The 106,953-nt window shown below is 42.8% G+C and overlaps 1 protein-coding gene and 1 long non-coding RNA gene across 5 annotated transcripts; both read left to right on the forward strand.

The window, feature by feature from the left end:
- The first annotated feature begins 1,729 nt into the window (after nt 1-1,729).
- LOC127568650 (uncharacterized) lies at nt 1,730-13,438 on the forward strand. The gene is made up of 3 exons (XR_007956047.1): nt 1,730-1,833; nt 7,711-7,897; nt 13,329-13,438. It is a non-coding gene; the product is annotated as an uncharacterized LOC127568650 (long non-coding RNA).
- Nucleotides 13,439-25,545: 12,107 nt separating this feature from the next.
- On the forward strand, nt 25,546-99,008 carry LOC127567935 (volume-regulated anion channel subunit LRRC8D-like). 4 transcript variants are annotated; one of them, XM_052011152.1, is made up of 4 exons: nt 25,546-25,780; nt 45,541-45,669; nt 81,589-81,787; nt 95,832-99,008. In XM_052011152.1, exon 4 carries the CDS (start codon nt 95,834-95,836, stop codon nt 98,450-98,452), a length of 2,619 nt encoding a protein of 872 aa, XP_051867112.1. In that variant the 5' UTR covers nt 25,546-25,780; nt 45,541-45,669; nt 81,589-81,787; nt 95,832-95,833; the 3' UTR covers nt 98,453-99,008. The 4 variants fall into 4 exon arrangements, 3 of the variants coding, with proteins under 3 accessions (XP_051867112.1, XP_051867114.1, XP_051867113.1); XR_007955960.1 differs by lacking the exons at nt 81,589-81,787; nt 95,832-99,008 and adding an exon at nt 56,897-57,021; XM_052011154.1 differs by lacking the exon at nt 81,589-81,787.
- Nucleotides 99,009-106,953: the final 7,945 nt, after the last annotated feature.

The raw sequence follows: 106,953 nt of genomic DNA on the forward strand, positions 1-106,953 counted from the left end.
CAATCAATTCACTCTTACCTGCCAAGTCCATGCTGGGTCTGATGCACTAAATGCATTGTTCAAAGTCAAAGTTGAGCTTATTGTCACATGCACATGTATGCACAGGTGCAATGAAAAACTTGCATGCAGCAACATCACAGGCACATAGTATCAGTGACACTGTTCACAATAAACACAAGGGTGAAAGGGGGTAGGATCAGAACAGATGTCAGGGGCATGTTTTTTACTCGGTGGTGGATACCTGGAATGTGTTGCCTGATAGGGTGATGGAGGTAAGTTCATTGGGGGCTTTTGAGAGGGGCTTGGATGAGCACATGAATGAGAGGAAACTGGAGGGATATGGGATTTCTGCAGGTGGAAGGGATTAGCTATATCGGCACAACATTGTGGGCTGAAGGGCCTGTTCTGTCCTGCACTGTTCTATGTTCTAAACATAAATTATACAAAATTGTACAAGAAGGAGCATAATTTGAACAGAAATAAGGAGTAGAGATTGTTCTTGAAATGGAAGAAATTGCAAGGGGATCAGTTGCAGGAGGTTAAGATTGAGGGGTATTGACATAGTAAATGAGAAAAATAATTGTTCCTATTGACGGGAGGGTCAAGAAACAGGGCATGGAATGAAGGTGATTGGCAAAAGAACTAAAGGTGATATGAGTGTTGGATTCGACTGTTTTAATTAGTTTAACATGTACAGTGTTTAATATGCCTCAAGTGGCTTCACAAGGAATGGCCGCTTCCTAGCTTATTGGTTTGTCAATCAGGTTAATGTGTTTTTTCATTGGTTGGTTTTGCCACAGGTATCTAATAGGTTTCTTGATTGGACTATTGTTAGCTAAGGAGTACCTTTTATCTCAGGTATAAAAGGTGTCGTTTTTTTTGTTAAGCACTCTCTTGCCTCTATCTCTCTCTTGCTTATCTCTTGCTCTCGCTCTTGCTTATCTTGCCTCTATCTCTCTTGCTCGCTTTCGCACCCCCCCCCCCCTCCCCCCAGCCCTAGCTCATCTTTGGTTCCTTTTTCCTCTGCTCATCTCCCAGTAGGAAAGCTAGTGCTGTGTGCTCTGTGATTGTTTCTTTGTTTTAAACTTTTCCAATAAAACTTTGAAGCACCAAGTTGTTTTCAACTCATTCTTGGACTCCTGAAAGAACCTGCAGATTCGAAAATAACCAGATCCGACATGAGGAAAAACCTCTTTACACAAGGTGTCATTAGGTTCTGGAATGCAATACTGGGAAAACAGTGAATGCATTGTTGCATTGAAAAGGGATCTTGATAAGTATCTATGTGGAGAGGGCAGGGGGAGGGACCAGCTAGGTTGTTTCAAGATAGAATGGGTTTGGACATGATATCCTTCTTCCATACTGTAACCATTACATGATTCTGCTGTGTAGCAGTGTCATGTTTTGTTCTTCATATCAATGGAATGAATTTCAGTGACAAAGTACAATGAGCTGTCCCTGCTACATAACACATATAGTGTTACTAACCGGATATAAATATCTAGGCCTTCTCTCGAAATACTTAAGTCACCTTACACAACAGGCAGAAGGAATAGCATTAAACGGGTGCCAGAGCCCCAGATCTCAAACTGTTATTGAGTTACAAATAATTACATCAAATCTGCAGCGCAAACCCAGGCAATTTTCCTGTGTGTCATAAGCTCCTCACGAGCTTCCTCCTTCATTAGTTTGTCTTATTCTTCAAGTACATTTTCACTTGTGTATGTTACAAGCTTCTCCTCAATGAATTACATAGTAATTATCTTCATCTCCTTTACATTCCCTAAGTAATGGATATCCTCCTGCATTCCTTGAGAGACAGTGGTGAAACAGGTATGTTTTGGTGAAATATTGTCATTTAACAGACACCATGACTGGCATTAGCTTGTACGTTCCAGATTCATTCAATATTTGAAATTAAATTCCTCAACTTTGTGTCAGGATTTGAACTTGGGACTCCGGATCAAAAGTCCAGGCCTCCTGCTGTTAGTTGAGTAGCTGAACCATTCCACTACTCCTTCCAACAAGATACATCACATCACATTTAATTACTCTACCATTTACATGCATGAATAGGTAATGATCTAATTGTATAACTCTGCAATATTTACTTTGGCTACTGGCAAATATTAGAAATATGGAAACAATATTACACAATGTTAGAAAATGCAGATGCTGGAAATCTGAAGTCAAATGTTGGAAACACTCAGCAGATCAGACCTGAAATGTTAATTCTGTATCTCTTTCCACAAATGCTGCTTGGCCTACTAAGTATTTTCAATATTTTCTTTTGTAACATTAGTGTAGTCTATGACTTGCAAGATATGCTTTAGCAATGTGACAAGAGGATAACTGAGCACATATTGCTTATAATATCAAAATATATACATGTGTTTATTTAATGCATGATGTTTCATCTCTTCACAGAGTAAGGTGGACCAAATTATCCTTAAACTGGAGTAAATGAGCAGCATTTGCCAGGGCAGCATTCCATGCAACAATTTTGCTATTTATGTAGAGCAAGTAATGCAGGAAAAGAGAGCTGTATTAAGAAAGGGGAAGTGGAAGTAATAACTGAAGTTTCTGCACTTAGAGGGAGGAAGTCACAATCAACCCTCCCCACCATTGAGGACATCTTCAAGAGGCAGTGCCTCAAGAAGGCGGCGTCCATCACTATGGACCCTCGCCATCTGGGACATGCCCTCTTCTCATTACTACTATCAGGGAGGAGGTATAGGAGCCTGAAGACCCACACTCAATGATTCAGGAACAGCTTCTTCCCCTCCACCATCAGACTTCTGGACGATCCATAAACCCATGATCACTACCTTGTTATTCCTTTTTTTTTGCACTATATATTTATTTTTGTAATTTGTAGATTTTTATGTTTTTGCTGCAAAACAACAAATTTCATGTCATATGTTAGTGATAATAAATCTGATTCTGATTACTGGAATGTTTGCATACCTTATAGAAACTGCTTGCACATGGAGAGTGGAGTGGCAATGGGAATTAAGAACAAGAAGTGCAACAAGCTTAAATAGTATCCTTAACATTAAACAAAAAGGATGTGGAGACTGTGGAGAGGGTGCAGAAGAGGTTTACCAGGATGCTGCCTGGATTAGAGGGTATGAACTATAAGGAAAGGTTGAATAAACTTGGGCTGTTCTCCCTAGAGCAACAGAGGCTGAGAGGAGATCTGATAGAAATTTTTAATATTATGAGAGCCATAGATAGAGTAGACAGTCAGAAGCTTTTCCCCAGGGTAGAAATGTCAAACACCAGAGGACACGCTTTTAAGGTTAAAGGAGGGGAAGTTTAAAGGTGACATGAGGGGCAAGTTTTCTACGCAGAGTGGTAGGTGCCTGGAATCGGTTACCGGGGATAGTAGTGGAAGCAGGCAGTTTGGATATGGGCAGAAGTATTTCTAATGATACCAGGTTTATAGAAAAAGAAAATGAGGCCAGGTGTTTAGAGACTAGGTACAAATGGATGGAGATTTCAGCAGCTGATGGGCTAAGATAGAGAAGGAAACAAATTTACAGAGGTGGAATGGAATGGCCTTTGTGATTAAGAGGAAATGAGGTCAGCAGCTTAACTCTTGTTTCAGGAGTACACTAACATTAAGAAGTGTTTGGTTCAACCTAACATAATGGCTGGAGACAGAAATAGGGTCAATAGGAAGTGTATGGATCTTGTGTCTGCCCATCAAGACATTAGTCTGGATTTCTGGATGTTTAACAAGAAGAATTGTCATTAATTTGAGCTGAGATGGTGGTAAGCAGTCTGATGGGTTAGAAACTGAGGAGTTAGTATGATTATATCATGGAATCAGAGATCTGTGCAGAAAGAAGCCATTTAGCCAATTAAGTCTGTACTTGCTCCTAGGTTTTTGTTTTTATTCATTGTTTCAGGATCTGGGCATCGTGGTAAGGCCGGCATTTATTACCCAACCATAATTACCCTCAAACTAATGCAGTCCTGTTGGTATCTTTCTCCCATTCATTCCCCAAATCCCTCCAAGTATTTATCTAATTCCCCTTGAAATGCCTACAGACAGCAAATAGGGTGGAGATGTCGTGTGTGTGTGTGTGCCATATATATGGAGACAATAGCTGACCCTTAACTGTGATTGAGGCCACCAAGAGTTGGCAAGTAAATTGGAAATGAGATGGGGTCAAAGAAGGTGAGCCCTGAGATAAAGGTGACTGCAGGAAGAGATGCCCAGGCTACATTCAATTCCTAGAAGTGGAACCAAGGGAACATAGTGAGTAATGTCTGAGGAGGATTTTCTTCCAGTATTTGGATAGACAAAGTCTGATTAGGGGGAGTCAGCATAGCTTTGTGTGTGGGAAGTTGTGTTTGATGAATCTTTTAGAGTTTTTTTTTGAAGAGGTAACCAAAAAAGTAGGTGAGGATAGGGTAGTGGATGTTGCCTATTTGGACTTGAGCAATCCCTTATGGCAGGCTGGTCTGGAAAGTTAGGTCCCATGGAATCAGGGGAGAGCTAAGTAGGTGGATTGAAAATTGGCTCGGAGGTAGGAAGCAGAGTGTGGTGGTTGAAGGTTGTTTCTCGGAATGGTGGCCAGCGACTAGTGGTGTGACGCAGGGGTCAGTGTTGGGATCCTTGCTATTCATTATTTATATAAATGATTTGGATGTGAATGCACAAGGCTTGATCAGCAAGTTTGCCAATGATATGAAATTAGAAGGTGTTGTTGATAGTGAAGAAAATTTTCATAGATTACAGGGGGATCTTGATCAGTTAGGGAAGTGGGCTGAGCAGTGGCAAATGGATTCTGATACAGATAAATGTGAGGTGATGCATTTTTAGAAAGTCAAACCAGCATAGGACTTATACCATGAATGGTAGGGCACTAGGGAGTGTAATAGAACAGAGGGGCCTAGGAGTACAAGTGCATAGTTCGTTGAAAGTGGAGTCACAGGTAGACAGGGTGGTGAAAAAGGTGTTTAGCATGCCAGCCTTCATCAGTCAGGGCATAGAGTATAGGAATTGGGACATTATGTTCCGATGTATAAGTCATTGGTGAGGCTGCACTTGGAGTACTGTGTACAGTTTTGGTCACCCTGTTAGAAGAAAGACGTGGTTAAACTGGAAAGAGTGCAGAGAAGATTTACGAGGATGTTGCAGGACTAGAAGGCCTGAGTTATAGGGAGAGGTTGGCCAGGCGAGGTCTTTGTTCCTTGGAATGTAGGAGAATGAGGGGTGACCTTATAAAAGTGTTTAAAATTATGAGAGGCATAAATGAGATGGATGGTAACAGTCTTTTCCCCATGGTAGGGAAGTCCAAAAGTAGGGGGCATAAGTTGAGGGTGAGAAGGGAAAGATTTAAAAAGGGCCTGAGGGGCAACTTTTTCCACACAGTGAGTATATGGAACAAGCTGCCAGAGGAAGTGGTTGAGGCAGGTACAGTATCATTTAAGAAGCACTTGGATAGGTACATGGAGGAGCAGGGCTTAGAGGGATATGAGCCAAACACAGGAAATTGGGACTAGCTGGGTGGGCACCATAGTCAGCATGGACTGGTGGGGCTGAAGGGCCTGCATCTGTGCTGTTTTGCTCTATGACTCTGAGTCTCTGAGGATGGTGTGGTCTGCAGTATGAGAATGAAGCGGCTCATTACACCCAGCCCAAAGGTGAATATTGTAACATTATTCGGAGATATTTTTGGTGCTGCGAGAGGAGCAGGACCTGATTAGGGAGATTGCAGAGAGCAATCTACATACTGATCTACATTTGACACTAGGAAGTGGAATTAACCCGAGGTTCAATTTCTGCCCAGCACACACGTGATGGATTAATGACATCTTCCCATTCTGTAAGTTTCTACGATTCATCAGAAATCCAGTATTAAGAGAGGCTGGCAACAAAGCGTGAATTAAAAGAGTAAAGAGAGAGATGATGAGCAATGAAGAGAAAACAAAACTGGAGAGAGAAAAGAATGTTTATTGACGGCGCACAGTGCCAGCCAACAAGTCAGAAGCTGGGTTTAATTCTAGTCTCACAGCAAACAATCAGATTACTCAGAAAACAGATTCTATACAAACAAGGGAAGGGGAAAAAAAACTTTTGACAGAAGCTACACTAAATGCAGTATAACTTCTCCAGGTAATTGTAGTGAGCAGAGGAGAGTTATACAGAAATTATTTGCATAAAATCAATCTCAGTCACTTACTGTAGTACAGTCGGCAGGTTTAAATGAGAAGTGAATATAATATGGCCACTATTCATAGCTATTTAAAAAAACGATAGTGAGAAATATTATCAGCACTTCAACTGTATGAGAAGTGAGAGCCTTTGAACACATAGACCTGAAACAGGGCAAACACTGTGAATAGTCTGTAAACACTGTGAACAGCCTCTTGCTACATGTATTCACAAGCAAGTCACTGGCATCGTGCCTTCACAACAAAGGTAACCAGCCAATAGAAGGATTCAAAAACAGTAAATCCCCATGGACACTATTTATTGGAGAGATGAAAGAGACTGGAGAGAAAATATGACCTGCCTTGACAATTATTTTGGAGCATTCACAAGACACTGGGGAGTTTGAAGTGGGTGGTGTCCGTGTTCAAAAAGGTGACAAATTCAAATTATGTACTAAAGGCATTGATATAATAACTTCTACAACATTCATGATATTGTAATGAAGGAAGTACAGCAGTCCATTTTGGCAAGAGCAAGCTCCCACAGCTTTTCTTTTATATTTGACCCACCCAGTCTATGCCAACTCGCGGAGCAATACCTTTCCCCAATGTAATTCTTTACTCTCTCTCACGTGCCCAACAACTCCCTTCCAATTCTCCTGCCAGCCACTAATTCTATTAATTTACCAACCAGCTGGCATACCTTTGGGAGGTGGGAGGTAACTAGAGCATCCATTGGAAACGCCACACAAACAACAAGAGGTCAGGCTTGAACCCAGGATGCTGGAGCTGTGAGGTGACATTACTACCTGCTATGCCACAGTGTCACATCACACTTGAGATGAACATTAGAGCATCTGTTTCAGTGATGTTAATTGAGGATTGACTATTCGCAAGGTCACCAGAGACAATCCCCTGGTTCTCTTCAAAATTGGGCGATGGTATTTTTACCATCGCTTGAGAGACCAGACAGCTTAACAATTCATTTACCTCCATGTACCAACAACATCCATCTGCATCCATGTACCTGCCAGAGGAAGTTGTAGAGGTGGGTACAGTTACAATACTTAAGAGACATTTGGACAGGTACAGTATTTACGGGGATAGGAAAGTATTAGAGGGATATGGGCCAAATGCAGGCAAATGGGACTAGCTCAGCTAGACATCTTGGTCAGCATAGATAAGTTGGACCAAAAGGACTGTTTTCACATGGTATAACTCTATGGCTCTATTTGCAAGGTGACATCTCCAGCGGGGCAGTGTTCTTTCTGTATTGCACTGAATATCAGCCTATATCTAAGTGTTCAAATCTCTTGTAGTTGGGTAACCACAGACCCAAGGTTCTACTTCAATTCCATGTGAATAAATAGAATTAATTATCCAGTTCAAGTTTAAAGGCAAATACAGTACTGATAAGAGGAAATGTTTCTTTGCACAAAATGATTAGCACATGCAGTGGACTCCCAGATAAAAGAATTGAAGGTGAGAACACTTACAAGATTGTCTGCCTTCTCTTTTGCTCCCCTCATCCCCCACAAACAGAGCCCTCAGGAAGAGGAGAGGACCTGTTTCTCTTTATTATCTGGGAGAGCTCTTCTACAAGTTAACCACCAGTCTGACGGAGATATTCCCGTGGAACTGTGCCTTTTTGGATTATGTTCCAGACCCTCCATGACCTTCCCTGCATGTGTCCTGTTCCAGTGGCAGAAAGTAGTGACGCAGTAAATTGGTAAGTTGGTAGATTGCTTTATTATTGTCACATGGACTGAGCTACAGTGAAAAACTTTGTTTTGCACGCCATCCATACAGATCATTCATTACAACAGTGCATTGAGGTAGCACAGGGGAAAACAATAACAGAATGCAGAATGAAGTGTTACAGTTACAAAGAAAGTGCAGTGCAGGCAGACAATAAGGTGCAAGGGCATAATGAGGTAGATTGTGAGGTCAAGAGTCTTATTATACTAGGGGACCATTCAATAGTCTTATAACAGTGGGGTAGAAGCTGTCCTTGAGTCTGGTGGTATGTGCTTTCAGGCTTTTGTATCTTCTGCCCAATGGGAGAAGGGAGAAGAGAGAATGTCCGGGGTGGATTATGTTGGCTGCTTCACCGAGGCAGTGAGAAGTGTAGGCAGAGTCCATGGAGGGGAGGCTGGTTTCTGTGATGTGCTGAGCTGTGGAATATAAATAGGAGGAAGCTGGACTTAGAGTCCCCCATTTGACTCTGGAGCACATGAGGTCTCAAGACATCAGGTCAGGCTTGGCAAGAAAATTTCCTGTTAGTTACCACCTATCAGCTACTGGCAGGTTGCTCCTGCAAACTGAATTGCGTTGAAGACACATTGCATGAAGTAAGGATGCAGAATGTACTCCGGTGCTTGGTTCCATTATCAACTCAACTAGTTAGGTACTTTGTGCTTACAGATCTGTGCAATAGGACGTGGATAACAGACTAAGGCTGATTAGTGGCAGTAACACTCATGCTGCACAAATACTGGACAATAATCTCCAATAAGGGAAAGTCTAACCACCTTCCCTGAACTCTGCCCCAAACATCATAGGGAGGTCATCCTAGACCAGAAACTTAACTGGAACAACCACATAAATAGTATTTCTACAAGAGAAGACCAGAGGCTGAGTGTGCTGCGGTGAGTGACTCACCTCCTTATTCCCCAAAGTCTTTTCATTAATTGCAAGGCATAAGTCTGGAGTGTGAAGGAATGCTCTCCAATTGCCTGAATGAACAGAGCTACAACAACACCATCCAGGACAACTTGAGTTTAATGTCAATCTGAGCTCTGGTGAAAGGTCTTTGGTCTGTAGTGTAGTGGTTAGCATAATGCTATTACAGCGCCAGCGACCCGGGTTCAATTCCGGCCGCTGTCTGTAAGGAGTTTGTACGTTCTCCCCGTGTCTGCTTGGGTTTCCTCCGGGTGCTCCGGTTTCCTCCCACATTCCAAAGACGTACGGGTTAGGAGCCGAAAGCATGGTGACACTTAGGGGCTGCCCCCAGAAGACTCTACGCAAAAGATGCATTTCACTGTGTGTTTCGATGTACATGTGACTAATAAAGATATCTTACCTGCTGCAGCTGTTTGATGTGGGAACTCGTGGACCTTGCTGCGGTCCAAGATGGCCACATCTGCAGTAAGTGCTTGAGGCTGGAGGAACTTCGGCTCAGAGTTGATGAGCTGGAGTCGCAGCTACAAACACTACACAGCATAAAGGAAGAAGGGAGTTAAGTAGACACGGTCCATCAGGAGAAAGTCACCCCCTTTAGAGCAGGTACATCTGAGGTTCAGGATGCAGATATAATGGTGACTGTCAGGGGAGGGAAGAGGAAGAACAAGTCAGGCAGGCAGACAGAGCAGGGAACCCCGGAGGCTGTTCCCCTCAGAAACAAGTTTTCCGCCTTGGAGGCTGTTGAGGGGGATGACCTGCAGGGGCCTAGCTGCAGTAACCAGGTCTCTGGCACTGGGACTGGTACTGCTGCTCAGAATGGAAGGGTGGGAAAGAGACATGCGGTAGTGATAGGGGACTCGATAGTCAGGGAAACAGACAGGAGGTTCTGTGGCAGTGAGCATGAATCCCGGATGGTATGTTGCTTCCCAGGTGCCAGGGTCTGGGATGTCACTGATCGGGTCCGCAGGATTCTTGAGTGGGAGGGAGAGCAGCCGAAAGTTGTGGTCCATGTTGGCACCAACGATATAGGTAGGAAGGGGGATGAGGTCCTGAAGAGCGAGTTCAGGGAGCTAGGCAGAAGACTGAGGAACAGGACCTCAAGGGTAGCAATCTCGGGATTGCTGCCGGTGCCACGTGATAGTGAAGGCAGGAATAGCAGGAGGTGGCAGATAAATGCGTGGCTGAGAAGTTGGTGCAGGAGGGAGGGTTTTAGATTTCTGGATCATTGGGATCTCTTCTCGGGAAGGTGGGACCTGTACAGAGAGGACGGGTTACACCCGAACCAGAAGGGGGCCAATATCCTTGCGGCTAGGTTTGCTAGGGTGGTTCGGGAGGGTTTAAACTAGTTTGTGAGGGGGAAGGGAACCGGAGGAGTAGGTCAGAGGAAGAGGGGGATGGGGAAAAGTTAGATCAAACAGGTAGAGAGGCTTTGGGGAAGGAGAAGCAGAATACAGGCTATAAAAGTAGTAAGGTAGATGGACTGAAGTGTGTTTACTTAAATGCAAGAAGCATCAGGAATAAGGAAGATGAACTGATGGCTTGGATAAGTATGGGGGACTATGATATTGTGGCTATTACTGAGACGTGGCTGACATCAGGGCAGGAGTGGATATTGAATATTCCTGGTTTTCGGTGTTTTCAGAGGGATAGGGAAGGGGGGAGAAGAAGATGAGGGGTGGCGATACTGGTCAGGGACACTATTACATCTGCGGAAAGGATGGATGTTGTAGAAGGATCATCTCTAGGGTCCGTATGGGTGGAAGTAAGGAACAAGAAAGGAGCAGTTACTCTACTAGGAGTATTCTATAGGCCCCCTGGTAGCAGTAGAGATATTGGCAGGCAGTGTTTGGAGAGAAGCAAAAATAACAGGGTTGTTATAATGGGAGACTTCAACTTCCCAAATATAGACTGGAACCTGCTTAGTGCCAAAGGTTTAGATGGGACAGAATTTGTTAAATGTGTCCAGGAGGGATTCCTGATGCAGTATGTCGACAGGCCGACTAGAGGGAATGCCACGTTAGATCTAGTTTTAGGAAATGAACCGGGACAGGTGAAGGATCTATTGGTGGGTGAGCATTTGGGGGACAGTGACCATTGCTCCATAACCTTTAAAATTGTCATGGACAGGGACAGGTGCAGAGAGGAGAAGAAGATATTTAATTGGGGAAGGGCGAACCATGAGGCTATAAGGAGAGAACTTGGGAGTGTAAAGTGGAATGTCCCTTTTGAAGGGAAATGTACCATGGAGATGTGGTCAATGTTCAGGGATCTTATGCAGGATGTTAGGGATAAATATGTCCCGGTGAGGCAGAGAAGGAATGGCAGGGTGAAGGAACCGTGGGTGACGAGAGAGGTGGAACGACTAGTTAGGGAGAAGAAGGTAGCATACATAAGGTATAAGCAGCAAGGTTCAGACAGGGCCCATGAGGAATATAGGGTAGCGAGGAAGGAACTTCAGAAAGGGCTGAGGAGAGCTAGAAGGGGACATGAAAAGGCGTTGGCTAGTAGGGTTAAGAAAAATCCCAAGGCCTTTTTCATGTGCGTGAAGGGTAGGAGGATGGCTAGGGTAAAGGTAGGTCCGATTAAAGACAAAGGTGGGAGAATTTGCCTGGAGGCGGCGGAAGTGGGAGAAGTTCTCAATGAATACTTCTCTTCGGTATTCACCAGGGAGAGGGGTCTTGATGACGCAGAAGGGAGTGCTGGTAAGGGTAATGTTCTCGAGGTTGTAGATATCAAGAGAGAGGATGTGTTGAAGTTGTTAAATAATATCAAGACAGATAAATCTCCGGGGCCTGACGGGATATTCCCCAGGCTGCTTCGAGAGGTGAGGGAGGAGATTGTTGAACCGCTGGTAAGGATCTTTGTGTCCTCGTTGTCCACAGGGATGGTGCCGGAGGATTGGAGGGTGGCGAATGTTGTCCCCTTGTTCAAAAAAGGTAATAGGGATAGTCCAGGGAACTACAGACCGGTGAGTCTCACATCTGTGGTGGGTAAGCTGTTAGAAAGGATTCTAAGGGATAGGATCTATGAACACCTAGAGAATCATGGAGTGATTAGGGACAGCCAGCATGGCTTTGTGAAGGGAAGATCTTGCCTCACAAGCCTGATAGAGTTCTTTGAGGAGGTGATGAGGAAGATTGATGAGGGTAGTGCGGTTGATGTGGTCTATATGGATTTTAGTAAGGCGTTTGATAAGGTTCCTCATGGTAGGCTTCTTCAGAAGGTCAGAGGCCAAGGGATCCAGGGAAGCTTCGCTGTGTGGATTAGGGATTGGCTTGCCTGTAGAAAGCAGAGGGTTGTGGTGGAGGGAGTGCCCTTGGATTGGAGGGCAGTGACTAATGGTGTCCCACAGGGATCGGTTCTGGGACCTCTACTTTTTGTGATATTTATAGATGACTTAGATGAGGGGGTGGAAGGCTGGGTTAGTAAGTTTGCGGACGACAGTAAGATCAGTGGTGTTGTGGATAGTGTGGAGGGCTGTCGGAGCTTACAGAGGGTATTGATAGGATGCAGAGCTGGGCTGACAAGTGGCAGAATGAGTTCAATCCAGAGAAGTGTGAGGTGGTACACTTTGGAAGGACAAACTCCAGGGCAGAGTACAAGGTAAATGGCAAGGTACTTGGCAGTGTAGAGGAGCAGAGGGATCTGGGGGTTCATATTCACAGTTCACTGAAAGTTGCCTCACAGGTGGATAGAGCAGTTAAGAAGGCCTATGGGATGTTGGCTTTCATAAGTCGTGGGATTGAGTTTAAGAGTCGCGAAGTGATGATGCAGCTTTACAAAACTCTAGTTAGACCACACTTAGAGTACTGTGTTCAGTTCTGGTCACCGCATTATAGGAAGGATGTGGAGGTGTTGGAGGGTGCAGAGGAGATTTACCAGGATGCTGCCTGGATTAGAGCGTATGGAATATGAGGAGAGGCTTAAGGTGCTAGGGCTTTATTCACTGGAAAGGAGGAGGATGAGAGGAGACATGATAGAGGTATATAAAATATTGAGAGGAATAGATAGAGTAGACAGTCAGCGCCTCCTTCCCAGGGCACCGATGCTCAAGACGAGAGGTCATGGCTTTAAGGTTATGGGTGGGAGGTTCAGGGGAGATGTCAGAGGGAGGTTTTTCACCCAGAGAGTGGTTGGTGCATGGAATGCACTGCCTGGGGTGGTGGTGGAGGCAGATACATTGGACAGGTTCAGGAATTTGTTGGATAGGCATATGGAGGAATGTGAGATAGAGGGATATGCGGGAGGAAAGGGTTAGATAGTGTGAGGGTGGTTTGATGGACGGCACAACATGGTGGGCTGAAGGGCCTGTTTTGTGCTGTATGGTTCTATGGTAATTCTATGGTAATTCATCTTATGTTAACTTTCTTTCTCCCTCCGCTGCCTGCCCTGCACTTTGTTTTTCTTTGTTTTCTATTTTTTTTAAATTTCAGATTCCCAGCTTCTGCAGTTTTTAATTTTGCTTTTTGACCATCCAGGTGTTCAATTTATCACCCTAAATATACACTTCCTCCCCTGCTGGTGGCTCAGCTCCAGCCACATGATGTACGGCAATACTTGCTAAGGGATCTTCGACAGCACATCCTGAACTTGGGGCCTGTACTGCTTGGAAGCACAGGAGCATTGATTCACAGGAACTCATGAGAACACCACCACTACCAAACTCTGCTCTGAATTACACATCATCCTGAATTGGAAATACATCACCATTTTTTCATCTTAACTGGGTTAAGATTATGCAATTCCACATCCAATGACTGAATAAGTTCAATAAAATAAATTTGTAGCCCAGAAATAACTTTGTGGATGCACAATTGCATTACTTTTCATTCTTTTGTTCACTTTTTATTATTTTGGGCTATTTTATTCCTATGCTGATTCATTTAACTGTGTCGTAGTCATCGATGAGCATTAAACAATATGACTTGGTGAACGGTCACGGTTTTTTTTCCCCAGGATAGGGGAGGCTAACACTAAAGGGCACAGATTTAAGGTGAGAGGGGAAAACTTTAAAGGGGACCTGAGGGACAACTTTTTCACACAAAGGGTGGTGGGTATATGGAACGAACTGCTAGAGGAAGTGGGAGTGGAGGTTTAAAGGACATTTGAAAAAGTGCATGGATAGGAAGGGTTTAAAGGGATATGGGCCAAACACAGGCAAATGGGACTAGCTTAGGTGAGCACCTTGGTTGCCATGAATGAGTTGGGTCAAAGGACTGCTTCTGTGCTGTTTAACTCTATGACTTATGTCAATGAATAGGAAGAAATCCTCTGGAAAATCAATTTTCAGCAACTCCATTTGATAGTCCAAAATTCAGTCAGTAATATAAAATCTGCTATGAATGTCACATTTTGGTACATTTTTATGGTATAAAGTATAAGAACAATTTGTTCCCCAGAACTTCCAGTGTATTGGTACAGAACCCTGAAGCCCCATACCACCAGCTTCAGGAACAACTACTTTCCTACAACCATCAGGTTCTTGAACCGACCTGCACAGCCCTAACCCTACCTCAGCAACAGAACACCACAGACCACCTCTTGCACTACTATGGACTTGTCTCTGATTGTGTTTTTTTTCCCCACTGATGTCTTGTTTTGCGCAATCTTTTATGTTCTCTTCATTTTCTTATATAATTTATATATATCTTTTATGTATAATTTATGTTTCGTGTGTTGTCTGAACTTATGTGCCAATGATGCTGCTTCAAGCAAGATTTTTAATAATACCTGTATCTCACACGACAATAAACTCAAGTTGACTTCTTCAGCTACTGATAGTTTGCAATTCTGATTGCCCAGTTGATGTCCAGCTTTAACTACAAAGGAATGCTAATACCTGCCTCCTAGTCACACATCCTAACTTGGAAATAGTTCATTGTTACTTCATCATTACTGGGTCTAAACCCTGGAAGTAAGGATGCAAACAACATTATGGAAGTAACTTTACTTGGGCTGCAATGGTGTGTTCACCACCATCTTTTCATGGCAATTAGGGATGAGTGATAAACATTGGCCTTGCAGGACACCCACATCATATAAATGAGCAACTACCTAGAAGATCCAGTGTTTGACTCTTATTCTGTTACAAATCTCATTAGGTAGGACACTGTACAGATAATTGTAAAACCATTTTAGGATAAAGATAAGGACAAATTGTGAGACCTGGTTGTGAACAGATTTGTTAGGTTAGACATAGAGAGATGTGGGGTGCCCAAAACTAGGGATATAGGAACAGGAGTAAGCCACTGTTCACCTGAAACCTATTCTGATATTCAGCAAGGCGTAGGGTTGAAAGAGGCTGCAGAGGGTTGTAGACTCAGCCACTTCCATCAGGGGCACAACCCCCTCCCACCATCAAGGACATCTTCAAGAAGTGGTGCCTCAAGTAGGCGGCATATATCATTAAGGACCCTCACCATCCAGGATATTCCCTCTTCTCGTTACTACCATTGGGGAGGAGGTACAGGAGCCTGAAGACCCACACTCAACATTTTAGGAATTACCCAGAACCCATGATAAGATAATATATCTTTATTAGTCACATGTACATCGAAACACACAGTGTAATACATCTTTTGCATAGAGTGTTGTGGGGGCAGTCCGCAAGTGTTGCCACACTTCCGGTGCCAACATAGCACACCCACAACTTCCTAACCCCTACGTCTTTGGAATGTGGGAGGAAACCGGAGGAAACCCACGCAGTCACGGGGAGAACGTACAAACTCCTTAAAGACAGTGGCTGGAATTGAACCATGGTCACTGGCGCTGTAATAGTGTTACGCTAACCACTACACTACCGTGCCTGCCCTGACCTCGTTATTCCTCTTTTGCTCTATTTATTTACTTCTGTAACTTCCAGTAATTTTTATATGTTTATGTCTTGCGCTGTACTGTTGCTGCAAAACAACAAATTTCACAACATACATCAGTGAAAATAAACCTGATTCTGATTCTGAAAGGCTGATATGTATCTTAACTCTATCCACCTGTAGTTAACCTATGACGTGATAAAATCCGCCAGTCTCTGATTTTAAACCATTAATTAGAATCATAGAGTCATGGAGAGATGCAGCACGGAAACAGGCCCTTTGGTCCACCGAATCTGTGCCGATCATTAAGTGCCATTTGCCTTAATCCCACACTAATCCCATTTTATTCGTCCCACATTCCCATCAACTCTCCGCAAATTTTACCACTCACTTACACATTGGGGAAAATTTACAACAGCCAATTAACCTATCAACCTATGCACCTTTGGGATGTGGGGGGAAATTGGAGCACCTGGGGGAAACCCATGTGGTCACCTGGGGAATGTGCAAGCTCCACACAGAAAGCATCCTAGGTCTGGATCGAATCCGGGTCTCTGGAGCTGTGAGTCAGCAGCTCTACTAGCTGTGCCACAGTGTACTTGAGGTAGCATCTATTGCTTTCAATGAGAGAAGGTTCTAAACTCATATCATACATTGTTTCCAAGCTTCTCTTCTTCCCTGGTTCTAATTTCAAGATTATGCAGATGACACGAAGGTTGGGGGTGTTGTGGATAGTTTGGAGGGCTGTCAGAGGTTACAGAGGGACATAGATAGGATGCACAGTTGGGCTGAGAAGTGGCAGATGCAGTTCAACCCAGATAAGTGTGAAGTGGTTCATTTTGGTAGGTCAAATATGTTGGCGGAATATAGTATTAATGGTAGGATTCTTGGCAGTGTAGACGATCAGAGGGATCTTAGGGTCAGAGTCCATAGGACGATCAAAGCGGCTGCACAGGTTGACTCTGTGGCTAAGAATGCATATGGTGTATTGTCCTTCATCAATCGGGGAATTGAATTTAGGAGCCGTGAGGTATTGTTGCAGCTATATAGGTCCCTGGTCAGACCCCATTTGGAGTATTGTGCTCAGTTCTGGTGGCCTCACTACGGGAAAGATGTGGAAGCCATAGAGAGGGTACAGAGGAGATTTACAAGGATGCTGCCTAGAATGCGGAGCATGCCTTATGAAAGCAGGTTGAGGGAACTCGGCCTTTTCTCCTTGGAGAGACGGAGGATGAGGGGGGACCTGATAGAGGTGTATAAGATGATGAGAGGTATTGATAGGGTAGATAGTCAGAGGCTTTTCCCCAGGGCTGAATTAGTGGCCACAAGAGGACATAGGTTTAAGGTGCTGGGGAGTAGGTATAGAGGAGATGTCAGGGGCAAGTTTTTTACTCAGAGAGTGGTGAGTGCGTGGAATGGGCTGCTGGAAACAGTGGTGGAGGCTGATACGATAGGGTCTTTCAAGAGACTGTTAGATAGGTACATGGAGCTGAGATAGGTCTATTGAGGGCTATGGGTAAGCCTAGTAATTTCTAGGGTAGGGACATGTTCGGCACAGCTTTGTGGGCCGAAGGGCCTGAATTGTGCTGTAGTTTTTCTGTGTTTCTATGTTTCTATTATGCCCTCTTGTTTTAGACTCCTAAACCAGTGAAAAATATTCTCCATACCCTATCAATTTCTTACAAAATGCTAGAAGAATATCATATTTTACCTCTTGGCCTTCTGTATTCCAGCATATACAAACCCACTTAAGGTAATCACCCTTTGTAATCTAAGCCTTTAATCTTTGGTGACATTACTTAGCAGTCAGGCAGCATCCATTGAGAAAGATCCACTGAGAAAGCTCATGTTTCCACTTAATGACCTTTCAGCAGAAAACTTAGAAAGCATCTGTGTTTTGAGTTGCAGAGAAAGGGAAGGGGTGGAGAGAACAATGGAAATATCTGTGATTGGGTGAGAACCAAGAAGGACCAGATGGCACAAGTGATGGTGATGCTGCCTGAGAGAGGGTGCAAAGGCCTGTTAACCCCAGATGCAGAGGCTAAAATCAAAAAAAGGTGACTGGAAAGAGAGGATGAGAGAGGAAAGAAAGAGAAAAATTAACAAAGCTGGAACTTAGAGATACACACTGGAAAAATAAATGACTGCAGATACTGGAAATCTGAAATACAAACAGTGAATGCTGTAAATATTCAGTAAGTCAGGCAGCATCTGTGCAGACAGAAAGAGAGTAACTCTTCAGATTGATGACCAGACCAGACAACTTTCTAAACCTTCTTTCCTCCTGTGCTCATCCAGTTTCCCCTTGAATGTATCTTTAAAATCATCTCAATTGTTTGTGGTGATGAGTACCATATTCTAACAACTTTCTGGCTAAAGGAGTTTAACTTGAATTCTCTATTTGATTTATTGGTGACTATCTTATATTAACTATGCCTATTTTGGACTCTGTGTGGAAACTTTTTCTCCTCATCAATCCTATCAAGTGCTTTTAAGAATTTTGTTCAGTCTTCCCTGATAGTAATACCTGATAGCACCGGCAGCCTCAGTCCCTTTTTGACAAGATAAGATTTCTTTATTTGTCACATGTACATCAAAACACACAGTGAAATACATCTTTTGCGTTGAGTGTTCTGGGGGCAGCCTGCAGGCGTCACCACACTTCCGGCGCCAACATCGCATGCCCACAGCTTCTTTGGAATGTGGGAGGAAACCGGAGCACCCGGAGGAAACCCATGCAGTCACGGGGAGAATGTACAAACTCCTTACAGACAGCGGTAGGAATTCAACCCGGGTCACTGGCGCTGGAATAGCGTTACGCTAACAGCTACACTACTGTGCCTGCCTATACACTGGAGGAATTATCAGCCTCCTTTACTGCCGATCATTATCCAACAACGTATGCTGAAAATTTGCCACACAAGATCAGTCCTGAGCTTGATGGGCCCTTCACAAACAACCCACTGGTTTATCCTCTGTAGGAAGAATGAACAGTTTGACAAGAGACCAGGCAGGATCCATGCAATTAAAACTAAAAAACAGGAAGTGCTGGAAATATTTTAGTTGCTCCATTTCCTCCCACATCTCAGAGGCGTGTAGGTTGGTAGTTTAAAAAGGCACTGTAAATTGCCCCTGGATCAGTGATAGAATCTGGCGAGAGTTGATGGAAATATGGGGAGAATAAAATGGGATTAGTGTAGGATTAGTGTGACCAGGCTTGATAATCGGTATGGATCCTGTGGGCCATTTCAAGTCAAGTTTATTGTCTTCGGCATAAGTACACTGAGGTACAGGTACAATGAAAAACTTGCAGCAACATCACAGGCACATAGATTCAGACAACACCCAGAACATAAATTATATATAAATAATACTTAAATTGTACATAATTTTAAGGTGATTGGAGTAAGGTATAAGGGGGATGTCAGAGGTAAGTTTTTTGCACAGAGAATGGTGGGTGCGTGGAACGCACTGCCGGCAGAGGTGGTGGGGTCAGATACATTAGGGACATTTAAGAAAGTCTTAGACAGACATATGAATGATGGAGAAATGGGGAGCTATGTAGGAGGGAAGGGTTAGATAGATCTTAGAGCAGGATAAAATGTCGGCACAACATTGTGGGCCGAAGGGCCTGTACTGTGCTGTAGTCTTATGTGTTCTATGTTCTATGTTCTATGTTAAGGCAGTGAAGAAAAAGACTGTGCCAAACAAGACATCAGTGCAAAAAAGAACACAATCATAAACAAGTCCATGGCAGTGCAAGAGGTGGTCTGTAGTGTTCCATTGCTGAGGTGGGATAAGGGTTACTTCTGCGCTGTATGATTCTATAACTCTGTGACTTGGGAGGTCAAGCAGTACTTGTGAAGGGGTATGTTTGTTCAATGACATTGCATCAGAACTAGGAAAAATTAAAAATAAAATAAGTTTCAAACAGCAGAGAAAGGGGAATGGGACAGAGAGAACAAACGGGAAGGACTGTGATAGGGCAGAGACTGGGAGAAAATTGATGAGAGATCAGTGGTGCTGACGGGAGAGGGTAGTAAAAGCTGGTGAATAATAAAAGGTGTGACAGTGGAAGTGTTATTGATGATGAATGAAATCTGAAGTTACAAGAAGAGGTGAGAGAGAAAAAAAATGTAATGTTAGAGAGATGAGAATCAAGACTGGATTGGCCAATGATCTAAAACTGTTGAATCTCATGCCAAGTCCTGAGGGCTGTGTTGTACATGGTTGGAGGGTCAGATGCTGTTCCTCCAGCTTATGTTGGGCTTCCTGGCAACAGTGTAAGAAGTGAAAGACAGAGAGATCAGAGTAGGTGTGGGTGTGGGATGGAGAATGAAAGTGACAGGCAATTAAAAGCTCAGAGTCATCCTTGCAGACCTATCGCAGGTGTTTTGCTAAAGCAGTCACCCAATCTCCATTTGGCTTGTGCAATGTAGAAGAGACCACATCATGGGCCACAAATGGAAGAAATACAAGTAAATTAATGTTTCAACTGGAACTAGTGCGTTTAGATATTGGAAAGACTAAGATATTGTCTATGGTCCCATTCTCAAATTCAGTTCCTTCATCACTCATTTATCCCTCTCCATGGCAACCGTCTGAAATTGGATCAGTTTGTTCACATCATGGCATTGTATTTGACCTGGAGGTAACTTTTGGACCATCATTACACGTCTTCTCCAAAGCAGTCGACTGTAACTGCCTTATTAGTTTGGGAGCAATTAGGGACAGATAATAAATGTTCACATTGCCAGCCAATCCTTCACCTGCTAATGAATAAAAATAGACTGTATACTTCAACATCTCTTACATCGCCCAACTTTGCCCCTCCCATAGCTTATCTACTACAGGAGACCCCATCCATGCCTTTGTTTATTCCAGACCTGACTACATCAGTAAGGTCTGGCCAGCCTCCTTCAATAAAGTTGAGATAATCCAAAACTGCTGTCTGTTTCCTCATTCCTCATCCCTTCCATCCATGCTTGCTGACTGTCCCCCAGTTAATGCCTTGAATTTTGCAGAGCACCTGCGCTCAGTCTTCAGGGGTGATCCGCAGCTTCCTGTCGCATGCCTCCTTAATTCTCGATCCCAATCCCATTCCGACCTGTCTGTCTGTGGCTTCCTCCACTGCCATAGTGACTAGAAGAACAAAAACTCATCTTTCGGTTGGGTACTTTGAATTTCCCAACTTTGGGCCAACTGTTCTCTCATCATTTCCCGTTACCGTGTTCGTGACCCTTTCTGAAATTGGACTTCTATTTTCTCCATTGCCCAGACTTCTGCTCTCACTCCACCTCCCCCCAGACAGAACAGAGGTAGAGTTCCCTTGGTCCTCACCAGCCTCCACATCCAACACATCTTCCTCTGCCATTTCCACCAGCTGCTACACAATCCCGCCACCAGTCACATCTTCTCCTCTCCCCACTTTCTTCTTTCCGCAGGGACCAGTCTTTCCATGACTCCCTGGTTCGCCGATCCCTCCCCGTCCCGACCCCTGATGCTTTCCCCTGCAACTGTAGGAGCTGCAACACATGTTCCCACACTACCTCTCTCACCATTCTCCAGGGACCTAAACAGCCCTTCCAGATGAGGCAGAGATTCATGTGCACCTCCTCCAAACTCGTTTATTGCATTCGGTTCACTCGATGTGGCCTCCTCTACATCAGCGAGACCAGGCGTAGACTAAGCCACTGTTTTGCAGAGCACCTGTGCTCTGTCCACAAGAGCCACCTTGACCTTCCAGCTGCATGTCACTTCAGCTCCCCTTCCCATTCGCACACCAACCAGCCTCTCCTCAGCCTTCTCCACGGCCACAATGAGGCCAAACACAGAGGTGTATAAAATTATGAGAGGTGCAGATAGGGGGAATGCACTGTCAGTCTTTTTCCCAGGTTTGGGGAATCAAGAACTAGGGGGCATAGGTTTAAGGTGAGAGGGGAAAGATTTAATAGGAACTTGAGGGGGAACTTTTTTACACAAAGGGTGGTATGTATGTTGAATGAGCTGCCAGAGGAAGTGGTTGAGGCAGGTACAAATGCAACTTTTAAAAGACAGTTGGATGGGTACATGAATCAGAAAGGTTAAGAAGGCAAATGGAACTGGCTTGGACCAGTTGGGCTATGATTCTATGACTCTAATTGGTACATGTGTTTCTCTATACATTCTCTTACTATGTCTCAATGCCAATCACATTTCCTTCTTAATTCACATGAAGTGCTACATAGGGCCCAGCCCTCACCGTCTGGTGGTGGCAGGACCCTAGACTGTGGTCCTTCCCCATAGATCCTTTGGTATTGGTATTGGTTTATTATTGTCACTTGTACCGAGGTCCAGTGAAAAACTTGTCTTGCATACCATTCGTACAGATCAATTCATTACACAGTGCATTGAGGTAATACAAAGAGCATTGAGGTAGTACAGGGTAAAAACGATAACAGAATACAGAGTAGAGTGTCACAGCTACAGGTAAGTGCATTGCAGGTAGACAATAAGGTGCAAGGTCAAACAAATCCACTTCATCGTACAAGATATCTTTTAAGATATCTTTATTAGTCACATGTACATCGAAACACACAGTGAAATGACTCTTTTTGTGTAGAGTGTTCTGGGGGCAGCCCACAAGTGTCGCCATGCTTCTAGCGTCCACATAGCATGCCCACAACTTCTTAACCCATTTGGAATGTGGGAGGAAACTGGAGCACCCGGAGGAAACCCATGCAGACACGGGGAGAATGTACAAACTCCTTACAGACAGTGGCCGGAATTGAACCCGGGTCACTGGTGCTGTAATAGCGTTACGCTAACCGTACACTACCGTGCCACCCGTTAGGGAACCGTTCACTAGTCTTATCACCGTGGGATAGAAGCTGCCCTTGAGCCTAGTGGTACGTGCCCTCAGGCTCCTGGATCTTCTGCCTGATGGGAGAGGAGAGAAGAGAGAATGACCCAGGTGGGTGGGGTCTTTGATTATGCTGGCTGCTTCACCAAGGCAGCGAGAGGTATAGACAGAGCTGTGGCTGAATCAAGCCTCATTGTGTCCCTCAGCAGGTAGTCCTGCACCTTGGAATGTTCCAGCCATCAAATTTTGTTTGCGGACAGTTGCTTGCACTGGAAGACCAACAAGCTTCAGGCAGATCAAAGTATGAAGTTCACCGGATTGATGATCTTCCAACAGCAGTTGATGTTTCTCTCTGTATGCATTCTTGGGAAAAGCCTGTAGATCACAGAGTTGTCTATTCCTCAGCTGCCTGGAGTGAACCACGACAGGGACCACTACATCCTCCTCCAAACCTCTTGGCAAACACATAGTCCACAGGAAGGTGGATGGCCATCCCATGCACACCAGTGTGCAGTGAGGTTGAGACACCAGCTATACACAAGGGATCTGACAAGGAGGGATCCTTCACTCCTGCCCGAGCAAGGTCTTTGTGCTTGTTGGTGAGTTATGGAGATGAGGCATTCTGCCAGATGCCTTTGACAGTCTGATCCACAGGTTATCCCAAAGGATCCATGCGTCCTTCTCCACAAGTCACTGGTGAGACCACACTTGGAGTATTATGCTCAGTTCTGGTCGCCCAGCTATAGGAAGGATGTAATTTAGCTGGAAAGGGTGCAGGAAAGATTCATGAGAATGTTACCGGAACTGGAGGGCTTGAGTTGGGAAAGCTGAATAGGCTGGGACTGTTTCCCTGGAACGTAGGAGGCTGAAGGGTGATCTTATAGAGGAATATAAAATCATAAGGGGTGTAGATAAGGTGGATGGTCACAGCCTTTTTCCCAGAGTCAGGGAGTCTAAAACTAAAGGACATAGATTTAAGGTGGGAGGGGAGAGTTTTAAGAGGGACCTGAGGGGCAACCTTTTCACACAGAGGGTGGCGGGAGTATGGAACTAGCAGCAGAAGAAGCTGTAGAGGTGGGTACAGTTTCAATGTTTAAAAGACATTTGGACAGGTACATGGATGGGAAAGATTTAGATACATATGGGCCAAACGCAGGCAAATGGGACCAGGTCAGACAGACAGCTTGGTCAGCATGGACAAGTTGGGCCAAGGGGCCTGTTTCTATGCTGTATAACTCTGACCTGCAGGACGTTCCACACTGACCACTGCCTGGTGGACTTGTGGTTAATAGTGTTTAAGGCACTAGGTAAATGAAGGTGTGCACCTTAAACATTTGCATTAACCTGCAGCGATCCCTCCGCTTCTCATTTTTAACTGTAAAAGAACTGTCCAGTGTTATCCGAGAGAGCAGATCAGTAACTGGTCTGGATTTTTGATGCTATCCTGCAGGAGTCTGCAGGAATATGTTGGTACCCGTAATCCGCCTGGTCTCTTGGTCAGCCCCATCACCCAAGAAAAAGTGTACAGAAGTTGCTTGTCATGTTTATTGTCATGTGCACAAGTACAGTGAGATTCAGGTGCAATGAAAAACTTGTCTTGCAGCAGCATCACAAGCAGGTGGATTCAGGTAACAATACATAAGTTAGGCATACATTGTACAATACAGTGAAGGAAAAAAAAGACTGGGAAAAACTAGACGCAAGTGCAAAATGAAAGGAACGAGGCCATGGCAGTGCAAGAGGTGGCCCATAGTGTTCCGTTGCTGAGGTAGAATTAGGATGAAAGGTAGGATTTCGGGGAGGCGCTGCGTGAATGCTCCTCTTAAACAAAAGTCTTTGCAGCAAAAGGTTTGTCACAGCACAATCTCCCTCCAAGAGGTCGTCAGAGTACGAGGGGGCGAACAGAGATGTCAAGTGCATCCGCATAGAATCTGGAGTCAGGGGCCAGAGTGACAGCCGCGCCCGCCCTCGGCAATTTGAGCCTCGTTGTTCCGAAACCCGGACAACGTTGAATTATTATGATGGTGCGGGACCAACATCATGGTCGGAGCTGCAAGTTACAGTTGATCTGCAAAGCATTGGTTGGGGCGGAGTTGGTGGTTAGGGTTTATAATGTATTATGTATGTATTTAATAAGTAAATATGTAGGTAAATATTGTCTGTGGTGGCTAATGTGTGAGACATAAAGTTGCGTTTAATTGCATGTACATGGCTGCTATATTGCAAATATATGCATACAATATATAGGTTAATGCATTTATCCATCCAGCATCTGCAGTCTCTTGTGTCTCCTAGTTAGGCATAAAATGGTTATTGCATTTAATTGAACTTTGTGCGTCCAATACACACCTCGGTCAATTTACTTAAGAAGTTGCGGGTGTTTTGTTCTGCAAAGTTGTCTCCCTGTTGTGCATTAGTGGTTGGTGTGTGTGTGTGTGTATTGCATGTACATACAGGAAATACAGCATTTCAACATGGTGACTAACTTCCGAAGCCCCCAATCTCCCTCCCTCTGCCCAACTGGGCAGCAAACTTTTAATTCATTCCGGGGGTGTGGATGTGGCTGTCGCTCTGCTTGCACGGGCCAACGCTCGCTTGCGAGTCGCCGCTTCCCTCTGGGATGATTACACCCAACGTGGCAAGAGCCAGTCGGCTCCGACCCAAACAGGTTCTGACTAGTCCAGCCGCGCCTGCCTGCCAGCCTGAATGATTAACTTGATTAATTTTTTTTTGTCGCTTTTTTTTAAAAAAAGAGTAGAACTTGCAACGGGAGAAAAAAAAATGAGAATGAAATTGACCCCAGAAATTAATCAGAATGCACCATTTATTTTTGGTTTAGTTTATAGTACATGCGTGGAAGCCATGACTTTATATTAATGTGTGTCTCTCTGTGATATTGCAGTGAGTAGACTGTTATTGTATTTCAAACGGGTGCTGCAATAAGTCTTTGTGTTATGTTAAGAGTGTCTTTGATGTAATTCCCCCACCTCCCTATGAAACACACACACACAAAGCCCATTGGTGTTTGCAGGGTGCCTGAGTTTTGTGAATAGAAAGTAAATAAGGGCTCGGCTCGGCAGCGCGTCGTCATTTAAGAGCAGCGGCAGAGGGAGAGGGTTCCCGGCGCGGAGCGGGGGAGATTGTTCCCGGCCGCCTGCCGCCGCCACCTCCTCCCCCCTCTCCCCTCTCGCACCGGAGCCGAGTGCTCCGCTCAGTCTGGCGTTCAGACTGACAGAAGGAGAGGAGAACAGCGGCGGCCCCTGTCACTCTGCAGCCGGTGAGTACCAATACCGCAGCGAGCGATGGTGGAGCGTTACCCCCGTCGCTCTCTCTCTCTCCTCTCTCCATTGTTGGCCAAGATCAAGGCAGCAAAAGCGGAGAGCCGGCTCCATATAATTCCCCCCTTCTCTCCTCAGAAGCTGCAGCTGCCATTGAACTGGCACAGTGACTGGAGAAGGGGGAAAGAAAACAGCCCGCCCTCGCCAATGTGCTGGTGTTTCTTGAGATGTCCCTGCCGGCGCGCACCGTGCTATGGCGGTTCTGCTTCCAACCGTAGACAACTAGTGCAACGCTAGCTGGGGTTCAGCGTTGCTTGCAGCAGTCCTTTTAACGGAATCTAGTGTAGAAACACCCTGACCCAAGGAGTACATTGCTGAATGGGAAAGTGGGAGCCTGAATCATTTTTTAAAAATGTGTGATAAGTTTGCTGACATTCTGAATTCGTGGGGAGGAATAGCCCAGAAGCATCATTCTGAGGGCAGAACGACCCAGTCCCTGGAACATTGTGTATTTGAGCCTTATGTGTGTATATGTGTGTGTGTGTGTTATTCTGGTAAATCTACTGTGCAGTGTAACAACTTGCATCTTTTTAAAGAAAATTGCATTCTTCTGACTCAGCTGCAAAAACAAAACCACAAGTTAAAAGGGTCGCACAAAACTTGTTTTGACAAATTTGTGTTCTCAAAGGAATTATAGGTCGGGACACGTTCCCCACACGTTCCTCAGCTACTGTTCTCTCTCAGATTGAGACAATGTGCAGATTTTATTTGGAGGGAACTATTCCTTAAATACTGCACACGGATACAGTTGCAGTGTTACATGGTAGCTAATGTGATAGGGTAGACTTGTACATCAATTATGGTGCCCAGAATATCAGTCTTTTTCCAATCATCTTTTAACAGTAGGAAAAAGTTAAGGATTGGAAAGCTTGGCCCAAATGCTTTAACTCATTGAGCCGAGTATCCATTTACCAGATACTAACTCCTCGGAAGGGGTATCCCACTTTTAATGTTATTTCTTTCAAATATTTATCCATTTGTCATTTTATTTTTTTAAAATCGGTTTCCTTCGCTTTCTGTAACTGAGGCCTGACTAGAGGTTTAGCATAGCTTGATTGTTTTTATATATAATTCAGATTATAAAGCCAAATTTTTGTACTTTTTTGAAAAAAGAAGGGAAATATTAGCATTCCCTTCAGTTATTAGTTTAATTTAATGCTTACTCATTTACATTGGCATTTCTATCTATTTACCAAATCAATACCACCCCCACAATCCCATAATTTTTACTGCCTCTGTCTAAAGCTTTATTAGAGACATAGACCCATACAGCACGGAAACAGGCCCTTAGGCCCAACTGGCCCATGCCAACCAAGATACCCATCTAAGCCAGTCCCATTTGCCAGCATTTGGCCCATATCCCTCTAAACCGTTCCTATCCATGTATCTGTCCAACTGTCTTTTAGATGTTGTTATTAAACCTGCCTCAACCACGTCCTGTGGCAACTCGTTCTACATACATACCACCCTCCATGTTTTTTTTAAAATAAAGTTGCTTCTCAGGTTCCTATTAAATCTCTCCCCTCTCATTGTAAACCTATGCCCTCTGATTCTTGATTCCCTAACTCTGGGGAAAGACTGATTGCATTCACCCTATCTATGTCACTCATGGTTTCCTGCACCTCTATAAGATCACCTCTCAGTCTCCTGTGCTCCAAGAAAGAAAAGTTCTATCCTGTCCAACCTCTCCCTATAACTCAGTCTCTCAAGTCCTGGCAGCATCCTTCTAAATCTTTTCTGCACTTTTTCTAGTTTAATGGTATCTTTCTTGTAGCAGGGCGACCAAAACTGAACACAGTGCTCCAAGTGCGGCCTCACCAGTGTCCTGTACAACCGCACCATGACCTCCCAACTTCTATACTCAATACCCTGACTCATGAAGGCCAGCGTGCCAAAAGCTGCCTTCACCACCCTATCTACCTGTGACTCCACCTTTAGGGAACCATGTACTTGTACTCCAAGGTCCCTCTATTTCTACAACACTCCCCAGGGCCCTACTGTTCACTGTGAAAGTCCCACCTTGATTTGATTTGACCCACTTACTCAGCAGATAAAGATCCCCCTGTAATTTTTTGATAACCTTCTTCACCACCTATTTTAGTGTCAGCTGCGAATTAATTTTGTTTGTTCTAATGTATCTGTTTTTTCCCCCGAAGATACAGTAAGGTTTTTTTGATGATCTGTCATGTTTGGTAATAAATTGGGGTCAATTTTCATTGAATGATCCAACATAAATGGAGACTATTCAACACGTTTTCCCTATCTGACACTTTTGAAGAGTTGTCCAAATGGTGTTCCACTGCTCTTCTTTTCTAGCCCTTAAAGTGTTCCTTTTCCAAGTATTCATCCAAATGCATTTTGAAAGTTGCTATTGAATTCTGTGTCCATCTTCTCTCCAGACCCTTGAGATTACGGATGAGTTTCTTCCATTCTGATTTTGTGGGTTCCAAAATGGCTAAAGAGTTGAATGTGGGAACTGCAGACTCCTACAGATAGGGTAGGAGGTGCCAGATGGGACTGGTGGGTTGGTAGGTGGGTTGTGTGTGGGACTTCTGTGTGCTTCCAATGCTTAGACTTAAGGTTCTCAATACCATCTTGAATGCTCTTTCTCCACTATGTCTGGCCATTGGACCTGAGATTTGCAGACATCCACAGGGACTTGTTCAAATACCAAAACCTTTTTGTATGTCCAATTGGGAATCTTTTCCCATGACAGAGCTTGGAACAGAGTGTCTGTTGCAGGATTCAGATATTGGGCATGCAAGCAACATGGTCCACACATTCTAATCAATGCAGAGTAGCTAGGGCTTCAATGCTGGGGATGTTTGCCTGGGAGAGAACACTTGATGTCGGCTTGCTAATCTCTTTGGTGAATGTTTAGGATTTTTGTGGAGAAAATGATGGTGGTGTGTGCAGGGCCTTGAGGTACCTACTGCAGGTAGTCCAAGTCTCAGAAGTATGGAAGTGGGCGGGGACTAACCATGCACTTAGGTACGTGGAGTCTGTCTCCCATTCAGGCACCACATTCCAGATCAGAGCAACTTGATAGAGGTGTATAAGATTATGAGGGCATAGATAGAGTGGACAGCCAGCACCTTTTTCCCAGGGCAGCAATGGCCAATACCAGAGGGCATCAGTTTAAGGTCAGAGGAGGAAAGTTTAGGGGAGATGTCAGAGGTAGGATTTTTATGCAGAGAGTGGTGGGTGCCTGGAACGCACTGCCGGAGGTGGTGGTAGATACAATAGGGACACTTAAAAGACTCTTAGGCACATGAATGTTGTAAAAAAAAAGAGGGTTATGGGCTGTGTAGGAGGGAAGGGTTAGATTGAGCATAGAGTAGGTTTATATAGGTTGGCACAACGCCATACTGTGCCGTACTGTTATATGTGACTTCTAATCTTGTGTTTGTCTTGTTTTAATGCTAGATGTGTTAAACCTGGTTCCTCCCATAAATGAAACACCTGCATGCAAAGATTTCCCTTATTTAGTCTGTCAAAGCCCTCCTTGACTTCCAGCATCTTTGTTAAATCTCCTTGAAGCTCTGCTCCAAGGAAAGCATCTCTTTGTAACTGAGGTCCTGCCTCCCTGGTAGCATCTGCATCCTAAAGCCTGAATACTCTTCCTAGTAACTCAGAATTGGGCACTGAAGAACAAAGAGCACAAGACATGAGTTAGGTCTGACATGTGAATTATAAAGTCATTATTTCCATGCCTTTTATGTTTCTTGTTTATAGTACCAAGAATCTATTTAATTATTGTCTCAACTTGTCCTATCACCTTTTAAAGACATGTTAGGCAGAGAAGAGCACAGCTGAAGTTTGCAGTAATAGCAGATAACACCAAAATTGGTGTTGTGGTGGACAGTGGAAAAAGGATGCCTAAGGTTGTAACAGGATCTAGATCGAGTGGGCAAGGGAATGGCAGGAGGAATTTAACTTGGACAAGTGCAAAGTGATGTTTTTTGGGAAATTAAACCAGGGCTGGACTTACACAGTGGTTTGTCTTACCACAATGCAACACCTCTTCCTTGAACTGTTGATACTAAAATACATGATATCGTAGACAGTGAAGAAGGTTATCAAAAATTACAGGGGGATCTTGATCAGCTTAGTAAGTGGGCTAAAGATGGGCAAATGGTGTTCAATTTGGATAAGTGTGAAGCCTTGCATTTTGGAAAGTCAGACTAGGGTAGCACTTAGTGAATGATTGTGACCTAGGAGTATAGGTAGATAGTTTGCTGAAGGCAGCATCACAGGAAGACGGTGGTGAAGAATGGGTGGCGCGGTAGCGTAGCGGTTAGCGCAATACTATTACAGCGCCAGCAATTGGGGTTCGATTCCCATTGCTGTCTGTAAGGAGTTTGTGCGTTCTCCAGTGTCTGCGTGGGTTTCCTCCCACATTCTAAAGACGTACGGGTAGGTTAATTTGGGAGTTTAAAATGGGCGGCGCAGACTCGTTGGGCCAGAAGGGCCTGTTACCATGCTGTAAATAAAAAAAAATTTAAAAGAAAAGGCATTTGGCACACTGGCCTTCATCAATCAGAGCAATGAGTATAGGAGTTGGAACATTATGTCACGGTTGTACAAGATGTTGGTGAGACCATACTTGGAGTATTGTGCACAGTTTTCATCAACTTGTTATAGGAAAGACATCATTAAACTGGAGAGAGTGTGGAGAAGATTTACGAGGATGCTGCCAGGACTCAAGGGCCTGAATTATAGGGAGAGGTTGGGCAGGCTAGGACGTTGTTCCTTGGAACTTAGGAGATTGAGGGGTGACCTTGTAGAGGTGTATAAAATTATGAGAGGTACAGATAGGGTGAACGCACACAGTCTTTTTCTCAGGGAAGGGGAATTAAAAACTAATGGGCATAGGTTTAAGGTGAGAGGTGAAAGATTTAAAAGGTACTTGAAGAGGCAATCTCTTCACAGAGGGTGATGCAGATATGGAATGAGCTGCCAGAGGAAAGTGGTTAAGGCAGGTAGTGTAACAACATTTAAAAGATATTTAGATAAGAACATGAGTAGGAGGGTTTAGAGGGATACAGGCTAAATGCGGTAAATGGGACTAGCTTTGTGGACACCATGGTGGGCATGGATGAGTTGGGCTGAAGGGCCTGTTTCCATGCTGTACAGTTCTATGACTCTATGAAAGTATAATTGCCCAATGACTCTTTAACTGTGTCCAAGAGAACTGTATGTCTTGTAAATGAGACCAGTATTCCTGGTGTGAGGTTTGGCCCAATTATATGAAATGTTGTGGCAAGACTTCCCAACCATTTGCATGGCCCCTCTTGCAATGTAGGACAATGTTCTGTTTGCTACCCTAATTACTTACTGTACCAGCCTGTCAACTTTCTGTGTTTCTTGTACAAGGTCACCAGAATTCCTCTGAACATAAGCACTTTTAGGCTTGCATCATATAAGTAATCTGCTTTTCTATTCCGCCTACACCTCGTGTTTCCTCACATTATGCTCCAGTAGTTTGGACCAGACTTCAGTGCATGAAAGAAGGGATTGTCAGACCTACTAATAGAATATCGTTGAATAAGGGAAGATCAAACGTGCAGATAAACTACCTCAATTGATTTTTGTGAAATGATGGAACAGACCATCTATTGAGCAATAGGAAGAAGCAATAAAGTAGCAAAAGTCACATGAACAGCTTTCATTAGGCTTTTCCAAGAAAACTCAGGAACTTGGGAAAACATAAGCCTAAAGTTCAGGCCTGAAGCAAAAATTTTTGCTGATACACATTGTCTACCAGGTCCAAAAAAAACCCAACTGATCAGCAAACCTACCTCTCCAACACAAGCACAGTTGTATGATCTTGTCTGAGCTTTTCCTGCAACCCAATAAAAGAGGAATCAACATATCACTCTCCTTTCTGAATGCACCTCAAATTTCCATCAATCCTACTTGAACCTTCTTCAAGTCTGCAGATGCCAAACTCTAGTTTGAATGGAGGTCTACAGAATGCATAAGAGAGAGAATTTTTTTTAAATACTGATTTTCTACATTTCCATGACATTCAAGGTGTCGACTCTACTGACCACTTTCTGGGCAAATTGAATTTCCTTTATTCTAAACCAGTCTGCTTCCAATTATGCAGTTTTTTTTTTACTTAATTGGTATTAAATTTCATTTGTCAAGACCTTTATAATTAGTGAGAAGCAATATGACAGAAAAACAGTTTGAGAGATGGCCATCAGTGGGAATGTAATGGCATATGATACTCAGAGTCAAGTGTTTTCTTTTTGGAGATGACCTCTGTAAGTGTACAAGAATCAATACTTAATCCATTTGTAGTATTTTGTTATAACATCTATTGTTAAAAGAATACTGCAAATCTAAAACTGTTGAAAATAATATGACCTTGGCTGTTTCTAAAATAAAAAATTATTGCCCTCAGTACTTGGAAGGTGGATGTAGTTTTGTTTTCGTACTTGCTGTGTCATGTGTATAGAGAAACGATTCATTCATACTATGCAAAGTATATGGCAAGTTGTGTTACAATAAATAAGAGCGCACCAGAGGCAGAACTTCATTGCCGTTGTATTATTTGGATGAAGCCTTATTTCTGAATGTGGATTCTATAGTCTGTAATATTATAAAATAAAAGCTCAAAGCAATGGAGCTCCAAAGAGATCTGTAGTTTCATGTACACAGATCCATAAAATATTATGGGTAAGTACAAAAAATAACCTGAAAGGTTAACAAAATACTTGCTGTTGTATCTAAAAGGCCAAATTACCTGGGGATAGAATTATGCTGCAGTTTATACAAGGACCTGCTGACACCACACCTGGACTACTTCGAACACCAGGAGGATGTAATAGCCTTGGAGTATAGATGACCAAGTTTAATATTTGGACTCTGTAATCTCATCTCACAATTTAACACAGAACCTCTAATTTTATTCCCTGGAATTACAAAGGTGATTTGATTGGGGGAAAACAAGTAAGATAGAAGGACACTGTTTCTTTTGGTTAGAGAGTTTAGTACAAGGGCATATGGTCTAAAATTAGAGTCATGCCTTTCAGGAAGAAAAGCTGTCTATACACAGAGGGTAGTGGAAGCTTAGAACTCTGATCCACAAACTCCAATTGAAGCTAGTTTGTTTCATTGTTCATATCTGAGAATAATTGACCACTGTTGGCCAAAAGTATTGAGGGATATGGGGAAAGATGGTTGAGTACAAATCAGCCAGGATCTTATTGGTTAGTGGAAGAAATTTAGGGCTGAATAACCTACTCTAGGGATGTTTATGGTCTGCCTTGATTGACCAAGTGAAATTCTGTTTTACTGTATTACCATTGCATAACTTTTCTCCGTATTTTACAATTCCATCCATGCGTCATTTTAATGGATGCTTGCTTAATCAGCTGCTGAGATGAAGTTCAAACTTGTTTGCTATGCTGTGCAACAAGTGAATTCTTCTCCATTATTTGGTTTCTTGGAAGGGAGTCCCGTGGCAACAACTCTGCAGTTAAACTTCTTGTTCATACTCCAGAATTATTGGTCGCAAAGAAATAGTGAATCCACTTGAAGATTTATTTTCTGTTGGCTGGATTTGTAACCTTTTGTTTCCAACTTTCAAGCATTTACCATTTGAAACAAAATTGTTGTAGGAAGGATTTTTTTATCTTTCTGTAATCTTGGCAGGAGGTGTTTATAACACTATTTTGTTTCATCGCTTTTGCAGCCAGATTCTGTTATGTTGTGCGTTTGATTTCACAGCCCATTTCAGTCCCTTCTCAATGGTCACAGAAATGTGGATTTTGCAGTTGGTCTGCTGATTAGAACAACATAAGGAATAGGAGTGGGATATCACAAGGCCTCTTGCCCGTGTGGTCACTCAAAAACGACAGCTAAGCCTCCACTTCAACCATATCTTCCTGTACGTTCCCCATATTATTTAACTTTCATGGTGCCCAGCAATGGAAGTATCTGAACCTTGAATATACTCTGTTCTGAGAATCCATAGCGTGGTAGTGAATTTACTGTGGGAGCATCCAATGACTTCAGTCAGGGACACATTTTAATTGCACAATGGGAGCCGATGAATTTTAATTAACATGATAAAGTGGAATTAAAAATCTAGTGTTAGTGGTGGTGGCTGTGAAATTATGGATTATTCAAAACCCACCTGGTTCACTAATGTCCTTTGGGGAATGATGTTCTTCTCCCTGGTGCAGTTTGACCTATATGTGACTCCAGACCCACTGTTGGGATTGGCTCATGACTGCCTCCTTGGTTCGGGCAGTCAGGGATGTGCATGTTGCCAACAACATCACTGCTCATAAAGGAATTCAATAAACAAAAAAAAAACCTCAGGGTGGAGATTTGAAACATTTCTTCTCAACTTGAACCTAAATGGCCAACACCTTATCCTGAGAATGAGCTCCCAACCTAAACCCAGGGCACTCTCACTAAGGGGAGCAATCAATATACAGCTAGAGCTGAACCAATCAGCAGCAGAGGAGGTTCACCAAGGTGCTGCCTGGATTAGAGAGTATTAGCTATGAGAAGAGGTTGGACAAACTTAGATTGTTTTCAATGGAGCTTTGGAAACTGAGGGGAGACCTGATAGAAGAGTATAAAATTATGAGAGGCATAGAGAAGATTGGTAGTTGGAGTCTCTTTCCCAGGGAAGAAATGTCAAATACTAGAGGACGTAGGTTTAAGGTGAGAGGGGTGAAGTTGAAGGGCAATTTTTTTTTACACACAGAGAGCGGTAGGTGCCTGGAACGCACTGTCAGGGGTGGCGGTGGAAGCAAACACAATAGTGTTGTTTAAGAGGCATTTAGAGAGACACATGACTATGGGAATGGAGGGATGTGGATCATGTGCAGGCAGATGGGATTAGTTTCATTTGGCATTATTGTCGGCACAGACAATGTGGATTGAAGGGCCTGTTCCTGTGCTGTACTGGTCTACGTTCTATCTAATCTCCATAAGAACATAAGAAATAGGAGCAGGAATAGGCCATCTGGCCCATCGAGCCTGCTCCGCCGTTCAGTTATCTGCCGTTTCCCATAACCCTTAATTCTGCTACTATGCAAAAATCTATTTAATGAGATTTGACGTGTATTAAATATATTTAATTTGTCTATTTAATGTGACTTAAATATATTTAATGATCTAGCCTCTACTGCTTCCATGGGCAGAGAATTCCACAGATTCACTACTCTCTAGGGTAAAGCAGTTTCTCCTCCTCTCTGTCCTAAATCTATTCCCCCGAACCTTTGATAAGATCTTTATTAGTCACATATACATCGAAACACACAGTGAAATACATCTTTTACATAGTGATTTTTGGGGGGCAGCCCGCAAGTGTCGCCACGCTTCTGGCGCCAACATAGCATGCCCATAACTTCCTAACCTGTACGTCTTTGGAATGTGGGAGGAAACCCACACAGACACGGGGAGAACGTACAAACTCTTTATAGACAGTGGCCGGATTTGAACCCGGGTCGCTGGCGCTGTAAAGCATTATGCTAACCACAATGCTACCGTGCCTGCCATAAACTTGAGGCCATATCGCCTAGTTCTAGTCTCTCCTACCAGTGGAAACAACCTTCCTGCCTTTATCTTATCTATCCTTTACATAATTTTATATGTTTCTATAAGATCCCCTCTCATTCTTCTGAATTCCAGCGAGTATAGTCCCAGGCGACTCAATCTCTCCTCATAGGCTAGCCCCCTCATCTCCGGAATCAACCTGGTGAACCTCCTCTGCACCACCTCCAAAGCCAGTATATCTTTCCTCAAGTAAGGAGACCAGAACTGCATGCAGTACTCCAGGTGCGGCCTCACCAGTACTCTGTACAGTTGCAGCACAACCTCCCTGCTCTTAAATTCAATCCCTCCAGCAATGAAGGCCAACATTCCATTTGCCTTCTTGATAACCTGTTGCACCTGCAAACCAACCTTTTGTGATTCATGCACAAGCACTCCCAAGTCCCTCTGCACAACAGCGTGCTGCAGTCTTTCACCATTTAAATAATAATCTGATCTTGTATTTTTCCTTCCAAAGTGGATGATCTCGCATTTACGAACATTGTACTCCATCTGCCAGACCCTTGCCCACTCACTTAACCTATCTATATCTCTCTGCAGACTCTCCATATCCTCTGCACGATTTGCTTTTCCACTCAATTTAGTGTCATCTGCAAACTTAGATAAACTACACTACGTCCCCTCTTCCAAATCGTTAATATATATCATGAACAGTTGCAGGCCCAGCACCGACCCCTGCGTCACCCCGCTCACCACTGCTTGTCAACCAGAGAAACGCCCATTTATCCCAACTCTCTGCCTTCTATTGGTTAACTAATCCTCAATCCATGCTAATACATTCCCCCCAACTCCATACATCCTTATCTTGTGGATAAGTCTTTTAAGTGGCACCTTATTAAATGCCTTTTGGCAATCCAAGTGTACAACATCCGCATGTTCCCTTCTATCCCCTGCGCTCATTATATCCTCAAAGAACTCCAGTAACTTTGTCAAACAGGACCTGCCCTTCCTGAATCCATGCTGTATCTGCCTGATGGTACCACTTCTATCCAGGTCTCACCAGTTCTTTCTTAATGATAACTTCAAGCATTTTCCCGACTACAGATATTAAGCTAACCTGCCTTTTGCCTACATCCTTTTTTAAACAGTAGCGTGACACTCACTGTCTTCCAATCTGCTGGGACCTGCCCAGAGTCCAGACAATTTTGCTAAATTATCACAAACACCTCTGTTGTAACTTCCACCATTTCTTTTAGTATTGGTTTATTATTGTCACTTGTACTGAGGTACAGTGGAAAAACTTGTCTTGCATACAAATTGTACAGGTCAATTCATTACACAGTGCAGTTACATTGGGTTAGTACAGAGTGCATTGATGTAGTACAGGTAAAAACAATAACAGTACAGAGTAAAGTGCCACAGCTACAGAGAAAGTGCAGTGCAATAAGGTGCAAGGTCACAACAAGGTAGATCATGAGGTCATAGTCCATCTCATCGTATAAGGGAACCATTCAATAGTCTTATCACAGTGGGGTAGAAGCTGTCCTTAAGTCTGGTGGTACGTGCCCTCAGGCTCCTGTATTTTCTACCCGATGGAAGAGGAGAAAAGAGAGAATGACCTGGGTGGGTGGGGTCTTTGATTATGCTGGCTGCTTTACCAAGACAGCGAGAGGTAAAGACAGAATCCAAGGAGGGGAGGCTGGTGTCCGTGATGCGCTGGGCTGTGTCCACAACCCTCTGCAGTTTCTTGCAGTCCTAGGCAGATCAGTTGCTGTACCAAGCCGTGATACATTCAGATAGGATGCTTTCTATGGTGCATCGATAAAAGTTGGTGAGCGTCAAAGGGGACAAACCAAATTTCTTTAGCCTCCTGAGGAAGTAGCTGGTGAGCTTTCTTGGTCGTGGCATCTGTGTGATTTGACCAGGACAGGCTGTTGGTGATGTTCACTTCCAGGAGCTTGAAGCTCTCAACTCTCTTGACCTCAGCACCATTGATGTAGACAGGTGCATGTACACCGTCCCCTTTCCTGAAGTCAATGACAGGCTCTTTTGTTGACGTTGAGGGAAAGGTTGTTGTCATGACACCATTCCACTAAGCTCTCTATCTCCTTCCTGTACTCTGACTCATCGCTGTTTGAGATACGGCCTACAACGGTGGTATCATCCGCAAACTTGTAGATGAAGTTAGAGCAGAATCTGGCCACAGTACTCTGGGATGCATCCCATCATGACCAGGGGACTTGTCTACCTTTAGACCTAGTAGTTTGCTCATCACTGTCTCTTTAGTGACAGTGATTATATCAAGGTCCTCTCTTCCCATTGCATCCATAGCATCTCTCTTTGGCATGTTAGACGTGTCCCCCACCATGAAGACCGACACAAAATAGTCGTTAAAGGCATCTGACATTTCCACATTACCCAATATTAATCCCCCCTTCTCACCTTCTAAGGGATCTACGTTCACGTTAGCCACCCTTTTCTGCTTTATATAATTATAAAAATTTTTCTTTGTTTTTGTATTTTGTGCTAGCTTACTTTCATAATCTATCTTCCCTTTCCTTATTGCTTGCTTAGTGGTTCTTTGTTGCTTTTTAAAGTTTTCCCAGTCTTCCACTTTCCCACCACTCTTGTTGACTCCGTATGCATGAGCGTTCAGCTTGATGCCGCCTTTTATTTCCTTTGTTATCCAAGGCTGGCTCTCCCCACCCTTGCTGTCCTTGCTTTTAACTGGAATATACTTTAGTTGAGCACCGTGAAAAATCTCTTTGAAAGTCTTCCACTGTTCATCAACTGTCCCGCCATATAGCCTGTGTTTCCAGTCTACGCTAGCCAACTCCTCCCTCATCCCGTTGTAGTCTCCCTTGTTTAGACATAATACACTGGTTTTAGATCGAATTATTGCACCCTTCATTTGTATGAGTAATTCAGTAGTACTATGATCACTCTTTCCAAGAGGATCCCTGACTACAAGATTGTTAATTTTACCTGTCTCATTGCAGATCTAAGATAGCATTTTTCCCTTGTAGGTTCACTAACATGCTGTTCAAGAAAGCTATCATGGATGCATTCCATGAAGTCCTCCTCAAGACTGCCTCGACCAATTTGATTCGCCCAACCTATGTGGAAGTTAAAGTCCCCCATGACAACTGCCATTCCATTCTTACATGCATCAGATATTTCTTGGTTTATTGCCTGTGCCACTGTAATGTTATTGTTCGGTGGTGTATAGACAACTCCCACCAGTGAATTTTTTTTCCCTTTACTATTCCTAATCTCTACATAGATGGACTCAACATTCTGCTGCTTAGATCTTATATCGTCTCTCACTAGCACCCTGATCCCTTTCGTAATTAAGAGCGCCACCCCGCCTCCCTTACCTTCCTGCCTATTCTTCTGTATTACCTGATACCCTTGGATATTTAATTCCCATTCATCTCCACCCTGCAATCACGTTTCTGTAATGGCCACTAAATCATACCCCTTTGTATTGATTTGTGCCACAAGTTCACTGACCTTGTTTTGAATACTCTGGGCATTCAGATAGAGTGTCCTTACACTCATTGTCCTTTTAGAATCTAGTAACCTTTGTGTCCTTTGTGTCTGACTTTCCTGTACTCCACTCTTACTTTTCTCTTTTCTAACTTTTGCTCTGGTCTCTGCTTTGCTTCCTCTGTCTTTCTGCATGGATTCCCATTCCCCCTGCCATTTTAGTTTAAGCCCTCCCCACCAGCACTAGCAAACAATCCTCCTAACCTGTCACACCATTTAAGAATTCTATTTTTTCATAACAAATGGTGAGAATGTGGGCTATTCTGCCCAACCTCCCTTCCTAGAACTACCCTCCCATTCCAGGAATCAGTAAACGAATATCTGTGACCATTCTCTGGGCAAGCAGATCAAATCTATCCATTACTCCAAATATCCATCCATGATCCTTGCTACCTCTTCAAATATTCCATTAGTGAGAGACAATATTTTGTCAAATTTGTGCTCAGTGTCCTCGATTAACTTGTGCTTCACTAATTGCTGATTTATGTTGTCCTTAAACTATTTTCCAGTGATCTGCCCAACACTAATGTTGTGTAATTATTGCAACACCATGTGATGCAATTTGTTGGGTCCTTTTTACTTCCACAGATGCCTCAACTTTTTCCTTTGATTTATCGATAACAGACTGTATCCCTCAAAGGACAGTAGTGAGAACCATTGTCGTAGTAGGTTTATCCAGGCTACATAGGCACTGTTGCTTTGTGGTGATCATCCTTTCTCTTTGAACTAGTTATACTCCATCAATGGCTTCATGCACATCCTGGGATCCCTAAGATTTGGCTGCTGCTGGTGTGTACTCGGTACTTGGCAATCTGTGCTGTGGCTATCAGCTTGTACAGAGTTTGAGTGGAGGGATGGGTTCAAGGAGCTAACTGGTTGACTCCACACACTCCAGCTTGGATAAATAAACTAAATCCTTGTGTAGGTTCCTGGTGGGTTTGTTTGGGTGCTCTGGTGCTCAATGAGTGCCGCTGGTGATGTGAAAGAAGTGTCAGGCCTGGAGAAAATCTTTTGAAAGGGAATTTACTGATGAAATGAATGCCTTGCTGGTTCTGCGCATGGAAAGACTTTTATTCCAGAATTGTGAATCATTGTTGCATTCAAAGAAACTGCACAAAATAATAAAATAGCAATTGTGAAAATGGGGCAGAAGAGGTGGATATTGGGGTGCTTCATTTCTTCATGACCCTTCAACAGCAGAATGGAAGCAAAATCTTTGAGGGTTAAGCCTGGAGAACCAAAAAATGCACATCTTTGGTTCTTATGTGATTAAAGGTATCTCGTTGATCTCTGAAATTGGAGAGTCAAATGATCTGCTGTTAAGTCGCAAGGGAAACTCTTCTGGTAACCAAATTGCTTCATTGGTATAGTAGTCATTTGCTCCAGTGCATCATGGCTTGGTATGGTTACTGCTCTGCCCATGACCACAAGAAACTGCAGAGAGCTGTGGACGCAGCTCAGCACATTACAGAAACCAGCCTCCCCTCCATGGACTCTGTCTATACTTCTCGTTGCCTCAGTAAAGCAGCCAGCATAATCAAAGACCCCACCCGCCCCCAACATTCTCTCTTCTCCCCTCTCCCATCGGGCAGAAGATACAAAAGCCAAAAGCACACACCGCTAGGCTCAAGGACAGCTTCTATCCTGCTGTCATAAGACTATTGAGCGATTCTTCAGTCTGATAAGATGGACTCTTGACCTCCCAATCTACCTTGTTATGACCTTGCACCTTATTGTCTACCTGCACTGCACTTTCTCTGTAACTGTAACACTTTATTCTGCAGTCTGTTATTGTTTTAACCTGTACTACTTCAATGCACTGTTGTAATGAATTGATCTGTATGGACGGTATGCAAGACAATCTTTTCACTGTACCTCGGTACATGTGACAATAGTAAACCAATTTGCCAATGAAAGCTCCCATAACCATTTGGCTAATGGACTGGTGTTGTGAATAAATAAGAGCACAGTGCGAGAAGTAAAGCTTTCAATGCCCCATTATCTGTGCAGTATTGGAAAAGGGATTGACTGTGAATGAAATGCTGATGAATGCTGGACAAATGGAGCACTGGGTTGCGTAGCTTTTATTCTTTTTACCTGGAAAATTAGGGCATGTGTAAGGGGCTGGCTGTGATGCATTCAGTGGACAAATGAACTCTCTGGTGTGATTATGTGCTGAACAAATCAGGAAAAGTACAAGTTTGTTCTGTACATAGTCTCTGTCAGCTGATTTCAGCTGGTAGCCTGGTGGGATGGTTGGAGTGGGAAGGAGATCACAGCTGACTTCAGTGTTTACACATAGGGAGGGAGAAAGTTAGCCCAGGCCACCACAGCTGGGAAAATAAGGGCAGGATTTTGAAGGCAAAATATTGTTGGGTTCTAATGCTTTGGTCATTAGATTCACATGCTAATCCTTACTCCCCAAGCCAACAGTTGCTGTTTGCATGAGGTCACTAGAGCGCTAAACTTCCTTCAGAGTAGCAGGAACTAGACTAGAACGTGAGCCACTGTCACTGGGGAAGTGGAGAGATAGCACACATCCTTCTGTTCTCTTAGTCCAGTCTAAACTCGACCTTTTTATTTTAAATGGCATTGAAGGCAAACTGAAGTGTGGCATTGTTACTGGGACACACCATGTGCATGAACGTAGTTCATCACAGCCCTATTCACTACCTCAGTATAGCAACACTGTGACCACTTTGCACTACAGTGGACTTTTTTTTGTTCTAGTTGTGTTCTTTCATGTATAATTTATGTTGTTAATTTATGCTTTTTTGAATGTTGTGTACCTGATGCTATGTACTTGTGATGCTGCCGCAAATACTGTAAGTTTTTCATTGCACCTGTGCATACATGTACTTGTGCATATGACAATAAACTTGACTTTGGTGCACTCTGCCTTTAACCATGTAAAAATGGACAGGGCATCATCCTGCGGTCCCAAGTGAGAGCAGACAGCACCATTTGTGACCAGCAAATGTTCCCGGAAAATGACAAACTGATCTTTTTTGTTTGTTATCTGTGAGAATTGCATTTAAGGTGAGAGGGGGCAGGTTCAAAACAGATGTGAGGGGTATGTTTTTTTTTCTTACTGAGAGAGTGGTGGATGCCTGGAATGTGTTGCCTGATAGGGTGGTGGCGGCAAATTCATTGGGGCTTTTAAGAGGGGCTTGCATGGGTACATGAATAAAAGGAAAATAGAGGGATGTGGGTCTCCTGTAGGTAGGAGGGAATAGCTGTGTCGGCACAACATTGTGGGCCAAAGGGCCAGTTCCGTGCTGTACTGTACTGTTCTATGTTCTAAAAGCTGGGTCAAAACTACTACCTGCAAAATATAGTTGTAACTGTAGAATAGCTGGAATAATAAAACAAGAAATGCTGGGAATTTTATAACTGGTCCTCAAAGGCAATGAAGAAATAGTATTCTACACATGTAACCAGTTCTCCTGCACACAACCCCAACCTCTCTATCCCCTCTTCTCAAAGTCATCGGATAAAAGCTTACTCACTAAAGTATCAACGATCTTTGCTCTTCTCAGATATGGCTAACTTGTGTATTTTCATGAATCTTTTGGTTTAACATTATCAGTGTTGGCTTCAAATGAACATTAGTGACCTGAAAAGTAAAGGTTAAGCCACCACCCTAGCGTAATGTGCTGTAATTAGTGTCAGCCATGGCCAATAGCGAGCACTCCATGTTTTAGGGTTGAGGGTTCAAGGCCCACTTCAGAACACTAGGTATTAAGGCTGACTCTCCTGTGCATTATTGAGAGAGGACTGCATTGTTGGAGGTGACATCCTTGAGATGAGGCAGTTTTTATTTCAGATTTCTAACATCTGCATTTTTTTTCCTAATTAAGTCCAAAGTTCTGTCTGTGTTTTGAAAAAGAGCAGGGATGAGCTATCCCCAGTATCATTGGCAAAATTTATCCCCTAATCGAGATCATTATAAAAGCAGATTATTTGTCATTATCATGTCTTTTGAGTGTGGGATCTTGCTCTGCACAAATTGACTTACTGCATTTCCTACACTATAATGATGGCTGCACATCAAAGATGTTTGGGATGTGAAATGTTCCCGAGAAATGCAAGTTATCTTTCTATGTTACTTGTAATGTATTAAATCTAATTGCTTCCACCAGCACTGATAGGCCAAGAAATTCTTTGCAATGTTGGGTAACTCACTCTGTCTTGAGATGTGTGGGTGCCTGGAATGCGCTCCCAGGGGTGGTGGTGGTGGAGGCAGATATGATGGAGGAGTTTAAGAGGCTCTTAGAGGAATATGAAGAGAATGGAGGGATATGGACATTGTGTAGGCAAAAGGGATTAGTTTAGTTAGGCATTTAATTAGTTCAGCACAACCTGGTGGGCTGAAGGGCCTGTTCCTGTGCTATGTTCTATGATGCACACCAGTGTGGAGTGTGTGAGATTCAAAGTAAAATAGAAAATCCTGAAAGCACTCAGCAAGTCAGGGCGCATCTGTGGAAAGAGAAACAAACTTTCAGATGAAGTCTTTAACCTGAAAGATGAACTCTGTTTTTCTCTCTCCACTGATGCTGCCTGACCTGCTGAGTGTTTCCAGCATTTTGTTTTTATTGCCGTGTTCCAGCATCTGCAGTTGCTTTGGATTTTTAATCATTGTACAATGAGAAAGTTGGGCACTTTTCGTAATTTGTGTCACTGTGTGAATTTTTTTCTTCTTCTCTCTTTTACATTGTGCTTTCCTGTCTGTAAAAATGAGTTTTCATTATGTACTAATGATGCATTGGATGCTTGGTTTGTTCGTCATCCTAAAGGGTTCTTCTGTAGTCCATTACCTCATCAAGTGTGTTTATACCACAAGTCACTTTAGAAAGAAAAAAATTCCATTCCCATTAGTACGAGAGGACATGGCTTTAGGGTGAAAGGGGAAAGATTTAGGGGGAACATTAGGCAGAACTTCTTCACTCAGAGAGTGGTGAGAGTGTGGAACGAGCTGTCATCTGACGTGGTAAATGCGGGCTCACTCTTAAGTTTTAAGAATGAATTGGATAGATACATGGATGGGAGAGGTCTGGAGGGTTATGGACTGGGTGCAGGTCGATGGGACTAGCGGAATAAAGTTTTGGCACAGATTAGAAGGGCCGAATGGCCTGTTTTCTGTGCTGTAGTGTTCTATGGTTCTATACCATCTCTCAAATTATTTTATATCCCGTGAAGGACTTGTAGTGGAGATGGTTTTAAAATGTAAGAAACTGAGCAGTCAATATACAGTATGTACAAAGTGCTTCAACTGAAAGGCCTGGATAGAGTGGACGTGGAGAGGATGTTTCCATTCGTAGGGGAGTCTAGGATCTGAGGGTACAGCCTCAGAATAAAGGGATGTCCCTTTAAAACCGAGATGAGGAGGAATTTCCTCAGCCAGAGGGTAGTGAATCTGTAGAATTCCTTGCCACAGAGGGCTGTGGAGGACAAGTCACTGGGTGTATTTAAGGCAGAGACTGATAGGTTTGTGATTGGTAAAGGGTTTAAGAGTTATGGAGAGAAGGTGGGAGAATGGGGTTGGAAATAAAATCAGCCATGATTGAATGGCGGAGCAGACTTAACAGGCTGAATGGCCTAATTCTGCTCCTATATCTTGTGGTCTAACAAGTAATGATATAATGACCAGATGTAGTGAAGTTGCTTGAGGGGATAAGTATTGGCCACATCACATGGACTTCCTGCTGTCTCTTAAAATGGTGGCAAGGGATCTGCCTCATCAACCCGAAAGGGTAGAAAGGGATTTCTGTCTGGAGTCTTCCCTGAAAGATGATGCTGCTAACATTGCACTCCCTCCAGTACTGTACAATGGTGTTGGCTTCGATTGTGCGCTCAAGTTTCTGGAGGGGGCCTTGAAACCATAGCTTCCTGAATCAGACTGCCTGAAAATCTCGGTGGCCTCCCCTGGTTGCATAGGGTGTACAGAGCAGAAGTGGACCCTGCAGTCCAACCTGTTCATGCTGGCACTTATGCTTCACTTGAGCCGCCTCCTGTCTTTCCCCTTCCAAATCTATCATTGCAACAGTCTCTTCCCTTCTGCCTCCTGTACTTGTCCAGCCTCCCTTTAAGTCTTAAATACATCTCCTCACCACTTCAATCACTACCCACCCACATTCACACCACTCCCAGGGAACTCAGAAGAAGCTTCTTTACCTAATTGAATTTCTTGGTGTCTGTCTTTTAATGATGACCTCTAGTTATGCCTACCACTCAAGAGGAAACCTCTGTGCATCCACTCTATCAAAACGCATCGTAATTTTACCGACCCCTAGGCCACTGCTGAGCCACCTTTTCTCCAGAGAAGAAAGACCCATTGAGTGGAGTGGCAGGCGTTTCATCAGGCCAGAGCCTCCTTATTGCAGATCTTGCAATGTTTTGAATTGTGGGTGGCTCTCTGGTGGCTGACAGCTTTGTGTTAGCACTGGAATATTCAGAGCACTTAGCATTTGGCTTGGGAATAATCTTTTGAAAGTTGTAACGTTAATTGCTTTTGTAAAACCTGTAATGGTATTTGTCAGGAAATGCCAGTACATAAACAAGAGATTTTTAAAAAAAAACAGAACAAATTAAAGCAGTTTTTCTGTAACAGAACTTTCTGTTTGTTTAGGTATCCTGCACTCTGGAATTACTTCAAGCTGCACTCTCCAGATGTCCATCCATTTCAAAATGGCACAAATGCATTGACAGCCTCAACTGGTGACAGCGAGTTTGATCCTTTTGCATTGCAGTTAACCAAGTAAGTTAATGGTCTAAAAATCTTGCAGCAGTGCTACAGAGTTATGTTTCACCTTTTTCTATTGTACAGGAGCTATTTGTAAAGTTGTGTCACTGAAGTTCACTTTTGTCAGCCACCTAAATGTAAGGAGCAACAAGTCAACTGCTGGAAGAACTCAGCTGGTCAGGCAGCATCTGTGGAGGCAAAGAGATGGTCAATGTTTTGGGTCACGACCCTGCACCAGGATTGAAAGTGTACAGGGAAGGTGGCCAGTACAGGTCCCGCCCAGCTTACGAACTCCTGACTTGTGTACAGCCCATACCTGTGGTCCAGCGTTTGAGTGACCAACAGGATGGATTTGACGGTTGCCGTGGAGCTGCTGGCATCTTCTGCCGTGCGGGAACTCGGTTCGTGACTCGTGAACTGTTTGGGTTGCAGGAACAGCACCCTGCTATAACCTGGGCAGGTCCTGAATATAGAAGGGAGAGGGAGGGGTGAGACAGAGACTGGTAGGCGATGGGTGGAACCAGATGTAGGGGTAATGGGCAGATGAAGCCAGATGGGGGACAGTGGAGATGGAGGCTGATAGGTGAGAGTAAGTAAGAGAATGTGAGGTTAGCTCCCAGGTCGCATTGGTCCAGGAACCATCCTAATTTCCCTTTCATCATTTTGCAGGCAACTCCAATGATCTGGCACCTGGCCTGCTCAATAGTCTGGAATGAGAGCCAGGGGCACAGAGTGCAACTGGGGTGTGCAGACAGAACCAGGGTCCAGAGTGTAGCTGGGGCAGGGATCTGAATTGAGGGCCACGTGTGTGGCCAGACACTGGAGTGCCAGAGGTCAGAATTGTGGGCAGGGCGTGTGGCCAGAGCTGGGGTCAGGAGTGCTTGGATATTTCCTACTTCCTTTAAACTCTCTGGGTTGAAAACATACAGCACAGGAACAGGCCCTTCGGCCCACAATGTTGTGCCGAACTAATTAAGCACCTAGCTAAACTAATCCCTTCTGCTTGCATGATGTCCATAGCCCTTCATTCTCTGCACATTCATGTGCCTATCTAAGACCTCTTAAACCCCTCTATCATAGAAGTTGCACTCTCTCACCTTAAATGCATTCCCTCTAGTATTAGACATTTCGACCCTGGGAATAAAGCACCGGTTGTCTACTCTATCTATGCTTCTCGTAATCTTATAAACTCCTATCAGGTCTTCCCTCAGCCTCTGCAGCTCCAGAGGAAACAACGCATGTCCAACCTCTAATCCAGGCAGCACCCTGGTAAACCTCATCTGCACCCTCTCCAGAGCCTCCACATCCTTCCTATAATGGGGCGACCAGAATTAAATGCAATAATCCAGAGGCAGCCAAACTGGCTGTATGGCCATACCTTAGGGTTCACAGGAAATAACATCCAATAGTCCAGAAAATCTGCTGGGTGCCGGACTATCAGAGTCTTGCTCTAACTGGTTTGGTTTCCTCTCCTTCATCCTGCACTGTGTATGTACCTGTCACTTCTGCTTGTTGTGACATAAGGAAGCTCTGTTTTGTGCTGCAACATACACTTGAACCAGAGAAACATTTGTGCATTTTCTCACTTTACATTTGTATTTATTATGCTTAACACCTAAATGTCAAGGTAACAGAAGTATCACAATTGATTGACTTCATCTAAATAGTTGATTAGTTACTCTGAATCCATTTGGTTTTCTTCCTTACAACTCTTGTTTACCCATATTGTAATCTGCAGCTGTTCAATTTTAGTCTTTAATTTGGTGTATATTGTGAACAGCAGCAATATTGTGACTTTGACTTCAGGGAAAGCTGATGCTTGGGGTGTGAAAGTTGTGTTTGGCATTCACTCGAGGTCATTGGATTAATTATATGTTTAATTTATGAAAACTTGAATTGTTTTTGGGAGAGAATGTTTTGAACCCTCAAGGCAGTAGGGAAAAACACTGGTGGTTACGGATATAATAATCAGAGATGATTGAGACCCGAGTCTGAAGTATTTTGGCATTAAATTAAAGTAGCTTTTATATACGTTCTACAGGATGTGGACATTGCCGACAAGGCTAGCATTTATTGTCCAAACCTTAATTGCCTCCAGAACCAAGTGCCTGAACATAGAATACTGCACAGGAACAAGCCTTTCAGCCCATTGTTTCTAGGCTAGGTTATTTCTTAGGGTGGTTAAATAACAACCATTTATGTGGGTTTGGAGCTACACAGAAGTCAGACTCAATGGGTATTGGTATTGGTCCGGGTTTCCTTCCCCAAAGGACGTTAGTGAACCAGGGTTTTTTAAATAATATTTCAATAGTCTCATGGTCACCTGTATTAATCATAGATTTTCCAGATTTAAATTTCCTTGCCACTGAGGTGGAATTTGAAAGAAGGTCGTAAGTCCAGCTTTCCAGATCTGTAGTCCAGTAACTAAAGCACTGCACTTCTGCACTATGTCTGTTTTAATGTGTTTTGTATTCTCTCTATTACGTGGGACTAAAATGATAAATCGTGGGTTTGAGCACCCTCAGCTAATTCATTATTCACTTTCGTGTGTCTCCACTTTAAACCAGTGCCCTTCATGCCTTTTCATCTATGTTACTTATCAGTTTACCACTTAAGGTTTATTTTAAATATAATTGTACCTTTTGTTGCATTTCTTCCCTTCTCCATGAACATTTATTCCTTGGATGTGTAACAGGCAAGCAACCTAACATGCAACAATACTATCATAGTCAGCCCTCTGGGTACGTGAAGAACACCCAAGCTTCTAATATACCTCTCCCCTGCCATTCAGTGGAATATGGGAGCAAAAGCAGGCCATCCGATCCCTCGTGCCTACCTTGCATGTTCTAAGAACAGACTAAAAGACTGCACTTGGAATATTGTGCCCTGTTTTGGGTGACAAAGAATGTGGTATTGGTATTGGTTTATTATTGTCACTTCTACCGAGGTACAGTGAAAAACTTGTCTTACAAACTGATCGTACAGGTCAATTCATTACACAGTGCAGTGCAGTTACTTTGAGTAGTACAAAGTGGATTGATGTAGTACAGGTAAAACAATAACAGTACAGAGTAAAGTGTCACAGCTACAGAGAAAGTGCAGTGTAATAAGGTGCAAGGTCACAACAAGGTAGATCGTGAGGTCATAGTCCATCTCATTGTTTAAGGGAACTGTTCAATAGTCATATCACAGTGGGGTAGAAGCTGTCCTTGTCTGGTGGTACATGCCCTCAGGCTCCTGTATCTTCTACCCGACGGAAGAGGAGAGAAGAGAGAATGTCCCGGGTGGGTGGGGTCTTTGATTATGCTGGCTGCTACACCAAGACAACGTGAAGTAAAGACAGAGTCCAAGGAGGGGAGGCTGGTGTCCATGATGCGCTGGGCTGTGTCCACAACTCTCTGCAGCTTCTTGCGGTCCTGGGCAGAGCAGTTGTTGTACCAAGCCATGATACATCCAGTTAGGATGCTTTCTATGGTGCATCGGTAAAAGTTGGTGAGAGTCAAAGGGGACAAACCAAATTTCTTTCACCTTCTGAGGAAGTAGAGGCGCTGGTGAGCTTTCTTGGCCGTGGCATCTACGTGATTTGACCAGGACAGGCTGTTGGTGATGTTCACTCCCAGGAACTTGAAGCTCTCAACCCTCTCGACCTCAGCACCATTGATGTAGACAGGTCCATGCACACCACCCTCTTTCCTGAAGTCAATTACCAGCTCTTGTTTTGTTGACATTGAGGGAAAGGTTGTCATGATACCATTCCACTAAGCTCTCTATCTCCTTCCTGCACTCCGACTCATCGCTATTTGAGATGTGGCCTACAACAGTGGTATCATCTGCAAATTGTAGATGGAGTTAGAGCAGAATCTGGCCACACAGTCATGAGTGTATAGGGAGTAGAGTAGAGGGCTGAGGAGGCAGCCTTGTGGGGCACCAGTGTTGAGAATAATCGTGCCGGAGGTATTGCTGCCTATTCTCACTGATTGCGGTCTGTTTGTTAGAAAGTCAAGGATCCAGTTACAGAGGGAGATGTTGAGTCCTAGGTCTCTGAGTTTGGTGAAAAGCTTGCTTGGGATTATAGTATTGAAGGCAGAGCTGTAGTCAATAAACAATAGTCTGATGTAGAATGTCCCGATGGATCTCCAGAAAAGGATCATTAAATTGAGAACAAGAAAGAGACTTTTATGATAAGGACTCAGTAGCAAGAAAGAACCATTATTGTAGGAGGAGTATTAGTAAGTTTGCAGATGACACGAAAGTTGGTGATGTTGTGGATAGCAAGGAAGATTATCCAAGGCTACAGCAGGATGTAGATCGAATGGAAAGTTGGGTGGATTACTGGCAGATGGAATTCAGTCCCAACAAGTGTGAGTTGTTGCATTTTGGGAAATCATTATGGGTAGACCACATACATTAAATGGTAGGACGCTAAGGAATGTTGATGAACAGAGGGACCTTGGCGTTCGAGTCTATAGTTTCCTAAAGGTTGCAACACAAATGGATAGGGTGCTGAAGGAGGCATATGGCTTGCTTGCCTTCACAGATTTGGGGTGTAGAATATTAGAGTTGGGACGTTATGTTTCAACTTTAAAAAAACACTGGTTAGGCCACACTTGGGGTATTGTGTGCAGTTCTGGTCACCACACTATTGGAAGGATGTGGTTGCACTGGAGAGAGTGCAGAGGAGATTCACTAGAATGTTGCCTGGCTTAGAGGACTTTTTAGTTATGGGGAGAGATTGGATAGGCTGGGCTTGTTTTCCCTGGAGCAGAGGAGGCTGAGGGGGTGACCTGATAGAAGTACAAAGGATTATGAGAAGCTTAGAAAGGGTAGATGGTCAAAAATATTCCCCCTAATATACAGGCAGAAGGTAGTTGGGTGACCACTAGGAAAAGAAAAGGGAATAGGCAGATCGTGCAGGATTCCCCTTGAAAACAAGTATATAGTTTTGGATACTGTTGGGTGGGATGATTGTTCAGGAAAAGGCAGCAGTAGCCAGGTCTGTGGCACTAGGATTGGTTCTGAAGCTCATCGGGGAAGGGTGAAGGCAGACAGGACTATAATGATAAGGGATTCTATAGTTAGAGGGGGGGGGGGGGGTGGACAGGAGATTCTGTGGCCACAAAAGGGACTCTGGAATAGTGTGTTGCCTACCTGGTGCAATGGTCCAGGGTGTCACCGAGCAGCTACAGAACATTCTGGAGGGGGAGGGTGAGCAGCCAGAAGTCACTGTGCACGCTGGCACAAATGACATAGGTAGAGAAAGGGATGAGGTCCTGTGGAGTGAATATAGGGAGCTAGGGAAGAAGTTGAAAGCCAGGACCTTGGGGGTAGTAATCTCTGGATTACTTCCAGTGCCACGTGCTAGTGAGGGTAGAAATAGGAGGAGATGGCAAATGATTGAGTGGCTGAAAAATTGGTGTAGGTGGCAGGGATTTGGGTTTTTGGACCATTGGGATCTCTTCTGGGATAGAGGTGACCTGTACAAGAGGGACGGGTTACACCTGAACTGGAGGGGGACCGATATCCTGGCAGGCAGATTTGCTAGTGCAACTAGGGTGGAGTTAAACTAGATTGGTGGGGGGAGGTGGGGTGGGATCCCAAGCATCAGGGAAGCAAATGAGAGGCTGGAAAGTGATGCAGAAGTCAGTCGCAGCAAGTTGAAAGGGCATGACAGGCAGGAGAATGGCCAGGAGCGAGGAAAGCCTATTGGATTAAATTGCATTTATTTCAATGCAAGAGGTCTGACTGGTAAGGTGGATGAACTTGGGGCTTGGATAGCTACGTGGGACGGGGATATTATAGCCGTTATGGAAACATGGCTAAGGGAGGGACAGGACTGGCAACTAAATGTTCCAGGGTACAAGTGCTTTAGGTGCGATAGAGGCAGAGGAAAGAGAAGAGGGGGAGTTGCATTTTTGATTAAGAGGAATGTCACAGCAGTAGTCGGAGATAGTGAAGCTTTCTGGGTGGAGCTGAGAAGTAAGAAGAGGATGATCACATTGTTGGGATTATACTATAGGCCCTCAAATAGTCGATAGGAATTAGAAGAACAAATATTCAGGGAGATTGTGCAGAGTTGTAAGAATAATAAATGTGTCATAGTAGGGGATTTTAACTTTCCTAACATAGACTGGGACTGCCATAGAGTTAAGGCTTAGATGGGGTGGGAATTTGTTAAGTGCATTCAGGAAAGTTTCCTTGGGCAATATATAGAAGGTCCTACTAGGGAGAGGGCAAAGTTTGACCTGCTCTTAGGTAATAGGGCAGGGCAAGTGACTAAGGTGACAGTGGGGGAGCACTTTGGGACCAGTGACCATTTTTCTATTAGTTTTAAAATCCTTATGGAAAGGGACAGAGAACTGGTCCACAGGTTCAAGTTCTAAACTGAAGTCAAGGTGAATTTTGACAGTATGAGACAAGAGCTTGCAAAGGTTGGTTGGAGTAGGTTGTTTGCGGGCAAAGAAACCACAGGCAAATGGGAGGCTTTTAAAGGTGAGATACTGAGAACTCAAGGTCTGCATGTTAGTGTTAGAGTGAAAGGCAAGGCTAGTAGGAGTAGGGAACCCTGGATGACGAGGAATATTGAGGCCCTGGCCAGGAAATAGGAGGAGGTATGGTCAGATACAGGCAGCTGGGATCAAGTGAATCCTGGAGGAGTATAAGGGGATGTCAGAATTGTACTCAAAGGAAATCAGGAAGGCAAAAAGTGGCATTAAATAACTTTAACAGAGAAGATTAAGGAGAATCCAAAGAGATTTTATAAGTATATTATGGGAAAAGGAGTAACTAGAGAGAATAGGGCCCCTCAAGACCAAAGGGACATCTTTGGTGTGGAGCTGCAGGAGATGGCCCGGTAGTGTAGGCGGATAGCATAACGCTTTTACAGCGCCAGCGACCTGGGTTCAATCCCGGCCACTGTCTGTAAGGAGTTTGTACGTTCTCCCCTTGTCTGCGTGGGTTTCCTCTGGGTGCTCCGTTTTCCTCCCACATTCCAAAGATGTACGGGTTAGGAAGTTGTGGGCACGCTATGTTGGCGCCAGAAGCGTGGCGACAGTTGCGGGCTCCCCCCAGAACACTCTACGCAAAAGATGCATTTCACTGTGTGTTTGTGTACATGTGACTAATAAAGCTATCTTAATGAATATTTCTCCTCTGTTTTTGGAGAAAGACATGAAGACTTTGGAACTAGGAAAAGTAAATGGGGAGGTCTTGGGGATAGTCTGCATTATAGTAGAGGAGGTGCTGGATGCCTTAAGAGGTACGAAAGTAGACAAATCTCCAGGGCCTGACCAGGTTTATCCAAGAACACCGTGGAGCTAGAGAAGAAACTGCGGAGTCCTGGCTGAGATATTTGCATCATTGTTGGCCACGGGTGAGGCTACCATAGACTGGAGGGTTGTGAATGTTGTGCCTTTATATAAGAAGGGTGGCAAAGAAAAACCTGGGATCTCTCGGCCAGTAAGTCTAACATCTGTGTTAGGTAAGTTACTGGAAAGAATTCTGTGGGATAAGATATGCGTACATCTGGAAATACAGGGGTTGATTAGGGGTAGTCAGCATGGCTTTGTGCATGGAGATCATGTCTTGCAAACTTTTTTTGATGAGGTGATCAAGAAAGTTGATGAGGGCAGGGGGGTAGAAGTGGTTTATATGGACTTCAGTAAGGCCTTTGATAAGGTTCCACATGGTAGGCTGCTGCGGATGGTTAGATCGCATGGAATCCAGGGAGAGCTGGCTAATTGGATACACAATTTGCTTGATGGTAGAAAGCAGAAGGTAATGGTGGAAGGTTGTTTCTCGGACTGGAGGCCTGTCACCAGTGGTGTGCCTCGGGTTAGAGCTGAGCCCATTGTTCTTTGTCATCTAGGAAAGTACAAGGCATGTAAGTAGGAAAGTAAGTTTGCGGATGGCACTAAAATAAGTGGTATAATGGGCAATGGTTATCAAAAATTAATGGGAATCTTGATCTGCTGAATAAGTGGGCCTAGGAATGGCAAATGGAGTTTAATTCTGGTAAGTGTGAGGTGCTGCATTTTGGAAAGTCAAATCCAGGTAGGACTTTCACAGTGAACGGCAGGGTCCTGGGGAGTGTTGCAGAATAGAGGGACCGTGGAATACAAGTACATGGTTCCCTGAAAGTGGAGTCACAGGTAGACAGGGTGGTAAAGAAGGCTGTTGGCACGCCGGCCGTCATAAGTCAGGGCATTTGAGTATAAAAGTTGGGAGGTCCTGGTGCAGCTGTACAGGACACTGGTGAAGCCACACTTGGAGCATTGTGTTCAATTTTAGTCGCCCTGCTATAGGGAAGATGTTACTAAACTGGAGGGAGTGCAGAAAAGATTTACAGGATGTTGCCAGGACTCAAGGGACTGAGTTATAGGAAGAGGTTGGACAGGTCTTGGAGCGTAGGAGACTGCAAGATGATCTTACAGAGCTTTATAAAATCATGAGGATGATGATGGGGTGAATGCTCTGTCAATCTTTTTCCCAGAGTTGGGGTATCAAGAACTATAGGGCATAGATTCAAGGTAAGAAGGGAAAATTTTAAGAGGAACATGAGGGGCAATTTTTTACACAAAGGGTGGTATCCATGTGGAACGAGCTGCCAGATGAAGTGGATAAGGCAGGTATAAGAGCTTTTAAAAGACAGTTGGACAGGTACATGGATTGGAAATGTTTAGAAGGTTATGGGCTAAATGCTGGCAAATGGGACCAGCTTGGATGGGCATCTTGGTTGGCATGGACCAGTTGGGCCGAAGGGCCTGTTCCGTGCTGTATAACTCTGTGACTCTAATAGGGGTATCTAAAACGAGAGCATAAGTTTAAGGTGACAAGGAGGAGTTTTAAAGGAGATCTAAGGGCTATGTTTTTGTTACAGAGTGTGGTTGATATTTTTGTAATGTGTTACAGAGGAGGAGGTTACTATGTTAAGAGGCATTCAGATGGTGCTTAAGTAGACAAGGTATGGAAGGATACAATTCTACCGGGGACAAGTGAGATTAATGTAGATGGGCGAAAGGGTCAGCATGTATGTGGTGGGCTGAAGGGTCCACTTCTGTGCTGTACAACTCTGACTCATTAAAATACTATTTTAACAAAGAAGCTCAAAGACCTGTAGCATTTAAAGCTACAAAGGATTTTGAGGCAACAAATTTGGGGAAACCGGCACAAAATTAACTACAAAATAGCAGTGAAAACGCAATCCACATTTTCTTCAAAGACGACAGGAGTCATGTTGGTAAAGAAACATCTAACAGGAAGGGTTGACTGAAAGGATAACTCTTGTAGAGTAGGCACCAGTGTCACGGACTGAATATCACCTTGTTATACAAGACTTCACATCTCCAGGTTGACTGCATCATAACTGGGTTGTGTCGAGGGATATTGAGGGCTGGATAAAGGGGAAGAAAGGAAGCCGACGGCAAGCATAAAGAACTTAAAATGGGGAGGTCTTTCAGGCGTATAGAAAGTGTAGAGGTGTACTTGTAAATGAAATTAGGAGGGCAAAGAGCAGGCACAAGATATCACTGGTGGATAAGATTAAAGAAAATCAAAAAGCATTTTATAAGCATATTAAGGGCAAGATGGTAACCAGGGAAAAAGTGGCAATCATTGGGGACCAAAGGGGCAATCCTGTGCATAGAGCCAGAGGATAGAAGACTGGTCTTAAGTGAATACTTCTCATCTGTATTCGCCAAGGAGAATCAGAATCAGATTTATTATCAGTGACACATGATGTGAAATTTGTTGTAATACAGTGCAAAGTCATAAAATCCATAAATTACAAAAATAAATAGTGCAACAAAGAAAGGAATAATGAGGTAGTGTTCATGGATTCATGGATCGTTCAGAAATCTGATGGCAGAAGGGCAGAAGCTGTTCCTGAATCGTTGAGTTTGGGGATATTGTAGCTGGAGAATTTCAGGGCAGGGGATAGTGAAATTCTAGAACATGGTATAATTAAAAAGGAGGTATTAGATGCAACAAACAATCTGCTGGAGAAACTCGGCAGTTCAAGCAGAATTTGTAGTAGGTGGGGAGGAATTGTTGTCGTTTCGGGTCGAAACCCTGCATCTCGACCCCCTGAGTTCCTCCAGCAGATTGTTTGTTGTTCCAGATTCCAGCATCTGCAAACTCTTGTGTCTCCAGGAGGTATCAGCAGTCTTATGAGCTTAAAAGTGCATGAATCCGCAGGGCCTGATGAGATGTATTCCAATGGCGATGAGAGGCAAGGGAAGAGATTGCTGGGGAAACAAAGGACTGCAGATGCTGGAATCGGAATGAAAGACAGGAGGATGCTGAGGGAACTCAGCAGGCCAGGCAGCATCCGTGGAGAAAAGCAGGCGGTCAACGTTTCCGGTCAGGACCCTTCTTCAGGACTGAAGATAGGAAAAGGGGAAGCCCAATATATAGGAGGGAAAAGCAGAGCAGTGATAGGTGGACAAAAGAAGGGAGGCGGGGTGGACACAAGCTGGTGATAGGCAGGTGTGGGGGAGGAGGGGAGAGCAGATCCACTGGGGGATGGGTCAAAGGTAGGATGAAAAAGGGGGGTAGAAAAAAGAGGCTATGAAAGGGAAGGAAAGTAGAGGCATGGTTGGGGGTGGAGGAGGTGTGGGGTTGAGGGGACTACTTAAAGTGGAAGAATTCAACGTTCATGCCATTAGGCTGCAAGGTTCCAAGATGGAAAATGAGGGGCTGTTCCTGCAGTTTGCACTTGGAATTCTCCTGGCAGTGGAGGAGGCCGAGGACTGACAAATCTGTGATGGAGGGAGAGTTGAAGTGACCGGCAGCGGGAAGATGCAGGTTGCGATTATGGACGGAGCACAGGTGTTCTGCGAAAAAGGTCACCTAGTCTGCTTTTGGTCTCACCAATGTAGAGGAGGCCACACTTGGAGCACCAATGCAGGTAGATGATATTAAGGAGGTGCAGGTGAATCTCTATCTTACCTGGACGGGACTGTTTGGGTCCCTGGATAGAGGTGATGGAGGTGGTGTAGGGGCAGGTGTTTGCACCTATGGCGGGGGTAATTTGGGGAAACTGCTAGAGGAACCAGTGCTGGTGCCTCAATTATTTGTAATGTGTATTAATGACTTGGGTGAAGGATCAGAGAGGCTTCTAGGTAAATTTGCTAACACAAAGGTAGGTGTGAAAGCAACGTGTACTGTTATACAAATGTCTGAACTTGCTGTTCAGTTTAACGCTGTAATAATATTGATGCTGATTGTCTTGCTGTTTTTGGTGCAGAAAACTCCAGGCCATTTGATTGACATTTTCAGGTCTACTGAAAATTAAGCGTTGTGCAGTTTCCAGATTTGCTTTGTCATTGCCTTTAGCTGGAGTCGTCTTCAACGGAAGAGGGTAGGATTTTGTCACTGGCCACTTTTGATATTTTATATTGCATTGCCTTCAAATTTGCCCTGAGACAAATTGGATGTGCAGAATTTGAATTTGCATTGGTTTCCTAATCTGATTGTATTGTTGATATAAACCAGATCAGAAGTTAAATCTCTTTCCATGTAATTATGGAAACTTGGAAAGCAGTTTTAGCGTAACATTTTTATCATCCAAATAAGCAGTCTGTGTCTTGAAAACTTAATTTCTTCCTTTTCATGTGGACCTTGGAAAATAAATGTATGTAATCACTTCTGATGTGTGCGGTTAATGCAATTACCTGGTTTGTCTATTAGTTGAACCATTACTTTTTTTAGTTTGTCTGTGGATTTGGGTGTTGCTGGCAATGCCAGTGTTTATTTCCCATCCCTAATTGTTCTTGAGTAGAGGAGGCAGTGAAGGGTCAACTACATTGGTGGGTCTGGGGTCACACACAGGCCAGAGCACAGAAGTATGGAAAGTTCCTCTCCCTGAAGGACATTACTCAACCAGATTTCTTGTCTTGCAACATGTCAACAGTTTCATGGTCACTGTTACCGAGACTGGCCTTTTAGTTTTTTTTATATAAGATATCTTTATTAGTCACATGTACATCGAAACACACAGTGAAATGCATCTTTTGGAATAGTGTTCTGGGGGCAGCCCACAAGTGTCGCCACACTTCCGGCACCAACATAGCATGCCCACGACTTCCTAACTCGTATGTCTTTTGGGAATGTGGGAGGAAACCGGAGCACCCGGAGGAAACCCACACAGACACGGAGAGAATGTACAAACTTTTACAGACAGCAGCCGGAATTGAACCCAGGTCACTGGTGCTGTAAAGCGTTACGCTAACTGCTACACTACCGTGCCTGCCATGGAATGTCTAGTGTTCTAGTTACCTATTGTGTAACATGTGTAAGGTTCATTCCTGTATGTCTTTTATTCTAAAAGCCCTGTGGATCTGCTGGCTTTACAATGTTTTATTAAATTAATTATTACTGCTGTATGACCAGGGATTTGAAATGATGTTTGTACACTTTATATGCTTTATACAATTACATTTTATGCAAAACCATTCCTAATTCAGTGACTATGAACTTGAAATTTGTAACCTATAAATTACTTTAAGACTGGTACCTACTTGAGCCTAGTGTGGCTCAACATCAAACGTGTAGTTATGGAATTAACCAACACCCAACACTTAAGTACTCGTAGAGTGTAAGGGCTTTACAGCATGTTAGCTCATCATATCTGTGCCTGTCTTAAAAATGTTAATTGGATACATTTCTGGGTATTATAGGAATTGAGGGAAAGGGCAGGAAAGTGATGTTTGAGGGAGAAGATGGCCATGATCTTGTTGAATAGCAGTGCCTACTCAGAGGGCTGAATGGCCTATTCCTGCTCCCATTCTTTACATTCCCAGCTCTATGCCCATGGCCTTGTAGGCGATGGCACTTCAAGTGCTTCATGTAGATAGTGACTTTAAGTGTGATGTGCATATGTCACTGCCATCATTTCAGACAGTGAGCTCCACCGTTCTTGGGTGATTCGTTTTTTTTCTATCAATTACCTTAAATCTGAGTCCTCTGCTAAGAGAGCACCGTTTCATGTCCATCCGGTCCAGTCCTCTTGTAGTGTAATGTTTGATGCAGTGTCAGGCTGCAGCCTTGTACTAAAGGGAATTGAAATTGAACAGTTCAGCAAAAGTAAAGAGGTCACAGTTAAAATGAGTCAGTAAATCTGTAAATCAACACCAGTGTAATGAAAGTATTTGATCTGTGACCAAAGAAAAGGTATTGAAAGTGGCTCACAAAACAAGTCTGTTGGAAGAAAAAAGATGGTGCCTTGCAATCCCTCTCCCAAAAGTTCACTAGACTTTTGAGCAAGAGGCAACAAAATGGGACAGTATACCTGAAATGAATCAAGGTAATTTAAAAAAACTCCCATTTGCTTATTGGAGACACAAGAGATTCTGCAGATGCGGGAATCTGAGCAACACATGCAAAATGCTGGTGGAACTCAGCAGCTCAGGCAGCATCTATGGAGGGAAATAAACAGTCGACGTTTCAGGTCGAGACCTTCATCCCCAGTCCCGATGAAGGGTCTTGACCCGAAACATCGACTGTTTATTTCCCTCCATAGATGCTGCCTGAGCTGCTGAGTTCCTCCAACATTTTGTGTGTATCGCTCCCATTTGCTTATCACCTTTTTAACGTGGTAGCTTTACGAAGGTGCTTTGCACGGTATTGTTTAAAAAAAGATTCTATGGGCGACCCAAAGAGATAATAGAACGGATAACCAGAAACTTTGGCTGTGCAGTGCAAGCCGCCTCAGTTAAGAACATTTAACGTATTGGAAACCACTTGCATTCGAACAAGCTCCCATAATATTAATAAATTCAAGAGTCCAACATATGTACATACACTGGTTCCTTTGAACGGCTGAACTAGTTTCCTCTCTATCTCCATATTTAGTAATTGTTATAATCAGTCTTGTGTGCTTTTGATGCCATTCATTATAATACTGTGGAGGTACGTTTAACATATCGAGTTATTTATGCGTATTTTCCGACATAGACGAAATCGACTTGAGAACGTCTATAAAAATGGAACCTGTTCATTGGACAGCCTGTAAACTTTAATGGGGATCTTAAGAAGACTGAGAGGGATTTAAGAGAGAGGACTTCCAGAGCTTGGGTCAGGGCAGCTGGGGGCAAGGTGGAGTGATGGGCATTAGTGCTGTGCAAGGAGCCAGAACTGGAGGAACAAGGAAAGTTATAGGGCTGCAGGACGTAAGCTGAGGAGGGTGGGGAGAGGTTCACTGGACTTGAAAGGGAGCTAGGTTAAGGGGTGAATTTGAACGTGAGGCTGAGAGAAATTTACCATTGAGGTGTTGCTGACGAGGAGCTGATTGGAACTTCAGCAAACTTGGGGATTGTGAATGAAAATTTGGATGTGGGCAGCAATGAGCTCATTCATCTGAGCTTCATGCAGGAGGAAAGGTGACAGATAGCCAGAGTGGTATTGGAATGGTGTGTACTGATGTAAGGTATGGATGTCGGTTTCTGCAGCTGATGGCCTCTGGTTGCAGCAGAGTCTGGCAACGTTACAGTGTTATAGAGGTGGAAGCAGATAGTGAAATGCATATCAGGTCAGATGCTCGATTCAATCAAATACAGCTTAAGAATAAGATAAGATTTCTTTATTAGTCGCATGTATATCGAAACACAGTACAATGCATCTTTTTGCGTAGTGTGTTCTGGGGGCATCCTGCAAGTGTCGCCACGCTTCTGGCGCCAACATAGCATGCCCACAACTTCCTAACCCATATGTCTTTGGAATGTGGGAGGAAACCAGAGCACCCGGAGGAAACCCACGCAGACACGGGGAGAACATACAAACTCCTTACAGACAGTGGCGGGAATTGAACCTGGGTCGCTGGCGCTGTAAAGTGTTATGCTAACCGCTACACTTCTGGGGGTGGGGAGTGCTATTAAGAACATAGAACACTACAGCACAGTACAGGCCCTTTGGCCCACAATGTTGTGCCAGCATTTTATCCTGTTCTAACCCTTCCCTCCCACATAGCTCCCCATTTCTCTATCATTCGTGTGTCTATCTAAGAGTCTTTTAAATGTACCTAATGTATCTGCCCCCACAACTTCTGCAGGCAGTGCATTCCACGCACCCACCACTCTCTGTGTAAAAAAAAAACTTACCCCTGACATCCCCCTTATACCTTCCTCCAATCACCTTAAAATTATGCCCCCTCGTGTTAGCTATTGTCACCCTGGGGAAAAGTCTCTGACTGTCCATTCGATCTATGCCTCTTATCATCTTGTACACCTCTATCAAGTATTGTTGTATTTGATTGTGAAATATGGGTGTCCATCCCTAATTGTCTTTGAGAAGACCGTAATTGCTAATGATCCAGTACTTGCAGTGAGTGTATTCTGAGAATACTATTAGAAACTCCAAAATCTTCATTCAACATTGATCAAGAAATCTAACACATTTCCAAGTCGGGATAGTCTGTGATTTGGAAGAGAACTTGCCGGTGGTGGGACTTCCACAGATCATCTGCTTTCGATGGGTTTTTTGTACAACCGTCTGGAAGTTTCTTGGTCACTTTCACTGATAATAGCTTGTTATTCCAGATTACTTAATTAAGAATTTAAGATCCCCAGCTATCATGATGGGATTCAAACTCATGCATCTGGATCATTAGCCCTCGTCTCTTTATTGCTAGTTACTACCATTATGCTGTTATTCCCTCTAATCATTGCTGCCATCATCATCATGGTAAACGACTTCCCTCAAATTATTTGCAGACGCCATTTGTCAATGATCCTGCTTTATCTTTCCAGAGCTGTCAATTCAGATTTGTTCAAAGAATTAAGCAAGTAATTTCATTTCTGCTTTTGATAGGGAAGTCCTAAAGAGATTCTCACAGTTGTGTTACTCTTGTATGCACCTCGATTTAAGTGGAATGTTATTTAAAAACATTTGTCATTTCCTTACGTTATTATCGCATCAATTCCTTTAAACTTCTTGAAGCAGTGTATAACATGTTGTTAGGCAGATGGCTGTCCCTTTTTAATATGTTATGGTCTGTTTTAATTGATCAAATTGCAGGTTTGATCCCAGTTCTCCGTCTTTAAGCGTGTTACATAATAAAGTCACCACCTTTATTATAGTACATTGCTGCACTTTAATTGACAGGAACAATGAAGGTCTAAATTAAATGTACTAAGGCATGCATTTACAGTGTTTCTAATTGTAGATGTACCCTGTACATCTGCAACTATGAGCAATGTAGTCCTCTCAAGGCAATAAAGCAATAGAAAATTAACCATGCAGTTCTGCTGATTGTAAATCTAGAGGTCAAAGGCCACGTTCAGGGAAGGTTATGGCCCTACTTCAGTATTTCTTGCGTTGTTGATGCAAAACAAACCTAAATAAGGCTGCAGGAATTTTCAACAGCAAAATCCTGCGGATGTTGGAAAGCTGAAATATAAGTAGGAAATGGTAGAAATACCTACCAAGTTAGGCAGCATCTGCAGGAATCCCTGCTGTTGCTTGCTTCAGATTATTTCTGTTTGAACATTACTGCTCAATTATTGAACACTGAACTTTACGAGAAACGTTCCCCTCCCATACAATGGCATTTGAAAAGTCTCTGAATTTTTCTTTATTGAACAGTTCCCTAGAGCTGGGTGGGGGGTGGAAGCTATTCCATTGGGAGTGGGTGGAGTATTTGGGAATGTCATTGGGTGTGTATAGTTTATCTTTGTAACTCTGGACTTGAATTCTTGCTTTTGATCGATGAGTCAGAGCAGACGTAGTTGTTGCCCTGGGCAATGGTATTAAGTGTGGGGGCGCTGGTGGTCACAGTGATTGCTAAGGCTTGTGTGCGTTAACACTCCAATTGCTTCTGGGTCTAGAATCAAAGCCAAGAATGCAGCGGGGAGAGATTTTTTTTTTAAAGATCTAGTAATTTTGGGTTGTATAAACAGTATGCCAACCACCACTTTGGTGTTGAACCCCCATTGCATCTTCATAGTATTTGAAGAAGTCCAAGGTCTTGGGTGCTATTGAAGGAGTATTGTGTCATTTCATCATCTATTGTACCTCCTCGGATCAAAGCTGGATTATGCTGGGAGAGAGCGCTCATAGAAGGAAGCTTGATTTGAACCCTTGTCGAGGTCACTAATTAGTATAAATGTATTGGGTTTAGAAGGTGGGGAAGTTGAGAAGGATCAAAAAACAAACTGCTGAAGGAACTCGGCGGGTCAGGCAGCATCTGTGGAGAGGAATGGAGAGTTAACATTTCGGATCGAGACCCGTCATCTGAGTCCAGATGAAGGATCTCAACCCGAACTGTTAACTGTCCAATTTCCTCCACAAGTGCTGCCTGACCCACTTGAGTTCCTCCAGCTGTTTTTGTTTTGCTCCAGATTCCAGCATCTGCAGACTCTTGTACTTCTCTTGAGAAAGATCAAGCCAGGTGAAATGAGGTGAGGGGTTTGAGCCAGATATATGGACACTTTGTGGTAACAGCAGTTATCATGTACAGTTCTCTGGTACAGCTGATTCCTCAATGCAAAGTAAACCCACCTATTTGTCTGCCTCAGCCTCAAAAGAGCAGCACTTCTTGAAAAGGGATTGTATTGATTGGTGAAGGCCATTTAGCCCATCATATCCATGCCAGCCAAAAATGGGCCTATTTAAGTTGGTCTCAGTTCATAGCTGGGAGGTTATGACAGTTCCAGTTACAGAGTCGGACACTGCAGAAACAGGCCTTTGGTCCATCGAGTCCACTCTGGCTATGAAGCACTCTTTGTGTTTACACTATTTAATGTTCAGTTTATTTTCTTAAGTTAATAAAAATCTTGCCATTAGTACTGCTTAAGAAGCAGATTTTGTTCCGTGGCCCACTCCTTTCCCATGGACCTTTCTTAAAGCATTTGTCAAAAATATTAATCTCATCTGGCTAAGCTTCAACCCTGCCAAAAGGTGAAAGGTCAGCATCTAACATATTACAACATCTTGTGTCCCATGGCCAACAGTCCTCTGAGCTGGAGTCTGGTCTTCAGTACGCAGAAACCTGTGGTAAATGATTGTCAGCATTGCTGAAGCACATGATGGTGGTTTGGCTATTTGCCTTCAAAGCAACAGCAGAAATGTTTCTGCACGTGCGCCTGCATGGATTTTAGATCTTGTTCTCTGATGTTGTGGTTACTGGGAGCACATTTCATGCAATGGGTAATCTTTCTTCTTAATTCTTTCCGTTGTATGGAAAGAAGGGAACACGTCCAGTTTATACATTGGGCATGTTCTGTTATGTCTGATAGCTGCAGTTCAATGAAACTCTGCCTCACAGACATTATCTCCAGCAGAGTTGAACATTGCATCCCTCATCTCAAACGGTCTTTTGACCCAATCCTGAGCTTTCCACGTTTTGCATTGCAATCTACATTGAGTGTTTTTAGAATTAGGATCATAAGCCCATACAGCATGGAAACAGGCCCTTTGGCCCAACTGGTCCATGCCAACCGAGATTCCCATCTAAGCTAGTCCCACTTGCCCGTTTGGACCATATCCCTCTATCTGTGTACCTATCTAAGTACCTTTTTAAATGTTGTTATTGTACCTGCCTCAACCACTTCCTTTGGCAGTTAATTCTACATGCGGACCACGCTCTGGGTGAAAGAATTGCCCCTCGGGTCCCTAATGAATCTCTTCCCTCTTGCCCTAAACCTATGTCCTCTACCAATTGATTTCCCCAACTTTGGGAAAAAGACATTCACCCTATCTATGCCCTCATGATTTTTTGACACATCCTATAGTATCACACCTCACTCTCTATGCTCTAATGAATAAAGTTTGAACCTGTTCAACCTCTCTCAAAAACACAATCCCTCAAATCCCAGAAACATCCTCCTAAATCTCCTCTGCACTCTTTCCAGCTTGATGGCATCTTTCCTGTAGGAGGGTGATCAAAACTGAACACAATATTCCAAACGTAGCCTCACCATCGTCTTGTACAACTGCGATGTACCATCCCAACTTCTGTACTCAGTACCCTGACTGATAAAGACCAAAGTGCCAAGAGCTTTCTTCACCACCCTGTCTATCTGTGACACAACTTTAAGGCAACCATGTACTTGTACTCCTAGGTTCCTCTGTTCTACAATAATGTTATATTTTGTGTATGATCAATTCTATTGTTATCCTTGTTTACATTGAGGTTGCATGGTAGTGCAGTCAGTAGAGCCACTGTTTTACAATACCAGAGACCAATGTAATCCTGACCCTGGGTGCTGTCTGTGTGGAGTTTGCACATTCTCCTTCTGACCTCCCTACTTGGTTTCCTTCAACTACTCTGGTTTCCTCCCACAACCCAAGACTTGTGGGCTTAGTAGGTTAATTGACCACTGTAAATTGCCCCTAGTGTATAGGTAAGTGGCAGAATCTGGGAGCAGTTGTTTAGAATGTGGGCAGAATTTTTTTTTAAAGGGATTAATGTAAGATTGGTGTAAATGAATGATTGGTTGGTGTAGTCTCAATGGGCCAAAGGGCCTGTTTCCATGCTATATGTGTCTATAACTATAATTTAAGTTGATGTTGAGTTTCAGTAACCTTTCAATGAAAGTAATTTTAATATTATGAGGAAGCACAGCTCTTTGAAGACTTTGACCAGTCCACATTGGTGCTAAAGTTTCCACCTGCAGACTAAAAATGGAGTCAAAATCTAGCCCTTGCATCACCAGTGTCAGCTGTGGCTCAGTGTAATGCACTCTTGCATCAGAATCATCATCCCAGCACTGTTCTGAATCTTTCTTGCTGAAATAGGGTCAATGTAAGTTGAACAGCTTTCTATTTGTCCTGCCAGTTAGCTCGAGGGAAACTGGCTGGAGATGATTTGCAGCATCGTTGCAATGATGCATCCTTGCTTGGCATGAAACTTCATCGAGATTTGGGTCGGCTGTGGACTTGATGGTTAAGGTTACGGTCAGCCTGCCGTCGTGAGTCAGATGGAAGATGTATGCATCTGGACGTAGGCCGTCTATGGCAGACCTCTCAAAGCACTGGAGCAATCCCAGCAAAGCACTCTTGAAAATTGTCCAACTCCACTGATAGAGCAAATTCTATCACCAAATGGAATAAAGACAGTCGGGCTTTGGAATGCTGAAAATAACAATTTCAATGAAAAGGAGCCTACTACAGTCAATAATAACAAGGAAATGATCACCACCATGCCAATCTGTACAACACACACTTAAACTACCCCACAGTCCTTTCGATAACTGACATTTGCATTAATTCTTGTAGCTTTGCCATCATGGTTGCTTGACAAGCTAAACATTTGTTGACTTTGTTTTCAACCAAGTGATCTATTCCTGTGAACCATAACTTCACCCTTAAGAATTGTTTAGCTTATTCATTCTGATCCGCGTGAGTAATGTGTATAACTGGTTCTGTTAGTTACTGCAGAATGATGACATGATTACTTTGTAGCACCAGGTCTGAGATGATTGATCTTCATGCCAATCTTGCAGTATTTCTGTGACGTCACTAGATAGAGCAGTTTCTATGAGTGTTCCCATGTGCACTGCGTAACAAATGTATGCTTGTGATCACCAAAATCATTGTTAAGCTCTATACTGGCTTTAACACTCACTACGTGGCTTAGTGAGTTCGGCTGCACTGGTACTAAAAGACAAACTTAATCCCTTAACAGGACATGTTGGTTCACGACGTTAGCTGCCACCACAGTATCAGCAGAATTTTACTGTTTTGATGAAGCTGGCAATTGTTCACTGTTAATGCTTAAAATGAAAGTGTCAGATCTTCCTTCTGTTCGTTTTCCTTTCTGATACTATTTGAAAATAATACCTTTTCATTCTCAACTGCTTTAAGTAACATTAATCACACTGACTCAAGAAATCTGGACAGTTTGATGTCCTTTTCAAGGTTTTCTTTGTGATATGCAATTTGAAAATTCACATTTGGCAGATGTGCATTATCAGTTGTTTTCTTTGTGCAATGGAATACTGCATACTACCTTCTTGGTGAAATATTCAGTCACTGTTGCATTTGTTTCTATGTAGTTGTTGGTGATATTCCTTCAATATCCTGCAACTCTTCACCATCGTAGCATTATAAGAGTTATTTGATTACATCATTTGCTCCTTAAGCTTGCAAAGCTAGTTCACTAGCAGGATAGACCAAGGACAACTGGGGTTGTCCTTGGTCTATCCTGCATAAATGACATGAGGTTAGGCACAGACATCATCTTCTTAATAGTATGCATAAACACGGAATGTTCTGAGCATCACTCTGACATATGTGTTCAATATTAGTAGGCTTGGACATTTAGAATTTACAGTCTCCTCAGCACTTCGAGGATTAACTGACTCAGTTGCAAACATAGAAGATAAGAAATCCTATTCGTATAAAAAGAAAATTAACAGGAAATAGTCCATTCTTTGTAGTACTCATGCAAGTTGGTCGAGATGCCAACAAGTGAACTTTGAATTGGTTTATTATTGCCACTTGTACCGAGGTACGGTGATAAACTTCTCTTGCATGCCATTCATACAGATCAATTCATTACACAGTGCATTGAGGTAGTATAAAGTAAACAATACAGAATGCAGAGTAAAGTGTCACACCTACAAAGAAAGTGCAGTGCAGGTAGACAATAAGGTGCAAGGTCATAACCAGGTAGATTGTGAGGTCAGGAGTTCATCACACCGTACTAGGGAACCATTCAATAGTCTTAAAACAGCTGGATGGAAGCTGTCCTTGAGCCTGGTTGTACATGCTTCCATGCTTTTGTATCTTCTGCCTGATGGGAGAAGGGAGAAGAGAGAATGTCCAGGGAGGGTGGGGTCTGATGATGTTGGCTGTTTTACTGAAGCTGAGTGCACGGAGGGGAGGCTGGTTTCCATGATATGCTGAGCTGTGTCCACAACTCTCTGCGGTTTCTTGCGGTCCCAGGCAGAGCAGTTGCCAGACAAAGCTGTAATGCGTTCAGATAGGATGCTTTCTATGGTGCATCGATAAAAGTTGGTGAGTGTCAAGGGGGACATGCCAAATTTCCAATTTCTTCCTCATTGCCAAGGTAAACTGTGACTGGTGTGTGTGACTAATTGGGTGTAGAACAAATGGCTGGCTTCCTTTATTATCACAGTCAAAATATTGGGAATGCTATCAATCATACATTCTTAGAGAGGAAATGCAGACAGATTCTTAGAAAGGCATTAAATGGCAGATAATCTGTCTAAAGGAGATTTTAATAGGAGGTGAATGAAAGTAAAGGAGTAGAGAAAGAGGGGGAGGTGTTGGGAATGATGACGAAACAAAGCACTGGGGAAGTAAAACACTGCTGAAGCCAAATACTGAGAGTACTGGAAAACTCAGCAGGCTAGGCAGCATCAGTGGAAAGAGAAAACCAGAGTTAATGTTTCATCAGCCCCAACTGTTTTGACAAGAACTGGAAAGTCTGGTTACCTGAAAATGTTAAATTCCCTTCTGTTCTCTCCACCCTTCCCACTTACCCACAACTTAAAACACTTTTGACTTCTAACGTGTCTCTGTTCTGATGAAAGGTGATCGCCCTATAACAATAACTCTCTCTCACTCTCCACTCATGCTGTCCACCGACAGGATATTTCCAGCATTCTGTTTTGATTTCAACTTTCTAGCATCAGCAGTTTATTGCTTTTGGATTAATAATTCACATGCTGCATTAGTTCTGACAGGTGAGTCATTGATGGATAAAGTCACTACTGTGCTCTGATTCGTCACTTGTATTTATGCAGATGAACAAGTTATATGCTCTTTTGTGTAAACAAAAAAAGATCAAGAGTATTTCTTCCCTCTGGATTTCTTTGTAGTGCAAATTCAAAATTTGAACTTGCAATGTATTCTGCCAGAGTCAATGGGATTTAAGGAAAGCATTGATGTTGGATTGTTGAGCTTTGGGAAGACTCCAACGAATATTCTATAGATGCACGATGGAGAGCATCCTGACTGGTTGCAAACCAGCCTGGTATGGAGGCTCCAATGCACAAGATCGCAAGAGGCTGCAGAGGGTCGTGGACTCAGCCAGCTCCATCACGGACACAACCCTCCCCGCCATCGAGGACAGCTTCAAGAAGGCGGCATCCTTCACTGAGGACCCTCACCATCCGGGACATGTTCTTTTCTCTTTATTACCATTGGGGAGGAGGTACAGGAGCCTGAAGACCCACACAATGATTCAGGAACAGCTTCTTCCCCTCCGCCATCAGATTTCTGAACGGTCTGTGAACACTACCTCGTTATTCCTTTTTATTTGCACTATTTATTTATTTTTGTAACTTGTAGATTTTTGTCTTTGCCCTGTACTGCTGCTGCAAATCAACAAGTTTCATGTCATATGTCAGTGATAATAGTGCCTGCCTCTCTGCAGAATCGGGTTTATCTGATTGACTGCCTACTTTAAACACCGCTCCATTTTTCTTTTCCCCTCCATTGACGTCGGTGGCATTCAGTGGACAATTGGCCCAGCTTGACATTGCACTCGTGTGCTCTGGGTTCACAGTGTATCAGGCTCAGCATTCTGATAATACTGTTGATAATAGAAATCTGAAGTAAAAACAAAAATTGTTGAAAATACTCAGCAGGTCAGACAGCATTAACGGAGGGAGGAAAACAGTGTTACCACTTCCAGTAAATGACCTTTCTTCAGTTCTGGTTCATTTACTGATTTCCTGTTGGTCTGAATATACTAGTGTTCTTGTCCAAACGAGTTAATGTGGCTGATAAGAGAGATGCCATCGAGTTTTTGATGGCGTGCGGTGTTGTCTTTATAATCTAATTATTGGGGTCTTCAGTTAAACATTCTGAAGCTGTGGTAAGTGTATGTCTTTTTGGCAAGTTTTCAATACTTGCTTTGATGCACTTTGAGCTTTCAAGATCAAGGCTGTATATGCAACAGTTTAGTTCCAAGGCGGGATTTGCATTTTATCCCTGTACCTAGCAGCAGCCACCCCCTGGAAACCATCGACTTATCTTTGCAAAGTTTCATTTGAGAAAAACATCTCCTGTATATTTCAAGTGATGTTGATGTCATTGACTTCTTTGAACTCTGACTGTAGGAATATAAAGGCTTCGCTGTGAGAACATCATGGAAATATTAAAATGTTTAAACAGTGGAGTAATTCTGATGACGTGCCAATTCCTACAGTGGCCATGTGTATTTTAAAACTAGGTTGCTGTTTTATTGATTAGGGTGCATCTCACTGTTCTGGTGCGTGAGTCTCACAGTGTTTCTGTACAGATGAGCACTGCATGCTAAGAGAGGTCATGGAGAGGTTTTGCAGCTGCAGTTAGCTGTCAACAAAAGCAAAGGATATTCATTTAGTTTTGGGTTTCTCTCTTTTCCCACCCCCCCCCCCCCCTCCATTGCTGACATTTACACACGCCCTTCTGTGGGAAAACCAACACCTTAGCAAGCTACTTCCTAGTTTCTGCCACTTTCTCCGGTCAAACTGCATTGTGGAGTATGTGAAATGCACCCTGCAATGATGTAACGTGCCATCCAGTGTCTCTTTCCTTGCAAGGGAGGAGTGCCTGGCCTTTGACCAAAAATCTTCGTCAGACAGTCAGGGCTGGGAATCTGTTCAGTAGAGAATTATAGATGGCAATCTGACATCCTTTCATCTGTGTCCTGCTCTCCCATACTGCTCCAAAATTAATCTATTATTATGTCCCAAATATAGGAAGGGGGGATTAAAACCCTTTTTATATTGGAGCGTTTTGGCACACCAATTGTAGGTAATCTTCCCGCTCGCTCTCTGTGAGGAGAGCTGTTTGATCAAAGTCCTTGCACTAACGTCAGCTTGTGACCTTTAAGTGAAGGCAACAGAGAGGCCCAAGTTGGGACAATGCAGTAATAGGAAAAGTTTCCCTGTATCCATTTAGATACAGTCTGCTATATCCTCAGAAGAGAAGGAGGGAATGGGGCTGGGAAGGAAATGCTTAATGTGGAAATGGGGTTACATTGAAAAAATGAAGAGAATGCAAATCTGTGGTAGAATTCTTCCCACCTCCCTACCCTTGTATCATTTGGTCCACGCTTGATTCAATTTTTTTTTACATTGGATCATCTGGTAATATGCTGTGTTTTTAACCAATAAATTCTCACATTGCTTAATTGGATAAAGAATGAGAGATGGGGCTCCTGTATCATTTGCTTGGATTCTCCTGTGAAAGCAGAAAGTTGTGGAAGCACTCAGTAGGTCAGGCAGTATCTGTTTCTTTAAAAAAAATGAGAGAATTACTTTTCATTGGATCAGAAATAGAAGTCAGGGGAGGTTAAATGACAGGGATGATGAAGGTTAAAGTGGGTGGTAATGAGACAGGGTGTAACCAGGATTAATAGAATCATTATCTGAATTTTTTTTAAATTGCTGGAAATAACTCAGCAAGTCAGGCATCAGCTGTGGAAAGAGAAACAGGGTTAATGTTTCGATCAGTTCTGAATCAAGTAGGCTGTAGTGCTGACAAAGGGGCTTTGACCTGAAACATTAACTCTGTTTCTCTTCCCACTGATGCTGCCTGACCTGCTGAGTGTTTCTAGTGTTTTCTGTTTTTGTTCCAGATTTTCATTATCTGAAATGGTTGAAGCTGGACATTTTGTAATATGGCCAGTTGAAGGATTAGGTGGTCCTGAAGATTATGTTGAGATTCAATGGAGGCTGAAGAGGAGCCATTCAACGAGTGGGATGGAGAATACAACTGTTGGTGGCGTTACTGAATGAGAGTGTTCTGCAACCAAGTCGTCCATCTCTCTGACATGGACAACAGTGCATCATGATAAGGAAAAACATTACGTGCTAAATTGAATGAAGTGCATATCTTTTTGATGCCATCACCAAGAACATTTTCCACTCTCTTCCCATTATTCCAAAGAGACCATTTCCTCTTAAACACCTTGACCACTCCTTGGCCACTCCCGGTGCTACGTCCAACCCATTCCCAAAGCAACTTTCTATGCAAGCAGAGGAGTGGCTATCTTTCCCATTTTTTTTCTCGCTTTTTCCTTTGTCCCCAACCCCACACAGTCTTTCCAAATGGAAAAGCAATCCACTTGTACTGCTTTAACTTTGAAACAAGTACTCACTGCAAGCAATGCAGTCTTTTCTATGCTATGGAGACGGAGTGTTGACTGGGTGCCCACTTTGTACTCCGTTTGCAAGCGTAGCCTTAGTGTCGAGCACCTATCACTTGAATATCCCTTCCCATTGTCACCCTGACCCCTCGACCTTCAGTTTCATCCACTGTCAGCTCGAGGGAGAGCACCTCCTCTTTCTCCCTGGTATAATTTGGACTTCCAGGCCCAGCAATATACAGAAAATATTCTGCCAGCCAGAGTATCTGTGGTAAGGGAAACAGCATTGATAATCTTTCTGATCTGCTGAGTGTTTTGCTACACTCATGACTATGTGGCTAGGCACAGCTCAAACACCACTATAAATTTGCCGATAACACCGCTGTTGTTGGTAGAATCTCAGATGGTGAAGAGGAGGCGTACAGGAGATAGATCTGCTGGTTGAGTGGTGTCGTCGCAGCAACAACCTTGCACTCAATGTCAACGAGACCAAGGAACTGATTGTGGACTTCAGGAAGGGGAAGTCAGGAGAACACACAGCAGTCTTCATTGAGGGGTCACTGGTGGAAAGGGTGAGCAGCTTCAAGTTCCTGGGCATCAACATCTCAGAGGATCTATCCTGAGCCCAACACATTGATACAATCACGAAGAAGGTGCGCCAGTGGCTCTACTTCATTAGGAGCTTGAGGAGATTTGGTGTCACCAAAGACGCTTGCAAATTTCTACAGATGTACAGCGGAGAGCATTCTGACTGGTTGCATCACCGCCTGGTATGGAGGCTCCAATGTGCAAGATCGTAAGAAGCTGCAGAGGGTTGTAGACTCAGCCAACTCCATCATGGGCACAACCCTCCCCACCATCGAGGGCATCTTCAAGAGGCAGTGCCTCACGAAGGCAGCATCCATCATTAAGGACCCTCACCATCTGGGACATACGCTCTTCACGTTACTACCATCGGGGTGGAGGTACAGGAGCCTGAAGACCCACACTCAACGTTTCAGGAACAGCTTCTTCCCCTCTGCCATTTGATTTCTGAATGGTCCATGAACACTTCCTCATTATTCCTGTTTTGCACAATTTATTTATTTTTGTAACGTATAGTAATTTTTACGTCTTTGTCTTGCACTGTACTGCTGCCACAAAACAAATTTCATGACGTATGTCAATGATAATAAACCTGATCCTGATTCATTTTCTAATTTTATTTCAGATTTCCAGTATCTGCAGTAGTTTGCTTCTGGGCTCAAGAAAGAATTCATCTATTTCAGATATCTCTGATGTTCCTACTTGAACTCCCTTTGGGGACCCACCTTTGTACATTGCCTCATTACGTCCTGCATTATACAGTCATATGTCTTGTAATTTAACCTCTCCTGCCTTCCATGACTTTGTCTTCCCTGTCTGCACACACCTCCCCCCCCCCCATCCATTCTCTACATCCTTTACCTAGTCCTTGTTATGTTTTTTTTGGTCATATAAACTTTGTTTTCCAACTTCTGGTGGTGCTCCCTAATCCACAGAGTGACTCCAGCACTTTAGTTTTTATTTCAGATTTTCATCATCTGCGCTGTTTTGCTTCTGTACTGGAGTGTGGCTTGGCCAATGTATCAGACACAACTGCTGAGTCATTGACCGAACCTACCTTCAGTTAACAGACCTTGCCAGTGCTTTGGCTGAAGGAGTTTATTCAGAACACAAGAAGTTTTGAAACCAAGCGAGGACTTGTTGAAAAAGTTGCCTTTGCTTTGATGTGGGATTGTGAACACTGCAGTTGGGAGGAAGTAGGTTTTACTTTTTCAACAGAACATTGGCAGCTGTTTCTGTGGTAAGGTGTCATAACGTGCATCACCCCTTGTTTGTCAAGCATTCTGAGTGTGTTGAAGTATGTTGTCACACTGCATTTCATATCTGGATCTGATATCCTGGTTTGATTTGAAAGAACAAGTGTTTCCCTTTTTAAGGTGGTTCTAAAGGTCATTAGTGAAAGATGTTGATCTGAACATATTGGAGGAATTATCAGAACTGTGGAGGTCCGATGGCTCACAGTGTAACATTAGAAATAAGTATTTGCATTGTATGTACCTTTTCATGACCTCTGGGAGATCCCCAAGCTTTATCCAGTTAATGATGTACTATTAAAGCATGATCATTGTTGCAGTGCAGCCTTGGCAGTTAACTTGGTGCTCAGCAAGATCCCACGAAGAACAATGTCATAATGAGTAGATAATTTGTTTGACCTTGATTTGCTTGGTAATGTTAACCAGTTCACAGGAGAGAACTCTTCCTGCACCTCTTTAAGAGTGGCATGGGATCTTTTTGTGTTCATGTGATTGGGCAGATTGTTGGTCATTTCACCCAAAAGGATTCTAGCCTTGGAATTCCATTGACAGACATTCTTGTGCACAAATCTCAGCATTGACTCGACACTTCAAATGAAACAAAACATCTGAGGAGTTCTACTGAAGGAATTCTGAGGAGTAAGACTTAAGTAAAAATATTTTACTCAAGTAAAAGTATTTAATACTGAGTCATATAAGGACGTTACCAAATGCCTGGAATAAGTACCTTTTAATTCATGTCTTGGAGACAGAAAGAGATTTGGAGGGTTGGAAAAGTGTTTGGAGTGGGATTTGTAGGTCTCGGGGCCTTGACTAGTGAAGATGTGGCCATCATTGGTGGTTTTAAGTTTGTGGAGGTGGTCAAATAGGCAAAATTGGAGGAGTGTTTAAATTGTGGAGTGGGTAGGATTGAAGGTATTTAAGAGATCTGGTGAGACAAGATAATGGGAGCCATTTGAAAATAAGAATTTGAAAACATTCACCTTGCTTAACCAAGGTCAGTGTAATTAGGGAACATGTGGATATTGGGTGAATAGAGCTTGCCGGGATATATGCAGCAGAGCTCTGAATGACTAAAGTTATCCAAGGTGTTCCTGGCCAAGTATGAATAATCACCAGTTAATCCAGTGCACTCCTGGCTGGTCCCCCCTTGAGAAAAAGGGAGGCTGGCCAGCAGCTCAATGGAGTCTCAAACTTGTGTCTCAACAATAACTGCATTTTCTGAAACGATACAAGCCCCATTAATAAATGATCAGATACTTTGTAAATGTCTACACCGTACTTTCACTACAATGGGATCTATTTTTTGATTTTGCCGACATTTAAAAATATGTAAAAAGGGGCCTATTATTTTGATGTATTTACCTCTAGCTTGTATTTTAATTTCTGATCACTTTCTGCTATTAGTTGGGGTTCCAGCTGTGAAAACATAATTTGCAAAATGCACTGTCAGACTGAGTAACATATGTGTGTCCATTGAATAGTCTCAATCAGCAGCATTTAAATTGGTCTGCATCCAACTATACTGATGGTTGAGTTCAAGCCATTTTTAATCATCATTAACAAGTTAGTAATGTAGAAAATTAAGATGTCTATGCTAAAAAATATGTCCTACATGGAAAGAAGCCTTGTTTTCCACCAGTTTGCAGCATTACAAAGTATTAACCTCACAGTAAACTGTGTGCCTGTTCAGTCAGTTCTCTGATTTGTTTGTGCATGGATCAGGAAAATTAGATTCCTCACTCTAAATCGATGTGCTAAATAACTGCAGTTCAAGAAGTCAGCACCAGACTGGATGGTTCTCTGTCTTGTTCCATACACTAATTCTTGCAAATCAGCCTTGTTTACAAATTCTTCTCATTAACTCAGGTGGTTGAATTGGAAAAGCACAAGTCCCTTGGGCATACGGTTTACACCAATCTTTATATGCAAATAACTTTCCTCCCACAGAGGCTGCTTGACTTGCTGAGTTCTTCCAGCAGATTGTTTGTTGCTCCAGATTCCAGCATCTGCCGTCTCTTTTGTCTCTCTTTTCCGTATTAAGTGTTGGTGTCTTTACATTTCCCTCCCTCAGAAAAATGACACCCAGTTTTGATTCTGATCTTGGGTGCTATCTGTGTGGAATTTGCATCTTTTCCTGTGACTGCATAGGTTTCCTCCCAAGTGCCAAAGACATGCTGAATGGTAGGTTAAGTAGCTACTGTGAAATTGCTCCTCATGGAGGTGGGTGGCAAGAGAATCAATGGGCATGGGTACGTTGTTGGGGATGCCAGAGGCAAAATGGGATAGGATTGGTGTAGACGGGTGCTTGATGGTTGGCACAGATGCAGTGGGCCGAAGGCCTGTCTCCATGCTGCATGACTTTGTAATTCACACTCCTATTTGATTACTTTATGATTTGTCCATTGACTAATGCACATCACCACCACACTTGCTGTCTTAACCAATATATCATCCCGCATCCAACTCGGATTCGGTATTTTTGTCTCGGCTTGGTGTGGGGGGCCGGCGTCTCTTGTTTCTGACTGGATAAGTCACGTGCTCAACCCCTCTTTTTGCGGCCCCCCCCCCCCCCCCCCCCCCCATCCCATCCCACTATTCCAGGACTTCCGTTACGTCATCTCATCTGTTGTCAGGAACCACCGCATCATCAATTGCTATCTTTCAGCTAAGTAATTCATCCAAGTTTCCATTAGTTACTTGGGTGCTTGTGAGAGGTCCCATTCCAAATTCAACTTGTGTCACAAAAAAAAATCTAATTAGCTGTTAGTAGCATTACTGTTCCAAAATTGACCTCTGCTTTTTTTTAAATTACAATTATTATTATTTCAATGCAAAATTGTAATACAACTATTGTATACATTTAGAAGTAATTACTTAGCAGTGAAGTTACTAGAGATACCCCATTGCTTTCAAATATCACTGTTAAAAATACACATTTACTATTTTGCAATCTTTCTTAACTTTTCTGAATACGAGTCCAGTTAAATTATAGTTGCTACATTTTTCTACCTGCGAATCACTCACTTATATGTTGCCATCTAGAATTAGATCTTGTACTCCATTCCTTATTAGTTAATTATGGATGGGAGTTAGTTGCATTCTTAACAACAGAAGTCTGTTGTTTCTATGCTGAGAGCCTAAGGCAGATAACTGTCCTCTGCCTGATGATGCATCTTGCACCAATTATATAGGGGCCTGGTGAGACTGCATCTGGAATATTGTGTTTTGGTCTGGTCTCCCTATCTAATGAATTATCTACTTGCAATCGAGGACATGCAATGAAAATTCATGCATGGGACAAGGAATTGTCAGATGAGGAGAGATTAAACAGATTGGGTCTTTATTCTCCTGAGTTTGGAGGGATGAAAGGTGATCCCATTGAAACAAAGAAAATGTTTTATGGGGCTTGATGGGCTAGATTCAAGGATGGTGATTTCCCCTGGCTAGAATCAGAAGTCACAATCTCAAAATAAGGGATCAAATATGTAGGATCTATGAGAAGAATTTTTTTCTTCCAGTGGTTACTGAATCTTTGTCATTTTCTAACCAAGGGGGAGTGTGAAATCACTGAGTACACCCAAGGGGAAAATAGCTAAATTTTTAGATATTAAGGGATTTGAGGGATATGGTGATAGTGCAGGAATGTAGCACTCAGGTAAAAGTCATAGAACATGCTATGTGGGAGGGAAGGGTTAGATAGATCTTGGAGCAGGATAAAATATCGGCACAACATTGTGGGCCGAAGGGCCTGAACTGTGCTGTAGTGTTCTCTTCTATGTCCACATAGAACAGTACAGCACGTGAACAGACCCTTCAGTCCATAATGTTGTGCTGAACTAATTAAGCTAATGACACCTAAACCCTACTACCTACACAATGTCCATATCTCTCTATTCTCTGCTTGTTCATGTGCCTGTCGAAGAGCCTTTTAAATGCCTTTATCATATCTGCCTCCACAACCACCCCTGGCAGTGCATTCCAGGCACCTACCACTCTGTATTTTTTTTAAAAAAAACCCTGCCCCTTTGTACTTTTACTATTAGACATTTCGACCTGAGAAAAAGATACTGGTTATCTACTTTATCTATGCCTGTCATCATCTTATAAACTTCTATCCGGTCTCCACTCAGCTGTGATCTTTATTAAATAGTAGCGCAGACATGTGGGGCCTACTGCTTTAATGTTCATGTGTACCTGGGCCAATTGGCTGTAAAAAGTGTGTGCTGGTGTGTATGGTGTTTGCTATCCTCTGGAATAGGCTTGATTTGCTGTTCCCACCTGTCCAAATTAGTGCCCTGATATCTTATCTTTGGCACAGAAAGACTGGTTGAAGCAGTCAAGCTAATTTATCCCCATGACCAACAATCTACCAGGTGTAATTTTAATTGTAACATGTTCCTGTGCTTTAGGGAGAGCCAAGTGCCAAATAAAGATGCATTTAACTTGATACAAACCAGGCAAAGAGAACTTCAAGCCATCTGACTCCCTATGACTTCAAGCTGTTAGGAAATCCAGTGCATTAAAGTCCTGGGTTAACTTCATGCAGCTGCTCATTTGAAGGCAGCTCTTTTAAGTCTCGTGCTGAGCTTGGCCTTGAGTACAGTCTTTTTTTGACCTGCCAGTTCTTTCAATGTTTTTTTTCATTTTTCCGGCACAGAAGAGGAGTTGAGGCCTAGGGCAGATCAGCCAAGATCACATTGATGGACAGGCTTGAGGGGTCAGGTGGCCTATTCCCGCTCTTGTGTTCTGTGTTCACTCCCCAAGAGCAAGGTATATAAACTGTTAGATTGCATTCACTCTTTCAAATCATGGTGCCTGTCTTAAGGCCCTTCTAAAATTTTACTGTGATGTCTTTGCAATCACAGGGCAAAGGATTAGGTTATCATGTTCTGCAAGGCCTTGAATTCACCATTGTAGTGAAGGAAAGCCTAGCTGGTACCTTGTTGTAGGATCACTTTGTTACTTAAAACTTTTTACCCTAGAAATTTCTTTGCAAGACTCAAAAGTCTGCTTAACATAGGGTACAGCAATAATGCATCCTTTGGGAAATTCAGCTTCCCACTTTTCGACTGCCCATTTCCACTTTTTCCAGAGTGAAATTCCCCTAAAGGACATTGACAGTAGCGAAGTGCATTAAAAAAAATTAGTATCCAGCTTGATTTTTCAACTTCACTGATAAGGAAAGAGGGATTATTTACTGACACAGTCAGGTTTTGCTAAATCCATTCCCCAGAAACCGCGCTATTTCAAGAGCCAACATTTAAACTGCATTATTTGTCTTCGCCTCCAGGTCTTTGACCTCCTGTGGCCTTGAGTACAGCCTCATCTGTGTCTGATCTAGTTCAAGTTTATTGTTGTCATAGACATACCTAGACAGGGTATAAATGCCATGAAAATTAGCTGCTCGTAGCAACAGTACATTACAAGATGAGGGCAAACATACATTAACATAAATTATCTCACACATGTGCAAAATAAACAAGAAAAAAAACAAAGACACTAGTGCAAGGTTGTGGAATTCAAGACCCTGGTCGATCACCGCTTCCTTGCCTTAAGGATAATTCCCACCTGCTGCTGTTGATCTCAGCACCATCTTGCTGTCTGCTGCTCACTACTAGGGATGTCACCCAAGCTCCTTACTCATGGTTAGAAGACTTCATTGGCTTTTCTTTCAGCCCACAGGAGCAGGCAGAGTGAGGATGAGCAGTCCTGATGAAGGGTCTCGACCCGAAACGTCGACTGTTTATTTCCCTCCATGGATGCTGCCTGACCTGTTGGGTTCCTCCAGCACTTTGTGTTGCTGAAGATATGCCTGCTTTGTGTGCTTCCTCAAAATGCAGGCATTCATAAACTGCACTTGTGTTGCTCCTTGCAGAGAGCTCCTTGGCAACTTCCTTTCAGGACTCCTAGGCTGTAAACCTGGAGAGAAAGAACATCCATTCTTCATTGGCCCGCCGTGGTCCCTCTGACTCTGTCCCACACATAAGAACATAAGAAATAGCAGGAGGAGGCCATCTGGCCCGTTGAGCCTGCTCTGCCATTCAATAAGATCATGGCTGATCTGGCCATGGACTCAGATCCACCTACCTGCCTTTCCCCACAACCCTTCGTTCCCCTACTATGCAAGAATGTATTTAACTGTGTCTTAAATATATTTAGTGATGTAGGCTCTACTGCTTCCCTGGGCAGAGAATTCCACAGATTCACTACACTCTGGGGGGGGAAAAGCAGTTTCTCCTCCTCTCCATCCTAAATCTATTCCCCTGAATCTTGAGGCTATGTCCCTTAGTTCTAGTCTCCTATCCCCATCCCATTCCTGTTATTGTAAGGTCCATTTATTAACTAGCAACACTCCCCAATGGGAAGCAAAGTGCCACATATACTCTGATATGTCCCTTGCAACACTGGTTGCAAGATCACAGCTTCTAGGGGTGAATGCTGGCAGCTGCACAGTCTTGTAATAGATGAATGGCCATGTTGAAACTGAGTCTTACACAGGGCAACCCATCTCCTATAATTGAAGAGCTCAACGTTTATGGGACTTTCACAAGCTACGTGGGAAAGGCTGCACATTGCTGCTTTAACAGCAATAAACATGATAAAGCAATTTCTAAGCTGTCATGCTTGCAGAAACAATGGAGCGTTTCAGTAGATTGTGTCATGCCGTGCACAAAGTTGGCAATGATTGAATAGTAACTGGGCAGAAAAGTCACAAGGCAGATGTTCCAATTTCAGCAATGAAAATTGGGAAGACCTTGTGTAAAAGAACAGTGAAGATTGTTTTGTTTTAACCACAGTCACCAAAAGATATCCCCACCAGAAAATTGTGCTATTACAAAATTAATGAGCATTTCCTCTTCTCCTTCAGGGAATACGCTGTTGTAGTGAGAATAAAACGTATTAAATGGTTATTTGCAAACTTAGTAAGGTGAGATGTTGAGTGCTAGTGAGATTAAGTGTGATGCTGACTCCCTATTGACTGGACTAAGTACTTATTCTGACACCAATACTTAGTCTAGTGTTTATGCAGCTTTTATGTAACTTTGGGAACTTGCATTCATGAATATTGTCGTACTAAACCTTGCTCTTTCTCTCTCCCTTTCACTTGGACCTATTTCTGGCAAATGGCTGTGAACCCATTTCCCTCTTTGGTGAAAATGACAAATTTTATGTGCAAAAACTGCTTATTTCATTCTCAGTGTTCCTATATCCTGAGTTATTTCACTCAGAGCACCTTTAGAAGATTCTCCATTTTTTTTTTCTTCTCCTTCTTCAAGTGTTTGTCCAAGTCCATTCTGAAGGTTGCTGTTGGATCAGTTTCCATCATTTTTTTTCAGGCAGTGCATTCAAGTTCTTAACTTTATGCATTAAAAAACATTACATCTCATCTCACGCTGAATTGTTCACCAATTATCTTAGCTTTGTATCCTCTAGATATCCTCTCCCTGCTGCCAGTTGAAATCAATTCCCTCTACATATTCATCAAAAACGCTTGTAATTTTGAACACCCCAAATCAAATTTCAATGCCCTTCTCTAAGGAGGACAATAACGGCTTCTCAGCTCTCCATATGGAAGTGAAATCCCAAATACTGTTGCAGCAGCTCTCCTCTGCATCCTCTCCAAGACTTGGCATTTTTCATAACATTTGCCCACAACTGGACGAAATATGTCAACTGGGACCAAGCCAGAGATGAGAATAACTTAATTGCTTTTGTATCCCATCCCTATTTTTAATGTTTATAGGATCCCATTTGCATGTTAATTATTTTTTTGAGCAATTGTTTGCTATTGTTCACTATTGGTTTTTGCAGCACCAGCACCCGCTCCCACCCCACCCCACCTTCCTGTTCTTGCATCCATTTATGAAATGATACCTGTTAATTTATACTGACTTTCCTTGCCATCCTTCCAAAGTGCAAAACCTAACACTCTTCTGACATGTGTCTTCCCATTTCTGTGCCCACTTGACGTCCGTCCCTATTGCTAACCACTTCTCGAAATGTTATGTCATCTTCAACCTTAAAATACCCTCTCCTCATTAATTATTTCAAAAGGTGAAGTCATCTGATGCTCGTCTCCTGAGCACACAGTTGGCCACTTCTGCCAACACTCCGTGGATTCTGGAGAGGTTCCAGAGGAAGACTGGAAATCTAATGCCACTATTCTAGAAAAGGAGACACAAAGCAGGAAGCTACAGACCATTTAGCCAAACCTCTGTCAATGGGTAAAATGCTGGAATCCATTATTAATGAGGTAATAGCAGGATATTTAGAACCTTATAAGACAGCCTTGCAGAGTCATCTTGATTTTATAAAAGGGATATCTTGTTTGATACAGATTCTGGACGCCTTTGAAGACTTAATGATCAGGGTGGATAAAGTGGAGCCATTAGATGTAGCGTATTTGGGTTTTCAGAAGATGTTTGATAAGGCCCCACGTAGAAGGTTACTGCGCAAGATTGAAGGGTTGGAGTAGTATATTGAATAGATAGGAGAATGATTAACTAACGGAAAAGAACTGGGATAAATGGATCATTTTTGGATTGCCAATTGGTAACTAGTGGGATGCCAAAGGGATCAATGTTGGGGCCTTGAGTGTACTGATTTGGATAAAGGGACCAATTATATTTGTAGCCAGATTTTTTGATGATACAAAGATAGGTGGGTTAGCAAGTTGTGAGGAGGACACAAGAAGCATGCAGAAAGGTACAGATGGGTTAACAAGTTGGCATTTGGAGTAGAATGTGAGAAAATGTGAGGTGGTTTACGTAGGACAAATGGAAAAGCAAGTTATTTAAATGGAATGAGACTACAAAATATTAAATACAAAGAGATCTGGGGGTGCCAGTGTATGAAACAAGTTGGTGTGCAAGTACAGTAAGAAATTCGGAAGGCTAATGGAATGTTGATCTTTATTTGCAAAGAATATAAAAATAGGAAGTTTTGATGTAAATCTACAGGGCTCTGGTGAGACCACACCTGGAGTGCTGTGTACAGTTTCGGTCTCTATGTTTAAGCTCAACCCAATATATCAACTATTCTTTTGCCTCCACAGATGCTGCCTGAGTTCCTCCAACAGCCTGTTTTTTGCACCAGATCCCAGCATCTGCAGAATCTTGTGTCTCCAATATATTGATGTACTTTGGAGGTAGTGCAGTGAAAGAAAGTTCAGTAGGTTGATTCCTGGGATGAAAGGTTAACAGTTTGGGCATACACTCATTGGAGTTTAGAAGAATGGCCCAACTCGTCCATACTGACCAAGATGTCCATTTGCCTGCATTTGGCCCATATCCCTCTAAATCCTATCCATGTACCTGTCCAAGTGTCTTTTAAGTGTTCTCTTCCTATCCCAGTCACTTCCTTCTGCCATTCAAATTCCCCCACCTGAAGATGTATGTGCTCCTCCCATTCTGGTCTCTTGATCTTTCCCAGATTTGATTGTCTACCATAGATGGCTGTACCTTCACCTTCCCAAGGCTATAACTTCTGCAATTCTTTCCTTTGATCCCTGTTTCTCTTTCCTTCCTCATGATACTCCTTAAAGCCTAACTGATTGACCAAGTTTTTGGTCAACTGCTGCATTTTCTCCATATATGATTTGATGTCAAATTCTGTTAAGGCACCCACAGAGTGCCTTGGGATGTTTTGCTATTAAAATTGCTACGTCATTACAAAGACATCATCTGCTTGCTATCAACTCTGGTTACTTATTTGTCCTTCTCTCTCTTCATTGCTTTTATTCCCTCGATCTGATTTGTAGCTCATTTTCTTCGCTCTCAGGTCCAGAAATAATCCATTGTGTTCTCTGCCTTCTGTCCGCTGTCAGATCAGAGGGGGAAGAGATGAATTACAACACGCAGGACATGAAGAACTTATTGGGCCAGTGCTCTTGTATAATTGTCCCAGCTACATATTTCAGTCCAATTTTGGCAATCTCTCCAGTAATGCCAAAGGCTGCTTTCCTCAAATCTGCAGTCTATGCACCTTCTAGAGAAGGTGAACTTGTTTTTTGTATAGAACTAGCCATTTTTTCTCAACTTAATTCCTCTTCTCAATTATTTAGTCCCTTATTACTTTAGATGAGCACACTCTCTTGTTCAGACAGATGAAATCTGGATTATTAACTATTTTCCTCTTTGCTCTCCTGGACTGAGCAAGAACAGAGTACTCCTGGTCTTCACCTCCCACCCCTTCCAGCCTCCGCACGCAACTGATCTTCATTCACAACTTCCTCCAGGTCAACAAGATTCCACCACCAGACACACATTCCCCTCCCCTTTCAGCATTTTGAAGGGATTGCTACCACTTGTGGCTCTCTGGTTGAGTCTCCTGTCCCCACTAACCACTGCATTTGATGTTCACAATGTGGTGGTCTCTGCATGGAGGAACCAAACACGGGGTGGCTGATCATTTTGCAGAGCACTTGAGTTCAGTCCACAGGAGTGACCTTGAACTTTTGGTTGCCTGTCCCACCCCCACTTAGATCTATCTCTCTGTGGCCTCCTGTACAATGAGACCCAACACAAATTAGAGGAATAACTCTTCATCTGTCTGCACCTTGCGGTCTTGTGGACTCTATATAGAACTCTACAACTTTGGGTAACGCGTTCTCTCTTTCTGAATGTATCAGAACTGGCCAGTTTTGCTGTCAGCATTTTGTCTTTTGTTTTTCTTTTTCCATTAGTATAGTCTGGCCTGTTGGGCATGCTCCACAGTCTTGCTGTTAACAACATATTACACAGACAAAGAAGCATAATACTGTCTCTAATTGCTTCATTACTTCCTTTTGTCCCAACTTCTGCTGAAAACTAGTTCTGGCAAAGGGTCTCGGACCTAAAATATAAACTGTTTCTCCTTCCTCAGCTGCTGCCTGACTTGAGTGTTTCCAGCATTTTCTGTTTTTAGTTCAGATTCCCAGCATGTGCAATTATTTTTATTTTCAAACTAAATTTTCTCTTGATTCAGCTTTCCATTCAGTTTTGTAGAATCCCTTGAATTTACAGCATGATCACTTACTGGGACCTGTGGAATAATGTTCTGCCAATGAACTTGGATTGTTCTCAGCCAAAATAGTTTCATATAGTGTCCAAATTTCTATTGTTATTCCTCAGCATATCCGTGATGCATTATATTCTATTGCGGTGACGTAGCTGACCCACGTCTCAAAGCAAGTGCTGGAATGTAGGTACTGTAGATTGGCTTGAGTTGAGCTGTGACTCATTTGGGGAGAGAATATTTGCCTGAAAATGTTTCATTTCACACCAGTTGAAAAAGGTTTTCCTCCTTGGAGCTTCTTTACTATGAAATTATACACAGCTCCTTACCTAAATGCTTTTTAATGATGGGAATCACAACTAATATACTTGGGTTATTTTTGTAAATATTTGACTTTAACTTTCCTCAGCAGCAACTTTGAAATAGATGTGTCATTAATTCCTTCATTGTTTACTGTCATCTATGAATTGGACCTTTGTAATTCATAAAGCCCCAGTATATTGAGGCTTATTCATTAATTCTATCCTTCCAGCATTAATTCTAATGATAGAAAAATAGGGGGCTATGTGGGAGGGAAGGGTTAGATAGATCTTAGAGCAGGATAAAATGTCAGCACAACATTGTGGGCCAAAGGGCCTGTACTGTGCTGTGGTGTTCTATGTTCTGTCCCATTTAAGGGAATGTCTTCGGGGATTTGCAGTCGGGTAGAGGGTGTCAATCAAGTGAATGTGACTCAATTGGACCACATAAGCTGCTTTTAAAACATCAAGATATATTAGTGATAATAACAGAATATGCGGAAAATGTTCATCAGGTCAGGCAGCATATGTGGAGAAAGAATCAAAGTTAATGTTTCAGGTCAATAATTATAAATTAATAATTATAAATTACAACCTGCACTATTCCTGTTTATAAAAATATAATTATCTTTGAATTTGGTGACCTTGATATAGGCAATGACCTTTTTATTCTTGTACAGACCCTCCCCGGGTTGCGAACGCACTAATTGGGGTCAGCAGTACATCCAAACGAGCTACAACAATCTGGCTGGGTCAAGCTGAGCAGAGCTGGGAGCACTGAGCAGGCTCACTCACCAAGTCAGTGAGGCCGGCAGGCGGCCACTCTTCCTGCGCCTGCTCACTCTCCCGTCATGGCTTCTGCAGTCCTCTCCCACACAATGTTTTTGTTCATTTCCCACTTACGAACAACTCGGGTTATGAGCAGTTCTCGGGAATGGAACCCTCCCACAGGTGCTGCTTGATCTGCTGAGTTCTTCTAGCAGATGCTCCATATTCCAGCATGTGCAATGTCTTGTGTCTCTCTCTGTCATGACCCTGTATGTGGCGCTTGATTTTGTCTTTCTGCATGACAAAGTCTGCCCCATTTCTGATATCTGTGGCTCCTGTCAATGCCTTGTATCCTCCTCCATTTCAATATGGCCTCTGCACCACTTTATCCTACTCTGACATGGTATCTCTCTCTGTACAATATGTCCCTCTTTTCCACATTAGTACCTATCTCCATTATATCTGCATACAACCATATTAATCTTGTGGGGACTCTGCACAGTCTGGCTGTCATATTTCCTAGGGCACTGATGTCACTTCAGTCAATTGAGTTCTTAAAATTCTTTGGGTAAAGAACGAGAAAGGTGCTATCTAAATACTAGCCTTTCCTCTGTATGGCCCTGGGCATCACCATATCCCTCTGTTTTGCATCGTATGGACAAAGGAAAGGAAGGGTGAAAAAAGAATATTCGATCCATCAGACTTGTCCTGCCTAACAGTCTGTGGTTATTCAATGCAGTGAAAAATATTACATACTTAACACCGTATGAAGTAAAGTGGGAAAGTTGTAAGTTCGGAAGGATGAGTTGCATATGAGGAGGAAGTGCTACACTGACTGCTGAGGTTGGTACTGTGGCATCAGTGATAGAGACCCTGGCAGCAACAGAGACCACCGGTGCTGTCTGTGTGGAGTTTGCATTTTCTCTCTTTTGACTGCATGGGTTTCCCCAGGTGCTCTGGTTTCCTCCCACATCACAAAGATTCACAGGTAGGGTTGTGAAAATGGCTTTTGGCATCCTGGCATTTATAAATCAAAGTATTGAGTATAGGAGTTGGAATGTTTTGGTGAGGTTGTATAGGTCATTGGTGAGACCAAATTTAGAATATTGTGTGCAGTTCTGGTCGCCGAACTACAGGAAGGATGTCAGTAAGATTGAAAGAGTGCAGAGGAGATTTACAAGAATGTTGCCGGGTCTTCAGGAGTTGAGTTACAGGGAAAGACTAAGCATGTTAGGACTTTAGTCCTTGGGGCGGAGAAGAATGAGGGGAGATATGATAGAGGTTTACAAAATGATGAAGGGCATAGACAGAGTTAATGCAAGTAGGCTCTTTCCACCTAGATTAGGAGAGATGAGTACGAGAGGACATGGTTTTAGGGTGAAAGGGGAAAGGTTTAGGGGGAACATTAGAGGGAACTTCTTCACTCAAAGAGTGGTGGGAGTGTGGAATGGGCTGCCATCTGATGTGGTAAATGCGGACTCGCTCTTAACTTTTAAGAGTAAATTGGATAGATACATGGACGAGAGAGGTCTGGAGGGGTATGGGCTGGGGGCAGGTAAATGGGACTAGCAGAATAATGTCTTGGCACAGACTAGAAGGGCCAAATGGCCTGTTTTCTGTGCTGTAGTTTTCTATGGTTCTATGTGGGTTGGTAGCTTAATTGGCCCCTGTAACTTTTCCTCCATTGTGCAGGTGAATGATAGAATCTGGGGGGAGAATAATGTGGAATTAGTGTAGAATCAAAGTGGAGTTTATTGTCACATGCACAAGTACATGTGTGCACAGGTGCAATGCAAAACTTACTTGCAGCAGCATCACAGGCACAGAGCATCATATAAGCAGCATTCACAAGAAAAACATAAATTATGTACAATTCTTTACAAGAAAGAATGCAATTAGAACAAATAAAAAGTCCATTTTAGTGCAATGTGATCAAAGCGGTCATAGCTTTGCTAAACTCTAGCGATTAGGGTTGTGCTAGTTGGTTTAATAACCGAATGGTTGAAGGGAAGTAGCTGTTGCTGAACCTGGCAGTGTGGGGCTTCAGGTTTCTCTACCTCCTGCCCGATGGTAGTGAGAGAAGATGGCATGGCCCAGATGGTGATTCATGTTAATAGGCGCTTGATGTTCAACATGGACTTGGTGAGCCAAAGGACCTGTTTCCGTGCTGAATGACTCTGTTGACCAGAAACTCAACTGGACCAGCTACACGCACGTGACTACTGGAGCAGGTCAGCAGCTGTATAAACTGCAGTAAGTGATGTGCCAAAGTTTTCCCCACATGTACAATACACAAGCCAGGAGTGTGATGGCATTGTCTCCAGTCACCTTGCAGAGTGCAGCTCTAACAACCATCAAAGCTGAATGCCAACCAGGAGAAAACACCTGCTTGATTGCCACCCCATCCACACACTCTGAACATTCCGTCCCTCCATTGCCATAATACCACGGTTGCAGTGTATAAAGTATACACAAGGTATGCTGCCACTGGTTGGAGGGGCTGCGAGATGGCGACTCTACTGTTGTGCCATAAAACTGCCCCAGTGCTGACCCTGGAATGTTATTGGTGATGTATACCACAGGGAAATGAGGCAATCAAACATGCTCATACTGAGGTCTCAATCTGTAATGGTTACGTGACCCATTCATGTCAAAAACACTAATGGACTTGTGGACAGTGAAGAAGGTCATCAAATGATACAGCGGGATGTAGATCCATTACAGTTGTGGGCGGAGAAATGGCAGATGGAGTTTAATCCAGGCAAGTATGAAGTGCTGCACTTTGGGAGGTCAAGTTTAAGGGGAAAGTATACAGTTAGTGACAGGGCCCTTAGCAGCATTGATGTACAGAGGGATCTTGGGTTCCAAGTCCGTACCTCCCTGAAAGTGTCAATGCAAGTAGATGGTGGTAAAAAGGCATATGGTATGCTTGCCTTCATCGCCTAGGGTATCAAGTATAAGAGTCGGTGAGTGGTGTCGTAGCTGTATAAAACTTTGGTTAGGCCACACTTGGAGTATTGCTTGCAGTTCTGGTCGCCTCATTACAGGAAGAATGTGGAGGCCTTGGAGTGGATTCAGAAGAGGTTTACCGGGATGCTGCCTGGATTAGAGGGTGTTAGCTGTAAAGAGAGGTTGCACAAACGTGGATTGTTTTTTCTGGAGCATCAGAGGCTGAGGGGAGATCTGATAGAAGTTTATAAAAAAAACTTATGAGAGGCATAGCTAGGGTAGATGGCCAGAATCTTTATCCCAGGGTAGAAATGTCGAATACTAGAGGGTATTGCTTTCAGGTGAGTGGGGGAAAGATTAAAAGGAATGCGCGGGGCAAGTATTTTTTTTACACAGGGTGGTAGGTGTCATAGAACGGGTTGCCAGGGGTGGTAATGGAAGCAGATATGATAGTGGCGTTCAGGAGGCTTTCAGACAGGCAGACGAATACGCAGAGGATGGACGGGATGGATGGATCACGTGCAGGCAGAAGGGATTAGTTTAATTTGGCATCGTGCTCAGCACATACATTGTGGGCTGAAGGGCCTGTTCCTGTGCTGTACTATTCTATGTAATTAACACAAAACAGAAGATGCTAGAAATACTCAGCAGGTCAGACAGCAACCTTAGAAGAGAGAAACAGAGTAAATGTTTTGGAGTTGATAGTCTTTCATCAGAAATGTGGCAAAACTTAACAATGACACTTTAATCTGATGCATCTGCTTTCTGCAGAATGCTCCTTTCCCAGTTGTTTTGTCATTACAGTTTAATTGAATTATTCCTTTTTATAGAATCTTGCATACTTTTAAGGTAACCCTTAATGCTATGGGAGTTTCACTTTATTAAAAACATCAGATCCTATATTTCACTTGAATATGAGGCCTTACAATGCAGCTCTTGGTCATCATCTTGAGTTATTGTTGGTTATCATCACAATGAATTAGGTATTTTAGGAATGCCTGTACAATGTAGATCTTGTTGGGAAATGCCAAACCAGTGGGATAGATTCAAAAGCAGGAGGATAGAACATTTATTTGAGATCAAAGGAAATATGCTGTTAATTGGTTAGTGATGGATGCATACCCAGGCTGTGACTAATGGTTGAAAACAAAGGCAGTGCAACATTGGAGAAGCAGTCTTTGACCAGTAAGTTTTACTGCGACCCAGGAGCTACAACAGGACTGTGAACACATTAGCAGGATATTTTATTGGACAGACTCTTGGCCAGTTGTCCCACTTTCTTGATTTTGAATTCACCTAAAACTCAAAGTTCAAATCTTGTACAAGTTGTGTTCACTCTTCATGCTGATGCTTTCTGGTCCACTTTAGCTCCCAATCCAATGAAACTCCATCCTTCCCTCAGTGATCTTGTCCTTCTTATCTGTGTAACCTTATCTAACCCTGCATGTGATTTATTTCTGGAAATGACAATTTCCCTTGACCCTTCACGGTAGTAAACCAACCAACCAAGCTCCAAACCTTAGATTTCTCTCCCTGAACCTCGGATTCACTTGCAGGAAAGTCTCAACCGAGGTATACTCTCAAATGAGGCCTCTAATACTAGAGGGGTATGCACTTGAGGTGAGAGGGGTTAAGTTCAAAGCAGGTGTGCAGGTCAAGTTTTTTTTTACACACAGTGATAGGTGCCTGGAATGTACTGCAGGGATGGTGGAGGAGGCAGATACAATAGAGGTGTCTAAGATGCTCTTAGATAGGCACATGAATGTGTAGAGAATGGAGGAATATTGACATTGTGTGTTGGTTTATTATTGTCCACTTGTACCGAGGTACAGTGGGAAAAACTTGTCTTGCAAACCCATCGTACAGATCAATTCATTACACAGTGCCAGTTACACTGAGTTAGTACAGAGTGCATTGATGTAGTACAGGTAAAAGGGCAGAAGGGATTAGTTTAGTTAGGCCTTCCATTACTAGTTTAATTAGTTCAGCAGAACATAGTGTGGCCGAAGGGCCTGTTCCTGTGATGTACTGTTCTATGAGGGGACATGGCTTCAAGAAAAGGGACCAGTCATTTTAAACCAAAGTATATAGATGTTTCTTTCAAAGAGTGGTGTATCACTGCCCCAGAGAGCCGTGGAAGCTGGCTCATTAAAGTATTTAAAGTGGAGGTAGAATAAGTTTCTGAAAGATCGGGGGATTGAGGGAGATGGGGGGATGTGGCACAGAGAAGGAGATGAATCCTGGAGCAAATCAGCCAAGATCATATTGAAGGTGGGGCAGGCTTGATGGGCAAAGTGGCAGAGTCCTGCTCCTGTGTTCTTGTGTCAGAGAGGAGAACCCCCCTCCTCCTGCCTTTTTGTCCCTCTCCCCCTCGGTCCATCTTTTTCATTTCCTTCTTTTGAAGTTTTATTTTTGTATTACCACTTGTTCTGTGATCTACTTATTTGTGCATATTTCTTTTTCTGTGTCTACAATGGCATGCCATTAGTCACACCACTCTATATTTCCCTTTTGATGCTGCTGTCATCTTGAAGCAGTGAGAACTCATTTACTGTATATATGCTGCAGTTGAATTCAAAGGCAGTTGCAGTTTTCTGCTGTTAAGAAATCATCATGTTCCTGTCATTAGACTAAAACAAAATTAAGGTTCAGGAAGCCTGGCTGTCTCTGCTTTCATTTAAATTGCACACTGGTTCTATACAGCAAAACACTAAGCATTGTACCTGCACGGTTGCACAGAACACTAATGTGTACAATCTGCATGCTATACTTTGAATGCAATACTCTATTAGAACAATTATATGTACAGGAATAAGCATCTTAAACATTTTACAGTACCTACAATTTATTATCATTGTTTATACTGTTTAAAGGTATTATCCTTCATGCTAAATGAACCATTGCACTAAATTAAATGGGCACATGTAGATAAGCTTTACACAAAAGGCTGCAGAGGTATTCTGTCAGATCACTGTATGTACAAAAATTAGTCTAAAATGGTCTGCATATCTCTCTCATTTTAAATAAGTGGAACATGCCACTCAATTGAAGTTAAGCAACATAGCATCACCAAAGGTTAACTGAAGAATTGCAGTCTCTGTTTATATGCCAATTCCATTAGATTTGCCAGACATAGAAAAGTATAACATTTGAAGGAGGCCATTGAGCCAGCATCACATGCTGACCTATTCATCCAACTATCTGGGTTAACCCTACTTCCAGTTTAAGGTCCATAGCTTTGTAGCATGTGGTCCTTAGAATAGTTATCCAGGAACAGGCAGCAAGTTTCAGACTCCTCACTGCCACTTTCCTCCTACTGATTTCTTTCTCCCACAGTTTTGCTGATTATGAAATAATTCTTTACACGCAAGGTACAGCTCATCCTCTAGACCTGCAGTGGCTTGCCAATGATATATCCGAGGGCAACAGCTTGTAGGTGCCAGTGAAAGATGATGCTTAATGTTATGTAATATAGTTACCACAATGCTTATACCTGTTCTAACAAAGGATTGTTTACAAAAATTGTGTAAATGTTAACTATTTTTGAGAAATTCCTGTCCGATTATCTCAAATTGAAGAGGTTGGATTATTGTTCATAATTCTTTTCCACATGAATTTGAACTCAGATCTAATCTAGCATTTTGCTTTTGTATATTGCTACCTCACCCTATTTAAACATGAAGTGCGATAATTGCCTTCATATGAATTTTACAACCTCCTTTTACCTTCTGCCCTCACAGCCTTCTCCTCCCTTTGCTACAACCCTACTAACGAACTGCTGCAAGTCCACCCACCTATAATGTATTAGAGGCCTCCTTTGTTTTTATATAGCTCCACATCTGCCTGCATTGAACTCTGAACACTGCCAAAGGTGGTCAAGGCACCACCAAGGTTGAGCTCGTTTTATAAGATCTTGGCTTTCTGTTCTGAGTCAAGTCGCTAATCCCCTGCCCCTACCCGGATAGTTGCATTACGGAAACAAGCCTCCCATCCATGGACTCTGTCTATACCTCTCGCTGCCTTGGTGAAGCAGCCAGCATAATCAAAGACCCTACCCACCCGGGTCATTCTCTCCTCCCCTCTCCCATCAGGCAGAAGATACAGGAGCCTGAGGGCACATACCACCAGGCTCAAGGACAGCTTCTATCCCACTGTGATAAGACTATTGAACGGTTCCCTTATATGATGAGATGGACTCTTGACCTCACAATCTACCTTGTTTGACCTTGCACTTTATTGACTTACCTGCAATGCACTATGTGACACTTTACTCTGTATTCTGTTATTGTTTTTACTCTGTACTACCTCAATGTACTGTGTACTGAATTGATCTGTACAAACAGTGTGCAAAACAAGTTTTTCACTGTACCTTGGTGCAAGTGACAATAATAAACCAACACCATTACCCATCACAAGTGTCATTTGTATTATAAGTTCAGATCATTTGTAGTTATCAAGAATAAGAACACAAAACATAGAACAGTAGAGCACAGGAACAAGCCATTCATATCACAATGTCTGTGTTGACCATGATGCCACTAGTTGACCAACCTGCCCTTATGGCTGATCAAGATCTTGCCCTTCATTCCCACCATCCTTGGTGCAAAAGAATCGCTCCAGAGTTCCTTTTGACTCCAGGAATCCTCCAGGATTTTTTTTCCCTGTTTGATAGTTCAAATAGAATCATAGAGTCTCACAGAAACAGGCCCTTCAGCCCACTGCATCTATGCTGACCTTTTTATCCATCTACACTAATCCTACTTGCCTACATTAGAACTGTATCCTTCTATGCCTTGCCTATTTAAGTGAATGTCTAAATGTCTCTTAAACATAGTAATTGTATCTGATTCCACCACCACCTTTGGCAATGCACTACACATGTCATCCAGATGAAGGGTCTTGACCCGAAATGTCAACTGTCCAATTCCCTCCATAGCTACTGCCTGACCCGCTGAGTTCCTCCAGCGTTATGCATGTTGCTCCAGGTTCCAGCATCTGCAGTCTCTTGGCTCCAGATGTCATCTACTCTGTTTTAAAAGAAAACTTGCCCCTCAGATCCCCTTCCTCTCACCTCAAACCTATCTCCTTTTTGTTTCTGTTCCCTACCATGGGAAAATTATTTGACTATCTACCCTATCTATACCTCTCATAATCTTATTACTTCCTCACTCACCCTGTTCATTCGCAAAGATTCCTCCTCAGAAGGAAAGCACTGGTTCAACAAGAATAATAGCTAGAAATTCATGTCTGGTTAATAGTATTAAATGCACCATAGAATAATATCAGTCAGTGTGTTGTACTTTTCCTCAAAGTCAAGTTTATTGTCATGTGCACAAGTACACGTGTGCACCGGTGCAATGGAAAAACTTGCAGCAGAATCACAGGCACATAGCATCCTATAAGCAGCATTCATGAAAAACAAACATAAACACAATTTTTACAAGAAAGAACACAATTAGAACAAAAAAAAACAACGAAATGAAACAATGTGACTATATAACATGTTTAGTGTACTAACAGGAATGAATTGTGAGGTAGACAGACCTCCTTCTCTAAAGCGGTTCTGATCGTTTTCATCTCTTTCTTGCAGTGACTTGAGGGTTAAAACTGCCTTTTGTCAGAACCCTTTCCTTTATTTCTACACAAGTTGGAAGTCTGTTTGGCCTATTCTATGTGGTTTCTGCTTTCAGCAGTATGGAAGCTCAGACTATTTCTGTTCATTCAAGGCTTATTGAAGTAATGTCAGAAACTTTAGAACTAGGACAACCCTAAACATTGTCCTCTTGATACATTATTTATTTTTATTTTACAAGAACTTTCTATGCAAATATTTAATCCAGTTGAGCATTAGAAATTGGCTTAGATTCTAAAATCACAAATAGCTGTGAGTGTATTATGTAGTTGCTATGGAAATTAAATGTTGTAAATTTGTTTTCTCCAAATATTGGTTTTAAACTAAAATCTTCCTAAATTCCATGTTACAAAGTTAGCATTAGAATTTCCCTGCCTCTGTACTTGGAAAGAACAGTGGCCTCTCTCACCTTTTACAGTTCTGATGAAAAGTCAGCAAGCTGAAACATTAACTCTGCTTCTATTTCCACAGATGCTGCCTGACCTGCTGAATATTTCAAGCATTTCCTCTTTTTGTTATAGAATTGGACTTAATCAATCATTGCTATAATATAGACTAGACAAACCTTAAATGCCTTTTTGTCTGATGGCTCAGATTTTTCTGAGGATGATTTATATGTCTTAATTTTGGTTTCAATTGTTTGCAACATGTCATCTGTGACAAGTTTGCTTCTTTCAAAAATATTGCACGAATTTGCTCTTGCCTCAGTCTTTCTGGCTTACAGTTTCTCATGCATCAGGAACTCTAATCCCTGGCCTTTTTTAATAGAACCATTTTATAAAATGAATGCTACTTTCCATGTTCACAGCAGGGCTCTGTGAGACTCAGTAACTGCATTGGATCACATAAGGAGCAAGAAGTAGGTTTTGAGGTCCCCAGAACTTCCTGCATGATTCAGAAAGGTCACATCTGATCTGATCTTGTCCACTTTCCCATCTGTACTCCATATACATTTTTTTGGAGTAAAGAGATTTCTTATCCTTGTATTTTATGTATATATTCAATGACTCAGTCTCTAGGGTTCGGAATTCCAAACATTCACAACCATCTGAGAGGATATTTTTCCTCATTTGCTTAAATGGGCAGTCATTTATTCTGAGCTATACCCACCTTCCGCCTTCAAAGACTGACATTTTCTCAGCATCTATTTAGTCAAGCCCCACCCCCAAAATTCTATGTTTCGTTAAGATCATCTCTGATTCTTCTTAACTCTAATGCATGTAACCCGTCTGCTGAAAGGTACAATTGTTCTGTTATGTGGGCGGCACAGTTAGCATAATGCTATTACAGCGCCAGCGACCCGGGTTCAATTCCTGCCACTGTCTTTAAGGAGTTTGTACGTTCTTCCTGTGTGTCTGCATGGATTTCCTCCAGGTGCTTCGGTTTCCTCCCACATTCCAAAGACGTACGGGTTAAGAAGTTGTGGGCACACTGTGTTGGCGCCAGAAGAGTGGCGACATTTGTGGGCTGCCCCCAGCGCGCACTCAGTAATGCAAAAAGACGCATTTCACTGTGTTTCAATGTACATGTGACTAATAAATAAATATCTATCTTATCTTATGTGAGGATGTATCGGACTGACCTACTTTCAAAAATAACTTCCATTTGCCTTTGTAACTTGCTCTGTTTGTAATTACCTTTTTCCTGTCTTACAGGAATGTTTACCCTCACAGAAGTAGCATCCCTCAATGATATCCAGGCAACCTATCGAATCCTGAAGCCATGGTGGGACGTATTCATGGACTATTTAGCCATCGTAATGCTGATGGTCGCTATTTTTGCAGGCACCATGCAGCTAACCAAAGATCAAGTTGTATGTCTTCCTGAACCCCCTTCGGAGAGGCCAGAAACCACAACGCCAACATTTCCTCAAACTTCTACTGTATCAGACCTGAGCACCATCTCTTCACGTAGCTTCTTTACACCTACAGTCACGGCTACGACATCTAAACCCACCAGCCAGAATTCCCAACAAAATGGCCCTCTAAACTTTGGCCGTCCAACTAACTTGGAGTACCAGCAATATATTTTCATCAATCAGATGTGCTATCATGTGGCCTTGCCTTGGTATTCCAAATATTTCCCCTATCTTGCACTGATCCATACACTCATCCTTATGGTCAGCAGCAACTTCTGGTTCAAGTACCCCAAGACCAGTTCAAAGATCGAACATTTTGTTTCTATATTAGGAAAATGCTTTGAGTCTCCTTGGACTACTAAAGCGCTCTCTGAAACGGCATGCGAGGACTCTGAGGAGAACAAGCAACGCTTTAAGACCTCGGTCGCAAAGCACTTGTCGACTGGCAGTGAAGAAGAAAGCCCCAGTTCCAGTACACCCATGATATCGAGGATTGGACCTAAATTTTCCACAGAGAAGCCTGTCATTGAGGTTCCCAGCATGACTATTTTGGACAAGAAAGATGGGGAGCAGGCCAAAGCCCTTTTCGAGAAAGTTCGTAAGTTCCGTGCCCATGTAGAAGACAGTGATTTGATATATAAACTCTACGTGGTCCAGACAGTCATAAAAACAGTGAAATTAATGTTTATTTTGTGCTATACACTTACTTTTATGACTTCTATAAGTTTTGATCATGAATGTCAACCAGACATAGAGCATTTGACTGGATATACTAAGTTTTACTGTACTCACAACATGGCTTTTATGCTACGGAAATTACTAATTAGTTACATTGCACTAATATGTGTTTATGGACTCGTTTGCATTTATACTTTGTTTTGGCTGTTCAGGCGGCCTTTAAAGGAATACTCATTTGAAAAAGTCCGTGAAGAAAGTAGCTTTAGTGATATTCCAGATGTTAAAAATGACTTTGCCTTTCTACTGCACATGGTTGATCAGTACGACCAACTTTACTCCAAGCGATTTGGGGTTTTCCTGTCAGAAGTGAGTGAAAACAAGCTGCGCGAGCTCAGTCTGAACCACGAGTGGACCTATGAGAAACTCAAGCAGCACGTCTCCCGCAACTCCCAGGAGAAACAGGAACTCCACCTCTTCATGCTGTCTGGGGTGCCTGACGCAGTGTTCGACGTGACCGAGCTGGAGGTACTGAAGCTGGAACTGATACCCGAGGCCAAGATTCCGGCCAAGATTTCCCAGATGGTCAACCTTCAGGAACTACACCTTTCCCATTGCCCCGCTAAAGTAGAGCAGACTGCCTTCAGTTTCCTCCGGGACCACCTTAGGTATCTGCACATTAAGTTCACCGATGTTGCAGAGATTCCCACCTGGGTCTACTTGCTTAAAAACCTGCGTGAACTCCACCTGGTTGGTAACCTGAACTCCGAAAATAATAAAATGATAGCGCTGGAGTCACTGAGGGAGCTGAAGCACCTGAAGATCTTGCACTTGAAGAGTAATCTGACCAAAGTCCCGTCAAACGTCACTGACGTTGCACCCCACCTCACTGCACTGCTGGTTCACAATGATGGGACCAAACTCTTAGTATTGAACAGTTTGAAGAAGATGATTAATCTCACTGAGCTGGAGCTGCATAACTGTGAGCTAGAACGCATTCCTCATGCCATTTTCAGCTTGACCAATCTGCAGGAACTCGACTTGAAATCCAACAACATTCGCACCATCGAGGAGGTGATCAGCTTCCAGCACCTGAAGCGTTTGACCTGCCTGAAGCTGTGGCACAACAAAATCATCACCATCCCATCCTCCATCAGCCTTGTGAAAAATCTGGAGCTGCTTTACCTTTCCCACAATAAATTGGAGTCTCTGCCAGCAGCTCTCTTCACATTGCAAAAACTCCGAACGCTGGACATCAGCCACAATTCCATCACCATCATTCCGGCTGAAATTGCCTCCCTCCAGAATTTGCAGCAATTCGCAATGACGGGGAACCGAGTGGAATTTTTGCCAAAGCAGATTTTTAAGTGCACAAAGTTGAGGGCTTTGAACGTGGGGCAAAACTGCATTACTTCCATTTCGGACAAGATCTGCCAGCTCGTGCAGTTAACTCAGCTGGAAGTGAAGGGAAACTGCCTTGACAGGCTTCCAGCAGAGTTAGTCCACTGTCGTCTTCTGAAGAAAAGCGGGCTGGTTGTCGAAGATCACCTCTTTGATACACTGCCGCCTGAGGTCAAAGACCTCATTAATCAAGACTTCAATTCAAATACAACTTTGGCGCAGGAATATAAAGTATTGAGCAAAGCATATATAGCAGCTTTGGAACTGAATGTTTGCTTGCTTGTTAACTTGGGAAAAAAAAATGTATTAAATAGATCAAGGTACTTAAACAAGGCAACTTAAAAAAAAAGATAACAATGATAGTTTTATTTCCTGAAAAAGCTCTGAAATCATTGTAATAAATTGTAACCAATTAACTAACTGTTGGTCGCTGGTTGTCTTATACAAATCTGTCGACGACTGAATATTTGTTCATGTAACTTTGTTTGTTAAATCAATTTAATTTTAATTTATTCTCAGTATTTGGAGGAAAAATTTTCTGTCAAAGAGTAGATGGATTGTTTGCTCTGTGGTCTCTCCAAATGGTGGACCTCTGGTATAGCGCCAGCCATTTCAGGATCTGCAAGTACAGCACCAGTGTATTTTGGATTCTTAACCTTTACCTCCCTTCAGGCACCTTGGATGCTCTTTTAATAGCACGGTTTTGATCAGAAGGTTGCTGTGTTGGGCATTAACCCACAATTATGTGTCTGTGCTATTACGATACTTGTCTCTTTTTATTTTGTATTTCTGTAGGATGAAGGGGGAGTCCCAGGCTCTGAGCTGTGTGCACAGACTGTACAGACTCTAATTCCTAGCACCAATTTCAACTGTTTCTAAATAAAAGAATACAAACTTACCTCGAAGTAATTGGTTTCTTGAACTGTTTGGGCTTGTGTTAAAGAAGGAAGTGGGGAGGGAGGGGTCTAAAATTGCAGTATGAGGGACACCTCTGAGTATGTTTTTTGATGGAGTATAACCTCTCCCTTGCTTCCTACTTTCTGCCTGGAAAATAACTCCTTCTCTTGTCATATCGGGCCTTAACTTGTCCACAGGAAATCCTTGGATAAAGCATGACACAATCCTTCCATTCATCCCAACGAAGTCTCACATCATATTGATCTAGTTACCAATCACAGGCAGTGGATGACCCAGGAAAGGGGCTGAGGTGGAAGCAAGAATACTGACTGCTTTCCCTTTCCATGATCAGCTCTTAATCAACCTGCACACTTCTTGTTATTTTTAATTCATGGATATAGGTAATGCTAGAAAAGCAGTAATTATTGGCCATTACCAATCGCCCTTAACAGTAAGCTGCCTTCTTAAGCAGTTGTTAGTAGTTCTGGTGTAGGTGCTCCCACAGTACTGTTAGAGGGAGAGTCCCACAACTTAGAATCATCAACAAATGAAGAAGATTGACATATTTCCAAGACTGGAAGGGGAACCTGGAGGTTCTGTGATGCCAGGTACCTGCGACCCTTTTCCTAGATGGTGGATATCATCGGTTTAAGAGGTGTTCTCTAAAATGGAATGTTTTGTTCTGGGTTGAGTCTTGGCTGACCTCCAGTACCTATCATGGTTGGACCTGTGTTATAACCTGGACCTGAAATTATACCCAAGTTATTCACTAAATAAACATCTCTCCTAGCAAGGACAAGATAGTTTAAGTTGGCATGCAAATCATTAAATTTAGTGACTCTGATCCGCCTTTATCACTGGATGACAGCTTTAGTTGCCTAAAGTGCATACAAATCCAGAAATGCAATAGCTAATAGATAGCTTAACCTGAGTTTTCTGTTTATTCAATGAAAAATACAATTGCAAATTGCCTGACCCCTTAGATTTCCTGCAGAGGAAGATCCCAAATAATAACAACACTGTTGCAAGTTGACACTTTGACACTTCCTTGAGAACAAGAACAAGTTATGAGTATACCACCGTACTCCAAGTGGAGAGGTGGGTGTGCATAAGAAAGCGTGACCTCGCCATGCCTCTGCTCCTTGCAATTAAATAGTCAACCACCACTCAAAATTCAGGGAAACCTATCATGGGTGACTCTAGGGCAAGAAGCTTCCAGCAATGAGTTGATTGTGTCAAGAAGAGGATATAGAGACAGGAAAAGTTGCTTGGAAGGGGAACGTGTGCAACCCCCCCCCCCCCCCCCCCCCAGTTCTTCTGCTGGTGCCTTCAATTCTTCAGAGCTACAGTGTACAAGAACAGTATTTATATTGCCTCTTTCTTGTCAGGATGTCCCAAAGTGCTTCACAGCCAATGAGTTTGTTTTGTAGCGCATTCAGGCAAACATGACAGTCGAAAAGTGCACGGCAAGGAATCTTAATCATTCAGCTGAAGCAAGAAGCATGATCCAATCCTTAAACACAATATCCATGCTGTTGGATGAGGAAAAAAATTCTAGTCTAAAATAAAAATATAGCAACCAGTCCATCAGCTTCACAGAAATAAATCATAATACTTAAACTGTAGCTCCTCTGTCAGAAGTGATCATGTGACTCCATCCAACATAGCCTTTTCCTTTTCAAGCATTCACAGCTGTAATGTGTGTTATCTAGCAAGACCCTGAACTACTCTGTAGACAATTGCTTGGCCACAGCTGCCACCCTAACCATCTAGTGATAAAACCATGATTAAACATGTGAATTGTAAAATTTTATTTAAGTCATTTTTTCCCCTAACAAGTTTCGATTATAAATAGCTAGGCTCTTGGTACAAGTCTTTAAAACTTCAAGGCCAGAAGACCTAAAACTGCAGGTGAGCTGCAATTAAGAAAAATTGCATTTTGAAAATGATAAAATTGGGTGGAAACAATTGTGCCAGAGAATAGACCTTGGAGGGACATCCCACACTCAATGAATCCATGCCTCTTGTCAAAATCAGCTCCAGGGTTTGAATGAAAATATGCTCAAAGTTCTTTCTGACAGGTCAGTAGGGAAACATTGTGAACGTTTGATGATGGATGTAGCGTTCCTCTGCTGCAGTGATCAGTATTAATCTTTATCAGGGCCAAGTTCTATCTGCTCCGTATGAGTACAAAATGAGGTTTTCAAGCACTGAAAAATTTCTCTCCCAGCTTGTACTAATGCTAAGAGACTTTGGTTCTTGGGTTGGACGTGAAGGTGTGAATATTGGGTGAGATGCTACTTTGCATTCCAACACACTTTTACTGGATGTATGTGTTCATTTTAATACACGATGTAAAGCCAAGACAACCCCATTTTACCCTACTTTTAACTCTATGCTACTTAGCAGACAATTGTGGTCCAAAGATGGGAAAAATGAAGAAGTTCCAACTTTAGCTCCAAGATCATACATTCATTTTCCAGTTTAAATTAGAAAGTGGTAACTTTTAAAATCTGGTTAAAATGAACAGTAGGGGCAAAATCCATTTTATGTAATAACATCTGCAACTTTAATTGTGCAAATGCATTCTATTTTTCTGAAGCTTTTTTTAATAATCTGAATGTAAATCTAGGATCATGACCTATTCAATCAAACTGTTCTGTATCGTAAAATGTATTTTGTTAATTTTGCTGCTGCGAAGTTTCTTCATGGTTGCTTGAAACATGTAGTTTATAACAACTTTGACACAATAACTTACGACAGTGACTTGAAAAATGTTGGTCTTCATCTTGCATGCCTGTATATAACATTCCAGATTTTGTTTCTGGAAGCCAATATTCCTTTAAATTAGTTATTGTTTGGAATAAACGCCTTGTTGGCTTTAAGGCAAAACTTAGTGGTTAAAATGGCGATGCCCTGTTACTTGTTAACTGAGCCAGGCATTGTGCTTTCAGAAAATGATAAAGGTGCCTCATGTTCATTTGCTGTAATCTTACACAGCTAAACTGTGTTGTTGCATGGGACATGACTGCCCTCTGGTGCAGATGTGATGGTATGATTAATGAATTAAACCAGGTTGAATCTGAGTTTTTGAATCCACAGACCTGACATTGTCTATACCTAAATAAGTTGTTGTCCAGAAGTGTGATGTAATAGAAAGTGCTTGAAATGAAATTTTTCCTACATTGTGAAGATTTTGATGCATATTAAAATTCCAGCATTTGGATAAAGTATTAAAATTTCAATATTCACCAATCTACAAGAATCCAGGTTAGAGCCAGCTTTGCATTATTCTTTGATCAATTCCTAAACCCAAAAATTCTCACTTGTAATATATGATTTCTAATGTGGATGAACTTTGGACGTAATTCTCAATTTTACTGGTTTATAATGATTCTGTTCCACTTCGCACATGAGCAAGAGTAGGCCATTTGGACCTTTGAGCCTGTTCTGCCATTCATCAAGATCATGGCTAATCTTCAAGCGAGGAATTTCATTGTACTCTGGTGTATATGACACTAATCTAATCTTATCTTAAATATAATTTATTTTAGAATAACTAATCTAGTTTAGATGGGAATCTTGGTTAGCATGGACCAGTTGGGCCGAAGGGCTTATTTCCATGCTGCATGACTCTATGACTCAACCAGATTCTACCAGGTTAATTTTCTAAACCACTTCATTAATACTAAGTTGAGGAGATGGCCAGAACTGATTAACTACTGGAGAACAAAGGAAGATGACAAAAATAAAACATTATTGATAAGGATTTTCTTAATTGTTTTTTTCAGTTTATAATCAAGAACCACAAGAAAATAATATACTAACATGTTTCTGTAATTCTGCGATTAAAGGTCCAGCTAATTCAAATAACTGTTTATTTACCTTTTTCTATATAATTTTCTCTAAATCAATCCTCCTAAGCATGCCTGTGAATGTGCCATTGAGATGGGCACTTAGATTGCATAATGCTTTAACTCTTGAGGCCCATAAAACCTCAGAGCCTGCTTTAACCACAGTGACAGTTCCCCTCCCAAAGCTTTTAGATAGGTCTCATTTTGATGCCAGTGGCTTACAGTAGTTGATGGGGGAATATGTTTCACTTCAAAAAAACAATTTTTATTTTTAGATGAAAAATAAAGTCTCATTAAGTAGGGATGACTGTTAGTTCAATTGGTTTACTGTCCAAACAATTCACTTAAGATACAATATCTTTATTGGTCACATGTTCATCAAAACACACAGTGAAATGCATCTTTTTTGCGTAAAGTGTTCTGGGGGCAGCCCGCAAGTGTCACCACGCTTCCAGCGCCAACATAGCATGTCCACAGCTCCTAACCCATATGTCTTTGGAATGTGGGAGGAAACCGGAGCACCCGGAGGAAACCCATGCAGACACTGGGAGGAAGTACAAACTCCTTACAGACAGTGGCCGGAATTGAACCAGGGTGTGGGCATCACTAGCAAAAGCAGCATTTATGCCCACCCTTAATTATTCTTGAGAAGGTGGTGGTGAGCTGCTGCCATGAACCACTACAGTCGTTCTGACAAAGGTACGCCCACCGTGCTCTTGGGGAATCCCAGATTTAGACCTAGCAACAATGAAGAATGGTAACATATTTTCAAGTGAGGATGGTGTTTTACTTGGTGATGAACCTCCTCGCATATACTAAAGATGAACTCTTGAGCTCCCGATCTACCAGCACATTAGTTGACTATCCATACTGCAATTTCTCTGTAGCTACAACACTGTATTCTGTATCCTGTTTTTCTTTTTGCTGCCTTGCTGTATGGGATGATCTGTCTGGATGGCACACATACAAAAGCTTTTCACTGTATCTTAGTACATGTGACAATAGGAAACCAATACCAATAACATACCAATACCTGCAGGTGGTCGTTTTCCCAACTGCCTGATGCCCTGCCTCCATTCCCTCTGCAGTAAGGGCTTCGATTAGACAGATAATAACATCCAAAGTCTATTAAATTTTTTACTTACTCCTATAGCCCCCTCTCCCCCATTCCCAGAAAGCTAAGTTGTTAATACTGAGTAGCAAATAATTCAGCTGGCTTTGATTTTATGAATAAGCAATAAATCTAATGCTCTTTAGGCCATATCAATAGCAACAGATCTTGTTCTTCACTGGGCATAAGAGCATATCAGACACCAATAAATAAGATAAAAGCAACTACAGGAATTTTCATCTCATCAGACTTGTAAAATATGCCTTTGAAATTGGCTCTCACACAATCAAAAGTAGGATAATTACAGCCTTCAGCATTGCATGCTGATAGTTGCCAAAAACTACTGTGGGAATCTAATAGTATTAGAATTTAACAAGATGGTAAGATGCATGCTCTGGAAGAGTTGTTTATCAAGTCCAATTCCCCTTAACCCCATTATACTAGTAAATATTGATTCCCTTTTTAAAAAACTCACATAGGTGGAGCAAGCAAATAAGGCAAAGGGCATGCTGGTCTTTATTGCAAGGGACTGGGTATACTGAAGGAAGGTTCGCTGAGATTGCATAGGAGTTTGGTAAAATCTCTTTGAAGTACTGTATGCAGTTTATGTGTCCATGTCTAAAGAAAGATATACTTAACTTAGAGTCGATACAATGTAGATTTATTCAATTAATTCCTGGGATGAGAGGATTGAGTTATATGGAGAGATTGACTAAGCTTGGCCTATACTCACTGGGATTTAGAAGAGGTTTTCTTATTGGGACACATGAAATGCTGAGAGTCTGTTTCCTCCAGCCAGTCTGGAACAAGGGGGTCATTTACTCAGGATATCCTTTTAGAACTGAAATGAGGAGAAATTCCTCACACAGAGGAGTGTGAATCATTGATATTCTCTACGTCAAAGGACCATGGATGGTTGGGTATTGAGTATATCCAAGGCTGATGTGGCTGAATTTCTACACACAAAGGAACTCAGAGGATTTTGGGAGTGGGCAAATGGTGAACTTCAGATGTGGGATCAGCCAGGATCTTACTCAATGGCAGAGCAAGAATGAAGGGGTGAATGGGGTACACCTGTCTCATTTTCAAATAGTCTGCATTGACCATTTGTTGGTATCCAGCAGATCACAACAACAAATGGTCAATGCAGACTATTTGAAAATGATTTGAACAAAAATTTGTTCTAACCACTTTGCAATTTTTGCTGTTAAATTACCGTATCGTTCACAAGTAGAAATAAATGTTCATGGTTTGTCTTATCAAAACCCCTCTTAGTTTTGGAAACTTCCATCAGATGTCCTCCTGAGGATAAAAAGAACCCTTCCTCTTGATAATATTTCCTCACAATCAAAAGCTCAGATTGCTGAAATAAAAACAGGAAATGCTGGAAACACTCATCAGGTTGGGCAACATTTGTGGAACGAGAAACAGAGTTAACTTTTCAAGAACAAGACCCTTCCTCGCTCACATTTCTGATGTCATCTCTGCTGTACCCTCAGAAAAGTTGAAATTAACCCACAACATTTTCTGGCACAGCTTCACCACTTTGTTATCTATCATTTATAAAATCAAAGATCCTACATGCCCTTTTATTGAAAGAGTTTGAGGAACAACACCTCATCTCCCCTTTAGTGGCTTTACAGCCCTCCAAATTCAACAATTAATCCAACCGTTACAGATAGCATTTCCAGCACTGAGCTTTATTTCAGATTTTTGTTTTGCCTCTTTTGTAATTTCAAATAATTATTCTGCTTTCCTCATTTACACTGTCGCTGGACTAATCTTTTGTTTCTTTTAATTGCCCCATCACTGGTCTCTTTGGCCTTGCCCTTTCAGCCTTTTCGTCATTTAATCTCTCCTGCAATCTCTTCATTACAGACCTTCTCTTTTGTTCTGGAGACATAAGAGACTGCAGATGCTGGAATCTGGAGCAAAATGCAAACTGCTGGATGAATTTAACGGGTCAGGCAACATCTGTGGAGTGAAATGGACAGTTTTGGATTGAAAGTCTCTGCAAGGCATTTTCTCTGACACTCAAGGTTCATGGGTTAGGAAATGGTTTAGGAAGTGAGGATTTCAGGGAAAGGGACATGACTCGAGGATTGGAGTTCATGGGAGAAAGGTGGTGTAGTAGAAGTTTGGGGGGGTAATGGGTTAAAGCGCGGTGACTTAGTGGAAGTGGAGTAAAAGCTAAGGGATTACTTTCAGGAGCTGGTCATGGCAACTGTGGCTCCCCACAATGGAGTGTGCCAGAGAAAATGCCTCGTAGATGAAGAGTGTGACAGTGCTGCACTTTGAGATGTCTGTTCATGTCCTCGAACTGGAGAGAGTGCGGCAAAGGAGGGATTCGGCTGTGACCGCCAACCCAATCGACATGATGACGTCATATCCAAAATGGGTTTGTGGTGGACCTGTTTAGAGGTCTGCTCAGGTAAGAAATTTAAACCCAATTTGAGACCAATCCAACCACAGCTAACCCAATCCCAGTCCAAGGACTTATGAATTATTTCCATCCCTCATCTCACCCAGAGACATGAAGAAAAATGTTAAGAGTTTGATATGTGGCACAAACAATGCTATTGATCAAGAACAGATGATATGTTAATCATTTAAGATTTACGAGAATGTTGCCAGGACTCGAGGGCCTGAGTTATAGGGAGAGGTTGGGCAGGCTAGGACTTTATTAATTGGAGTGTATGAGACTGAGGGATGACCTTATAGAGGTGTATAAAATCATAAGGGGCATAGATAGGGTCTATGATACAGTCCTTTTCCAAGGCAAATCAAAAACTAGAGAGCATAAGTGAGAGGGGAAGGACTTAAAAGGGACCTTCTTCACGCAGAAGGTGGTGCGTATGAGGCAGGTACAATAACACATTTAAAAGACATTTGGACAGGTATATGGATAGGAAAGGTTTAGAGGGGTATGGGCCAAAAGCAGGCAAATTAACATATGATTAACCCAATTGTTAAACATACAA

Source organism: Pristis pectinata, chromosome 3 (genome assembly GCF_009764475.1).
Source record: "Pristis pectinata isolate sPriPec2 chromosome 3, sPriPec2.1.pri, whole genome shotgun sequence".
Taxonomy (NCBI): Eukaryota; Metazoa; Chordata; class Chondrichthyes; order Rhinopristiformes; family Pristidae; genus Pristis; species Pristis pectinata.

Excerpts from the sequence above, each read along its gene's own strand:
- LOC127567935 (XM_052011152.1), top strand. The coding sequence starts at position 95,834 with ATGTTTACCCTCACAGAAGTAGCATCCCTCAATGATATCCAGGCAACC.